The sequence below is a fragment of the Haliotis rufescens genome, unplaced genomic scaffold, assembly GCF_023055435.1.
Source record: "Haliotis rufescens isolate VD_foot unplaced genomic scaffold, xgHalRufe1.0.p SCAF_3, whole genome shotgun sequence".
NCBI lineage: Eukaryota > Metazoa > Mollusca > Gastropoda > Lepetellida > Haliotidae > Haliotis > Haliotis rufescens.
The window spans coordinates 32,447,946-32,592,124 of NW_025964001.1; the positions used below are offsets into that span (position 1 = coordinate 32,447,946).

General features: G+C 37.6%; 2 protein-coding genes across 4 annotated transcripts; one reads left to right on the top strand and one right to left on the bottom strand.

Moving 5' to 3' along the window:
- Positions 1-13,404: 13,404 nt before the first annotated feature.
- On the top strand, positions 13,405-18,792 carry LOC124120396 (fibropellin-1-like). The gene is made up of 2 exons (XM_048403401.1): positions 13,405-13,477; positions 17,636-18,792. Exons 1-2 carry the CDS (start codon positions 13,405-13,407, stop codon positions 18,790-18,792), a joined length of 1,230 nt encoding a protein of 409 aa, XP_048259358.1.
- A 1,752-nt stretch (positions 18,793-20,544) lies between these two features.
- LOC124120214 (visual pigment-like receptor peropsin) lies at positions 20,545-119,409 on the bottom strand. Of its 3 annotated transcripts, none has more exons than XM_046482982.2 (3): positions 118,345-119,409; positions 81,599-81,655; positions 20,545-24,577 (listed from the first exon to the last, which is right to left on the bottom strand). In XM_046482982.2, the coding sequence occupies exon 3, from the start codon at positions 23,946-23,948 to the stop codon at positions 22,884-22,886; it is 1,065 nt and encodes a 354-aa protein (XP_046338938.1). In that variant the 5' UTR covers positions 23,949-24,577; positions 81,599-81,655; positions 118,345-119,409; the 3' UTR covers positions 20,545-22,883. The 3 variants fall into 3 exon arrangements, with proteins under 3 accessions (XP_046338938.1, XP_046338945.1, XP_046338953.1); XM_046482989.2 differs by lacking the exon at positions 118,345-119,409 and adding an exon at positions 112,517-112,675; XM_046482997.2 differs by lacking the exon at positions 81,599-81,655.
- Positions 119,410-144,179: the final 24,770 nt, after the last annotated feature.

The window sequence follows — 144,179 nt, forward strand, 5'->3', positions numbered from 1 at the left end:
AAAATCGAACCCGTAAATTTACTGCAGACCATAAGGACCCATACAAATTTGTAACTTTGGGAGATCTTCCTGCGATGGCCCCACAGGCAGGCCTTCATTTTCAGGCACAATCTGTTGCCCATGTGTGTCATCTATATATATAACTGTGACACATGAAATAGCTCTGTAGAACATCACTGACTATAGCAACACAAGGCTGGAACTTCTGTATCTTTGTACCTTGGACACTATGTACATACTGTATCACATGGAAACGATTACCCACGTCACACAACTGACTCGCACAGTGCCAAAGTGGACTTTAAACCAGTCCATACCCAAATATTACAGTACCATAAGCTGACTTAAATGGAAAGAGATCCGACAGATATTTTCTAATATACCATTTCTGTCATAAGCCACTTTTTCAAGAGTCAATAAAAACTTCGAACTTCAGACTGTAAAATCACCGGCACATTTGAACAGGCTAATACCACACAGACAAAAATCTGTACCAAAACAGTATGTTTATGAAATCTTCAATCATTTCCATCTCAGTGTCCAAACAGACCAGCAAACTGCCGCCATGAGATAAATATCCTTTAAATAATATTTTCTAAATCTGTTTGCTGGAAAGTCTGAGGCAGACAAATTTTGCACAAATGACTATTTCGAGATCACTTCAGACCAATCTTTCAGACCATCGGTCATGGTAGTCCATTTGAAAGCACAGATCTGCCGTGATACAGTGGTAATGACCATCACATAATACTGGGGGAACAATTTCAGAAGAAAAGGCTTGCTAAAAGGTTTAGAGGAACAGGAATGATTGCTTTTTTATCCGAAGATGGTGCGTTGTTGATGCTTAATGCTATAGGCCCTGAGGGGCCTGCAAAAATTGTGCGCTGTACTCTGCAGTGTGGGTTTGTGAGACTCCAAGACCTACCTTTCTGAATATAAAGTTCTTCGGAAATTGAAAAAATTACCTAGATTAGTTTTTGTATTGACATAATGAAACAAATTTCCCCAGAGATTCAATGAAGGAAAGACCTTAAAACATGGATGACTATCGAAATGAACTGAGGAACATGCATCAATTGGATGGAATCAATGCTTACATAGTATTTGATTCAAAACACAATGTTGCTGTCTCCATCTGTCAAATGTAATGCACCAAAGCAAACACCATTCCAAAGGCCCCTCAAATTGTATTTTGCTGTTAAAAGGTTTTCAAAGAGATTTTGTTGACAAAGCCCATGTTATTTAAAAGGTTGTTAATAAATAAACTATGAACTGTTCAAAAGTTCAGGATCATTCTCAGACCTGAAGATGTTTGTTTGTTTGTTTGCTTGTTTGTTTATTGTTTAATGCAGCACTCAGCAATATTCCAGCTATTATGATGGTGGTCTGAAAATAACATTCTGACATGTGCTATAAGAACTTCACACTGTAATGTAATAAGGCCATGCGTTACCTTTGTTCTTCCAGTCTGTGAGAAATGATTCGAAATAATCCTTCAACAAGCAACAAAAGTCATCTGCACGGGATATAACAGCTTTCTACTTTTCAACAGCCCTTTGAAATTAATACTAGCCACAGCATAGCAGGCAAGCATTAATTTAAACCTGATGCCTGTCATGGGTCAAACCTGTCTGTACAGTTGTATAACAAGCAACCGAAGACAACCTGCAAACTACATCAGGTAATTCTAGCACACTGAGTTTGATAGATCAAGAGATATTTCTGAGTATTTTGAGATACCCTCAGAGCAGGCTGTTCAGCTGCATCATAAGAGGTTCACAGACACAAACATAAAGGCAGACTACCAAACTGGTCCCCGAGCTGACAATGTATCTCCTAATGGATGCCAGTCTTGCCTTACTGCTAATCATCCGCTCAACTTGGAATCAACCCATGTCAACACCATGTTGGTGTCCAACTGTTACTACCATTCACATATGTAAATGTATACAGCATGTAAATACCTAAATGTCAGCACCATGAAGCTGTGTAAATGTATACATAGCATAGATATATAAATGTCAGCCTGTATGGAAGATCTGATTGCACCATATCTCAGTGTAAGGAAACAAAAAGGCAACATCGTGAAAGAGAGTTGAGGCACTATTATTAACAGAGCAGTTCATTTCAAGCAAATGTTTCAAATCCTGAAAGCACTTCAGTGCTTAAGTAGGAGTGCTGATGTTTTCACTGGCATAGAACACTATTTTGAATTAAAGGGTTTTCCTTTGGAGATAAGAAGAGGATTCCGTAAGTCAAGAACAACTACATTCTGTGTCCAAAGTTACCACTGACCTGAAGAAAAAGTCCAGTGACTGTTATAATTGTTCTTTTGTAATTTCTGTTGAATTTGCAAATTTCAGCAAGTCAAACAGGATTATTATCATTATAATATTTTCTTTTTTATTTGAGTAATCCTTTACATTACAAGTCTCATAAAATACATTGACGATGTTCACTACAAGGTGACACAGTCTTAAATTTCACAAATCCATTTCTTTCAGGGCCATGACACAATGAATGGCCAAACCATTGGCACTAATATGTGACTCAAAGGATCCTAAAACATTCCCTATCACCTGCAGGTAATCAGCTTAGATAGGAAAAACGTTGTATATATATCTGTCTCGACAGTGATTACGTAACTGTCATGAGATTAGGCATCCAAATCACCTTGTATGTTTCACAATGGATATGCTTATCCTTTCAAATTGGTGGCAAATCCTTCAACTGTCCGCTGACTTTGAGAAATAAGCTGCTCAAATCCAGCCAACGGAAATTATGCTTCCCTTAGTTTGGTTTGAGTCTTTAGCAATTAAGACACAGATGGATTTCATTTGTCTCCTGTGCACAACACTGTAACGTCCATGGTATTGATGTATGTTGACAGTATTAACGATGTAATCCTCTCCAATTTCCAAAACATGCTGGGGTTCGGCTGTAATTGGCTAGGTGACAATGTGGGAATATGTTTCTAAGAAATCAAAGACAGATTGACCTCATCAACTCCCATTTCATTTCACAATTTCCAGCCATTATGTCTGTTGTTGAGGCTACCGATACTATCACGAGGGAACCATCTTATTAATATATTGACATTGATGCATTCAATTAATAAAAAACACCTTGCTTTTTATGCCATGGTGTTCTTTGGAAGTTTTACTTTTTATGTTTCGGTTAGATCATGTTCACGACCAGCCACTGTATCCAAGAAACAGCATCGTCTGAAGCAGTGGAATGGTTTTCAATCACAACATGGCAGGTCTTTGAGGAGTTCTTTTATACACAGGAAGACGGATCCTTTTTGAAGTGAAATGTTCCATCCTACGTTCACTCAAGAATGAGAAAATGATAGAGAAGATTAAACGAGGTTTTCTTGGATGCAAGCAAGAGTTTGTCGCATGTTGTGAGTGCAAGCGTCCTTAACATCCATAATAGATAATTGGTGTTTGTCATGAAATGAACTCTGCAACATAAAGGAAATATAATAACTATCACACAACATGGTTGTTATCAAAATGTCTCATTCAGTTTTTGTTCTTTTTTTTGTGTTGATTTGAAATGATGCCTGTTTCATAATGTCATCGAGTTTATAGTCCTTTTGAATTGGTTGCTGAACTTTTTCAGAAAATGGATAAAAGGAATCATTTATTATGGGGGTTCAATAGAAACTTGGGGGAGGTGGGGGAAGGAGAAGAGTGAGTGAGGAGGCGTGGTCATGAAATGGACAATTATTTTGTGGTTGGAAATATTGAAGAGAGAATATCCTGATAAGAAACAATTTTGGAAGCTTTATTCCTTGTGATACTAATGGACAATCTCTGGGGGAAGGGTCACAAAAACAACAGCATTATGTTCAGGGACGATCATCTATATTTTATACTCATCTGGAGCAACATTCTCATGTAAGTTAATGTTTATTCTAAATGGATTAACTTTGATGTCAGAAGAAAGAAAATTGGAAAATGACTGAAGTCAACAGCTGTAAACTAGTTATCAGACTACACATGAAGATCTTGGTTAGAATAGGTCTTCAGCAACCCATGCTTGCTGTAAAAGGCAACTATGCGTGTTGTAAGAGGCGACTAACACGATCGCTGACTTGGTTGATGCATGTCATCATATCCCAATTGCGTATATCGATGCTCATGATGTTAATCACTTGATTGTCTGGTCCTGACCTGATTATTTACAGACCGCTGTCATATAGCTTGAATATAGCTGAGTGAGGTGTTAAACAACAAACAAACATAACTCTGTAAAATAGTAATATGGCTGGCTGGCTTTGTAACAGCTTTGAAACAATATTTTACAACTCTAAATTATTGTAACTTAGCTGTAGGGTATTGGAACAAAGCTCTGTAACATTGTAACATTGCTGGCTATGAAACCTTCATGCCAATGACATGGCTACCTTTTTTCAGATCCAGTGACCCTTTGACTAATACAGGATCACATCTGAGAGTCCAGAAAGATGAAACTGTGATCTCCTGCCACACTTTCTAGATTACAGAAAGGATGATTTTTGAAATTGCATTTTTCTTGGGACTATCAAATGCATTTATTATGTGACTTTTACATAAGATACACATTCCAATACATTCCCTGACATTTGAATTGCCGTATCAAAACTTCATCTCCAGTAAGCCTAAAGTATAAGCTTGATGGAGTAGTGGCAGTGACATCCATGCTTAATATGTTCACCCATTTCTTCATATGACACAAGTCCAGACTAGTTCGTGACACATGCAAGCTATGCATCTCTATAGTCATGACATTTAAATACTTAAATATCTTAAATCGACCAATCTTAATGTATGTCAATGACATTTGCTTTTATTTCTCTACAGTGTAGGAGTTTGATGAGTAGGCAGCTTGACAGGAACTATCAAGCCCACTGGAATATGAATTTAGAGTGGTACTGAAGCTCACCTTTCTTGAAAGATCATATGACCAGGGCTTGTGATTGATGTCGAGGTGTAACCTCATGTCACCCAATGAGTGAGTTGGGTTTTACATAGCTTTGAGCTGTATTACAGTTATATCACTGCATGATACTTGCTGTAGAAGAAAAGCCCAAACTGATTCAAGTAGTTGATCCCCCAGAGCATGGCAGCACCTTTGACCACAGCTGTTGGGATATGATGCACACTGCATGGTCCATAAAGTTTCACCAACAGTTAAATATTTGGAACAGCTAAATATTGGGAGAATGGGTGGCCTGTCTACCCAGGGTGCCACAGTTTACTATGCGGATCGAGTTGCATCCCCCTGGCATGCAAAAAACTATGATCGTGGTTTCTAATCCCAAATTTGCCCTCCTCAGTACAAGGTTTGGCAGCATCATAAATACTGTCCAATGTTAGATAAGTTGTTGGTAAAACACTTTTCCTCATATGACAATCATGAGGTACTGAATACCTATTCTGACCTGGAATCTCCTGGGGCTGGAATATATTTTGTTAGAGACAGCATATTTATTCTGTCATTTCTAAAAGACAAACAATTCTATAAGGAGGAGCTATTTATATTTGTCTTGACCTACAATTTATCGGAACACGCAGTGAACAATTAGTGTGTGTGTAAAAGAGTGAGGCCAAATTTGTTAAATTTACAATATTATGCAGTAAACTACAGTTATAACAAACTCAAAGGGACCATTAATTTTAGTTTGTATTAACCATAGTTTATTATAAGCATATATACAGCATATATACAACAAATGGCAGGGACCAAAAAATAAGTTTGTTATTTCAGTAAGTTTGTTATAAGCATGTTTGATATAAACATAGTTTACTGTATAAGCAGCATGCCATGACCATGCAGTTCAGGTGAGCTACAATTTGAACATAATTACCTTTTTCAAATATTGTAAAATATATGTGACTGATTTGTTAATTTGGCAGACCCATTTCTTAACAAAACCATTTCCTTAATCAAAAGAAATCTCTGCTAAGTGAAATAACTGTAACCTAGTCCTGATACAGTAAATGGCCAGTCTCAAATGACACAGCAGTCTCATGCCAGAGGACACCACAGAAAGGTCTTCACTCCCACCAAGGTCTTCAGTTACGGAAGCATATGCATTGAATATAATGACTACCCCGCCCAACCAACCCCCACATCTACCCACCCTCACCACCCATTACAGGACAGCTGTCCTCGATGAAATCCAAAGTTCACTGTACATTAAAGCCTATTCTGACATTGACTGAGGTGATTGCTGAGGCTCCTTCCGGCCGAACTTCTTGAAACCTGATGCTGATTCTTCGGAAGGAATCATGTGACATCGGCCAACTCATACCTGTACGTCACTGCTAGTGTTTCAGAAGAAAGGAAGTGGGTTCAAGTTACAATCAGGAGCAATATGATACATTATGTTCAATGTCTTGGTTTACAGCATTGCCCTTTCTTCTGTTCGATGGAAAGCTGATCTCCAAACATAGTGCATTTTGCAACACGATACTAATTACTTGTTATTCGAAATGAGAAAATACTTTCATCAGGTGCTGTGGAAACATTGTTACCATATAAGACATTTGAAGCATACAGCAGGTAAAATCAATTTGGGTGGGTGCTTATTGTAACAATCTTTTTGACTTTTATTTGGCCAGATTTTATGAAAATGATAAAGAGTACAGACAGGAAAGAAATCTAATAATCTTCATAAAAAATGTATGAATTTTGTTTTCTAAACTTGGGCTGGGCATGAAGTCTTTTTGTAGAAGATTCTGAAGGGCTCTTCATATTGACAGGTGTAGATAATAGCAACAATAATTTAAATATAACAAACTTTTTGTCTAGAGTATCAAGGAAGACGGCTGTCGCAGTTGTCTCATGTTTCACCCTCATGGTAAATATCTGAGACATGCATCACTTTGGACTTCCCTCAAACATAAGCTGACATACAGTGATATAACTGTGATACTGTTCAAAGTGGGGTTATGTCCAGCTAACTCACTCATTCCGAAGTAATCACATCATGTCCAGCTTCCTCTCCATTTCTTCAAAATCAGTATCTTGTGTTATGGCTTTTGAAGAAATGATACAGGATTCCATCATTTATGAGCATTTGAAACTGGATTCTATTTGAAGTCATGTGTGGGCAGGTAGTTACAATTACATATTTGGAAAGTTTGATCTTATGTTTCCGCATGAACACAGCTTTTCAATTCTTATCTGATGTGTGTGGCAAGAGTTATGAAAATCAAGCTATGTCCTGGATTTGGAATTTGTGATTCCACAGAAACAGAGTAACATAACTGATTCGAAAATGTAAGTGCTTATTAGGATATAGTTTGTTTTGTTTGTTTGTTGTTTAACACCACACTCAGCAATATTCCAGCTATATGACGGCAGTGTGTAAATAATCTGGACCAGACAATCTAGTGATGACATCATGAACATCGATCCACATCGATCCACGCAACTAGAATACGATGACATGCATCAACCAAGTCAGTGAGCCTGACCACCCGATCCTGTTAGCCGCATCCTATGACAAGCATAGTCGCCCTTTTATGCAAGCATGGGTTGCTGAAGACCTTTTCTCACCTAGTATCTTGTGGGAGTTTTGCAAAGTGAACTGAAGGAATACAGCCAATTTCTCTGGTGAACTTCCATGTAGGCAGTTATTGCAGCACAGATCGAGTGCACAGAACAGCTACCAGGGGATTGTGTCTTTAAGTGAATACTCAAGTGACATTTCTTGAATTTATCATTTTACAGAACAATTGAAGACAAGGAGCCAACAATATGAATATAAAACTAAAATAATTGCAGATTATAGGCAAGATGGGAAATACAAGTACTGTACTCAAAGTCACTTAGTAAGTTAATGAACGATGTATACACACACAGCAAGTATGTGGGCAAGATCCACTTTCCTCATGTCGTAAAAACATCTTCTCTGTAAATTTTTATGCTCATGAAATATTTCTTCACTCAGCTTATAGTGCTTTCTAATCTATCTTAATCTTTATTTGTATTCATAAAAGCCCAAACTATTTTTTATGTCTAGAGATGCAAAGCTTTTAATTTCAAAGGGTATAGTAAATATCTAAAAAATGTTCCCTCAGGTGCTTTGGTTCTGCAAGAATAACATCACTAGATTCACTAAGAAATGAACATTTAAGTATAAAACAGGGCAAATAGTAGGAAAAAAACAAGGCAAAAATTGATCAGGGCTCACTAATATCCCCGACTTCGAAGTAATATTTTCTCACTTAGCTAAATCAAACTTTGCATTGCATCTCTCCTATTGATATAGAAACTGTACCCCCATTTGGAGAAGAATCCATGAATAGAAGTAGTTTTCAAGTAAAAGGTCTCACAAATGTTGAAATAAAAAAAGTTCAAAACATTAAAAAAATTCTATTTTTTTTAGAAAATACACATATCAAAATCAAACTTTGCACTGCACCTCTTCTTTTGGTATGGAAACTGTTCCCTAAATTTGAAAAGAATCTAAGCAGAAGTTTCAAGTTTTAGGTTGAAAATAGCTGTATTTTTCTGAAAATCCAAATTTTGAAATCAAACTTCATCTGCACCTCTCCTATTGGTATAGAAAGTGTTCACCAAGTTTGAATAGAATCTATGCAGTAGTTTTCAAGTTATAGGTTGCACGAAAAATGTCCTCGGAAGGACGGAAGGAAGGATTGAATTTCTTCATAACTACCCCCGCCCTGTTAGGTTGAGGGTATAATAAAGAACTCTAAAAAAGCCATCAAATAACAGTCATGTAAGGTGCATGTATCACCACTTAAGCAACACCCCAAGTAGAGTGCATATGACTGTCCCAATAAATGCCATGATGAAATCTTAACCACAATGCAGTGCAACAAATAAGCTGTTAGGTTTCTGAGAAGATGATGCTGTGGAATTTTCCTCACTTTTTAATATTCAAAGTGACATTATAGTTCTACATAGTTTCACATAGTTTCAGCTCTCCTAAGGCTTCTGAGAAGATTCTGAAAGGTTCATGAATATTCTCAAAGATGTTGAGAGAATTTTGCAAATTAAAAAGAAAACAATTTTTGTTTTCAAATTAAAAACATTAACAAATTTGAATCAGTTGTGTATCTATACTTCATGACAATATTTCAATCAATGGTAGACTCTGTGGTTTAGTCACCTCCTATTAATATTTTTCATAATTTGAAAACTGACTTAAATGCAACAAACCTATAGCTATGTGCCAATTTTAGGCCCACCACTTTTAGAAGAGGTAAAAAGTTAACAAACCGACAGTCAACTTGGTGAGCTAAACTTTCCTCCACTACAATGCAATGTTTGATTTGAAACTGTGTTTATAAGAAAGAAGAAAATAACGGAGCACTCAGAATAAAGACAGGTTTATTTGGTCAAACAGTCATTATCTTTGAGTATCAAAACATTCTTGATAACCCTGCTGGCTTATTTGTTTTAAACATTTTCTCTAAAAAAATGAGCAGATATTAGTCAATCTGACCAAATTTGGGCCCGCCAGATGACCTAGGGTCTATTTTGATTTACGGGTTGACTTGTATTTAGCAGTTTTCTGGGTTAAGTTAATACACTTTTTGATGACGTACTTCCCAATTGTCTGTTCAAGCCATTTTTGAAGGCTGTGATCTAATACCGCCAGTGGTCATGGCATCTGTCAAGGTTGCAAGTAGGGGATGAATTCAATTACATGACATGTGAATCATGCGTCTTGTTTGAACAACCCAGTTTGCTTATAGTAACAAGGAAAACCTTTTCCTGGCGTTAAGCCTGGGGGAGATCTTGGTAACAGAATCGGTCCCTCTGTTGTGCTTGTTCTTTGAAAAAAATTATATATTGCATTTAAAGAAATTCTAGGTTTCAATTGGGTTTTGGAAACACAAGATATTACCAAGAACAAAACTTTAATAGCATGAAATTGCCAGCTTAAAATATCTGTTTGTCTGGGATTGCCTCTTGCACAGTGGTAGGATAACTGGATAATTCTTCATGGCAGAATGGAAATCTAATATCTCACATAGCATGGGAATCTAATGTCTCACCTACCGTGGGAATCTAATATTTCTCCTAACAAGCTAAACCTTAGTTGCAGTGGGCTTGACAACCTGCCATGGTGCTGTTCCCTGCACAAGGAATGTCTGTGTCATAGCGCAAGTACTGTAGCTCACCTGCAAATATATGCTGTTTATTCGGGGAGATTGATTCTAGATTATATGGCTGCTTATGAAGAGTGTAAAAGAGTGAATATGTTATTTGTTCTATTTTCTTGTTTAACGCCACACTCGGCAATATTCCAGCTTTATGAGGGCAGTCTGTAAATAATCAAGTCTGGACCAGACAATCCAGTGATTGACACGAGCATCGAACTACGCAGTTTCGGATATGATTACAATATATATCAATAATTAATATATATATCAACCAAGCTAGTGAGCCTGACCACCATATCCCGTTAGTTTCTACTTACGACAAGCCTAGTCGCCTTTTACAGCAAGCATGGGTAGTCACCTTTTACAGCAAGCATGGGTTGCTGAACACCTATTCTCTACCCGGATCTTCACGGGTGTTATTTGTTCTAAGCTCATGGGTTTCACCAAAGTGGTGTATGTCAAAAACCTGCATGACATCTGAGCTTTCCTCATTTAGCTAACATGCTGTGAGATAAATGACACATTGTTTCAATCAACACAAAACACAACTGACTTACTAGCCCACAATATACAACCAGAGCTGTCAACACCAAACTTTGCATGGAGTGAGAGATAAATTAGTCAGTGTTCATGAGCCTTGGCCAGGGGATCACAAGGATGGCAATGATTTTGGATGGATAGATGGACAGCTCTTGGATGGACAAATGGATAGTTCTAGTTATGTCCTAACATAATGTATCAATGATAAATGAATAAGAAAGCAATCACCAGAAGCCCAGTTACTGTTAACTACACTGAGCACAACCAGATTTTAGAAAAAATATATTTGAAAATAACAGGCATGAGAACATTGATTTTTTTTTGCTAAGGTACATGTTCTTGTACAACAATGAAAAATGATGCAATTTTGAATGTATCAGTAGTTGAAACCTTGATAGTCCACACATTATTTATCATTATTTATTAACATGGGGGGACGGTTGTGTAGCCTAGCGGTTAAAGCGTTTGCTCGTCATGCTGAAGACCCAGGTTTGATTCCTGACATGGGTACAATGTGTGAAGCCCATCCATTTCTGGTGTCCCCCGTCGTGATATTGCTGGAATATTGCTAAAAGCGGCGTAAAACCATACTCACTCGCTCACTATTAACAGGGGCATGCACCTTGCTAAGTTGAACTCCATTATCTCAAAATATTGTTTTAGAATTACTGTTTGGTTACTATGGTCTAATAAGGACGCTTTGCTTGTCACACTCCATGTGCTTAAAGAATTAACAGAAGAGGGCATTTCGGGGCTGACCATTTGATATTCTGAAATATATTTGAAAAATAAATAAATTGTTCCTGAAAATTTGTAGCTGTAGCTGAAAAAAGATTTAATCTCAAAACAAACTCCTCCCTCCCCCCTTTGGAAGTCTAAGACAACAACAAACTTTAGTTAATAGCTGATATTATGAACCAAGAAAACATTTTGTGATAAAAGGTATAGACAAGGTGATTTAGAACTTTAACTGTATTTCCGGTTATGGTGAGCATTATTTAAACACTGTAATCAATAATATTGTGTAAGTCTTTTCTGGCAAACTAAGCCTAAATAGCTACATAAAATATATACCCCTGCTCCAGGGTCCCGTTCCTCAAAGCGATCTTAGTGCTAAGGTGATTGTAAGTCACATTAGTTAACATAGGCTTACGATCATTGTAGTGCTAAGATCGCTTTGAGGAATGGGGCCCTGTGCTCTACCTACTCAACAGTTAACAATTTCATTCAGTTGTTTTTAGTTCAATCCACAACAATTATTTATCCCTTCTTCTTATTCTGGTTGCTTCTTTTGCAACATTTCCGAAACATAAAAATGCATCCTCTGTTTTCCACTACGGCATATGATCAGCTTATTCTGTGCATGGTACAAGTTCTAAAGTCACCGTTTCATATCGACAAATCAGCGGTGTCATCGTTGTGAATCTACAATGATTCGTGACTGGGTTTCTGTACATGTGTCATTGTAATATTGCATGGAATCTTTGCATGAAATAGAGATTCAAATATGAATATCCCTGAGGCATTCATGTTTTAAATTACTATGTGTTGCTTTGAAAAGGAAACTCCTTCTTGCCATGAATAGCGGTCTGCCAGGATTAAATTGAGTCAAACACGGAGACAGGAAAATTGAACTGACGATGCAAATCGATCCTCTGTTCCATTGACGTGTGTGCAGAATGAAGATGACACTGTTATAATAATTAGGATGCCACAACCTAAAAACAGAATCAAGTTACCTATGAGCTTCTGAAAATAACTGTATGTTCATCATGGCCAACAGGGATGTCAACTCAGGAAAGTTGGCCAAGAAATATATAAATATCCTTCAAAATCTTGTCATACAAAATGGCAATACATTGAGAAGAATGATACATATTTTAATTTTATGCTATACTGGTAAAAACAGAGCATGTGTGAGACAGAATTCAGTGCTAGCTGCATCGTACCACTATGCCAATTATCCAGTGACGTTAAATGACAACAGTGAAGATGTTGGGTTAAATGTGACTTCAAACAGTATTTGGGGGCACAGGTGGCTCAGCCATCTAAGGCGCCACGATTTGCTTTGCAGAGTTGCGTCCCTTGGGCACACCAGAAACCTATGATTGTGGGTTCAAATCCTGTTTCGCCCCAATTATGTTTCTAGGTTTATCAGAAGCATACCCGTGCTCGTGGGTTTCACCCATGGTAAACGTCTGAGACCGGCATCACTTCAGGCTTTCCTCCCACATTAAGCTGACACACCGCGATATAACTGGAATAATGTTAAAAGTGGCATTCAACCCAACTCACTCACTCAAGCAGTATTTATATCAGCTTCATGTGTCAGGGCTCGTCACGCCGAAGACCCGAGTTCGATTACTGACATAGGTACAATGTGTGGAGCCCATTACTGGTGTCCCCGGCTGTGATATTGCTGGAATATTGCTAAAAGCGGCGTAAAACCATACTCACTCACTCATGTGGCAGGACAGCCAAATGAAATGAAGGTCCCAGACATTTCCCACTCTGATGAAACTTGCAAGCACAGGTATGGTTGATACACCAAGAAACCAAATCTGGGGGAGTCTGAGATTCATACAATGAACACTGGATTCTGGCACATCTAAGGAATGCAACTCTGCACAGCAAATTTTAGGTGACTTGGCCATCCGTGTTCCCATTATGTGTGAAGCAAATGTTTTAGCTGTTGTCAGACTTCAAGGACCATCCAATGGAATCATATGTGATGGCCTGGCATCTGGACACAACTCTGCCACGACTTGACAGCTTCGTGTGTGTCCAAGAGTACATGAGTCTGTGTGAGCTACGTTTCAATCAAAGGAGCAATTCATGCTTCATTGGCAAAAATGGTAGCTTCCAAATGTGCCTACAGTTCCAATGTGCCTATAGTTTAAAACAACATGACATGGTCTGATGGTCAGGATGTAACATGGTCTGATGGTCAGGATGTAGTTTAATTGATTGACCAGGAGATTGCAAGATTAGGATTTGTTTTTCCTCTGATGTTTCCCACTTAGATGATAATCCTCAACAGTAAAAACAAGATATACAGGCTCCAGCATTTTCTCATGATTATGCTCATGTTCAGTAAAAACAGATATAATAGTATTGATGTATCTACTCAGGTAATTACAGGATACTTATCAGGGATGTTCCATTATTCTGAGATATAGTCTTCCACTTCATGTAATTAATGACACTTTCATTATTCTAAGAGGGTAAAAAATCATATTCCACTGTGCCTACACCACTTTCTTTAAGCACAATGAGATGAAGGCACATTGGGACCTAACCCTAAAAATACATCCTATTCTTATTGTGTGAACATATATGGAGGTGTTGCTGCACATGTCACTCTCTACAGGTTATGGAAATATATTTGACAAGTTTAGGAGAGTTGTGCCACATGCCTTTCTTTACAAGTTAGGCATCATACTCCAAGGCAACTGTGTTGTTGACTGTATAAGATTTCACAAACACTTAAATTATAATCAGTAACTAATGAGACACACAGAGTATGTCCCAAGCGTATCAATGTGGAACTGTCTTAGCATTTGAAATTTGGGACAGTCTGTGATAGGTTAACTGTCTGTGATGACATGTAAACGATCGATTGGTGGTAACAAGTTAGCAGTCTGTGATGACATGTAAACAGCTTGTGGTAACAAGTTAACAGTCTGTGATGACATGTAAACAGTTGGTGGTAACAAGTTAGCAGTCTGTGATGACATGTAAACAGTTGGTGGTAACAAGTTAGCAGTCTGTGATGACATGTAAACAGCTCGTGGTAACAAGTTAGCAGTCTGTGATGACATGTAAACAGTTGGTGATAACAAGTTAACAGTCTGTGATGACATGTAAACAGTTTGTGGTAACATGTTAACAGTCTGTGATGACACGTAAACAGTTGGTGGTAGCAAGTTAACAGTCTGTGATGACATGTAAACAGTTGGTGGTAACAAGTTGGCAGTCTGTGAGGACATGTAAACAGTTGGTGGTAACAAGTTAACAGTCTGTGATGACATGTAAACAGTTGGTGGTAACAAGTAAGCAGTCTGTGATGACGTGTAAACAGTTGGTGGTAACAAGTTAACAGTCTGTGATGACATGTAAACAGTTGGTGGTAACAAGTTAACAGTCTGTGATGACATGTCAACAGTTGGTGGTAACAAGTAAGCAGTCTGTGATGACGTGTAAACAGTTGGTGGTAACATGTTAACAGTCTGTGATGACACTTAAACAGTTGGTGGTAACAAGTTGACAGACTGCGATAACATGTAAACAGTTGGTGGTAACATGTTAACAGACTGATGACATGTAAACAGTTGGTGGTAAGATGTTAACAGTCTGTGATGACACGTAAACAGTTGGTGGTAACATGTTAATAGTCTGTGATGACATGTAAACAGTTGGTGGTAACAAGTTAGCAGTCTGTGATGACATGTAAACAGTTGGTGGTAACAAGTGAGCAGTCTGTGATGACATGTAAACAGTTGCCGGTAACAAGTTAGCAGTCTGTGATGACATGTAAACAGTTGGTGGTAACAAGTTAGCAGTCTGTGATGACATGTAAACAGCTCGTGGTAACAAGTTAAGTCTGTGATGACATGTAAACAGTTGGTGGTAACAAGTTAGCAGTCTGTGATGACATGTAAACAGCTCGTGGTAACAAGTTAGCAGTCTGTGATGACATGTAAACAGTTGGTGGTAACAAGTGAGCAGTCTGTGATGACATGTAAACAGTTGGTGGTAACATGTTAACAGTCTGTGATGACATGTAAACAGTTGGTGGTAACAAGTTAACAGACTGCGATGACATGTAAACAGTTGGTGGTAACATGTTAACAGACTGCAATGACATGTAAACAGTTGGTGGTAACAAGTTAGGAGACTGCGATGATATGGTAACAGCTGAGGGTAACATGTTAACAATATGTGATGATATGTTAATAGCTGGTGGTATCGTGTTCAGTGGGTGTACCACCCTGGTAATAGTTTCAAAATAATGCTGGCCAGGTGGGCTTATAAGCTAGTCTTAAAAAAAGTTACCAGCTAGTCTTAAAAAAAGTTACCAGCCACTCAAATTTCACTAGCTTAAATATGCTAGAGAATATGTTTCCAGAAATTTGATTCAATATCAATAATGTAAACCCAAATTGCTAACCATGAGTCACATAATATGAAGGGGGTTTCTCTGATCTCACAAACCTTGATTTGTTACAGATATTTATTTATATTTTTTTCAAATTAATGGTCACACTGATCTTCAGAAATTGGGGAATTGTTTTCTATTTTGATCAACTGAGAGGTTTGCATTCAAACATCACTCTTAATATTACAGTAGCCAGCCGGCCTTGGGACATGTCACAATCTTTAGCCTGACCATAATGTTGCTAACAATGGGCTGGCAGGCAGGCAGCTATTCCACACATTGACAATATTAGCAGTCTGTGATATCATGTTATCTGTTGGTGGTACTATGTTAATAGTCAGTGATCCATTGTTAACGGTTTGTGATCCATTGTTAACAGTTTGTGATCCATTGTTAACAGTTTGTGATTCATTGTTAACAGTTTGTGATTCATTCTTTACACTCATTGATCCACTGTTAAGTCTGTGATCCATTGTTAACAGTTTGTGTTTCATTATTAACAATTTGTTATCCATTGTTAACAGATTGTGATCCCAAAAACAATCTATCAGATTTTGTATATCTTAAAAAAAAACATGTCACAATTGATTTTTCTAAACAGTGGAACTTGGCCTGTCACATCGTCTGTGACCATATGGCATGTTGAAACCAATCAAATAAAGCCCATCTCTTCATCGAGTCTCCAGAAGTCTATAATCATTCACTAATTATCGGTCAGTACCTCTGCTTTGTGCTCATTCCCTCAAGATTCCCCCACTTACAGGAATTTCCCTCTAATTAGTGAGGACAATCCAATATCAACTGGTGGATTTAGGTGCTAACATTGCAAAACAAAATTCATTTTTCAGTTGCCTCTTAGTGTCCTGTAATAAGAAATCAGTGGACCGGGTCTATTTCTGGAGAAATATTTACAGAGCCCATCATCAAAATGATACAATTCTTTGAGGTTTTATTTTTATTTCATGAACTCTGAAACAGCATGCTGTTGGAAGAGGTTAAACAGTAAACTGATGTCACTTTAGTCAAACAAATAATTGAAAGTTGTTTTAGTGATTAAAAAAATCAGTATTTCCTGAGAACCCATACATAATTTTAATTCTCATTTTGTAAGCAGCCACCAATGATTAGGTAGATTTCAACAAATGGATATTGAAGTTAGAACAATTTTTTTTCTAAAACATGTTATAATCAAAAAGCTACATCACACTACTTCCAACGCCTCAGTACTTTTACCACTTTGTGAAACCATGACCAACCATGGATTAAACTTCTTCTTCTTGTTACATAATTGTGTGCTTTCCTTCCACATGAAGGAACTTCAAACAGGCTACATGTTGGATGGAATTGAAACAGTGTCCAAACACCATACATTCAATCCAAACGATGACATCAAAAGTTTACAAAAAATTCCATTTTTTCTGAAACAGATAAAAAATATTCATAACAGTCCATTTACACAAGTCAATATGGATCTGTAACTTATTGAAAGCATTGAACTAGTTCAGTTTTAATTTTAGTTTCATCTGAATGTTGCCACTGTAGAATTGTCCACTGACAAAACGCTGCCATCTAAGAATACTGTCAAGGTCATCAAAGGTTTCTGTTCAACAGTGTTTGAAGACAGATGTGAAATGACAAGTAAATTACCAAAGGGCGAGTACAATGTGGATACTGTTTCACAGGAGCGATTTCTCCTCAATGACAAAACGAGCTGGGTGTGCATGTTATTCCATATAATTTTCCATGATTTACCCCCCTTGAAAGACCCCTACTTTTTGGTAAGAAAAACTTGTCTTATACACAGCAATATATGGTAACTGTATCAAGGGATTCACCACTAACTGTATAAACGGATTCATCACTAACTGTATCAAGGGATTCACCACTAACTGCATCAAGGGATTCATCACCAACTGTATCAAGGGATTCATCACTGACTGTATCAAGGGATTCATCACCAACTGCATCAAGGGATTCATCACCAACTGTATCAAGGGATTCACCACTAACTGTATCAAGAGGTTCATCACTAACTGTATCAAGGGATTCACCACTAACTGTATAAACGGATTCATCACTAACTGTATCAAGGGATTCACCACTAACTGCATCAAGGGATTCATCACTGACTGTATCAAGGGATTCACCACCAACTGCATCAAGGGATTCATCACCAACTGTATCAAGGGATTCACCACTAACTGTATCAAGAGGTTCATCACTAACTGTATCAAGGGATTTATCACTGACTGTATCAAGGGATTCATCACCAACTGTATCAAGGGATTCGCCACTAACTGTATCAAGGGATTCACCACTAACTGTATCAAGAGGTTCATCACTAACTGTATCAAGGGATTTATCACTTACTGTATCAAGGGATTCATCACCAACTGTATCAAGGGATTCACCACTAACTGCATCAAGGGATTCATCACCAACTGTATCAAGGGATTTATCACTTACTGTATAAAGGGATTCATCACCAACTGTATCAAGGGATTCACCACTAACTGTATAAAGGGATTCACCACTAACTGTATCAAGAGGTTCATCACTAACTGTATCAAGGGATTTTTCACTTACTGTATCAAGGGATTCATCACCAACTGTATCAAGGGATTCACCACTAACTGTATCAAGGGATTCATCACCAACTGTATCAAGGGATTCACCAGTAACTGTTTCAAGGGATTCATCACTAACTGCATCAAGGGATTCACCACTAACTGTATCAAAGGATTCATCACCGACTGTATCAAGGGATTCACCACTAACCATATCAAGGGATTCATCACTAACTGTATCAAGGGATTCATCACTGACTGTATCAAGGGATTCATCACTAACTGTATCAAGGGATTCATCACTAACTTATCAAGGGATTCATCACCAACTGCATCAAGGGATTCATCACCAACTGTATCAAGGGATTCACCACTAACCGTATCAAGGGATTAACCACTAACTGTATCAAGGGATTCATCACCAACTGTATCAAGGGATTCACCACTAACGGTATCAAGGGATTCACCACTAACAGTATCAAGGGATTCATCACTAACTGTATCAAGGGATTCATCACTGACTGTATCAAGGGATTCATCACCAACTGCATCAAGGGATTCATCACCAACTGTATCAAGGGATTCACCACTAACCGTATCAAGGGATTCATCACTAACTGCATCAAGGGATTCTATACTAACTGCAAGTTACTAATGTATCAAGGGATTCACCACTAACTGTATCAAGGGATTCACCACTAACTGTATCAAGGGATTCATCACTGACTTTAACAAGGATTCATCATTGACTATAACAAGGCATTCATCACCGACTGTATCAAGGGATTCATCACTGACTGTATCAAGGGATTCATCACTGACTGTAACATGGGATTCATCACTGACTGTATCAAGGGATTCATCACTGACTGTACCAAGGGATTCATCAGTGACTGTATCAAGGGATTCATCACCAACTGTATCAAGGGATTCATCACTGACTTTAACAAGGGATTCATCACTGACTGTATCAAGGGATTCATCACTGACTGTACCAAGGGATTCATCACTGACTGTATCAAGGGATTTACCACTGACTGTATCAAGGGACAGTACGGCGTCAGCAGTAGTTTCATAAGGGCGGGAAGGTGTTTCTGACCTCGCTGGGATATGATCATGTCAGTTTGGTTTTACACCACTTTGAACAGTTCAGCAATATCACAGCATGTCAGCTTGGCGTGAAAGGAAAGCCTGAAGTGATAAAGGAGAATGGGTATTGTGCTGAAAAAACCCGAGAAACATATACAGACTAATCTTGGATTCAAACCCACTGTTATAGGTTTCTGGCAACTTTGAGAGATGCAAAGCTGAACAGTGAATTGTGGTGCCTGACGTCTTGGCCACCTGACCCCAAGTCAGGCATATGAACCAGTCATGTTAAATGTCAGCACTTGACAGCGACATGATGGGACCAATGTAGCTTGAAGCTCTTACTTGGAAGCATTAATTGATTAATATGTTGGTCAAAATATAATATTACTCCTCTGGGTAGAACAATCGTGTGCAATAACTTTCCGTTATTTGGATGTGTGCATTTCAGCAATTCCCAAAACTGATTGGTCAGCTAAAGACATAATTTGTATGACATCATAATATTTTATTGAGAAAAATGTGATATGACATTATCCATTGTTCATATGTCAAAACTTAATTACCTTACATCATCTAAACAACATGGTTCCTTTAGTGAAGCTTCTGTTCAGTTGTTATTCACAAGTTTGTTCTTCATTTTTTTCTAAAAATGTCAATGAGTACAGTAATATATAGAATAACCTACGTGAAACTTGTAATAAAGGACAGTCTGTCCCTCGTGAGTGAATATGCTGCAAGATAACACCATACATTCACTCAGGACATACGATCCATAATTCCTTGTTGACTATTCTCTTGGTACTACATTGTACAGGAGCGTCAAAGGGGGTGGAGAATATAGTAACTTCAAGCCAATAGACCAAAAGTAGTGGAATGCTTATATTAAAACAAGAAAGAAAAAATTACTTTGGACTTGAAAAACAAATACTACTGTCAGTGTAAAAATTCACTACATTCTTTATATGAAGATTATCTTGAACTTAAATTATGCTGGGTCTGTGGATTTTGATTAGGAATTAAAATGCGCATTACTAAAAAACAACAACGCATAAAGTAAACACAGGCACTTTATTCTGTACTCCTGTATTCAACACATCAGGCAACAATATCGCAACACAGGAGAAACAACTTCCTTACGAGATAAGCTCACATAGATACACGCATAGATCACTTACTGATCTGACATTAGCTGTATCTTAAAACCCATTTCGTCCATTGACTTTGATCTTGGAGATACTGACACTTAAGTTGAAATGGACCACAGTAAATGGATGAAACGTACACCACGATCTACTTAGATCTACACTGTTATATTTCTTTGATGACAAGTTGATGATGAAACTGACAGATCAATGGCCTGGATGCTTACCAGAATGACTGCTATACTTATTTCTAATCTAAATAAATATCTTATAAAATGGCAATTTTGTTTCTGAAGATGTGTGGACAAACAAAAGTATGTGATTTATGATAGACACATGTTCATCTGATGAATAGTGATACATCCGGGAAAGAGCCCAAACATTTCATCTATCATCTGGTGACACCAATTTGACCCTTCAGTCAGTTTGTTATAAAAGCGTATAACTGAACAAAAACGAAGAGATATATCTGAGGTTTTCAAACACTCAACTAACAAACTTGGCAGCACCTTGTCACTGATATTGCAGTGCTTGTTCAGGTGTAAATATCAACAGTTGGTTATGTGTTAGCAACATTTTCTGTTTCAGAAACTCCTGAAAGGTCAAAGACGGTTGTAATAATTTTTCAGTAGCATCCAGCATGTCCATTTTTAATACGGAAGGAGCCCAAAGTAATAAAATTTCTCAACTTTAGGAAACGTGCTCAATGATGCTGATCCTTGCCGAACCAAATTTCTTTTCAAAAGCATGTAAAATATTTACATGAAAAGTTTAACTCTTATAAAAGGATGGATTTAACTTTTAAATGATTTCAGTAAACTGAACAGATTAAAAAAATTAATAATATCAGCAAAATAATTATTCACTTATCAAATACTGAACAGAACTGGTGAACAGACCTTATCCTTTGTTAAAGACTTTCTTTAATAAGCAGAGTTCCAAAGATGCAGTTGGTCAGTGTGAATGGTTTCCTTCCAATGTATTTTCAGCAATAGTGATCATATTCACAAAACCACTGTAGTACCAAATTTGGTATTCATTCACTAACACCAATGATAACAGATATTGAATACAAGTGACATACTTCTAAATCTAACATGAGGTAGCTTCACAAGGAGTGTGTAGTTCATCTTTTTATTCTGAAGTTCATGCATTTAGAGTTCTGGTAGATAATTGTACTTTTTGTAATTTCAACATAACAACGGACAAGTACAGCTCTCAAGAGCATGTTGAACTATGAATGCATGAAAAGGGGTCTCTTGGATGGAGAACAAAAAGATAAACTACGTTTCTCAAATCTGTGAAACTCATAACAGAAACATTGCTCAGATCACATGGTGCTGAAATATACACAGAAATGGCAACAATATCCTCTTTAATCATATATACAAACAATATTCTGTCAATGCTATACATCACCAATATTTCTCATAAACATATATATATGAAAGATGGAAATTCATTTTTAGCAGACAAGAATTCATTATTTTGTGAAAAAACATAAAAATTGTGAACGGAATTATATTCAAAATAAGTAATACTATTTAACATAGCATAAAGGAAAAAAGAAAAGAATTCTTCAAGTCTACTGTTATAAATTAATTATATATTTAATGCCAAAACCAAATTATAATATTGATTCACATTATGATATTTAATATTTGTAAGTTGAATCACTGATGGTCAAACATTTTACATTATTAATCATATGTGACTTCAATCATATGTGTTTCAAATAAGACTTATAGAAAACATATCCAAGAACATAAATTAATTTCTCAAACAATTTTGCACTAATATTACCACATATATTGGGACATTCATATGAAATGAAACATACATCGTTTGAAATATACACTTTCACTACACACATATTTATGTACATATGTTTGTTTTTTACCAACTGGTGTTAAAAACATATACAGTCGTGCTTTTTTTCACAGCCTAAACATTTATACAAGTTATACTTTCTGTCCTGAACATATCATTTGCATTCTTGCTTCACGACCAGGATCTTAGCACAAAAGCAGGCAAGAGCACTATGCAAAAAATAATCATGTGAAGAAAAATAACATGTCTTGTACATGGTTCCCGTGGCACCGAACTTTAAACAATATCCAGTGTTTTTTACCAGTATATACAATATGTACATCATATACCAACATAAATAGCCTACAGTTCAGTATCTAAACCTTTCCATTTTTACAATTGTTCATACAGTTCGCAATTGTTTAAACAATGTTCACCGTGTTCACTTCAGGGGAACTTGGGAGTTTAATGGAACAGCTTCAGTGTTCACATCACTCACAGCGTTCGTTTCACCGTTGGACTTTATGGAAGCTTTTCGTAATTTCGATCGTTCTTCTGTCATACACCTTTCCTCCAAACCAAGAGCTCGGAAACAAGCTCTTCGGATTTTTCGGTCCATAACACCGTATATGATTGGGTTACAGGAATTGGCAACTGCGTACAGTACTGTAATCGCAACATAGAAGTCAGCACTAAATTTAAGTCCTTTATCAATGCTACGGACTATACCATAAGGCAAATAACCGATAATAATCAGAAGAAATACAAGCCCGAACATTTTTGTGATTTGTATCTCACGGCGCAGCCATTCCCGTTTTCGACTTGCTCGGAATGCGCTTGACGACTGATGCACTTTGACAAATATGGCAATATAGCACACAATAAGAACAAGCGATGGCAACATCATTAAAACAACGGATACCAACATTGTATAGAGGCCAAAACCTTTTTTCACAACGCAGCGAAGCAGTTTTGGTTGGTACTGGGACATGTAGCCAAGGTGCGGTTGAATGAGAAACAAAAGTGGGACAACTCTTGCAGCAACCAAGACGAATATTGTGTATGCCTTCTTGGAGATTTTCTTGTAGAAGGTGTTGAAAACGACGACGATGAGTCGATGAATAGCTATGAGCCCTGTGTGCCACAGAGACGAACCCATGAGGAGGACTGTGAAATGAGTCACCATCTCACAAACAATGGACCCCGTCGCCCAGGTCATCATGAAGTAAGATACCAACACCAACAGGTTATTGATGCCCAGGTTAAGTATGTCATTGATACATAGACTCACGATGAAAATGTTTGTGATGTTTTTCAGTTCCCGCTCTGTAAGAATCACAATCATTGTAAGAACGTTGGCAAAGACGCCCCACATCAACGACATCAGCATCACAATGGCACCGACCTGCAAGGCTGTGGCGGAGGGGCCAGCCAAACCGGAATCATTGGTGTCATTACGATGAAGGGACAAGTTCAAGGAAGAGTTTTCAAAAAGAGCAAGAGACATGTTGAAACTGTTTTATCACAACTTGCCGAAAAAAATTGCAAATATTCAAATTAAAGAAATTGAAATTAAAATTTCAACAACTTGTTAATGACATCATTTCTTCCTGTTCCACTGCCAAGGATTCCAAGCATGATAATCGCAACAAAAAATACAAACAAGAAATAAAAAATGGATAAATGTCTCTGCTTGACAGAGTTCCAAATCCTTAAGTATTGAAAAAGTATGTTAATCAAGTCACGATTTCCCTTCTCCTACTTTTGAGGATCCACAGAAATGATCACACTGTATCCCAGCTGCAAGGAACGTCTCAACAAGGTTAAGCAGTTTACCACACACTCTGTCAACTAATTCTCAATATGGTGAAAGAAATTCTTTTGTTGCAGGTTGATCACATCCTCTTTGGCCACCACCGAATCACATATGGTCGAGCGTGCACGAAAGGCAGTTCCACAGCTCACACAGGTGTTAATAGCAAGGTAATTTCTGTACTTTGTACGAGCCTGACTTGCCAATAGCGATTTCCTCGGCAGTTATTTCACGTTCATTACGCCTGTTGTCGATATCGCTTCGCAGCATACCTGTGAGAGAGGGCGGCTGTCATCGTTGAGTTGGTCGTCGTGATACACACTCTGCAAACAGCAACAGAAGAAGGTTATTGACTGCATAGCCAACGATCACTCATCAATATACTTATGGCATTAACCTGTCATTAAAATCATGATATAAGCTATCCTGTCATTTTGGGAATGGTTGGATTTATTGGAAAATCAATTTTATGAGTGTATAATTCTTGTGAGATGGTAAAGTCAAATAGTAATTTCAGGAAAGTACATACTTGTGCACTGAGCATCCAGGAAAAACATTGATACAGTCAGTTTGAGAATTCTAGAGTACAATGAACCTTTGACAATTTCTAACAACAAAGAATTTTTTCCTGCATGCCAGACATTATTAATGACATATATACAACACATATTTTGAAATATTCACCACAAAGTGAAAATCTAACTGTTTCATTCTGTTGGTATGGGTAATGGGATCTAAGTGGAAAGAATGCCAGGAGATAGAATGATCATTAAAAGTTTAATGTCCATTTTGTGTTAAATCTTCTTCTCTGTTTATTCCCATAGGAGAATTCAAATAAATACATATGTACACAGAGTCACAGTAAAGGTTGCAAAAAAAGATCTCAAATGACATAGTAAGAAACCAACAGAGTGTGCCTGATGATGCCCAGGAGGCAGAAAGCTTGTCTGTGCATATCGTTTTAGTTAGAATGACCTTTAAAATTCATACTTTATGCAGTTTGAACGCTTAAACTAATATTTTAATCAATAATTTGACAAAATAGGAAAATAAAAATACTATAAGTACTTCATCTTAACATCTTTACAGATACCTTACAAATGGAACAATGCAGACTTTTTAGAGAAGTATTTCAAAGCCTGATTGATCATTATCTACCAAGTTATTCTATTTCTTATCAGAGCAAATCAATAACAATATTGATGACATTGTCTATAATTAATGTTGTATAGTTTGTCCCAGACAATTTACCCATCAAGGCACGAATACAATAGCTAGGTTCCAATCCAACCATGCTGAGGATAGGTCTCCAAATAATAAACACTAAAACATGTATGAAGTCTACTGCTGGTCACAGCTCCAAGTTCGCATAAATTGATTACTTGAACTTGATTATAGTCTGTTTGCCAACAATAGTAGGTTGGCCTAACATGGGCAAGTTTCATGTGCGAATGTTTACAGTGCAGACCCCCTTGATGTTTGTTTGTTGTTTAACGCCTCACTCAGCAATATTCCAGCTATATGACAGTGGTCTGTAAATAATCAAGTCTCGACCAGACAATCCAGTGATTGACAACATGAGCATTGATCCACGTGATTGGGATATGAAAACATGCATCAAGCAAGTCAGCAAGCCTGACCACCTGATCCCATCAGCCGCCTCTTACGGCAAGCATGCATATGGGTTGCTGAAGACCTGTTCTACCTCGGATCTTCATGGGTCGCAGACCCCATTGTAACAACAGGCTTACAAAACAATCCCACAATTGTTGTGAAACAACTTTTTCTACCATTTATGACCATATCTGATATTATGGTGACGAGTTGGTAGAGACAAATAAATAACTGTCATGCCATTTAAGACGAATAGTTGCTTAGGGATTTATATCTATTTTGCATTTCATCAGTATGATTTGGCAGCAAACAGACTATACCTGATGTTGAGTACCAATGATGTGTACAGTTCAAGGTGTTATTACATAATACATCAGTCAAAATGTTGATCAAAGTATGAAACTAGAAACTGATGTATCGGATATCTATATTCTGTTTGCTTCAAGATGGATGCAAATGCCTGAAATATATGTCTGAAGAAGGAAAAGACTATTATAACTATTTTAACTCCTCCTCCTATAACCCCAAATCTCTCCTATAACTACATACTCTATGTATTTGACTATATTGGGTATACACATATGTAGAGTTATAACTTGGAGTGAGTTGGTTATAATCCCAAATTATGTCAGTTCAACACAATGTAGGATATTTGTCATGATGTCATCAGTGCTTATTCACTTTGGTGAATTAAAAATCCACAAGCTCAGGTAAGTTTGTTACAAAACAAGGATGATAATTCAGACAAATTGGTATCTGATACCAAGATCAGCAGATCCTGACATAGCCAAGGGAGGTAATTTTACAAGAAGAAGAAGAAGAAAAAAGATTGAGACCTTTGACCACTGGGCCCTAACCCCAAGTTCTTATTTATGATAAGCATAGGTAACTGATCCTGGAACCTTCAAGAAGCTTCATGTGAGTATGGTTTTATGCCATGTTTAGCAATATTCCAGCAATATTGCATGGTGAGAGGCACCCAAACTGCGCTTCACACATTGTACCCATGAGGAGAATCCAACCCGGACCTTCGGTGTGATGAGCGAATGCTTTATCCACTAGGCTACACCACCACACTACCTCCAAGAAGAACACTGACAAATACTTATATTGAATACATTGCCCAACATAACAACATAACATAATAATAATAGTCGGATCAGCAAGTTCATCACTGACTGAAGCCTTGTGATGTGTTCAGTCATGTAAGTAAATATATAGTATCAAACAAACCATGTCAAACAGTAGTATAAAACCTATTCATTGCTTACGCATCATGAGCGAAAGCATTTGGCTTAACGCCGCTTTGAAAAGTAAAGAAGTTAATGATATCACAGAGCCAGCTTCATGTGGAAGAGGATGCAAAGATGCAGGGAGCAGAAACATGATCTGGGCAAATCTGGTTGTTTGCAGAAGTGTAATGGGGGGTGAGTGAGTAAGTTGGGTTAAACGCCGCTTTTAACAGTATTCCAGTTATATCACGTTGTGTCAGCTTAATGTGGGAGGAAAGCCCGAAGGTCTCAGACGTTTACCACATTGGTGAAACACACGAACAGTATGGTGCTGACAAACCTAGAAACATAATCAGGGCGAAACCGGGATTCGAACCCACAATCATAGGTTTCTGGCGTGCCCAAGGGATGCAACTCTGCACAGCGAATCGCGGTCGCCTTAGACGACTGGGCCACCTGTGCCCCCAAGAAGTGTAATGAAAAGTACTTAGTGTCTAATATGGGATACCCATGGTTTGTTGTTTAACGCCACATTCAGCAATATTCCAGCTTTATGACGGCAGTCTGTAAATAATCAAGTCTGGACCAGACACTCCAGTGATTGATATCATGAGCATCGATCTAAGCAAATTGAGATACGATGACATGCATCAAACCAAGTCAGCAAGCCTGACCAACTGATTCTGATAGTCGCCTCTTAAGACAAGCATTGTAATCTTTCATGGCAAGCATGGGTCGTTGAAGACCTATTCTAACCCGGATCTTCACATGTAGTTTGCAGAAGTGTTATGAAATGTAATTAGTGTTTCATTCAGATGATCCAGTCTAATTTGGGATAAGCATGGTACAGAAATAGTAGAAATATATAACGGTAGATAGTCATATTCATGTGTGCCAGTGCCAGTAGCAGTGCCAGACCACAGAGCGGGTAACAATGGTCAGGGGGACATTTCTTTTATTTCTTCGTTTACAGATTTCAAACTCATTTCAAAAGTGAGGTAGGCAAATTAAAAAAATTAAAAAATTAATAAACTAAAAAACTCTCGGACTTTTTATACTTGACTTTTGTCCTAAGAAGTTAGGTAGGTATAAAAAGATATTCTGGAGTAACAAAAGTAATACTCAATTTTTCAAGATCATTTTATTATATCCACAAATGGCAATATAACAATATTCATGTCATGGTGACATGCATGAAAGACGCCACCATTTTGGCAGCATGGGTGATGATTAAACTGGTCACCACTGTGCTTTGCGTTGACACGCTTTGATGGTATAAGAGAAGGATCCCAGCGAGAAATATCGGAGTGACTTACCTTTTGCTTAATACTCAACGAGGAAACGAAATGTTTTTACATTTTAACTTTTTATGCATTTCTTAAAGTAAAGATCTGCGGTAATAAATAAAGTCGTATTTGTTGAAAAAAACAAACCCTTTTGTATTTGAAAGAGCAGTGCATCCAAAAGACCAAGAAATAAAACAAATGTCGCCCAACCAGTCCTTACAAAATTTTGGCTAAAAATCCATTTTGATATTAATTAAAGAAAACTAAAGTCGCCTACAATTTCCTTCCTTACAATGACATAGGAAACAGAGATTCAAAGGCCAGATAATGTTAATGAATAATGCTGTAAAAATCTCTTCCTTATTAGCCAAACCATGCATTTAAATGTGAATATTACAAGAAATACATTAATATTTTATTTACACACACATATAAGGTAATCTGAGACAGACATTTGTGAACAGATCTCAGAAATATTTGATTTGAACTTAATGTAAAATAGTGCTAGTTGAAGCAAGTTTAATTCAAAATTGTGCTAAATACATTGATTTTAGATTAACAAATGTCAGCAAACACACCCACACTTTTGGCGAGTCCCTGAGACCATGCATTTCCAGTATATAGAGCCTTGTTTTACCTGAATAATATTCTGTAAAGGTTAAAGGACGTCTGAGTTAACACTTTCAGTTCCCACCCAAACTGGCCTGTTATTGATTATTTGTAAAGAAGGGCAACATAATAACCATCAAATTTATGTTTCAAAATATCATGGTTGTGTTTAAAAGAATTACAGTAACAACATTAATTATCATGCCTTCTTCAGTGTTACATTGACAAATTGAATTATTTTATTATACCTCTGTTACACATCAAATAAGAGAGCAATATTTTCTCTTTAAAATGAATACCCACACTGTATATAAATATATTTAAATGACATTAAACTTTTGAAATTTAATGTCGACCACAAATGAACACATAGGGTTAATGGCACAACCTATAATGAGATAGCACCGAGAGAAGTGTCAAGTTTACTCTCTGCCTTAAGTGACCCTACTTCTTCAAACTCTTGTAATACCCTTATGCTGGCAGACAAAATAAAGTACTTCATTGCCATGGAAACCCCAACCCGACCATGACAATCTTAAATGCCAACTAGACGAAAAGTATGGACTTCTTTATAAAGATGTGCTCGATTGCTTGTGTATTGCTATAATACAAAACATACACATTAGAACGGCGATCAGGCAAACACGTCACTGCTGTATATTGTCATTAACCTTTCAAAAAGAATCGCTGCGGATTACGTCACAAACACAACACGTATACATGTATTTGAAAGGGATGCACTATCTGAATAGAAAATAAAGCTTAATATATGTGTCAATATTTTGTAAGCGTAATGTACCAGAGGAAATACAACACATGTAATTGTTATGTAAGTACAGCAGAATTGGTCTTAACACCAAAGTCACTAAACCAAGCTTATGTCAATTTATCTGGTTGTATTTCTTTCACACAATCAACCCTAGGTCTGCCTGCCCCAGACTGGGTATTAACTGACTGCTGTGATATTGCTGGAATTGTGCTCGCTACGGAGTAAACAACATTCACTCACTCATCCTGGTGTAACATTGTCCACTAAGTCAAGGTATCTCTCATCCGATTTGGTACATAAACAACTTTTGATAAACATATATGACATGCTATTTATACATACACTTGACATATTACGAGAATTAGTTTATCATTGAAGATAAAACTTTCCCTATCAATTGTGCAGTGGAGTAGTCTTTTAGTAACATGCAGAAACTGATGAAAATTTGGAATGCAAAAGTGAGAAGAAATGAGATATCTTTAACAATTTAATTATACTGAAGAAAACATAATTTGACATTTGAAGCACGTTCCAAATTTGTTTTTGAGAAATATCTTCTTGTGTTTGTTGAAATAGCAGCATGTGCATGACAAATATATCACAAGTTCAGAGAATTTCACAACTATCGATTTACTACCTTGATAATCAAAATATGAATATGAGAATTGGGATATTCCTACCTCAATACACTCAACAAGGAAGATTATTCCATCATAAGCCAAAGGATCACATTCCAATTTCCGGATCATGCTGTGGCTGCATACACCAAATCCCATGATCATATTCTATGTAGAAACATTGAAACCTCTTATCAAATATGTCTCAATACATGTCTCCATGCGAGAGCTACCACAATGATCAAACACTCTCACAGATGAAACCCAAATTGCTGTTAGCACCGTTGCCGTTATAATCTGATGGGTCTGTATCTTTCACAGCTAACAAGACACACAGGCGTCACATTTCAATATGTTTGTCGATAAATAAACCCGGTGACAAGGTCTATCCCAAATCTGATGTTATTGAATACAAGATAGGAGTCCCAGGAAGTCAGCTTAATGGACCTTGTGAGAGACCCTCGGTCAGTTTCATTCTCTTTGAAATGGACAACTGTCAGAGGCATGTTGATTGCTAAAACACACGGCAGCTATTGATTCACACTAAATGATTAGCGTTAATTTCCTGATTGACACGCTCGTTCGTTTGGCTACTATTAACAACCCAGATTTCCTGAAAAGCCAAGGACAGTCGGATGATATTTTCAGCCGTGAAATATTGATAAGAAATGACACTATTTTTATTCTTGTCCTTCTTGCAAATTTGATGGACTCATTTTTGAATCCATGTGTGGCATAATCAAGAAGTTTAATTCTCATTCTAAACAGATACCATATTGAACGTATTTAGCACCATGGCTCATTAAATGCAAGGTGAAGACTGTCTATTTCACTCTGATTTAACAAGGTAAAGTTTCTTTATACTTATTTTTATAAAATATTAAAAACTACAAATGGGAAGGAGACTCAACAAAGATCATGTGAAAGCCTTGTTCTTTGGGTGGGTGGGTTTGAGTGAGTGAGTGAGTGAGTGAGTGAGTGAGTGAGTGAGTGAGTGAGTGAGTGAGTGAGTGGAGTTTATCACCGCTTTGAACAGTATTCCAGTTATATCACTGTGTGTTAGTTTGATATGGGTTGAATGCCTGAAGTGATGCAGATCTTAGATGTTTACCATTTTGATGACAAACCTAGAAACATGATCGGGCAAACCGGGATTCGAATCCACGATCACAGGTTTCCAACGTGCCCAAGGGACACATCTCTGCAGAGTGAATTGGGGTGCCTTGGATGACAGGGCCACCCTCACTCCTAAGGGACAAGCATCCCTCTGTTACATTGTGTATTCTGTGGAATACACTTTCAAAACTCTCAGCCTCATCAAACAACAGCTCTATTTGAATACTGACCTTCTAAACAAACAGTGTTCATCACATGTGTATGAGCGACCAAATAATCCCGTCACGTGATCCATTCATCATTGGTTTGGTGCAATGAGTGTTCCCAGGCCAGTTTTTGATCCTGATCACAATGGACCTGGATGTGACAAACTGTTTTCCAATATTGAACAGATGTCGCTAGTGTTTACACATTACTTAGAAACCAAATTATCATAGGTATTAATTTCCATGTAAGGGCATGGCTGTATACATCTCATAGTGCCTCTGTTATAGTCAGTGTGTTATATAGATAATTCCTTCACGGTGTAGTGGCCAAACTCATTATCTGTTTTAGACTGCTCCAGTCAATGCTTTAACTGCTTTAATAGGTACTCTCCTGTATACTATTGATGTGTGTAACAATATGGTACACTATAATGAGTTTTCACATCAATGGGCTATTTTTAATAGCCCTTGGTTTTGAGAATGAGCTGATATTTTCTTTTGACAAAATTTGATTTGGACGTCCAACTTAGCCTTGAGAAACCATACAATAAGCAAGTTGTGCCATCTGATCCTCATCTGTGTTGTTCCTCTGTCAACCCTAAGGACGCATTCTCCCTTTGAGTGAGTGAGGTTTTACGCTGCTTTTAGCAATATTCCAGCAACATCACGGTAGGGGACACCACAAATGGGCTTCACACATTGTACCCATGTTGGGAATCGAACCCGGGTCTTCGGCATGACGAGCGAACGCTTTAACCACTAGGCCACCCAACCGCCCCTTCTCCCTTTCAATCCCCAAAGACCGACTTGAAGCAATTACCATAAGTATTTCGTATATTTCTTCTCCCATTTTAGAATGTACATAACTCTAAAAAATACTTCAATGAGAATACTGAGAGAGTTTTGTTTTAGCTGCAAATACAATATTCCAAGCATATATTATGGAGTGAGTGAGTTTTATGCAACATTTAGCTATAGTTCAACAATATCATGGCAAGCAACACCAGTAATAGCTTAACAAATTTATTCCCATATGTGAAATCGAAACTGGGTCTTTGGTAGTCATTACAAAATTAGAATCAGACAATATATACATATGAGTGGAATCAATATCTTGACAATAGTCAGCTGACTATCCTAATAATGACTTGATTGTGTTCTACATTCTGAATTCAGTAATAATGAAAATAACAGTGTCATATATGCTTCCATGCCTTAATGCCCATGGTGGATGAACCCTGCAGAAGCTGTTAGAAGAAGCTCTTTATCACCCTATGAATAGACTGTTCATTAACTGTGGTACACAATTATTTATTAATATTTATGAATATCAGAATGAGTGAGAGAAAGTTGTTTGCTGGCATTATTCCATCACTGGGTCAGGCAAACCATGGCGACATAAATCATGTGCTACTACCCAAGTTATTCTGCTCGATCAGTAAAATATACTCTAATTTGTTTTGATAAAAATACAAAGTACCAGGTATCAGTGGTCATTTTACTTCAATACATACACTAAATAAAATGAAAACAAGTATTTGTCACAGAGTGACGAAATATCCCCCGCCTGTACACCATAGTACCAAATATGAAGACAATCCAGCGATTAGTTCTTGAGATATTGTGGCAACACCGTTTTCCAACTCCAAAAACAGATTTGCCTGCTGTGACCTTGAAAATGGGGTCAAGGTCACCAAATCTGACAGGTGTATGCGGTGTCTGTATATACACTATAGTTCTAAATATGAAGACAATCCAGCGATTAGTTCTTGAGATATCGCGGCAACACCGTTTTCTAACTCCAAAAGCAGATTTGCCTGCTGTGACCTTGACAATGGGGTCAAGGTCACCAAAACCGACTGGTGTCTGCGGTGTCTGTATATACACCATAGTTCCAAATATGAAGACAATCCAGTGTTTAGTTCTTGAGATATCGCGGCAACACCGTTTTCCAACTCCAAAAACAGATTTGCCTGCTGTGACCTTGAAAATGGGATCAAGGTCACCAAAACCGACTGGTGTCTGCGGAGTCTGTATATACACCATAGTTCCAAATATGAAGACAATCCAGTGTTTAGTTCTTGAGATATCGCGGCAACACCGTTTTCCAACTCTAAAAGCAGATTTGTCTGCTGTGACCTTGGAAATGGGATCAAGGTCACCAAAACCGACTGGTGTCTGCGGAGTCTGTATATACACCATAGTTCCAAATATGAAGACAATTCAGTGTTTAGTTCTTGAGATATCGCGGCAACACCGTTTTCCAACTCTAAAAGCAGATGTCTGCTGTGACCTTGAAAATGGGATCAAGGTCACCAAAACCGACTGGTGTCTGCGGAGTCTGTATATACACCATAGTTCCAAATATGAAGACAATCCAGTGTTTAGTTCTTGAGATATCGCGGCAACACCGTTTTCCAACTCCAAAAGCAGATATGCCTGCTGTGACCTTGAAAATGGGATCAAGGTCACCAAAACTGACTGGTGTCTGCGGAGTCTGTATATACACCATAGTTCCAAATATGAAGACAATCCAGTGTTTAGTTCTTGAGATATCGCGGCAACAAACAGGTGGGACGTACGGACGGACGTACGGACATACGGACGTACGTACAGACGGTCGTGAATACTATATCCCCCGCTTCGCGCTTTCGCGCGGCGGGGGATAAAAGATAATATAACCTACAATCCCAACACACCTACGAGCTAAGACTTTCGTTTGAATGTTGCCAAACTCTCCACAGCTCAGTCTAGGAAGTCTCATTACTTTCATAGCTAAAGGAGTTCAAACGCTAAACGTTCACTTTCATGTTTTTATTCTTCACAGCAGACACCAATGTTAGCATCAATACCTTCAACTCCACCATTGACAGACAGTGAGTGGGTATGTTTTTTACATCGCTTTTAGCACTATTTCAGCAATACCACAGCAGGGGACACCACAAATGGGCTTCACACATTGTACCCATGTTGGGAATCAAACCCAGGTCTTCGGCGTGCCAAGCGAACGCTTTAACCACTTAGCTAGACAGAATTTATCATGCTCAAACTAAGTATGGAAGACATAGCTATAACGGCTACTGTCTTTCAAATGTATAATTCCCTCTGGCTTCATCAGTATTCCTTTTTATTTGTGTGTGTGTGTATTTCATGAGGGCTACACTGAGGAAGACTCGGACTCTCCAATTCCCAAGTCAATGGATCAGTTGTAACCACACTAATCACAATCTCGACACATATAAACATACAAGACACAGTTAATTACCACAAGGGTATCAGTTTGAAATTACTTGAGAAAAGTTTTAAAAAAATGAAAGCAGATTGTTAACTATAATGACCCACACGTTACACTGTCAAGTGAGCAATTCAAGATTCACATAACTTTTACCAACATCAGCAACACCACAGTGTACGCCAAGAATGAGCTTCATCAGACCTGGAATCTCAAACCAACCTCAAACCCAATACTTCTTTATGATGAATTGATTATATATTTAAGTTAAATAACTTTCTAACAAATTGTAATCATGTTTCTGATAAAATTATTTTGAAAAACTTACACAATTATTCATGGCTGAGACTGATACATTTTTATACACTTAAGGCTGTCAATTCAATGGCAAGAAAATAAGCGAAATATTTTTGTTCTCTGTGGCCAGAGAGTGTTTTCTGATGACACAATGGTCATTATAACAATGACAGACGAATGAGCAACATTAATTTCCTAGGGGACACATTAGTATAAAGCCTGCTTCAGAAGATGAAAGTGACAGGAGCATCATTGGATAAACACATTGAAAGATGGGCCATCTTCAAAGTAAAATTAACTAAAAGAGAGCGTGATGATGACACAAGCAAGTGACGGGTTGCAGGAGAACAAAATTGATTCCAGCCATGACCATCAATGACATTGATGAAACTACCAATTAGCATAGAGCTGTCACCATTTGTGTTTAATTAATAGACCACAGTGCCATAAATCTTCATTGAAGTGAGAGTGTCAAAGTTGTCACCGTCATTACAAAACGAATATCAATTAATTTACTTGATAATCATGTTAGTGAGTGACAAGGGTTTAATGCTGCTATAAATAGCATTCCAGATACATCACAGAATGTCAGCTTCAATATGGATGGAAAGCGCCAAGCAATGCATGGTGTGGACTTTTACCACTTCTGGGGAAATGGTGCTGACAACACAAGGACCATGACAACAGCGGGTCTGGGATTCGATCAGATGAACAACACCTTCAACCACTCAGCTACTATTCATTCAGGCTCAATGCAATTGAACACAGCCTTAGGTGGAAAAGAATTATTGTGACATTTTCTTTCGGGCATGTAATGAAACGAAAAACATTTCTGTTGATTTTGTCTTTCAGACTTCTTCAAAAGAACCTATTTTTCTTTGCATGTAATGAGAAAAACATTTCTGTCGACTTGCATTTTATATTTCAAAAGTAAATATCAATTGTCATGTCATTGAATGCTTCATAAAATATTTTAAATTCCAGTGCATTTGAGTGACATGATGTGAAATTGCTTTCACACTTATCACCACCTATTTAAATTTCTATCAATCAGTTTGGTTCCATGAAAGTGTGATCAAAAACAAATTCCACAACTAAGAAATTGTTTCAAAACTTTCTGAGATCTATTACTACAAATAGCAGCAATCACTCAGAAACAGAAATACAGTCGCACCTAGTTGTGTTATCTGGGGTTTGAGTGAGTGAGTGAGATGGGTTTTAACGTCGCTTTTAACAGTATTCCAGTGATATCGTGGCGTGTCAGCTTAATGTGGGAGGAAAGCCCAAAGTGATGCAGGTCTCAGACGTTTACCACTTCGGAGAAACCCATGAGGATGGGTATGGTGCTGACAAACCTAGAAACATAATCGAAGCCAACCAGGATTCAAACCCAGAATTATAGGTTTATGGCGTGCCCAAGGGACGTAACTCTGCACGGCGAATCGCGGCGCCTTAGACAGCACCGTACTGAAGTGGTTAACGTCTGAGACCTGCATCACTTCAGGCTTTCCTCCCAGATTTAGCTGATACGCCGTGATATAACTGGAATAATGTTAAAAGTGGCGTTAAACCCAACTCAATCACTAATCTTGAAGGTCCATCTGTGTAACAGAAGCAACAAAATTCACAAACTGATCTTATTCGCTGCTTATATAGAGTGAAGCACACTTTTTATTTGGAATAAGGAACTAAGATACAGAAGCATCACGGTAACATAACTATTACTTACACCCAAACTTACAAACTACAATTTAAGCCAAAAAAGATAAATACATCAAGTTTTCTTTTCCAAGAATGCTGGGAAAATGAAACCAAAGTTACAGCTTAAGGGCATATAATTATAATTCCCACCAAATTCATAAAATGACCTAATTTTAAGATGAATATTTAGGACTTTTTTTTTAAATACACTAATTTTTCGGAAATTTGCGACAGGAAGACATGTTTTTTCTATTCATCTTCTATTTTTGATTGGGATCCGGTTTCCAGTAATAATAATATTATCTGTGTTTCACAATTTGCCAAGAGACATACACCCATGTGTGATACACTGATTTTTTCAGGTCAACGTAGCGGCATAAAATTGACTTGTATGACTCATACAATTACAGCACCGAAGTCAAAATGAATTCAGAGTAAAATGACCAAATTATAAAAACAAAAAAAACGTATGGGCAGACTTCATTTCCTGATTACTCCATCTAAGACATGCTTGCTTTTCTTAATCTAGATAAAAAAACCTGATTGGACTAAATGTCTTTTGATATGATGCAAGCTGGGATTGTAATTGACCAGATGAAATTTATTTTAGTAATTGTATTATTGACCTCAAATACACAGGCCATTTCCTCTTCCCTTCCTTTGAGGCGTTTCCAGAATAATGAACTGTTTTGTTGCAAGGTGGTTGTGAAATGAGGTTTAACATCGTGTTCATGGTTTTTGCACTCACATAGCAATGTGCAAGCACTTGTGAGTATGGATGTATGGCTGCTTGTACTAGTTCGGACTAATGTCTGTTTTATAGGAAAATGAGTAAATATTGCTTTACCCCGCTTCAGCAACATCCGATTTTATAGTTCTAGCCCACTGAGATACCATGCTACAGTTAAACATGAATACCCCATACGCAGACACAGTATACTGACTCTGAGCTGACCAGACCTTGTTTTCGCTGAGCGCCAGGCAGGGTAACAACAAGTACCAACTTTTACAGTCTTTTGGAATTACACAGCCGAGGATCAAACGTCCAACCTTCCACTCTCAGGGCAGATGCTTTGTCCACTAGACAACTTCAGCAGTCTTTAGTGCAAGTTGTAGAAATATTACAGAGAGGTGAGTGCAAAGCAAGTTGAGATGAGAGACACCAACATCAGCCATGATACACAGCAACCAATACTGGAGGCCTGCCACAAACAAACCTGCTGTTTCACAGTGTCATTATCGATCCTTAGGGAACAATAAATTTAATTATTTGATTTTCATCCCAGCCTGCCTTACGAGTGAGTGAGTGAGTATGGTTTTACGCAGCTTTTAGCAATATTCCAGCAATATCACGGCGGGGGACACCGGAAATGGGCTTCACACATTGTACCCATGTCGGGAATATAACCCGGGTCTTCGGCGTGACCAGCGAACACTTTAACCACTGGGCTACCCGACCGCCCCTCATCACTTGATGAAAGACTGAGTCCTAAATATATCATGGCTTAACCAATCATTTCTGTTGACAGTTAATGTACACATATGCCTTGTTGAGTTTTTAAAAACAATATTCGTTTAAAAACTGCCTAATATTTTAAAATATTTGGGATGAAAATCAAATAATTAGTTTGGGCCAAGTCTTAGATTCAAACCCATGACCAGTATTTGTTTGCAGATAAATGATGCAGAACTTACAGTGTACTGAAAGAGTCTTAGATCAAGCCTCCTTTACTGGACAATAATGAGGTCAAAGGTTTTTTCTCAATCCTTCATGGAAGGCTACAAGTACAGCAGGGCACTCACCCTTGCCTGAATGGATGAAGTGATGTCTGTTTTGGCTATGAGTGAGTGAGTTGGGGTTAATGCCGCTTTTAACAGTATTCCAGTCATATCACGGTGAGGATGGGTATGGTGCGGACAAACCTAGAAACATAATCAGGTCGAACCGGGATTCGAACCCACAATCATAGGTTTCTGGCGTGCCCAAGGGACGCAACTTTGCACAGCGAATTGTGGCGCCTTAGATGACTGGGCCACCTGTGCCCCCGTTTTGGCTATGACCAGTCAAGGGGTAATTGAAACTCTTGTCAAATTGGCCAAAATGCTGGCCTGTCCATAGCAGCTTTTAGAGACACCATAGCTGGGAACATTCATACAGTGTCTCTTTAGAGGAGATGTCAAAATGTTAAATCACTCATATATCAAGTGTTCATACCAAAAGATATGTAAAATGTTTTTTTACAATGTATAAAATACCTTGTTATATTTCAGATTAGCTGTGGGAAGCAACAAAAAGCATGTTTTTGAATACAATTCCATTTGCATTTCTCAAAGGAATAAAAGAAATATTGACATTTGTCTCAGCAAATCAGAAAACATCTGAAGCTTGCTAAATCCAATAAAAGGAAACATTTTCAATAAAAATAATATTTGATTTTTCATCTTTTCCTTCTTTCAGTCAGTCTGATTGCAATATTTCTTATTAAGCTATCAATAGCCTCACAGTAATATTTCATTATAATAATTTACCATTCTGATACAATATTTACTCAGATATTATTAAAGAATAATATCTGGTCAATAACATTCATTCACCTGATTTGTGGGATTGGTAAATCCAGAGGTCTAAGGTATGTTTTGCTCTGAAACAATATTGCTATATGAGTCCATTAATCATATCTTGCCATGATGGTTAATGGAACGCTTTGTGTCTCTGAAGTCCTGGTAAGTGTACTTACTTGAACTCTTGAACAATAACAATTTCCCACCAAGATAAAAAGATGTTTAACTTCAAATTCAAGAAATTCTGAAACTTAGTTGTTAGGTAGATTGATGGATGGATGGCTTAGGGATGGTTGTCAAGACGGCTGGGTGCTGAATGTGAGATTAAAACAATTAGTGATGAATGTGGGTTCAGTATTATAGGACCCGTGAAGATCCGGGGTAGAATAGGTCTTGAATATTGTCTGAATATTGCTGGGTGCGGCGTAAGACAACAAACCAACCAACCAATCAGTATTATAGCACTTATATGGTGACGTGCGCTGATAAATCATGCCACAGTTTTAACATGGATACCCCACTCGGAGACACTGCCTCCAAGGGAACCAGTCCTTGTTTTATCCCTGTAATGCTGAATGTCAGACAAGGTAACTATTTCCATCTTTTACTGTTTTTATGTATGACACGGCTGGGGATTGAACCACCAACCTTCTGCTCTCTGGGCAGATGTTCTATCCACTGGACCATCCTGGGTGCTGAATGAACACATGATGACCAAGATGGATGAACATTGGGATTCACGGATGAAGGGAGGACGACTTTAGAGATGGAGATGGACAGATAGATTTGTAGATGTAGAGATGGACAACCTCATGTAAAATTGACAGATAAATGGATCAAAGATGGAAAAATTTATATATGGATGGATGATGGATCGATGACAAATGGACAAACAGATGGTCCCAATTTAAAGAACTGAGTGAGTGAGTATGGTTTTACACAGCTTTTAGCAATATTCCAGCTATATCACGGTGGGGGGACACCAGAAATGGACTTCACACATTGTACCCATGTTGGGAATTGAACCCAGGTCTTCAGTGTGACGAATGAACGCTTTAACCACTAGGCCACCCAACCGCCCCTTTAAATAAAGAAGAATAGGTGGAAGATCCATATATAGTGATACATGTTTGCTGGAAGACTGACAGAAAATACTGACTGAATGTTGGAACATTTGGCATGAGGATGGACAGACAGATGAAGGAAACAATGGTCTGGTAGATGAATATATACCAGTTACAGTGATGCAACCAACCCTCCATCAAGGAATGTCACCAGAAACCGAGACGATTTGAGACAAACAAACCAGTTTAGTGGCACTGTAAGGTATTATCTGCATGTTTCAATTATTAACTTTGTAACATCCAAAACAGCAGTATTAACCCTGACAAAGACATGCTTTTGACATTAATATGTTTCAACATTTCCCTCAAGAGTTGAAAATGTTTTGACAGTGGTTCCATAGTTTATGAATTATTCATAGAGTCTCTGCCTGACTACACATTCCAAGTGACAGCTCTGTCATCCAGTTTAGACAAATCACTCCTTACAGATAGAATTCCAATGAAGACAGTCCATCTCCTAATGTCACTTAGTACAAGATGTTCATCCTTCTCTGCTGAGAATAGAGTCACATTTTCTAGATATGATAAACTTGACGATTTAATCACGATGCCCAGGAGTAATTCTGGCAATTCAATCAAATTGCAGATGCACCTGATTTTTCTTTAACAAATCTAAAACTCAAATCCCAGTAACGTTTTTCATTGAAAACACCTTATTAAACAAAAATACAAAATCTGACATGTTATCAAATTATGAGAAAACATTCAAGAAATACAGAGAATTTCAGCAGGAGCTACAGAAAGGCTTCACATTGCTGAGGGCGTGAATTTCTTGAAAATCAATGACTGAATGGGAAAATAAAAATTATGGCGAAACCATGAATCCTTACAAACTTCTGTAGGACTTATACCAAATAGCCTCAATTTCACTCACAGAATTAATTTTGGAATTAGAAAAGTGCAATTAACATATTTACAAAAAAGTTGAAAATGGTAAACATGTGTACATGAGTGTCAAAATAGATTTCCCGAACATGTGAATAGGATAATGTTGAACAGGAAGACTTAAATGACCACAGACTGTGGAACATGAAGACTTGAGAGGCCACAGACTGTGGAACATGAAGACTTGAATGACCACAGACTGTGAAACAGGAAGACTAAAGAGGCCACAGACTTTGAAACAGGAAGACTTGCGAGGCCACAGACTGTGGAACAGGAAAACTTGAATGACCACAGACGGTGGAACATGAAGACTTAACAGGCCACAGGCAGTGGAACAGGAAGACTTGAGAGGCCACAGGTAGTGGAACAGGAGGACTTGAGAGGCCACAGACTGTGGCATATGAAGACTTGAGAGGCCACAGACGGTGGAACATGAAGACTTGAGAGGCCATAGACTGTGGAACACAAAAACTTGAGAGGCCACAGGCTGTGGAACACAAAGACTTGGGAGGCCAAAGGCTGTGGAGCAGGAAGACTTTTTGTGAAAAAGCTAGCTATACATGCACATTTTCAGTTGATGCTGTTACAAAGAACAAGGATGAAGTTAATTATTGATTAAAAATTGCTGCAGTCAGCTGCTGATTTCCCCATCAAATGTGACCATGAGATCATTTTAGTTGCCTTTATACTTTAGAATAGCAACCAACTGCTATTCAGCTCCTAATTGTTGACTTTAAATGATACGAAACTCACAATGCATTACTTCATTAAAAAAAATAATCTGAAAGAAGATTCTGAAATCCCTCCTTTTCAATTCTCCATAAAAAATAATTCGTATACTTTAACACTTTTATCAAATGGTCATAAAGTGTAATCGCACTGACTGAAATTTATTATGTTTTACACATGTTTTTCTGATGAAAATCAATTTCAATTCTGAAGCTGACATTAATTTGGAATGAAACTGACACCTAAAAACATGTTCATTGCATGCCCATTTCAACATCCATTTAAAGTTTCAACAAAACTCTTCAATTAGACATGGGTGGTATTATCAAATGGATTTCACATCTAAATGCTGAAATATCCATGGTTTACTGTCTCCTATACCAGATGCAACCGTTTTCACCATCGACAGCTTCCAGCCTCTTCAAGGCAAGAAATCTAAGATAAGGCCATTTCAATTTCATGTTCTTGTACCCCTAACCAGCACAATTTGCAGCAGTAATCCCCGAATTTGGGCAAAGCAGTCAAGCAAGTACTGCAAAGAGGGACTTTTTCCCCCAACAAGATGAGAATCCAGAACCAAGGCTGGAAATGAATTTCATGGAATGCCCTTCTCATTCTTGTAGCATGTTGGAGGAGGTGTTAAATGCATTTTACTTGTAAAAATAGTTGCAGTCATGTCTGGAGAAAGTGTGATCAAAAGCCCTACCATCAAAGTAACAAATCAAGTTGACAGTGATTCGTTCCACTGGTATTTTATCTATTCTCTTTGCAAAAGGTGGCATGCATAAAATGCATGTGAGTAAGCAATCTGGGTTTAACAACGCTTTGGTGGGTTTTCAGTATCAATTTATTGTGGGTGGAATTCCCTGTGATTGTGGCTGTAGATGATTGCCACCTGATGAAACAAGCATAGGCATGGTGTTCCAAGCATCATAATTGTTGCACCCACAACCAGTTGATCCTGGTAAAGTTGAGTCTGAAATCATGACGAGTTAATCCTGGCACGGCTGAGTCTGAACTCACAACCAGTTGATCCTGGCACAGCTAAGTCTGAACTAATGACCAGCTGATCCTGGCACAGCTGAGTTCACAACCAGTTCATCCTGGCATGGCTTAGTCTGAACTCATAACAAGTTGACCCTGGCATTCATCAGTCTGAACTAATGGCCAGCTGATCCTGGCACAGCTAAGTCTAAACACAAACCAGTTCAACCTGGCATGGCTGAGTCTGAACTCACACTCAGTTGATCCTGGCACGGCTTAGTCTGAAATAATGACCAGCTGATCCTGGCATTCATCAGTCTGAATTCATAACCAGTTGATCCTAGCATGGCTGAGTCTGAACTCAAAACAAGTTCAACCTGGCATGGCTGAGTCAGAACATTCGACCAGTGGATTCTGTCATGAATTGTGGTGCCAAATTTTGCATTCAAGGCTTCGTAAGGCTTTGACAAAACCATACATCAGTTCTATCAACGTTTGACTTGACTCTAAAACCTGAAGACATGTCCTCTTTTGTACTGGAATCTGGGGTAGAATAGGTCTTCAGCAACCCATGCTTGCCGTAAAAGGTGACTATGCTTGTCGTAAGAAGCGACTAACAGAATCGGGTGGTCAGACTCACTGACTTGGTTGATGCATGTCATCAATCCCAATTGCGTGGATCGATGCTCATGATGTCAATCACTGGATTGTCTGGTCCGGACTCAATTATTTACAGACCACCGTCAATTAGCTGGAATATTGCTGGAATATAAACAACAAACAAACAAAACAAACAAACACTAATTAATAGTGATTCATTATAAAACTCATGCTTATGATACAATCAGAATATTACACGGACTCTGGTTTCAGCAGAATTCTAATGACTCTGCAAATGTTTTTTATTTATCCTGACTGCTACATTTTAACAAAAACAATCTTCACATTAATTGTTGTGTTGTAACAAACATCAGGAGTTTTAAGAAATTAATTAAGTGTGTTCCATTTGAAAAGGCCTGAAATATTGATCCAATAAGCACGCTGTGTAAAATGTCGTAATTTCATGATCACAAACAGGGGGATTGAGATATGGTTTTGTTACATGTTCTAAACATGTGGCTCTGTCATATGTTCTAAATGTATGGGTCAGTTGTATGTTCTAAACATGAGGCACTGTGTATGTCCTTAAAGTGAGGTTCTGTGGAGAGTATTAGATCGAAATGGCTGTGACAAAACCACGACAAACCAACATTGCAGATTCCCTCTTACCACTATCACTCTTTCACCTAATATATCCACACTGAGAAACCATTGTGTTCACTAACTTCCCCATGTCACCTGTGCCTTGAATATGACAGTTATGAACAGGTGTAAACCAATAAGTGAAAGAGTTCAAAATCAGTGCCTCCATCGATGGATAAAAACATTCTACCATCATCAAATAGAACAGTTCATAATTGCTCCATCAATGTGCAGAACATTTTCAGATGATTCCATGAAAACATCTAAACTATTGGTTCAGCTTATTACAAATAGTCCAAAATGAGGTAAAAATACTTTTTCTATTTTCTGTCAATTTTGCAATTTTGGTGACTCAACTCTTCCATCAGATCTCCATGTCTTTTTCACATTCAATGTGGTAAGATAGCACAGAGGAAATGCCCTTTTCTAGGTGCAAGAGATTAAAGATTTATGCCCCGTCACCGCAATAAAGGATGTATTATACAAGGAACCTGCTTCCAAACAGCCTTCAGCTATGTTTCAATACCAGAACAGTTCCATCAAATTTCAAAGAAAGAGGTAATAAATTCATGCTGATTGGCTTTAGACCATGCATTCAGCACTTCTTGTTACAAATTCTTGCAAATGAATATCACCATTCAAGAATTCATCACCGTTTCCCAGGCAATTGATGCCTCAAATTTAGAAGAAACTAAACTAAAGTTTCTGTGTCCAATTACAAAATCAATGCCCTGAACAAAATCATATGCTTTTTCAGCAACATCACACAGTCACTCTCCTGTGTCAAAGGACGGAGAATCAATTGACAACGTGATTCTTGATTCAGACAGTGTATTTTCATACACTGAAATCAGATTCATTTGAGTCCAAACTTTCTTTGAAAGGGACTTTAAATGATTGATAGTTGACATTCCAACATGACAATTTGCTGCATGCTTGTTTTCAATTCAAAGTGAACAAATCCTTCATTAATTGTTAATGATAACAGTTAATCAAATAACTGTCAGTTTAAAAACCTTGATTTCTTTATGAGTGTCCAGTTAAAAATGGAACAAATGCATTAATGCAACAAAATAAAATTAAAACTAGAATAAATGTCACTAAAATCTTCATGTCTTTTAATACTTGCTCAGGATGCTTCACAACAACCATCTTTGTCCCTCCACCTGTCACTGGAAAGGCTCATACAAAGCATCATTCTGAAGTAGCACCAAAGTCACATCACTTTCTAGCAGCTTTATGACCAATACCTTCCATCTTTCAGTCAAAAACCATGGAAAACCCCTTATCACCCTGACAAAAAATAGCTATCAACAGTTGACTTGTGAGAGTTTCTTGGGCTTCTATGCTGCCCACACTGTGTGGCTAGTGACTTCACTCACCCAGCAGCAAATGCAGTTCTACTAGGACACTTTGATCACATACTCCTAGGGGAGTTGAGAATGAAAATAATTATAAACCTGGATAAAAAAAATTAAAAAGCCATAAGCATGCTTTGAATTCTAGTATCCAAATGTATATATTCTCCCTTCTTCGTCTTCTTCTCCATCTTCTTGAATGAATTATGTTATGAAAGACACTGACTGATTATTAATTGTTTATTTTTTCCCTGATAAAATGCATCAGACATCCTAGTCACGGAAGCATATTCATAGATCTATAATAATCACATTCATTGTAAATCCATATGCCACTTATACACAATCATGTCAAACTGACATCCTTGTAATTGACAAAGGTTTGGTTTAATAAATATACAACGCACTAAGACTCTTATCCTTGTAATTGACAAAGGTTTGGTTTAATAAATATACAACGCACTAAGACTCTTATCTTTGATTGATCTATAGCAGGCCATCCTGCTACATCTGAACATGAATATCTGTAGGAATTGGATCTCCAATCTGCTGGATGTCTAATGTGAGGAGGTACAATAATGTCATGACCGAAATGACAAACAAACAAGGGAACAATAAAAGATTTAGGGAACCCATGACAGCATATCACTTTACTGCATCTAAAACTAAGTGATCTCTTATTAATTTCCACCAGTATACACTATGTTCTGAAATATGACTGTTGTTCCTGTTCCTGTTCCTGTTCCTGTTCCCCTACCCCATCGGGTCAGTTTTTTGTGTTCAGATTAGATGACAATGTGGTTTCAAGCATTACATCAGCAAGGCCGACGTCAAATATGACACATATCTGGGAATTTACACTAAATGTCAATGGAAGGAGTGAGTGAGTATGGTTTTACGCCGCTTTTAGCAAAATTCCAGCAATATCATGGCAGGGGACACCAGAAATGGGCTTCACACATTGTACCCATATCGGGAATCGAACCCGGGTCTTCGGCGTGACGAGCGAACACTTTAACCACTAGGCTACCCGACCGCCGCTAAATCACATTGGATAGTCTTACATATATATGTAAAAACATTGCAAAGATTATAACTTGCTCACTAGAAGTCCTTCTGATCCCATGATATTCATATTCAAATGTTATGCAAATTCATGTACACCCATCCAATATGGATAACATTACAGTCATTTAAAATTCAGCCCATCAGATTCAACAGGCCAAAATAATATGCAACATTTAATACCAGTGAAATCCATCACGTATGTTTGGAGACGAAGGAACCATGATAAAGATAATAAAAATTATGTTAACTACCTTTGATAATGACATGCTGTGATATTTCCAAATTACAGTTAAAAGCAGTTTTTAAACAGTGTGAAACCTTCTCCTTCTCCTTCATTATTAAGCAAGATGATACTCTGAATGATTTTCTCTACAAATCCAAGGTAATGTGTCATAAAAGATTTCATGTACTTCCCACACAAAAACCTTAACAGTTAACAAAGCAACATCAGTATCTTACTTGCTCTTTCTGAATTATGAATGACCATTGTAAATAAACCTTCAAATACAACTCATTCAGTTAGGTTTTTCAATTCAGTAATTACTGTATGTAATGTGCAACTCTGTGTTTATTCTAAAAGATCAAAAGGCATTTTCCAAAAGGTCAAAAGTATTTCATGTTGTAATTATATTTCAATCACAACACCATATCACACCAGTTGCAATTCATGTCTCACCTATCTCATTTACCATATCAAGTTGTCACAGGAGATTGGACACCATCCTCTTGCAATACATATCTTTGGGCAAAGGCCATCAGAACACTCAAGTTTTCTATCTAATTGTCTATAATCAATACTAAACCACTATACTTTATTCATTTTACTTTTGTGTTGAACTGGCATCATGTGAGAATAATCTTACCATGAAACTTTAACATGAAGCTCAACAATACTTTCGTAAGAAAGAACAGATATCTTTATTGAAAGTGGACTGAAAATGGATTTGTTTTCATTCAGAAGAGAATTTATGGATATCAACTTCTTTATTATGAGGAACACAATGTTTTGATGATGAAAGAGTAAGCATATACTCCAAAACATTGTGTACCTCATAATAAAGAAGTTGACATCTATAAATTCTCTTTCTTATGTGTATCACTTCCAAACGCCTTTCAAAGACTTGTTTTCATTCATCTACTTGTCGTGAACTAACATTGGTCAAGACAAAGAGTGTAATAATGCTGCTCTTAGTCATAATGTGATAGGGTGATCAAACAATGAATATCACAATTGGTACCCATGTGGAAATCAAAGATGGGCTTTCATCAAGAACACTGAAGGTTTTAACTGCTAATCAGCCCCCCACCTCCTAATAAAGTGTACTACTAACAGTGCCATCACCTCCAAGGGGCGGTCGGGTAGCCTAGCGGTTAAAGCGTTTGCTCGTCACGCTTAAGACCTGGGTACAATGTGGAAAGCCCATTTCTGGTGTCCCCCGCCGTAATATTGCTGGAATATTGCTAAAAGCGACATAAAACCATACTCACTCACTCAACACCTCCAACCCTGGTTCAATGTCAATCTAAACTTATCAGTAAGGCAGTATGTAGGGTTTTACACACCAATGACAAGTGACAAAACCATTTCCATAAGCATAAGAAATCTCTGCTAAAAATAAAGTCAATTGTACGATTCTGACTGTATCATAAGCATGACTTTGTGTTTATCAAATATTGATACCAGGTGTTTGTGAAAATGTGAGCGTATCCTGACCCACTGGTGTACCAATCAGAAACTGAAACAAAGGCAAGTCAATTTTTCCCCAACAAAACAATAAAGTAAAAAAAGTAAATTGCATCAGCCATCATTTGTCCCCAATACATCAGACCCTCTCCGTGGTCTAGTGGTAGAGCATCCACCCAGAGAGCGGAAGGTCTGGGGTTTGATCCCCAGGCTGCGTCATACCAAAAGACATTAAAAGATTCTACTCGTTACACTGCGCTCGGCATTAAGGGGCTAAAACAAGGATTGCTCGGCTCGGAGTCAGTATACTGTGTCTGAGTGGGGCACTCATGTTGAACTGTGGCATGGTATCTGAAAGGGGCTATCACTATAAAATTGGCATTAGTCTGGACTATTATATAAGTGCAATAATCTTGGACGCGATGTTAAGCCCCATTTTACCTCACCCCAATACATCAAATTTGGAAATGTCAGCCACATAATTATGGAATGGATTTTGTCACTTTTATTTATAAAACCATTTGGAAGCTTTACTGAAGCCCTGACTGTTGTAACCCTGATCAAACAACTTTTGAACAAGAGTCATAATATCACAGCGGCACATGCTTCACAAACTGTTCAATTGAACAGAATTAAATCCTGTCGTCATCTAATGCTTCAACCACGAGGCTACCACATCCACTTGAATTATCATTTAAAGCAACACATTTCAATAGGAGTGTTCCATTAAAAACATATACACCTTGATCCTTCTGCCAAGTCAAACCCAAACCCCAAGACTGTACCTTAAGCTACCATTAGACGGGGATTACTTCTGCAGAGAAATTGTGACAACATCCTGCGTGGGTGATTACAGCGTCAATGTTTTCAATCCAGAAGTGATATAGCCATACAAACATTCAGCCACATGCTTCACTGAGGTCAGAGCATGTCAAGTATTACAGAGTAATCAGGCTTCTATAATTCAGGGGGAGATGTAGACTTTGTAAGGTTTGTAACTGTTTACAATAGGGATGTTATGCTGTGATGCAAGCTAAGATGCTGCATGAAAATCAATAACTCATTTTGTGCCAAATTTGAAGGCAATTTTTTATGTGAGAGAAAATATTTTTATTTCATTTTATACTTTTGTGCAATTTCAGCTATTTGTGTGCAAAAACACCCCACCTATCATCCCATAAAGAACGGTCTCAAATCTAAAAAAAGACGCAAGCTTGCTAATTCTAATACTAAGCCCAACTTGTCCTTTCTCATCTCTTCTAGTCTATAGCTCTTACTAACATAGGCTGTCTATGGAATGCTTATGCAACTGAAAGAAATTTCACTATACTCGTGATTTTAAAAAGTGGCTAAAGTGGCAGTCTGTCAAAGTAAATTTATTCCAATAATTTTTTCAACACATCTATGTGTTGTTTGTTTGAAGATGACGAAAGTTTTGACACCGAACAAACCCCCCCAAAATACAATGTAGCAGTTTACTGCAATTGCCATAGAGTGTTATAAGAAATACTCCAGACACTCACATACCTAAACTGTATTTTCAAAGTGACAATAAAATCAATACGCCTAATAATTAAGTTTTACCCAACACTCAATAATATTCCAAATCATAGTGGTCTGTTAATAATAATAATAATCATAGCATTCAGGCAGGTGGGACATTGGGACCACCCAATCCTCACCTGTCAGCTCTCACAACAAGCATGAAGTACTTAAACACAAACTATTTTAGGCCTGGAATTACTCATGAATGCATAAAATCTTTTGGAGTGAGTTAATTTGGTTTCAAGCAAGTTGGAATAGCTTTCAGCGGTGGTAACTTAATGTATGAAGAAAGCCTGAAGACAAGTAGGACTTCCACTTTGGTAAAACCCATGAGCATGGGTATGGTGCTGACACACCATGCAACAAAAATGGAACATGTAACAATTTGGAACTCAAACCTACAGTCATTGGTGTCTGGTATGCCTGAGGGAACCAACTCTTTTCACCGCATTGCAGAGCTTTGCTGTTGGTTGGGCAGGACATGCTTACCCTTTGAATGAACATCTTTAAGTGATCCATTCATATAATTTTCACAGCTATTTTGCCTTTTGTGCCAAAGGGAATCTGTTTGGGCCGTTATTCAAGGCTGTTTTCTGGCGTTGACATTATATTTAGACAACTGAACCCATGACCCAAGATCAAATATGATTAGAGTAGGGTTTTATGCAAATCTTAGCATAGTCCAGAGGGTGAATGTTAGTATAGTTCAGCTGGTGAATGTTGGTATATTGCAGTGACTGAATTTGAGCATAGTCCAGCGGTAGAATCTGAGCACAGTCCAGCGGTAGAATCTGAGCACAGACAAGCAGTAGAATCTGAGCACAGACAAGCAGTAGAATCTGAGCTCAGACAAGCAGTAGAATCTGAGCTCAGACAAGCAGTAGAATCTGAGCACAGACAAGCAGTAGAATCTGAGCTCAGACAAGCAGTAGAATCTGAGCACAGACAAGCAGTAGAATTTGAGCATAGTCCAGCGGTAGAATCTGAGCACAGTCCAGCGATAGAATCTGAGCACAGACAAGCAGTAAAATCTGAGCTCAGACAAGCAGTAGAATCTGAGCACAGACAAGCAGATCTAAGCAAATCTTAGCATAGTCCAGAGGGTGAATGTTAGTATAGTCCAGAGGGTGAATGTTAGTATAGTTCAGCTGGTGAATGTTGGTATATTGCAGTGACTGAATTTGAGCATAGTCCAGCGGTAGAATCTGAGCACAGTCCAGCGGTAGAATCTGAGCACAGACAAGCACTAGAATCTGAGCTCAGACAAGCAGTAGAATCTGAGCACAGACAAGCAATAGAATCTGAGCTCAGACAAGCAGTAGAATCTGAGCACAGACAAGCAGTAGAATCTGAGCTCAGACAAGCAGTAGAATCTGAGCACAGACAAGCAGTAGAATTTGAGCATAGTCCAGCGGTAGAATCTGAGCACAGTCCAGCGATAGAATCTGAGCACAGACAAGCAGTAAAATCTGAGCTCAGACAAGCAGTAGAATCTGAGCACAGACAAGCAGATCTAAGCAAATCTTAGCATAGTCCAGAGGGTGAATGTTAGTATAGTCCAGAGGGTGAATGTTAGTATAGTTCAGCTGGTGAATGTTGGTATATTGCAGTGACTGAATTTGAGCATAGTCCAGCGGTAGAATCTGAGCACAGTCCAGCGGTAGAATCTGAGCACAGACAAGCACTAGAATCTGAGCTCAGACAAGCAGTAGAATCTGAGCACAGACAAGCAATAGAATCTGAGCTCAGACAAGCAGTAGAATCTGAGCACAGACAAGCAGTAGAATCTGAGCTCAGACAAGCAGTAGAATCTGAGCACAGACAAGCAGTAGAATCTGAGCACAGACAAGCAGTAGAATCTGAGCACAGACAAGCAGTAGAATCTGAGCACAGACAAGTAGTAGAATCTGAGCTCAGACAAGCAGTAGAATCTGAGCACAGACAAGCGGTAGAATCTGAGCACAGTCCAGCGGTAGAATCTGAGCACAGACAAGCAGTAGAATCTGAGCATAGTCCAGCAAATGAATCTTAGCATAGTGCGGCGGATTGACACCAGAAATGTACCTCACACATTGTACCAATGGTCTTTGGTATGATGCAAAAATCTTAACCCTGAACTCCAGCCAACTGCCTCTAATTTGGTATGAAAGTGCCATACAAGCACATATATAAATTGTCAATGCAAAAGAATAGCCAGCAACATTTAAGGCCACAGTAAAGCCTTCAAAAACATGTTGAGGAGATTTAACATTTACAAATTGGATGCATCAGTGCAGAATTTTTCCTATTTTGACGTTTACTATGTGTTGCCCTGTATTTATTCAGGTAAACAATTGTCTTGCCTTTGAATGTGTTTGGGATGGGTGCCACCAGAGGGTCACCTTTTTGCAAGCACCTGGTATCATCACTACTTGCCAGTGATTCAGAAACACATTCTCAAGATATAGTCAAAACTACAAGGGACTCTTAAGAGACTTCTTGTGATTATGGAAAGGCTTTTGTCACTTTTATTAAGATTCTTGTTTTTCTATTGGAAAAAAGGTTGCAACATAATAATAAGTTTGGTCAGTAATATAATATTCAGATTCTCAACATTTCAGCTGCTTAAAATGATCTTGTCCCAGGCTAATTATACACTGTCATTCTGATATTTTCTGGTTTCTCTCTCAAACTAGTAGCCATTAAATAACTTATAACAATTAGTGCAAAATATATTGATGTAAAGTGTCAAAAATGTTTCCAGTTTCAATAGCCATTAATTTTTAGTATTAACCCCATAAATTATTATTGTTGCTAGGGTTACCACAGTATCACATGACCAAAAACAGCCTTACTCTTTTTAGATGGCATCTGTTTAATCACAATAAAAAATGCTACACAAACTCAAAGAAGAATCATATCAAGATTTCTTTAAAATTGATTGTAAAATTGGCATCGTGTTGCCATGGCGTTGGAGTTTTTAGAGACTTAATTACTATTTCCATATTTAGACAACATCCAAAACTGATTTGAACAGCAACACAAAATGGGCTACTCTAAATCATAAAACAGTTACCATGACGATGACAAATGGTGACACTGTAAATGGCACTAAAAAATAGCTGTGCACCAATAGCACTTACACATGTGCTACACTGACAAATCGAAACAAACTTAGAAACTACACAATTGGCAGACATTTCTGCACTAGACAGACTATATAAATGATAGATATGTCGACAAGGAATCAGGTCATTGCTCTACAAGCGACTTTTAGGGCTCTGATTTAATAATAATGACATGTGGGGTCAGTTCATTAATTCAAAATATTATCGACAAACGAAAGTGGGCCAAGCATGCACATCCGATTCAGAGATCGAAGAACCTTGAATTACTCGCAGTCTGATCAGAACCCTGGTTGCGAGGCTAATATACTTGCCTGCCGTCAAGTATTGAAGATCTATCAGCTGTAAGGTAATCCCAAATGGTCAATTACACTGCAAGATGGCAAAAAGGGGGTCAGAGAATGAAATGGAATAGATTAATTTTGTATCTATTTGACCCGAGATAAACTGTAGCATGAATGACGACCAAAGAACTCTATTTTACAATGGTGTTTAGAATATAGTGTATACTTCCTCTTTCCAACACCCTTTCTTCACATGATACAGAAAACAAGACTTTATCAACAAAATATACAATATTGATAAACTCAGTGATATTTGTTTGACATTGTGATTCTTGAAATACTGTATGCTACATAAGTCAAACATAAGTTAATAACTGTTGCTTTTCAAGGTTCTGTCAAATATCTTTGCTTTTTCTCCACATATGACAAATGTTGCACATTATAGGGGAAGATTGAAGGCCAAATGTTTGTTTACCTTTTGGGACAGTTTTATGTATGTTGAACCTCTATTTGGAGGATAGATTATATGATTTGTGTTGAAATCAGTGGAAACAAAAAAGGCCAATCATTTTCATCATATTCCCTCCCCCACATCTCCACATGAGCAATTGAATCTGTAATCCAGGTAATTAAAACAGGTTGCCCCAACCATTGATTTGGCACATTTTCAGTTCCAACACATCAGGATCTATGGCGCCTGATATTTTGAAGAGAAAGTACTGTCTGTGAAACTGACAGGACAAGACCAGCGGGAAAAGACTAAATCCATTTTCGTGTCCGCACCTCCAAAATAGCCATTAAAGAATTCACACTACTTTCATCATCCCCGGCTGTTCTCCAGCATGCGGAAAGATCGCAGACCATCAGACTGAATCTGTGAAATGTTCTTACTTATCATCCTTACCATTACGTTGTACAAACATCACCACGTCTCCTGGTCCCTTGATATATAAACCCAATGAAACTATATTGGATGTAATATTTATCAAAGGTCAGTGAAAAAAACACCATACTGTTAAGTTGCCAATTGTGAAGTCCCCAATGCACTGCATGACTTATTGGCAAATGATAGGATATGTTGCTATGTTCAAAACTATCATTTGCCTTGAAAGAGTTGACATATGGACTAGATCGTCCCTGCAATATGAATCTAGGTGGAAGCCTTGCTGGGATCAATATCAGAGAAATGGCGATTGTCAGAAAATATACTGTATTAGTGTAATAATCGTAAAGAATTCATTCTTTCTTTCATCATATGTGTGAGAAGACTCTCAATGTCATCAGTATGAAAGGATGCAGGTGGATTGTAATCCAGACTCGATGAGAACTGATCCTTGTGATAATGTACAGACAGCAACAAAAGAAGCTCAGATGTAAGGATTGATCACAAACTGAAGTTCAGTATTACCATAATTATTATATAAACGTATTAAAACTAAAAACAAGTTAAATTTGTTGTCAGAGATTGATTTGTGGGACTGATTTCCTTCTGAGACAGAATATTTTTCAGTCGGTTCATTAAAGCAAAATGTTTTCTGACAGGAAGAGCCTAATATTTTTTGGGACCCACATCTCATTTATGACCATAACATCTCGCAAGTCCAGTGAACAATTATTTTTGTGTATAACCAGAGGACAAGTTTTTTCTACAATTCCCAGGAACACGTCATTTCTTTTCCAAACATATCTCGCCTAGAAAGAGACCGGTAGTCCCAGGGACGTCACAAACCAAAAGCGATTGAATCAGCAAGTAAATGGTGCTGTTTGTCGCAGACAGCATTACTGCACTTCTATCCCCACTTCCTGTAAACGTTGAAGTCTGGATAAAACACACCGGTTGATAGTGTCAACAAACAGCCATTCTGTCTGAGTAATAACATACAAACAACCAGATCAGTCCCATAAAGTCCCACATGGTATTAAAATTAGGGCTGCAAAGATTGATCGAACTGTCAGTGCACCACAAATTTTCACAGCCAGATGGCAATACCTGATGACATGTTAAAATATTAACAGTTAACCTCAAAGGATGTCTGTAGACATAAACAACAAACATTGTTGATCATTAACTTGTATTACTTTTTGTATCCCAAATGCTGTTTGAACAGCCTTGTGTACATACAAAACATGTTCATACAGTTGCATCAGACAATTAAATATACAGTGGTATCTCCCTGAATTCCCGAACAACTTCATTTGAATAATGTCAATTATCATTCAAAACAGGCTTGGGTGGAATCAAACCTCAAAGTAATAAACTTATATCTACTTGTGTTGTCAAAAGACATTCAAGTGAGATGCTCTAGATACCATAAGAAATTCTACTTCTGGGGAAGGCAACTCTAATAAAAATTAGCAAATTCCAGATCTTTTGAAACCTGTGAGGCCTGTCAACTAAAACCCTGACATTGCCTGAACTGTACAGAACATATGGGACCTTAACGGATCCTACTTCAGAAACATTGAGACAAATCCCCACAGCTTCATTTCAGTTGTTCAATGAGACCCAATTTTCCTGACCATTAACCATGGACACAGAATCCTTGGCTGGGACAAGAGGCTACTAACCAAAGGCCCTTGAGACAATGTTGGCCTCTCCAAGTATATCAATCAGCAGAACCCAGTGTTAGCAGTGTGGCACTAGCTCCTCACAGTAATCTATCAAAGGAGCATAAACATGGTCTCTCGGGTACACAACAGACTGGGGTTTTTCGGTTCCATGAAATTTTCACTCCTGTCTTGACTACACTGGAATGACAGTTTTCAACGCATCTGTGAATGGGACTTGGGCTCAAATTAAAAACTGCCGAAATACATCCATCATTTGGAAAATTGTCTTAAAAAATGGAAATGTTAACTGAATTTGTCCCAACAGTTTGGCAATGTCACCAATGGGATCTGTCAGAGGGGGCTGTATTCATTCTATTTCAACACACAATTCTCACCTTAACAGACTAATTTACTTTGTTGTACAATGAGAAATTGCAAATGTATTCAGAATCTTGCCAACCTTAAAGTGAATGATAATCTTCTACTCATGTAAAACAAATGTCAGACAACTTTGTAGAATTAATCAAGGATACTGTCATGCTCAAAAACATAGTGAATGATCATTGGAAAGAATATTACAGTAGCTGGGTACGTAGACATAGCGATTGATCCCCTCTATCTATAGCACCACTACAGTCTACATGTAAAATTCATATTGGAGGCCAGAAAATTTTGTTTTAGTCAGTCAGTGTCATCAATACCATACAATGATTTTTAAAAATCAAGCCTTGGGCAGGTAAACACAACGTTAATAGCACAAACAAAATTCATACAATTATGATGAAATACAATCTGCTTTCAATCCCCAAGGAGTTCTTGAGAAAGAACCTGCTCTGTTAATTTTGTCATTGAAATGTCTTCTCATCAAAGTTAGTTGGTTGGTTGGTTGGTTTGTTGTTTAACGCCGCACTCAGCAATATTCCAGCTATATGACGGTGGTCTGTAAATAATCGAGTCTTGACCAAACAATCCAGTGATTGACATCATGAGCATCAATCCACGCAATTGGGATTGATGACAGGCATCAACCAAGTCAGCGAGCCTGACCACCCGTCGCCTTTTACGACAAGCAGAGTCACCTTTTACGGCAAGCATAGTCACCTTTTACGCAAGCATTCTCATCAAAGTGAGTGAATTGGGTTTTACGCCGCTATGAACAGTATTTCAGCGATATCACAGTTGTCAGCTTCAGGTGGGAGGAATCCCATGAGCATGAGTAGGATGCTGAGAAACTGACAAATATAATCAGGATGAATATTGGTTTCTGGCATGTCTGATGGACACAATTCTTCACAGTGAATGGCTGTGCACTTAGATTTGTTTTGTCTGTTTGTTGTTTTATGCCACACTCAGCGATATTCCAGCTATATGACAGTGGTCATTGACATCATGAGCATTGATTTATGCAGTTGGGAGGATATGATGACATGCATCAACAAAGTCAGCAAGCCTGACCACCCGATCCCATTAGTCGCCTCTTATGACAAGCATAGTCGCTTCTTATGGCAAGAACTTGCTGAAGAACTGTTCTCCACCTGGATCACTGTGCCTTAGATGACTGGGTGACACATACTCTCGTCCCGCCTACCCCCACCCCAACGTATCCCCAACCCTTATCTCTGGACAAGTTTGGGGGAAAATAGCCCTGTTCATTTTTAACTGGAAAAACAATGACCTGCTCTAAATTGTCCTCCTTGTAACATTCAGCAATTTGGGGCATCCAAGCTGCAGTTCAATTGGCAACATAAGTCTCAACAGAAACACGACCTACTATAGAAGATGTACTTGTGAATGAATATTTCATTGCTTTTCTAACATGCTATTTTTCAGCATTAAATAATTCATAACACTCAATATTTGAAAACCAGCAGAACAAGAACAAATCCAGACGAAAGTGATGCCTGTTATGTCCTGTTCTTATGGAGCCACAGACTTCACAGCTGGAGCTGATTACTATCAAAGCTCATTGCATTGTCGAAGAAATACTGCCACATAAAATATTATGTGTCATGTCTTTTTATGAAATATTCTTATTTGTCTTGGTGGAGTTTCAAAATAGTATAATTACTCTTCCTTTGGTAATTTCAATGTGTGCTTTGAAAGTACAGCTAAAGTAGTGTCCTGGATATTCAGTTTGAATAAATCAGCTAGCAGTCTTAACTTGTTTGGTGATTTGACATAGCATGGTGTAGCAGATTACACCAGAACGATTGATCATGACTGTGAGATACATTTGGTGTTACTTGATACATTGGAATATACAAGGTATTATTATTAACATTATAACAATACAATACATGAACTACTGTTTTTACAACTCTATTTACTGTCTTGTAAGTGAGTGAGTGAGTGAGTGAGTGAGTGAGTGAGTGAGTGAGTGAGTGAGTGAGTGAGTGAGTGAGTGAGTGAGTGAGTGAGTGGGTGGGTGGGTGGGTGGGTGAGTGAGTAAGTGAGTTGGGTTTAATGCCACCTTGAACAGTTTTTCAGTCACCACCTGTCAGGTTAGTCCAGGAGAAAAGTGGTGAGCGATGCCTGTCACTTGGGTGAAATCCAAAGTGAGTGAGTGAAGTGGGTTAACACTGCTTGTGCAATCATATTTACCTGGTTACAGACTTATCTACCTGGTTACAGTCAAATCTACCTAGTTACAATCATGTCTACCTAGTTAACAGTCCCATCTACCTAGTTACAGTCATATCTACCTGGTTACAGTCCCATCTACCTAGTTACAGTATTATCTACCTAGTTGCAGTATTATCTACCAAGCTACATAGTCCTATCTACCAAGTTACATTCATATCTACCTGGTTACAGTCCCATCTACCAAGTTACATTCATATCTACCTGTTACAGTCCCATCTACCTAGTTACATTCATATCTACCTGGTTACAGTCCCATCTACCAAGTTACATTCATATCTACCTGTTACAGTCCCATCTACCTAGTTACAGTCATATCTACCTGGTTACAGTCCCATCTACCAAGTTACATTCATATCTACCTTGTTACAGTCCCATCTACCTAGTTACAATCACATCTACCTGGTTATAGTCCCATCTACCTAGTTACAATCACATCTACCTGGTTATAGTCCCATCTACCAAGTTACAGTCACATCTACCTGGTTACAGTCATATCCACCTAGTTACAGTCCCATCTACTTAGTTAGTCATATCTACCTAGTTACAGTCATTTCCACCCAGTTACAGTCACAATTACCTGGTTACAGTCATATCTACCTTGTCATATCTAGAGAAGTTACATATCCCCAATGTCATGTCGGGTTCCTGTATGTGCAATATAGATGGACAAAGTTCTTTTATGACTTCTTAAACATCTGTGATGGACATTTCCTCATTACTAGGAAAGAGACCAACATGAGATCAACTGGCATTAGTGCAAGTTACAGGAACACATTGACACATAAAGACACCCACTATCGAGGGAACCATTTTCCAAGTACTGGTGTCATCTTCAAGTGGCTATTCCAGTGCCTGCCATCAGTCACCCAGGGCATAAAACAAGGACTAGTGCAGCAGATACACACAAGGTGATGTCAGAGATCCACAAGACTCGAATGGATAAATGACCAGCATACTTCAGAAATAAACAAGGCCAACAAGTCGTGTATTCTTTACATGAGATATCAACATTACATACAATCACTTTTAGAATATTAATAAAATTAATGCACAAGCTTTAAAAATGTTTAGCAGTATTTAACTCCCTGAATACAAATCCATTTTATGAACAGGGGAGTAAGGTATTTCCTGGATATTTTCACAATTTTCACATTGATTATCTGTGCCTTTTTTCACATTACTGATATCATATCTCACCCACTTTTGGCTACAACCCTTCAGCCATTGCGTTTATCTGCATTTCCCAGCTACTATGGAAAACAACTCACAAGACAATTTACGATGTCATCAACTTTCAAATCTCCAGGAATGAAATAAACCATGCTTTGTTCTTCATTGTTCTGTGCGATTTACTGCATAGCTGTGTTAGATATGCAGACATATAGATGACCCTGCAGATATTTGTGAACTGACTGACTGAACGGTCCAAGTAGTCTCTGCAGCAGCATCGAATACATGGTAGCAAGGTTGGATGAGTGCACCCACACCTGCATCCATGGGCAACTGTTAAAATACTGGGACCCTCCCAAGTATGCATGACACATTCCTTTCACCAATAGACCGCCTCCGTGGTCTAGTGGTAGAGTGTCCGCCAGGAGAGCAGAAGGTCCGGGGTTCGATCCCTGGCCGTATTATATCAAAAGACGTTAAAAGATGGTACTTGTTACCCTGTCTAGCGCTCGGCATTAAGGGACTAAAACAAGGACACGTCGGCTCAGAGTCAGTATACTGTTTCTGAGTAGTGAAGACTAAAATGAAAGAATGTCTTTTTTCATGAGTTTCAAATAATTATCTTTTATGAAAAATTTGCTAAGCACAAATCAACAAAGCTGAACAAAGTAAATCTCTTCAGGGTGTACTGTCCTACTCTCAAGGATTTTGTGGGGATTCTAGGTGAGAATAGGTCCCTTGTGATCCGTATTTGTTCCCGAGGGGGACTCAAGAAGTCTGCAATATCAAATGCTGTAAGAGCTGACTAAAATGATGATTAGGTGGTTAATGTGGCCCAGACCCAATATTATTACTCGCCCGTGAAGAGATCACATGTTTAATAAACTTACAGCTGTATTATACATTGTTTAATACCAAGGGTGTGCTTATGTTCTGCAGGAACATGTTTTACCAAGAAATATTGAAAACTCCCAACATCCCTGGGCTAATTCAGTGACATGGCGTGTTGAGAGGAAAGATCACTGAGTGGAGCTTAGCACACACGATGACTCCAGCAACCCTGTTGCTAGGCTGACGTCACATGGCATTGTTTCACCAGTGGATCTTGCAACAAAATTCGACAAATTACATCACAGGGTATTGTGACATGATTGTAAACTTTGTGGTGTAGAGCCTAGTCTCGTGAGGCAATCCTAGCACACGACAGTCCTAATTCTATGAGTGCCGATAACCTAAGTGCTACGACAGCTTTGTGGAACAGACTCCTGAATTCTAAAGGAAGGCCAGTGTATGGTATTAAATTAATACGTGTCAACTTTTTACATGTTTGAAGTATGATTCTGTTAAATAGGATTCTGAGGATTCATAATGAATTGCATTATGCTGTGGTTTGCATAGATGTCAGTCTATTCACAAACGACAGTGAAATCTTTTAAAAAGTCATAAGCTGCAAGTAATAAATAAAATACAAAACTCACTCCCGTGTAATACCAGTTTTATTAAACTTGTGGATAGTTCTGGTATCTGACTTGCATTCGCTAATCAGATACCATAACTCCTTACTCGTTACACAAAATTGGTATTACATGGGAGCGAGTTTAGAATTCTATATATCTACAGCCAGAATATTACTGGCTGTGGCATAGAAGATTCAGTCATTCATTCAGAGGTGACTTATTTGAAATGATGGTCAAGTATTGAAATCTTGGCAATATGACATCATTTATCCTGAAATATCAAAGTATTTCAGGTACAGCATACTAAGGATTGCGTCCATTAAAATAGATGCTCGTACAACAACGCTTAATGTGTTGATTAAGTAGTATCCTATTTGTTAGAGATTATGGAGTTATTTCCAGAGGGCTGGTAACAAAAATAACTGGCATCAACCGATCAATAAGACCTCTTAGCTACCTTGTATCAAGTGTCCTCGAAATATCACTGTTTTATTTATGTTATAGAATATTCACAGCAGTATGACACTAGCATCAATGACGCAGAGTTACGTGTGCATTAGCTGGAGGTAACTCAATCATACGAGCTGAATGGTCTCTCGCCTCTCCCCTCCCCTCCCCTTTTTTCCCAACTACAGGTCAACAGGAACACGTGATCTAACGTTCAGCTTGTGAAATCCTTTTTCATTATGTGCAATAAAATCTAGCAATCTGATAGGACCGTCTTGTTACACAACACACAACACACACACACTGTTCGTGAAAAGGGTAAGCCCATCCTGCTCTACCAGTAGCACCCTCCACTCACACAATTTGCATGTTTAGTTCCCTGACGCCGTACAGCAGTACTCCTGTCAAGGGGTCCCTGTCGTTACCCTAATACTAAAAGATTTAAGGGATCCCGATATTCAAACACCTTAGGGGAAGACCTCAAGGATCCCAGGACCCCACTTGACTCAACTGTTGAGTAAGAGCAATAAGACCATACCTGGCAACTGACAAACACTTACTGAATGTACATCATTCATCCAGTCAAGACAGTGATATACTCCAGACACAGACTGGTGTAACTTGAACACTACTTCATGGCAGTCCATTCACAAGTCTTCTTATATGCTTGGTCCATGTTATATAACATGCAGACATTGTGCCATACAGCTGAATCAGGTGTGCATTGACCTGATGTCAGAAATACCCTCATAACCAATAGCCAGCAAATAATGACGAAATAATAATCAATAGATTAAACAATACATAACTTGATCAGCAAATGCCAACATGTTATGCAAACTTTCATTCCGTATTGACGGTTGTATTGGATAATTGATATGGCTGTAGGCATCTGATCAGGCTCTTGAAGAATTGGTTATCTTTGAATGCATGTTTGGAACCATATGTTGACTTATATTAGGAGTCAGTAAGTGTGTTCGTTTTTATGCCTCTTTTAGAAATATTCCCAGTGAGTGAGTGAGTGAGTGAGTGAGTGAGTGAGTGAGTGAGTGAGTGAGACGCCATACTGAACAATATGCTCAAGGAATAAATTCAACAAATAAATCTCAGAAACTGGGTTGTAAAACACCATATGGTATTATCAAACAGTGACTATCATTATACTTCACAAAATAGTATGCTCTTATTACCAATTAGTTTATGTTACAGGACTCTAATTTCATTCAAAGATAGACGATTTCATTTCCAGACCATACAATAAAAACACAAAATCTACCTTGGAACCAACAAGTAAAGCAAAGTAATTTTCCAAAAGGATCCTTGGTGTGACAATTTAGATGACATTTTCAGATTGTGAAAGTTTGCCATTAACGGCCCTCACAAAGCTGTCTGAGATCCAAAATAATATGGACAGGTGCATTTGGTGGTGTATGTGCTTAAGAACTAACCTATCATCGTACCCTTCCATTAATGTTATCGTGACTCCAGTTTAATCGCAGGAAAGAGCAGCTGTACCCAGATCCATCTGATTTCGCTTTATTGACTCTTGCCCATCCTCTTACAACCTGGGCTAACAAACAGCAAAGGTTAATTTCAAAGGCCATTTTGGTGTCGCCAATTGTGAGGGCATCGTTGTTGAGATCAATCACCAAATAAAGACTTTATAGCACTGTCCGCGCCGTCCAAAACATCCACACGATCTCAGAAGGGCAGAGTCCTAATTAGTTCACTTGCAGGATAAATTTCAATCGAGGATCACATTTGAAGGTTATAGTCTATTTCAATTTGCCAGAACAACCAGTCACGAGAGACAAGGAAGGCAATAAAGAGAAAAAAAGGCCTGCTGTCGTAAATTTCAATCGGTGTAAATGACACAAGACAGGAAATGGTGGTCATTCTGGACCATGGCACAGCGGACATATCCGGGATGGCCATCATGAACATGAGATTGGTGTGACTGCTAATGCCACTTGTTCAGTGGAAACACATCATGGATAAAACCTTCCAATTCAAGATCTCTTTGCTGAACATGTCACATTTAAGAGCAGATTCATTTATGTAATAAAATATCAAGCTTGGTTAGATTTGAAAGGATTAAACCATAAAGTTTTATGAACACATAATAGCATTTAGAAAGAGGTCAAATGTAACAAATTTTATATTTGAGATAACACTTTCTTTGTAAAGTACAGATTCTCATACCTTTTTTGGGTTGAGTCCCTTCCCGTCCGAGTACAAGAATCTGTACTTTACAAAGAGGTGTTATCCCAAATATAACATTTGTTACATAATTTTTTAAATTATATTTGGTCAGGACAGAAAAATGTAAGGTACAAATGAAACTATCGAAATCACTTTCTGGGCACAATTAAGACCACATTTAGATATGGCTTGAAAGCAGTGATTCAACCGCAAACAGTTTAAAATTTCTGTAATTAATCACTTGAAATATTTATATAACAGCCTGGTCAATTACAATAGTCTCAGTTAAACAAGAGCCATCAGGAGGTGACATATCCTCCTTGGTTCCATCCAACTTAGGTGAAATAATATCCCAAAGTTTTGAAATTAGTGGCAGAAACACTCAACTGTGAGTTGCTTTTAAGTCCCACTTGTTTCCATGAAAATGGCACCACCACTCAGTGGATATGTGTGCAGAGTTTCATGATGAAATTGGAAATGGCTTTAAGTTCGACTTCAGAAATAAACTTCACCAACAGCTGAAATTGAATCCAATTGATTCAGAAAAAGTTTGGAAAAAACCTTGTAAGTATCCAGTAATAGCATGCAAAATAAACTCTTCATGTTCAAACTGATACATGTGCACAGATAACTAGAAATATATTCAAATTTTAACTTTGATACAAACACTTTCTTTGTGTCATTCTTCTGATAATGATTATTCTATTGATGGACAAACAGACATTCCGATCACTCATAGCCAATATTATATGCCAAGGAAAGAGTGGGTCATTTCTGATACACCTTACATCCAGGGCATTACTTTGCAAATATTATATGTATGTCGATCATAATTGGAAATATGTAATGTGAAAATGAATATAAAGTATGACATCCACTTAATCCCCTGTTGGGCAAAGGGTATGAAAACTGTCAAACGCATCTTCCATTTCGCCCCAACTGGCCAACACTGAGGACATTTACATGCCGGGAAATGAAAGCCATAGTGTCCTGGTTCGATTTCCTTTCAAACAATGTTGCGTCAAACATGGGTCTTCTGCACACAAGGGCCATTGAGGTGTCTCAAGATGCCCTCAGGCAGGACAATAATCCCCATGGATAATTCAAGACAAGGCTTCTTATTTACTCTACTTTTCACATAGGTTTTAGGATTGCATTTAGGTCTGTGGCCCTTGGACAGTTCCTTGTCTTAACTGAGTGAGTGAGAGAGTTGGGTTTAACCAAGCTTTGAGCAGTATTCCAGTCATATCACAGCATGGCAGCTATAAACGTCGGGGAGGAAAGCCCGAAGTGATTCAGGTCTCAGATGTTTACCACTGAAACCCTTGAGCACGGGTATGGAGCTGACAAACCTAGAAACATAATCAGGGGCAACCGGGATAATCCGGGATTAACCAGGATTTAAACCACAATCATTAGGTTTCTGGCGTGCTCATGGGACGCAACTCTGCACAGCCAATTGTGGCGCCTTTGGCAATAACTGAAAGTAATATATAAATATATATCATAGGTACATCATGAGGAATTGTTTTGAATACATATTTAATAACTTTTACACTCAAAAAGGTCATAGATTATCTCAAATGCATAAATAAGACTTGTTAAAGCAATCTTTATACCAGACTGAAGGAATATTTTGAACACACTTTTGAGACATGAGGAATAAAGTTTTTATATTTGAGCAAAATATTCATACACTTTAAAAAAAATCAATGAAGTAATCTGTGTCAAAATGCCTTACTCTCCTCTTAACTTAATAACAAAATGAATTAAACTGAAAGAGAATGTGTAATCTAAGCCAATAGTTCAACAAGGGCACTTCAAGATGGTTGCCATAGTTGCCATATTGAAATTAGGATCAAAATTGCCTGGTTAAATAATTTGGCGAGATTATGCAGTATAAGCAGCATTGATTATCTAAGATGGCAAAGATAAGATTGCGCAATGTATAAGGATATCACACTGATGAAGGAGGTGATTGGCCTACCAAGGTCATCCATCTTCAGTCCATACACCCCCATGAAGATCTGGGTTAGAAAAGTCACCATCACTCTTTTGAGTGTGGTAAGAGGTGACATCAATACATCAGGTAGTCAGACTCAGTGACTGGTTGATTGCAAAATGTCCTTCCCCGATGTGGGAGGTTGCTCATTATTTCAATTACTGGTTTGTCCTGTCCAGATTTGATTATTTACAGGATGTGGTGATATAGCATGAATATTAATGACTGTAGCATAAAAAAATAACAACAATCTATACACAACTGCTGTTGCCAAATACTCATTTTTGTCACTTTAACCAGGCACTGGCACAGTGTAGAAAAGAAGCAGTCAGTAATAAATTTTTCCTCATAGTGGTCATATTGACATCAAGAATCAAGCTAAACACATTTTTCTAAAAGTGTTGTGTGGCAGTATATATTGTAAGTTTATTCCTGATGATTGTTAGTGGCAGCTTAACTGAAGCACTCGTAAAATGCATGAACTCATTTGACTAGATTATTTGTGGAATGTGACAACCAGAAATTAGAGTTAGCTCCCTTCCCAACTTCCTGGACAAACTACTGCATTCGAGCAGCTTCGCAAGGTAAAAGTTTCAAGGAGGCTGGCTGTACCTATGTGACAGTGAACAAGGGTGAATCGAGGCTTATACAACCTGATTTGCGACTTATCTACATGCCCAGTGCACACAGAATACCAATCTGAAAACACCAACTATTCTGCACGTTTTCCTGGATTCAACATCGGAGCATGTGTCTCACCTGAGATATTCCACTTTGACAAATACTGGACATTCATGAATGCGTTGGATTTAACACCGCTTTTAACAGTATCACAGTTATATCACAGCGTGTCAGCTTAATGAGGAAAGCCCGAAGTGATGCAGGTCTCAGACGTTTAGCACTTCAGTGAAACCCACGAGCAGGGGTATGGTGCTGACAAACCTAGAAACACAATCGGGGCCAACCAGGATTCGAACCCACAATCATAAGTTTCTGGTGTTCCCAAGGGACGCTACTCTGCACAGCGAATCACAGCGCCTTAGACGACTGGGCCACCCGTGTCCCCATGAATGCATTAACTTAATATGGCCTATTAAATATTGTAAAACTAATCCTGTTTGTGTAAAAATAATTTGACGATTGTTCATCGATCTTATGTGGTTATTTATTGATTTCACAATTTAGTTCTGTACATCCTGATTTCTGGGTTAACCTTTGCATTTCAACATGGGAATCAACACGTAGCAGCTGTGACAGGTACACACCATATATAAATTTCTGGATACTCTAATGCAAAGACTTGAGAACAGAAAAAAAGCGGAACACCTTGAGTATGCATTTTGCTGCAAGGACTACAGATACAATTATTCCATGCCAAACAACATCTGACAACACAAAGACCAGTCTTGTGTATTGTTTCCCCCGAGACCCAGACTAGCTTGTACTCACACGTTTCTTTCACAAGACAGAAATGTATTTGTGGAGAATTTCTGTTTTGCATTTTTATGCAAGTCTTTTGATGTAAAGACACTGAAGAAATTCTGAATGTCCTGCAGCAGCCGATTTCACTGCATCTTTGTAATACATACATGCATGACGTGTGAACAGAGTGGAACACGTTTGCCAGAATTATTAGGTCTAAATCCGAAACTATGGGATGATTTCTTCATTTATATATTTTCCAAATACATGGAGCAAAGATGTTTCTTTGCAAATGAATGCCCAGACAGTGTAATGTATGGTGGCCTGTAAAAAAACAAATATGGACCAGACAAACCAGTAGTTGATAGCATGAGCAACAATTCAAGCCATCTTGGTAAAGAAAACAATCACATCACCTTTGAAGAAACCAATTTTCCATCTTAGACAGCACCCTTCATCAGGCAGAGAGTACTGGAGGTCTATTCTGCACAATAATCCCCACATGATGTGAGTGTCCGTACTATCAGCTATCATTATTTACAAACCTGTTCTCAATGTAACCTTTCTTCATTACAATACAATCAAGAACTGACCATGTAATATCTGGTCATTCTTTCCATATGATCATAAAGTTGATCCCATGAGATGCAAATAAATATGACTTAATTTCTCCGTTGGTACAATATAAGAGCCATTTATAGCCATACAATCCTCCAGCTGTTGTCACTGAATGCAATCAGGACTGATCTCTGCAAATATGTTTCAACAATTATCATGCTGCATCCATTAACACCACGTGGGATTCTGTGACAGACTAGGTCCCCCAGCTACCTGTGCTGATGGTAAGGGGTGACCAATTGGATTGTGTGTTCTGATCAATGACTTGGTTGAGAGCGTGTCATGGAACCCAGATCCGTAGATTGTTGTTCACAACATCTATCACTACACTGTCTGGTCCAGACTCATTTATTTACAGGTCACTGTCATATGGCTGGAATACTGCTGAATGTGGTGTAAAGCCACAAACAAACAAAGCACCCATTGACACTGGTAGGGCCAAAAGGTCTCACTACAGCAGAGATCCAGGAAACATTTCTAGGAAACATTTCCAGGCACGTCCATGTCACCCTGTCAGTAGCTCATAAACATGTCAAACGCACAGGAAATCAAACCAAAATGCAGATCAACCTCGTCACATGTCATCAGTGACATTTCATGTATCAAGAAATCAAAGCTCTTTTATTCCCAGTGTGTCCTCATTTGGATTCATTGTTGGAACACTGCCTGCAATAAAATGTTGTTTTCACAAGTCATCTGAGGTTATTCAAACCTGGTGTTGCCAATCCAATGAGTTCTCTCACTCACCGTGCAGTCAATTGTTCAGATTATGTCAATCAGGACAATTCCGATTCCATTGATTAGCATATTGATCTTCGGTGACCTTTGACCTATTGATTGGTCAAGGGTTCCATGTAACATCAAGAATATTTTTTCAATTCAAGATTACCTCCATACAGCACAATTCAAACTGCTGACAATATGTTTTCTTGCTTGGTTGCCACAAAATCATGAATGAAATATTCTCCAGATTCATGCTGCATAGATTCAATTGATCTTTGCTAAGTCCTACAGCTTGATAGCCTGATAACTGGTAAAAATACAACTGTACGGCAGTATGAAAGGTCTTATGTACACAACTATCACCATACAATTTTCATTAATTTTGATCAAAAACATCATCTCAATATTTGATTGACATGACAAAAGAATGAAAGACTGTTGGATATATTTTTACAGAATAGGTAACAGACATAAAATCAAGTCAGTGAGTGAATGTATTTATTTGCACCGCTTTCAGCAATATTCCAGCCACCTCACAACTGGTGGATCCAAGAACAGGCTTGTGACATTGTCATGTCATGTCAGTTTCTGTCAGTTTTGTTTGTTTGATTCATGTTTAACACCACACTCAGCAATATTCCAGCTATATGACGGCAGTCTGTAAATAATCAAGTCTGGACCAGACAATCCAGTGATTGATATCATGAACATCGATCTACGCAAGTGTGATACGATGACATGCCCCAACCAAGTCAGCGAGTCTGACAACCCGATCCTGTTAGTGGCCTTTTACGACAAGCATAGTCGCCTTTTACGGCAAGCATGGGTTGCTGAAGACCTGTTCTCAACAGGGATCTTCACGGGTCATTTTGGTCAGTAACAGTATTTGTACGTATGTATCCAAACGTGAAAGAGTAATCTATTCCAGCCGTATTCCAGCCTGACCACCTGATTACAATTTTATTCCACTCCTATGTCAAGCACAGGGTGGTGGGTGGGACCTATTCTGACCAAGAATCCACACATGGCTAAAACCTGCTGACGAATATGTCAGAATACTAATTTCAGGTATAGACAGAAAGCAGAATTGACAAAAGTTCAAAATTGTTTCACAGCTGTCTGTAACCCTTTGTCCTGATGTTACGACAGGATACATAAAGTGTCCATGTCTGGGAAACTAAATACCCAGAATGGTGGAAATACAAGTCAGGGAACTATGTTGCAGAAGACAAGATATTCATTGATTTCCCATCATCTATAAAAGGACATAACACATAGTGTTATACCCTTCAAAACAATGTGGAAAGTTTTATCTCTGCATTATTATTTATATGCCTGTGATGTAATTCAATGACTGTGTGACTAGGCTTCTCTGGTGTTGACAAAGCTATTGAGTTTGGTCTTATTCATTTCAGCAGTGAGTGCTTGTAAACATACACCATGTAATGTTTCATGTCACAGAGATAAAATGAAACGCTAGATTACCAGCAGATATTCATTATCAAGTTTACATAACATCAAACTCTCAGAGAAAATTAACAACAGTTGCAATAATGTCTGCCATTGAAAATTAAGCCTGACATACGCCAATCAGCAACTGATCGAACAATGTTTATAAAGGACAGACAATTTTCACAAAATATTGTTTCATCCGAGCTACATATTTTTACAGAGATAAATAATTATCTTACATGGAACATCCCAAAGAGTATTTTTCAAAGGAAATGTTTGGCACAAATCCATCCCTGGAACCAAGTTCAGAGTCACAACACAATAGAAAGTTACCAGTTGTCCTCCAGATTGATAAAAGGTAAATGTATTCCTTGATTAAGCCACTGTTAAAAATGTGTGAGACATCAACACCTCTTCAAATACCTTCCCTCCCCCAGTGCAAGATAATTAACGCTGGAAATGAAAACTAATTAGTTCAGGTTCATTGGTCTAGACAGCTACATTGCCCATAACCTACAACGTGTCATTTCCAGGCAGAAAACATACGAAAATATCTTGAAATTACTGGTGGTGATGATATTTACATGCATGTTTATGACAACGCAGTGTAGTTAGGGATGTCTTGCCAGAACTTGTTCCATGATAAAAATGAAGGATTTAAGGTTATTTGCAGCTTAATGTACAGGAGCGTAATAAATTGGATGCTTTTTATGAACATCTTATAGACTTAACAGGGACAAGTCCAACTTTTTGGAAAAGTGGAAGGAAAATGCACATGCAAATTGAAAAAGTGGGCCAGACAAGAAATATGGTTATGTGTTTCATACTGTTGTACATGGAGGATAGTATGACCATATTATTTTGCCAAGGAGTTACATGTAGTCTAAAAGGAGGCACTGGTGCCCAAGTGGTCTGAAGACTCACAATACATTATGTAGAGTTAGGTCTCTTAGATGTGCCCCCCCCCCCCCCCCCCCCCCCCACTAGCCCCCTCCTATACCCCAATGATCTAATCATGGATTAAAATCTCCGAATCCTTGGTCTGTAAGCAATGTAATATGAACAGCCAAGTGTTGTCACTCACTCACTCAATGAAAAGCTTTACCAAAAAATATAAATAAATCATTCCTTATTCAAGGTTCTAACAACAAATATCTAAAAATAATTAAAGGTGCTTTATAAAACATTTTCAAAAATATTCAGTCTGACTAACATTCTAAACTTTCATTTGCAGCTCCACAATCATTTGGAACAGAAACCTGTTTAAGTAAAAATAAATTTTCAAAGTCTCAAATTTCAAAATCAATTACACTGCCATGATTGAGTTTTTGAGTTGTTATTTGCATCTCTTAGCGCAAGTGTTTAGATACAACTCTCATGAGAGAACTATTACCTGATTGATAAAACAACAGTTTGTTACTGTCAGGCAAATAAAAGACCTCTCTAGACCATTCTACGCCTGTCCATAAACGCCAGTGCCATCAAACCAATCTGACCACTTTGAATAGGCAAAATTGTGAATCTAAAATTGAATCGACTGAGTCTACAAGAATGGCGAAATAGAGTTATCAAGTTTCAGCTGATAGATGAGACAACTGATACACTGATAAAAACTCCACCAATGCAATATTACCAAAATGGACCCTTGGGCTGAATATAATGGAACGTTTCAAGATAACATTACATTTCACTCAGGTATTGCATTGTTAATGTATGTGCCTGAAGTAGAAAGGGTCTGATATCAGGTAGATAATGGCCATTTTACATAATCAATGATATCATACCATATTTTGAAAAAACAAATTCACATGCACAAACCTGATCTCATGAACGCCACAGGTAACTTGTGTCATTGGCTATTAACTCCCTTGTTTTCAATCTAATTGGGCATTTTCATTTTTTATTGAGTAGCCCATTTTTTCACACACTTAAATTTGATCAATTGGGTACTTTTGATTCAATGTTTTGTTTTGCAGCCAAACACACAGTATCAACAACAATATTATATTACAAACAGAATCACGTGTCATTATTAAAACAGTAAGTTACACATGAGATTGTTGACCTATACAGGGGTTTGGGCATGTAAATCATAATGAATTGCATGAATGTGTTTTTGTGTGTGCATTTTACGCAAATATGCTGGTTATCCGGATCGCTATGCTTGCTCAAAATATTGCATAAATATTTAAGAATATTGAATTCAATGCCAAAGGGATATTCATTTAAGAATATCAGTCACACGTGAAATATATAAATCTAAGAAGTCCACAGAAACTGTAAAAAACAATGAATTAATAATATAATGATCTCTACACATTTCTCAGTAAATACATAGATTCTGTGTCACTTTATCATTACAGAATTGAGCCGATAGAGTAGAAAAAGCAACAATAAATAAAGTTTGATTATTTTTATTTACCTGACTGATTTATCATTCAAATTAGAAAAATGATAAGATGCAGCTTCACAATTCTATCAGAAGTTAGTTAATAACTTTATGAATGATAGATAGTGACATGTGTTGCATACATTCTGTGGTCATGACAGTCAGCTAATTTTTTAACAAAGCCTCCTGACTGAGTAAATCGAGGTACAGGTTACTGTAGACATATTAAACATCCATCACTTTAATCACAGGAAGCATTTACTTTTTCACAAATAATCTGACCAGCCAATACAAAAGAAGAAAAAAAATAATAATTTAGTTACACTTAGTAAATATGTTTTCCCAACCAATTACAACAGGTTTAGCAAAATACATGTATTCGAAAAAAAACAAAAAAACAGATGGCCGATGTTCAGACTCAGTCAATTAAGCTCACTCAGAAAGCTGATTAACTAGAACCTTTACCTATATTGCCTGACCTTGTTCCAGATCTGTAGACTAAACAAGATCATGCAGCAAGAGATTTACTAGTCATACCTCTAACATAAGCCTGACTGACCAAGGCTTTCTAGACTAAACAACGTCTGGGTTCGTCTAGACAATTGTCTTAGCATCAATCAAATACTAAGTCAGTTGGGAAACAAAGTTACTTGGATGCAGAAGGCCAGATATGACAACAGCACATGCATCAGTGATGGTTAAAGTGGGAGCAAGCGCTGTTAGACCATGAAAATGATGTTGAACGAAGTCTTGATTTGGTGGGTATAGCCTATCTCAGATCAGTGAATTTCATGTTTATTTAAGACTTTACTTACACAATAGTCTGGAGTGTTATCTCAATTGGCTGGGTTTACAGTTCCCTTTGATATTTATCACATTATTAACTACAGTCAATGAGCTGCTTATCAGACATTTTGTAATTGAAGGGGTGAGGGAAGGAGATGATAGCTTCACTTACAAGCAGTCTTGTCTCTGAAATTAGGTTGGAACCGATTATACTTCTCTGAGAATCATACAGCAGCGTTGGGCAAATAAAATGCCCGCAGTTATAGGGCACTATAAGCTCTGCATGTTCATTTTGGCCAGCCAGATTACTTAAAGGGCAACTGTCCTTCTGGACAAGTCTTCCTTTGATTGAATATTAAAGGAAGCCTCCCACGAGAAGTCTGATGACCCTTGCTTCCAATTTGACCAGACTGTCTTCTTACTGATAACTGCAATTAAGCAAGAAAAGTTCACTTCTCACATGTCCTGTAAGTGTGTGAGTTGGATTTAATGCTACTTTGAACAGAGTTTAATATGGGAGGAAAGGGCATGGTCATCCAGGTCTTTTATGTTTACCAATGTGGTAAAAAAAGTAAAGGGTGGTCTGTATCCTTTTTTGTGCAATATACATATATATACTTAGGGATGGGGGTGGGGCATAGGGTGTGTGGATTTTCAGGAACATGCTTTTGTTAAAAAAAACCCCGCAAGGTGCTTATCTTTGCATCCCCAGAATTTCAGCTATTCACTGTTTTTCAGTGGGAATCTGAGGGATGTTCAATCAATGTACTGGATGTGCTCTAACGTGCTCATCTCTACAACAAAATCACCATACATACTGACATAAAAGCATTTAAACACTTAAAGTAACAAAAATACAAATGTTAATTTTAGATTGTCAATACACCTATTTCCATCATATGAAGAATCTGTAAGACCACACACCATCCGGTAACATCTGCAAACTTCTCAATACAAATCTAATCACATTTGAAAAACATCTACCTACCTTGTTTCAAACACATGAAAAACTATTCAGCAACAAAGAATTTCTTTCCTGCACAACGATTTTCAAAGATAACGATTTTTCTCTTCCTGCTAGCTACCATAAGTGTTTGCTAACCAATTTAAGCATTTACTCAATTGATTACCTTCATATTTGACAGACTGATAGACTCATTCAATGTTTCAAGCTGTGAAACTATAGGCGCTTTCTTCACAGTTGAAGCCATTTTGCGTGATGGATGCAGTGTGAGCGTATTAGCTCACTGTTATAAAGGCCATTAATCCGACAACATCTCACATAGAAACATTGGAACTTCACTTTTATCACACATTTAACACAATACATGGTTTAGGTTTTAAGACTGATGAAGAAAGATCAACCGTGAACAATCTCGTTTGTAACTTGACTATAGATTTAAACCAGCCATCAACACATTAATTCCTCAGAAATATTTAATGAGAAAAGTTCAACTAGAAAAGTTTTCAAATTTGAACTATGATACTCCTAAATGAAACAGTATGAGAATACAGACTCTTGGAAAATTGCAAACTTCCCTTAAAATCATGTACTGAATTGTTGAGTCAGCTAAATGAGATATCGTACCGCAGTTTAACATGGATATTCCACTCCCAGGCACAGTATAATCATGCATCAGTTTTGCAACAAAACATTTACAATGTAGCTTATACAGTTAGGTATACTTTAACATTTCAACCTGCAGATCCTCAACCTTCACAGCCATGTTATAGAACACCTGCTGTTATACTTTTCATTCCTGTTTGGGGAATCATCATAATTGAAGGGGAAATAGACATATTACCAACTGGAATGTAACCCTAGTTCTATCTATACATGTGATATTGTGTCATACCAATATATCAAGCTGCAGTGTTGACATCACCATCAATCAAATCTTTCAAACAGAACATCTCACCAACCAATGATGATTCTCTATTGGACAAGCTTCTACTGACCCTTCCAAGTTATCAACAAGAAAGAATATTGATCAAAACAACCACTGCAAAAGTAGCATCAGATATTCAAAAGAATGTAGTTAAAAACAATGTTTTGACAGATCAATGGACAAACAGTCTTTAGGATCTTATAGATTTCAGATGATCAAAAAAGTCAAAACTTCTAATTTGAATGTATTATCAACATGCCTCTGCACATCAAAGCAGAAAACAGCAGCCAATAAATGACACAGCAACTAAACGATATTTCCTTTCAGACCAGAAAGCTATAAACGCGGTTCAACTATTACTAAAAGACATGTTACTGACTTCATGTCTCTGTGAGACGGAAATGTCACTCAGTGATGAGAGTTTCTCGCCTTCATGTGTCCCTTGGCAATCAGTGCACATGCAGGTGATTCTTTGATGGGATAGTAACAGGGATTCACATAGACTCATTAAAAATGACAGTTGGGACCAAAATTTAATAAGCACTTGAAACAAAGAAGTGGTATTTCTTTGAACTTTGTATATCTATAGAGTATATGACGGATAGAGAATGTCAGTCAGGGTGCTTGCAATATCTCTTTAAAGGGCCAGTTCTTCAACCGTTCTGAAGCATTGTTTGCAAACAATAGCCTATAACCCCTGAGCTTACTTTCTCTGCTTTCCTTATACTGGGAGAGACATTTCTGCAACAGTGACCACATGGTGTGTAGGCTTATCACTTTGAAATAAGAACAGACAGGCCTAATGCAAGCTTTTTGGTGTGTTTTACATATTGTTTTGCAGAATTATGTAGATAGGCTGTCAGAGTGAGGTGCATGACAATATAGCTTTACACATTTTTGGTTTCGATGACAGCATATGGAGGATAAATATGCAAATGGAAATTGTTTTTCAGGTTTTAAGATATTTTCTCAATGAAATAAATAAAAACATTTGCAATATCATGAATGAACTGTGTAAGATGTGACGATATGACAGAGGACAGAGGTGGTTTGTGTGTGTGTTAGTGGATGGGTGAATGGATGGATGGGTGAGTGGATGGATGGGTGAGTGAGTGAGGTCTCATGCTGTTTTTTTTGCAATTTTCCAGCCATATATATTGGGTTCACCTGTATTAGATTAGAATATTTTTCCTTTCAGAAGTACCTATAATACAAATATATCTTATCAATACTTAGCAAGAAGACAACAACATACATTTGGAAAACTTCCATTACTGATGAGATGAATCAAATCTTATTTAATTTCAACCCCTTCAAACAAACAGGGTGATAGATAAGCAGACAATTACTATTCCTTGTACCACAAAAATATTTGAAAATGACCATCAGTAAATTTATTCGTTACCTTAAAAAAATACATAAATCCCTGCCAAATTGATGGAGCTATAAAAAACCTATTTGGTATAATCAATACATCAATTAGAAAGAATCAAAAATAGCAGAAGAAAAAAAGCAATTCAGAGAAAAAAATTGTTAATTTTGCTTCCTTCAGCAATGAACAAATCATTAATGGCATGCTTGATAGACGTGTGTGCAATCAAGCATACTCAATACATTTCAACGGAACTTGGAAATATGAATCTCATTGGTTTTGATGGCTTTACAGAGTAATAAGCATCTACCGGAGAGCAACACGGAAATATCTATGGTGCTTACGTTAAGCCATTATTTCACCAACGTCAAAGCACTATGCACAACTAATACCTTTGAAAGGGAATTTTGCGAGTTCCTCTTGGCGATAGCAAGAGGTCACCAGTGTTTAATCGCCCACACTAATGGGAGGAAAATGACAAACAGAGTGAGAACTATGGGTAAATAGGTCAGGAGGATAGCAGGCCCACAATGCACCAGGAAGACACTCCACGATCAGTCAAACTATGACACACACACTGGGGCACTGACTTTCTTAATGTCAAACATTGAGGCAGAGAAAATAAAGGCCTACTAGAGCATGGATGTTTAGTAATAATCTAGTGCTCATTAATGCTGTCCTGTGCTTTTCTAGGTATGTCCCAACTCTTAATTATCTTTACTTCAGAAGCAAGTGTTGAGTAACTGGTGCTAGCAAGACACACAATGCAATTTCCATTCTGTTTAATGGGTAGTTATCTGTAGATTATGCGACATTCATGATGGCAATGTACGAAAAGAAACCTTGAGACACATAAATATGTATGACTGTCAGACCATTGCCAAACAAATGTTTGGCCCAATCTGGCTCGGTTTTCCACCAGGCCTAAATTGGCATCATCACACGACATCTATCGTGAATCTTCGTTCACGAACCACTCCAGATTGTGTGAATGCATTCAGATTTTGATATTACAGAGTCATAAGAGAAACTCCCATAGTCATAGGAGATCTTAGAATGAGTGAATGATTGAGAAGGGGTTCAACAGATCATGTACAGGATCAAGGTGGGAAATGGTCATGTGCAAGGATCACAGATCACAAATCAGGTGAGAAATTCTTCTGCTTCAATCCTGCCCCACACTGAAACACACTGTTGTCCTTAAACATGGGGTGTCAACTTTGGCAAATGTCTGTTTTAAACTGGGCTCTTGTCACCCAGCAGCAAATGGGCACCCAGTAGGATGAGAGGGTGTTGTGAATGCTAACAGGCACATGGGTTGCATACTCCCAGGGGAGCTGAGAATGTAATTTGTGTGCACACACTGGATCCACTGACCAGGGTGTACAGTACCATATGAGTATGCCCAAAGGCAAGTATATGATGCAAAATAAGTGCATTTATTATTTTTCATTATTTGTTCATCTCTGTACAGAAAGTTTCAGCACCTTGTGTGGACCATAATTGTTACATTAAATTCTGACCCCTCAAATTAGAAATAGCAATCAGCACCAGCAAAAAGACACTGATACATGATCACTGATCAAGTTGCACCAGAAAGATACCTTTTTTCACAAAGTTTGCATCAAATAATTTGATAAGAACAGGCCAAAATATACATTTCTGCCCAGCCTTGAATCTGGGATGTAATGCCTGAGAGTAATGGCACACCTCTATCTCTCCCAGACATAACCAAATGGCCTGTGAATAGTTCATCACACTGCATTCAACAAAGATAATTGTTAATTTTCTTGTCACATAAGTAATATACAATTTTCTGTGAATTGAACATAGTTTTCCCTCCCATAAAGACAGCTGTCTGAGGCCTAAGGACAATTTCGTTATCTGTATTTATGCTGTTCCAAGATGTTGACATGCACTGTAAAGACTTGTTGAAAAGATGCCTTGGGAAAGGAACTATCCAAACTTAACAAGACACAGTTTGGCCAGATAGAATTAGTAGGGGTTTTTTTAACAGCTAAATTACCATAAGTTTACGAGAGTTAAACGAAAACAAGTAAAAAGTGTAATGCTCATTTCAAATTCTTTCTTGATAATAATGGTATCTACCCTTTAACTCTAATTCAAGATCTGTTTACAGGGGAAAAGTATACTCATGAAGTTGTCAGATTTATTTCCTAAGCATCTTAATGCTTGTATCAATCTTTTAAAAAAATGGAATTTCTATTTTGTCCTGAAGTAATCCAAGACAATGAGGAACAAATAAAGAGAATAGAGACACAAAAACATCAATCAATTAAGCAATCATTGAGGATGTGTGTTTTCATGTATAATATTGTTCGTAACTTTTTTCTTAACCTACAGTTCCTTGATTTTGCATCTCTAAAAGGTCAATACAACTATAACAATACCATCTCATGTCTGGTGCAATAAACTCTCTGGGTCCTGTGTTGACAAGACAGAATTTCTTTGGAAAGTCTCAATATCAGAACTGGCAACATCTGACTGAACAGCCCCGTTGTCTTGAGACCGTTGGCGTCAACGGAACTAATCTATTTACTATTTTTGCTACTTAGCAAGTCTGATGATGTGGGTCTGTCTCAAAAAGAAATTGAAGCTGTTATTTGCTTACAAATACCTACAAGAAAGCAAGTAAATCAAACTATAGTGTTAGCTTACATGACAAAAATATTTGTCAATTTTCCTTCATTAAGGAGAATTTTGAAGGAGCAGCATCAATAATTACAAATCATGAGTTGTGATTATTCCCCAAATACTGTATCCTAGTCACATAAATGGCTTTAATGGCAAAAACTGACAGAAATGCACTCACGGCAAAAACATTCTACTCCATCGTAAATAACTAACAAGTCCATGTCAACTCAAGCCTTGATCATTGTCATGTACTTTGTAACAGAACTGTTTTCAAGAGGATCAGGCGATATTGTCTATAGAACATGAAAAATAATCTCATTAGGACCCTCGGAACTAACTCGGCAAACAAATCAGTGCAATTCTCTTTGCAAATATGACAATTCTTTCTCCAGATCACTTCATCACATCGTGTTGGGGCGCTATTGGCACCAGGTCCTATTCCTAATGATGACGATGTTAACAATAGCAGCAAGGGAGACAACCCACCACCTACACCCAATCTAATCAGGCTGTGTGATACTGACAAGTGATTGAGGGTTCCTGACCTAGAGTCAGTGCATTCTTGAACAAATCTACTATTCATTTTCATAAGACTTTTACACCATGGGAGAAATACCAGGTCCCATCCTAACCTTTGCAATGGTCAACAATAAGCTCTTCCTGAGAGAGCTATTATCAAGGGATTTCTGCTGATTTCAGCAACATTTAAAGAGAGAGGCATCTTGAAGTTGGGCAGAAGAATATATCTACTTTGAACTGACATATTTCACGACACTGACCTTCTACTCAATGCTAAATCCTCACAATATGGATATTTTTTCTTCCTTGACTAATGTTGTGTTTGACAGAATCAATTCATAAATAAATTAAACTAAACACTTTTAAATGATTTTACTGACAAACCTCAAACCCTTATTACCCACAATTGAAGCTCAGTTAAGGTCAAACAGTAATTAACCAGTGTAATCTTTTCTTTAAAACATCAATTGTGACCCACCAGGAGAAAAGGGACCTTAAAGGTGCTAGGATACAATTAAGCTGTGACATAATAAAGAAAGATGTTTGATGTCAAATTACTTCCATAAAAAGCACCATGTGTGTAGGCTGTACAAAAATATATTTCTCTCTCATTAGTTTGTAATGAAATTAAAACATTATTTCAAAACATTTTAGCACACGTCTACTTTTGATTAATCAGACATCATATCGAAAACCTGCAATCATTACATCATCAGTTATAAGTCATCTTCCTGAAGCAAGGGAGTTAACTGACTATAAAAGTCCAGTTTCCACCCTTGCCGAACTAGGCTGGTATTATGGAGTTATATTTTGGCTGGACTAACAAGTCTATGCAGAGTCCAATCAAAATTGCGAAACAAAATCAACATCCGGTTCGTAAACTGCCAAGCAGATTTCAGTTGATTGCAGGATTTGCAAAGCATGTGTACTGCCAACTTGGTGTCAAAAGATATTTTCCAAATCTTTTCATGTTTTTAATCGAGGTGCTCAAGTGATTTGATGCACTTTGCGAAGTAAGACCCGTTTATCAAAATTTAGATCTTGATTATCGATAAGATCATCTTGACTGGGTGCCGCCATTTTGTTTAAAGCAAATGCAAGTGATATGCGAGGTGGAATCTTATTGGTCAAAAGGAGGGACATAGATCATGGGACATAACACTTAATAACCACTGGTGACGCTATGATCAAGCTCAGAAATTCCAGCCTAGTTCGGCGAGGTTGAAAGCTGGACTTTTATAGTCAGTTAACTCCCTTGTCTCAGGAAATTGGTTATAAGTCTGAAAATGGGACTTTGTAGAAAATGAATCCAAATGTTTCGTGTCATGTATCTCTGTAATAAATATGAATTCAAGCTTGTGAATTGTATTCTGGTGTTCCTAAGATCTTGTGGTTTTAAAATTTAATGAAAAGTCAAATTTTTGTTTTTCACCCAAAAGGTACCGAATCTCATGGTCACAATTTATCAAATATGAAATCTTATCACTCGACAAACCAATACTATTTCTTTCATAAAATGTTAAAAATTATCTGTTAATTTCATGAAGACACTTTCCAAAATAATTCTCAGACCCAATGACTTACAACAACAATGACATTCTAATCAATGGGATTAAAATAATTTCAAAATCAATCTCATCCAGGTTTATTTGCAGAACACCACCAATAAAAGTAGAAAACGCCCACACGACAATACGTTCTGCAGCACTCAGACGGTCTTTAGGTTCTTCGTTGGTCCTTGGAAAATCTTTTAATCAAAGGATAAGTCAATATCTTACGATGGAAGCTTTGAGAACTTACCATTTCTTGTACGAGCACTGATGCTATCATTGTTTGTATTTGCACTGGTGTCTGACACTGTCATTGGAAAAACAAAAGAAGAAAGTGTATGTAAAAATTCAATTGTATTTCAACCTAACATCTGATTCATCAATAAGTTAAGACTGAGAAAATCCATACAGAACCCACAGTTGGAATGCAAAAAAATGAGGAGGCGTGAATCGAAACGCAAAATATCTGTTGAAAATTAATCACACAGTGTATCATTTTCAGTCATATTTAAGAAACAATTAGCTTGAAATATCACCGAAGAGAAAAAGATATCCCAACAAAAAAAGTAATCTTTCTTCATTTTGAACAATTTGAGAAGACAGACCGAGGGTTGACATGGTGTAATATAACTTCTAAAATATGCAACAGAACGGTAAAAAGTGAATGCTTACCAAACATGGCACCAATGGACAATACATGAGCTAATCATTTTAACTTGACATGACATGAAAATATCTGAAAATATTCTAACTGACATCAATGTCTCATGTTGATGCTGGCAGAATGTCATCGGTCACTGCTGTCAATGTCCTTGGACACCTGAGCAATGTCTTGCATTAGTGACAGCCAACTTAACATGACCCATACGGCTCTAAATCATGCTTGATTCAAATCAACATGACCATGCTTTGTTTCACTAGCTTCAGGCATGGGGATTAACAGGGTCGTCCAACATTGGTTGGGACTTACTTTGCAGTACAACTCAAACACACACAATTTACATTACTGCCATGAATCCATACTCTTTATTCATTTTCAGCCAGCTTGAAATAACTTCGCTCAAAACTCATTGTGCATCAAGTGGCTTCAGACCACATCCCTTCATTGACCATGTACTGACCATGTGAAATGACCTCTCTAAGCCTGTCTGGGCAAGCTCAAGTGGTCGAGCTCTTGAAATAACTGGACTCCACCTAAGTGTTTAAATGAAAGACTGCTTTTAATCAAAATAATCTCTTTCATTATCTATTTGTCTGTTAGTTTAACAGCAAACAGACAAGGCTTTCATCATGATCTGTAACTCAAAGTCGGAAAGCCGATAAGTATGTTCCTGGATACCATAAGCAACAAAGCACGGACAAAGCGTCAGACTGTCAGAATAATGCTTTGACATTGTGTAACTGGACACACACAAATTTGTTTTCTAAGACAACCATTGATAGTCAGTCACATAGCTTTATGCATTCAGTGAATTTTGTTACACTGGTTTGGACTGTATGTCAACTTACTGAGGGAGGAAATCTCACAGTGGTGCAGGTCGAAGACACTTACCACTTCCAGCATGGTTATGGTGCTGACAGATCAAGGATCATAATCTGGTGGAATGGGGGGTTTGAACCTCAGGCTATTGGATCCTGGCACAGTTAAGGGATGCAAATCCGCATAGATTTGCAGCACCTTAGATCACAAGCATACCATGGATCCAAATCCAAGATTTGGCCTACTTATGATCGGTCCTATGTCTGTCAGCACCATACCAACTTGTGGGTTACCAAAATGAATGAATATCTATGTGATATATATGACCTTTGTCATTTTGAGCTCCCATATAGCTGACATGCAATGATATATCTGAAATATACTGTTCAAAGCTGCATACACTTCCAACTCACTCAATTTAATATTTTATCTGAACTGTGACAAATAAAACAAAATGGGACATAGTAGTTACATATCCTCATTAAGCCATCCATGCACTATGGAATCATTCAGTGCTTTGTGAAAAGATGGGATTCATTTTCACCTAATATTGCCACTAAAGTACAACCATTTCACAAAATTCCCTCTTGGGCTGGAAATAGTTTAAGACTTGCCACTTTAGAATAGACAGCAAGACAGGGTCAAGATCAGAGCTTCATTGTACTCTGTCTCTCAATGGATCTATCAATGGCTAACCTCCTTTTCAACCTCCTTACACTCTCAGCTGAATGCTCCTTGGTGACAAAGTTTTTCCAAATTGGCCATATAGTAATTGCTCAAATGACAAGGTTTCTAGCCTGGAATTTGAGCAACATAGAGCAAAAAATCTTACATGAGACAAGTATTTATTGTCAAGTCCAAGCAAGAGACACTGGAGTCAGCTGAAGTTCCTGTCTGACCTCCATTTCATTTTGTGGATTGAACTGCGACAGTGACTGATTACCCTGTAAGTTAACTAAACAGCTTGCTGAAAAATTGAGCCAACTTCAATAGGTGGCCATCTTTGTGTTATGAACTTTCCAACCTTCCCATGAGGTCTGACTTTTACATCTTGGGATTGTTAAAGAGATTTCAGTCTTCGTTTGAAAAACATGGTAACTTAAGCTTTTATCACTTGCCACTTTACTAACTTCTCAACATTAGAAATGTCTTAAAATCTTTACCTGTATGTACAAATAATCTAAATTATTGCCTGCAGTAATGTCTGACCTTTCTATATTACAGCTTTTTTTATTTTCCTATTTTTTCATCTGTGACACACAAGAATGCTTCAGTGTCAAAAACACCACTTTCTTCACCTTCTGTGACATCAAAACTCGATTCCATAAAAGTTTCATTCAATTTCAGAAATTCTTTGATCCTGGAGACAATAGAGAGACACTGCAATAAATCGTATTTCGATGCCATCTGCTTCAAAGTTTTAGTCCCCATTGAAATATTTCGATGGAAGGATACAATCAGAAACCTCTAGACAGGCAACTCCCACTATTACAAAAGAAATTTTGTTGAACTTTCGTACCTAGCAGACAATAATATTTCTCCTTTCTAAACAATGACCCTATTGACCTGAGGGACTGGTCGATGCCCTGCTGCCCTTTGATGCTTGAAGTTCTATGCCTGTCTGGCTTGGTTTGAGAACCTTGTGAGCTCTAAATTCTCCTGGTACTTGAAATTGTCATCTGCCGATGTTACGTAATTACCCTTAGTCTGCTCCAATCACACAGGAAGCTCTAGTCAGTTACCAAGTTGGTGTTGAATGACAAAAAAAAATCCCTCATAATTACTGAAGAAGGATTTCGGTTAACTAATGGAGAAATAAACTTGGAATTAATGACTTCCTTTGGGGTTTTTTACTTTAAGAATTGCAAACTATTTTTGCAAGTCTTTTAAGTGAATCAATGAAAAGCAAAAAGTACTTGATTTTATTAGAAAGTTCATGCTGTGACATTCTGAAAAAAAAACACGAACAAAAGTGGCTTGAGTTTTTTCAGCAAAAAGTAACTTTAAAATTTGGTGCATCTCAGTTTATATTCTTTTAAATTTTAATACATATTTGTTAAACAAAATAAAATTATTAATTTTTTTAATGTGATATCTTGGACCACTTTGAGAAACAAAATTCGCAGATGCTTGATGTGTTGTCCGACAGTGTTTATTTGTTGGTAAAGCTACATCAAAAGATTCTTGTTAACACCACAAGGTTTGTTCAAATTCCCATTCCAATTATAACCATCATCATCAGCTAAGTAAGTATCCTGATGGGGAACTGGCATTCACACTGTCAATACAATCCCGGTCTCATTAACCCAACAGTTCCTGGACTCACAGACAGTCAAAAACTTAATCAGAAGAATTCTCATTCACAGCCGTGATAGTAAGCTAGACCTTGTTGTACCAAGTTTAAAAACCAGAGGCCATTTTCAGCCTTACGATCACTTGAGCATGGTAATCCCCTGCTATTAAAATACCCCATGTTGGAGGTTATTCACCAAGTGGTAAACACATGCTGTATGGTCCTCAAGACATACCCACTTAGGGCTGGTCTGTCACGGACACATTATCCCTTCCTTGGAAAATGACATAAATTCCTCAAAGCACCCCAGACCCTATTGTTGTATAAATGTCGCAACTGTGTTGGAGTCTATAGGACGACACTAAATCGTCTCTTGTGGATCCGTTAAGCTCTCTGGAGTATAAATAATAGAATGTTATACAGAAAATGTCATATGTGCCTTCAGTATTGTCATAAGAACTTTCAATCTGTTTTCTCTACTCATATATGTTGCATTGATTATTTCATATTCGTGTACTTTGTTGTTGAGGATAATAGTTTTGATGAGGCCCATGTCCAGGGAGTCATCATCAGGTAGGATTTGGGTGATGACACAGAAAAATGTATCAAGTGATATATGAGAATGGGTTAAGTAACACAGCATAGGTGAAACAAGATTTCCATAAAGATTGAAACATGCGCACATCTGCAAGAAGGTTTTACTTTTGGAAATCCATCAAGATTATTTTTTTCAAAGAGACATTAGATCATGAAGTTTGCATACTATTCACCGCGATATATTAAACTGTGCATCTGTTTGAATAAGAACATCTGACCTTGCATGAGGTTGGCCTGATATTCATGCTTATGTAATTTGAAGATATGATTGCAAGGCTATTTTTCTTGCTTGCGGATGTGCTTAAATTACTTAATCACTTAAATAAAATATAATTTTTGCTTGTCAGATCAGTAATGCACGATACACGCAATGATAGTTCCATCATAAGCATGCAACTCTTGATTCTTAATATGGACTTGCAGAGATTAACTATCCTGAGTTAACAAGCGTGTAAAGGAATTAAAATAATTACTATTTTGGCAGACTTGTTCCAAATTACAAGAATGTAATAATACTGATGATACCATGACCTTGTCTATTCAATATTTAATCTTGAATTCTTGATTAAAATCTAAGCTAAAAATGCCATGTGTTTAACATGTCAAAACATCCAATGTTTTTGAAATTATACATCCCAAACAAGGCAAATATGTGTTGCAAATGAAAACAAATCACAAGTAATATTTGCTTTTTGCATAGTCAGGACATAATAAAAGAAAATCAATTCAAAACAAAAACTCTACATACCCATTAACACAGAACAAATGAACAGTATTAAACAGCGAATTATCAATCTGTTTCTTGCTAGGAGCAGCCCATTTGGTTTTGGAACATGCAGAGATGCAGAAGTAACAAGCCTTATTGAATAACAGTGTAGCAATTGGGTGAAGGGTATGATCAAATTGAAAAAAACATGGCGTTTATCAGCAATGATATTAACAACTTGGCTTCAGACTTTATGTCTTTGGTTGAAATCCCTGCTGAATCCCACAGAGGCCCTGCTGAACTTGCCGTTTAAACCTCCAAATTGGCACGAAAGCCATCTTCTACAGGTCGCCGGTCTCGGATGAAACACTACACGGAATTTCATTGTGGGTCTATACCATCGATAAGTCATGATATATCTTTCTTCCTTACCATTATCGCTTTCTGAAAAGCATTTAAGCCATTTGTAATTGATTGGAGATTTCTAATGGCATTCAGTGGATCCACAAGGATTACCCATTGACTTTGAAATTTATTCATTGTGCCTGAAAGACCATCTAAGCATGTGTCCCTTCCCAGACAGATTTTCCTGTCCGTCTTGAAATGGAAACATTAATTTAACATTAACAAATCACTAATGGTGAGACAGCAGCAACTAGTATTCAAATGTTGTCCAAAATAGACCGTGTTACTTTCTTCCATATAACCTATCAAAGAGAGGTTTCAGGAAATGTGAGATGTTGCATAAACATTAATACTCTTTGCAATTTTTTTCTTACCAAAACACCTTCAAGCTTGAAATTTAACTTCAACCTTTTTGATTCAAAGTGTTAACTAAGATGGCTCCAAAACACAAAATACAAGTTGAAAGAGATATGCCAATAGCTTCAAACAAGATGCTCTCAAATCTAGATTTCGGTTTCCATTACTTTTGTTAAAAACTCTTCTCCAAGTTTTTACAAACCAAAAGGCTCCAACGAAGTGAGCCTTGTTTCCCTTAAAGGAAATTCATACAAAGACATTCTCAGATCCCAAGTCTCATTCAATATATAACATTAATTGAAAATAAAACAGGTAACAGGTATGATCAATGATATTGCAATACAAAAATATAACTGGTGGTTTGAGGTCAGGGATATCTGAAAGATGGACAGATATTGACAAACTTGAAGACTTGAAGACCAGTTTATGCTTGACAATGCTGTCAAAGTTGGCCGGAACATGCTTGATATCACCACCAGTTGATAAGGTATACATAGCATAACCAGTAATCATCTGTCACTGATACTACACAGCATTAACACCTCTACACACATGCTGAAGTGGCTGTCCAACAATACTGTGTCTGGCAGACCCTCATTGACATATTTTTAACCTTCATTACAATGTATAGGCTTTGGAAAGATGGACATGTCACAGACAAGAAGCCATGTTGGTCACAGGAAGTGCTGGAGATCGATGTCTGGTCAACGTTCAGCTGTCAGCCAGATGAGATTAGAACAATACTGCTATCAAATTGCATGTATGATGGATGAGTGAGCAGTTCTTACACTGCTGTTGCAATTTCTCCAGCAATATCCCATTTTCAAGGCATGTCTGAGACAAACAGCCATGATGGTCGCAGGAAGTATGTGGGATTGGCGTCTGGTCCAAGTTCATCTCAGTCAGGTGAGATTGGAATGATATTGCTGTCACACTGCATTTTTGACGAGTGAATGAGTAGAGTCTTATACTGTGGGAGCAATATGACAGCAAGGAAGGACAATGGGGAGTGGGCGGTCACAATGGGTGCTGAGAATAGTTACAGCTTTGATGGGTGAAAGAAGAATTCTTGCCTGAGACCATGTTGGTCTTTGGACCAGATGAAATGGCTCATTTCCATAGTATCAGCCACTGCTTCGTCTTATCCACATCAGCACCATGACATTAACAATTGTTCACAATACATTAATCGTTTAAGTTGACCGGAAACAATACATTAATAGTTAAAGTGTTTCTTTTCTTTAACATGCCCTTAGAAATGTGTGTCTACTGTTCTGTAAACAATGTAATAAAACTAAACATGTTGTATTCTGTAGGTTTATCCACAAAGTTGCTTATAATTTCCAGTTGAATAGCTTATATAACCAAGGAAATGCAAACACAGATCAGCACAGCACACTTAGCTCATGACAAACAAATTGTTTTCTGTGAAAGCTAGTACTTTCTAATGACAAAAAAAATATTTATGCATAGAATACTGATCCCTGTTCTACCACTGATTTATATGGAAAAGAGCAGTTTTTCATCTTGATTGGGTTAGTATCCCCTTTTCTGTCACATTTACAGTGTAACGTTCTGCAGTCCTGCTGAATGAAAGACAATGCCTTGATGCTCTGTAAGTAGGCCTAGGCTGTTTATGATGCATTGTACTTCATCCTTTCCCCATCACTTCAGACCACCCAGCACAACTCTGAATCTAATGTGGTCATTATTTTCCAAGGGAAAAATGGCAATAGTTATCATCTCAAGCAACAAAATGGCCATCCTTTGTGGGGGACATGACAGTTTCCCTGCCATGGTTCTGAAGAAGAAGAAACAGCTGAACTTTTGAACTTAATCCTAAATTGAATGCACTGTGGGACAAAAAGAAGGCATACACATCATGTCATTTTGACATTCCACATTTTATTCAGAATTGTTTTGACAGATTTGACCTAACTCCAATTAACCAATAAACATTTGGTTATAATTGCAATATAGTTGTGAGTGTTATAAAATTCTTAAAACTCAGGAAAGAGACTATATCTAATAATAACCTGTCAATGTCTAAGGAGGGATAGGATATATGACTGTGGGAGAAATCCCAGTTATGGTCATGTGGGAGGAAAGTGATGTAGCTCCAGGGCCCTGTTCCACAAAGCAATCGTAGGGCTACAACTGTTGCAAGTCTATGTTACAGTATGGGAGTTACGATCATCTTAGCACTACGATCGCTTTGTGGAACAGGGCCCTGGATGCTTACTTCTTGGGGAAACCTATAAGCCAGGATACAGTGCAGACAGACCAATGATCATAATCATAGAAAATTTGAACAGACGATCAGTGGATCCTTGCACAACTAAGGGCCACAACCATGTACATTTAAATATTGCACTTCAGACCTCTGGGATTTCTGTTCCTCTAAACATCTGGGGGAAAGATACAGTTGTGGTGGTGAGTGAGTGAGTGAGTGAGTGAGTGAGTGAGTGAGTGAGTGAGTGCGTTTGGTCACCTTAAGCAATATTCCAGCAGCGTCACATTGTACCCATAGGGAGTACTTCAACCCAGGTCTTCTACATGAGCGGTCAATATAGATAGCCTCAGAACAATTCTAATTTTTTTTGGTTGGTTGGTTTGTTGTTTAACGCCGCACTCAGCAATATTCCAGCTGTATGACGGTGGTCTGTAAATAGTCGAGTCTGGTCCAGACAATCCAGTGATTAATATCATGAGCATCGATCCACACATTTGGGAGCGCGAACAATTCTAAGACTGTCCAAGTCAACGAAATATTTACTCTAAAATTACATGGATGACAACATTTTCAAAATGAGGCAATCATTATAGCTTACATTTGCAGGTGTATTCTTGTGTCTTCAGTGATAAAGAGCAGTTCTGAAGACCAGTAATAAGTCAGCAATGCAAACAGGTTTTGGTGCTTTTGAAATGAACAAACCCTGGGATGACATATTTCATTTTTTTACATTTAAATCACATGAAGTATCAATTGACAGAAAGTATGAAAATTAACTGTCAAATAACCTGTCACTTTCACTACCAAAGGCATCTTAAAGTCTGTCAAAGGACATTAATATGATTTTTGCATTGTAAATTTTAGTGCAAATTCCATAAACCGTTCCATTAGGGTCACTTTATTTCATTGTGTAGAAGGATGAATGGGAAATCTTCAGAGCATGTCAAATACAAACTGCTGCCACTCTTTTTTTGCACATCAAGTATTTCTCAGATAATTCTTTCACAAAGAAACATTCAAAAGAAATTACAATGAATAAAAGTCATTTTAATTTTGATTTTTTTGTACACATCACAGAATTATATCAGCTTCTTCTTTCATTAATCAAATTTGACAACAACAAATCAATCATTTGTTCTTTCAGAATAATAACTTTTTCCTTGTATCTTTGTCAATTTATTTTTTAACATTTTATACAGGAGTGATTTTCTGATAAATAGCCCAAAAATTTAACTGTGGTTTAAAAAAGTAAACAGAAGGCAAAAAATAAATCAGAAAACAATGTTTCACTGATCTCCCATAACTGATACAAGATGCAAATAAGCCAAAAATATCAATATATCATTCAGTCCTATAAATATATTGTGATGTGTCTAAACACTGAAAAGCCAACAATCTGAGTTCTACTCACTATTATTGAGACTGTATCCTTTATACCACAGACCTTCCTGCACTGGCCACAAGTAGCCAATTTCAAATTTTGAAACAGCAGTTTCAAGGGGAGATAACTCACATCATGGGGGGCAACGGCAACATGTATTTGAGGACTTCCGTACTAGTGTGTTGTGAAGACCCACTTCTGGCAATACCATCTGTACATGTATCAAACTGCTTGTCTTAAACCAGCATCATTGACTAGCCTGCTCCAGTACTTGGCATTCACAGAGATAGGGTTTCATCACTTCAAACTGACCACACCACATGGGGCTTGTAGGCAGTTACCAAGTGGTCATCTATCTTTGTGGCTTAAAATAGCAATGCCATCCCATCTTCCCACTATCATTTGCAAGTGGGTGAAGTGCATCTATAGGAGGACACTGCTTTGAAAATATTTGAGTTATATCAGGGATTGTCAGCTGTGAGGAGAGCCTCAAGTGATGACAATTGTAGACATTTATCACTTTGGTGAAACCTATAAGTATGAGTATATAATGGAAACAAACCATGGGTCCTAATCAGTGCAAGTCTGGGATTCAAACCCATCATCAATGAATGATCCTCAAGTAAGACACACCACCTATAACATCCCATATACATAGTGATAAGTTTCAATAAATATAAAATGTCAAAGCCTGAGAATAACCAGTCTTGATTATCTGCTGAAACAGGTTCCATTGGGCATAAAAGGCACAAAAGCGGTGAAAATTAGTTAAAGCAGTAATGCATTTCAAACATTTTGCCTTTGAAAAAATCCTGGTATCATGACATTAATTTTCCATACATGAAATAAATCCCAAATACAAAACATTATAACTGTGCTATTATTTTATGCAAGAATTAATTTTTTCATAAGGGAAACAAAAAAATACATTTACAAAGCACCCTATGTGAACAAACACTACCAAACAATATGAGGCATTACAAGGGCACTCACAGTTGGGTTATCTAAATGACACAACTCTGAAAAGAACAAAAAGGGTCTATTTGTACACATCCAAAGAATAATGAATATAAATGACAAAACCCTTTTCATAACCATAAGATATCTCTACCAAAAAGGTCCATTGCACGATTCTGACTACACTATGGCCAAGCACAAAGACAGTCAGGATCACATAGATAAGGGAAGCATATGTTCAGATCATGTTAAGGAATAGGATACGTCTGGGCTGACAAGTGAATTCTGTGTGCACGCTTCACGGCATGATGTAACAATTGATGTATGGCAGGAGATAAACATTAATCTAAACTGACACACAAAACTGTCAAATAAAAAATCTCTTAAAATCATGAGATATCCCAAAATTGATGCTTCCTAATATGGTAAAAACAAAATCATTTCTGTAAATCAACAGAATGAAATACCAGTTGAAATTTAGGTCAAAATATGCACTGTTCTCTCAGTATAAATAAATATTTATATTGATCAGCTTGCAAAAATCTTGGGCAACATCACCTTGTTAATGTCTTTTGAAAACATGCACAATCAATGATTATTAACTGCTGTTGAGAGAGCTTTTCATATTTCTATACTTAAGAGACATATCTTCACAGCGAGTTTGAGGGCTCTTATATAACTCGACAAAAAGCTTGTCAGTGTTGATGCATGCCAATTTGTCATGAAAAATGCAAGTGCTGTCATGAATTAACGTGAGGGGGAAAGCTTTCTGATCGATTGCACCACTGGACATGAGTGCACATTAGTATTATACCTCATTCCATTCTATACTACATGGACTTCACTGGTGATGCTTGGCACACTGCAGTATTCCCTGATGAAAATGTTTTATTTTGCACTGATTTAAACCTTGCATGTTTGTTATCAATGATTTATTACATTCTAAGCTTTATTTACACCTGCTCTGTTTATAATAAAGTCAGTGTCAATGTTAATTCCAGGAACATCAATCATTCCATTGATAACCGGGCATGACACAAATCGCACTATCAGACAGCCATGGGTTCCGAAGCTCACCTTCCTGTTTAGCAAACTTTATCTAAAAGCAATTTTTCATTTCTTAAAGGATGACCTATATTCCAATAATAAAACATTCATGAATGTTGATTCACTGTCTCTACTTTTATTTATCTTTCTTTTTCAATACACTTAACAAAAGAGCTGCAGCAAAACTAAGAAATTGTGTCCTCAATTTCTCCATACTACTACATTGTGCTAATTTGAACCCCAAATGACCTTTCAATGTCAGTGATAGAACAATGGAACATGAAGCAAGGCAAAATCCACAACATAAGGTCAGAAATACCATCATGAAAATGATATTTGCGATAAAGACTCAACAAGTCAGGGTCAAATTGAGAATTAGATTTTTCAAACATATGGCTGACAACTGCATCTGCATGTGACTCCTCCGATTAAAAACTGCAAAATCCAAATATTATGAGATTTAATATTTTGGGTAAATAAAATTATTAAAGAACATTTTGAGAAATTATTCATTTCTTTTTAAATATGGTTAGTGAGTATTTGGACAGACATTTGAAAAATCAGTGTATGAGAAAAATTCTGCATTGCATTTAACTAATAAGTGTTCACTACCAAACACCAGTGACAAGAACAAATAGCCCATCCCGTTTGTGTGTAAAACAATTTCTTATACAGGACACATGAATTGTCTTGCTGTTCATCTCAGAATTCTTTTTGATGGTGATAATAAAACAAAGATGATTTGATATAGCACAGGCATGAAAACAATGGCAATGATAAAACTGAAGCTACGATATTTGATTATTGTATGTTCCTTCAGTGAATATTTCAGAGCCATTAATTATCACAATGTATGATAAATCTATACAAGTCCGGAGGAGATTTGAACTGGAAAACAGAACTATGTGACAAAATAATAATTTCACTGTCAAGTAAAAACTGCCCAAACAGCGAAAATCGGAAAGATTATTGGCACTTTAACCCTTGATGACTGACCCTGGGTCATTCCACAAACAAATTAGTCATCAGATTCTGAAATGACAAAATGTCAAATCCCATCCCCTGTAGGGAAATACAGATCACTCGGAAGGATGTTATATATAGAATGGTGGATTCAGGCTTTGCAGAATTTTTTCAGATTATCTAACCAAAAAGGTTCTAAACTGCTTATTCTAGCATTATCAAGCTTTATTATGTGAGCTGAGATTTACCTTGACATACAACACAATTGATACTTTGTTGCCGATAATTTCTTATTGATTACTTGGTAAATGCTTTGTTGTTTCAGTCTGATATTAAAATAATTAGTTGCTGCTTTGATAATCTATTGATGGAAACTTATGTCTAATCATTTAATTGATATAAGTGCTTTAGGATATTGTTACACAACCAAGTGTCATTGTTTCCTCCCGGATGTTCAATCATTAAATGACACATGGAATGATTCAGTCACATCTTGCATGCAGATTGGATATGAATTCATTCACTGTCTGTCATAATTAGTGTGCACTTCTGTGTACATGAAACATTTGTCCTGCTTAAAGAGCTGATGATGACACTAAGCGAGGCACACCACACAAACATGTCTGGGTTGAAAGAAGAGGGTTTCATGCCCAAGAATTATTTCAGCTTTGTCATTGTGGCTGCACGAGGCAACCAATGGTTGATAGTTGGAGGGGTGACATGTGACCTGCACAGTCACAGCTGAGAGTTGTTCTTCAATGATGGTCCATTGTTCCTGCAAGTATGCTTAATACTCAGCAGCAATAGTGAGCACAAAAGACATTTGATTATGAGCCTTTTGTCGCCAACTGTAACTGTCAAATTTGCAGAAGTTGCAGAAAATGACCAGCTTGACAGTAATGGGACTTGTTATTTTCACTGACAATTTGCCTTATAGAAGCACACAGATAGAATGAAAAAAGAGGCTGATTTTCAAAACAAAACCTGGAACTATGTTAAGACTGTGCAAAGGGTAATTTTTAACTAAATATAGCGACAAAACCCTTTCCATATTCAAAAGAAATCTCTGCATAAAGCTTAATAGCCGAATGGCCTTGTTTTTTTCTACAGAAATAAGCTTCAGTCAAATATGTATCCATGTTCAAATATAAGAGCAATGATTTCTTAAAAACTTTAAAATAAACATTTTTATACATTTTAGTCCAATATTATGCAGGTCATAGACCTTTTATCATTTAAGTAATACCCAAGGCGTATATGGTCCTAACAGACCTAAGATCATAAACAGAGTGAATCGGATATTTGAAACCACAATCAGAAGGTCCTGTCACTGGAGAACACAGGGTCACCGAAGTACCCTGAACATAGACAGTTTAACTGTTAGTTCCCTAATATTCTCCAACATGGGCGATGGTTTCATCCAGTCGGCAACCTTCCTTTGGGTCGAGCAACAATATTCCAGTGGCTCCTTTTGAAGTACAATCCCAAATGCTCTTTCTATTCAGATTTCAAAGAGCATCATACAACTCAGCTTTATGGTAGATATTTGGACCACATTTCCAAATTTGACACATCTGTGACAAAAATGATGCCTGATGAAATTCTCTTTGTGATGGGTGGCACCAGTGGGGCAGGATATGCTCACCTTTTACACCTGGTATCATCACTATTTAATAGTGATTCATGAACACATTCTAATAACGTAATGGAATCATACAATGGAGTTTGCTTATGATTAAAGAAAGGGCTATGTTGCTTATGTTTACCACCACAAGTTTCAGCACTATATTGTGTGACTCTTTTATTTTTGCTGTATCAGTAAATCTGGGAATTACCCCTACCTCCATTCAAATTAGTTAGAAAAGAACCAATTGTTTGGGCGATGTCCCTTGACCAATTCTAGGTCGTATGCATACTGATTATGCATAATCCAAACAGGATGTGATGTAAACCAAATATTTCACACATGTGACACCACAAAACAGTGATATACCATGATAATATAGAGTTGCCTGCCCTTGAGTCGCTAATGACAGGTACATTGTTTACTCAACAAACATGCATCACAGTGGTGTCCTTTCATATCATATGCAAGTGAAGGCTCAAAACACCCAGAAATGTTTCTGAATGGTTGCCGATTCTGTCAGTAACACTAGAAGGTCAAATTTGACATATTTACAAAACATGATACTACTTCCTGAATGTTAAATAATGCCACCTGCATCTACCATTCTTCAGAGACTTTCAGGAATGATGATTAATTCCACAGAATACAAAAGAAACAGTGGCATGTTTCAATTCCTCTGCAGTAATCTTGGCAACTGAGCAAACAGGACCAATAAACAGAACATATTTTTCAGTTCTTTTCCCAGTAACCATGACAACTAACTGAAAGAATTCTTTGAGAACTCTCCAGGGTTAACAGAAAACATAGACTTACAAAACAAGGAACTGAAAAGAGCACTCTCCACTGACAAATTGAAGAGGTAAGGTGAAATGGGGCTTAACGTCACGTCCAAGACTATTGCACTTATATAGCGGCGTGCATGCACATGTGTGTGTGTGGCTGCTTGTACTAGTCGGACTAATGTGGGTTTTTTCAGGCCAATTTATAATGCTAGCCCACTGAGAAACCATACAGCAGTTTAACATGAACACCCCATTCAGACACAGTATACTTACTACGAACCGACCAGTCCTTGTTTTAGCATCTTAATGCTGTGTGCCAGGCAAGGTAGCAACAAGTACCACATTTTAATGTCTTTTGGTATGAGGCGGCCGGGGATCGAACCCCAGACCTTCCGCTCTCCAGGCAGATGCTCTACCATAAGACCACAGAAGCGGCATACAGATTGAAGAACAGTGTCAGAGTACTGTCCCATATCTTTCAGATTTTTCAAAGAATTGATAGGTCACACTGGAAATGATATTTCAATAAAACATCCATCCATCAAATGATAAACCAATATACAATGAAGCCATATCAATGTACATGTGAAAGAGTGGATTGTGGTAAACATCACGTTTAGCAGTATTACAGTTTTAGCACATTTTCTCATCTTTGAGACCCGAAATCAAATTTCTGATTTCGTCTTCAAAATCATTCTTATTTAGATATTAATTTAACAGATAGAGGAATGTATGGATGGATACATACCGTAATCACAATAATAAGTGCCCAGCTTCAATAAGCAAACTAATCTGCCACATACTTACCCAGAAGGTCTACATGACAGTTCAAATTTCTTGTATTTCATAAACTTTTAAAGAAAACACAGCAGTGTAGAAGGGTCTATGCTTGTTGGGTAACTATTATCAAAAATGTTTGGGTTTCATCCATGTAGAACTAAGTTTGTTTTCTACGATCGACGTCTGACAACAACATGTTGGGTATGGGTGTACTAAACTCCCCAGTTTGTCAGTTTTCTTATACACGGTTTGCTTATTGCGTCTGTAGCAGGGCGTGGAGTCATCCCACAGATGACATCCTTACCTTGTCAGCTTGCTGACGGGGTTAACCTCTTTGGTCATGTGGACAAGGCGTCCGACCTCTGATCAGAAGGTCCGTGGTTCGAATCCCATCACGGGACTCGGAAATTTTATGGCCGCTACATTGGCGCCCAACGTGGGGCTGAGCACGTTCATATTAAATTTGAGCAAAATAAGCCTCAGTACCCTACTATGCGGCCCGGGGCGTGCCTTCTGTTGACGGGGGAGTATGTAGCAGGGCGTGGAGTCATCCCACAGATGACATCCTTACCTTGTCAGCTTGCTGACGGGGTTAACCTCTTTGGTCATGTGGACAAGGCGTCCGACCTCTGATCAGAAGGTCCGTGGTTCGAATCCCATCACGGGACTCGGAAATTTTATGGCCGCTACACGTCCAATTCAGTTGATATATTTATTTTCAGTATAAGGCTTCTGGCCCAACACTCAGTCATTTGACAGAGTATGATCCCATCAGTGACTGTATTTTGGGGCTTCTTACTGAAAGCAAATCTTCTGTCTTGCTGCACATACCACCATTATTCATTGCTGTGTCCAACAGACTTTGCTTCTTTTTTCCCATGCTTTTTCAATCTCCCATTAGTTTGAGTAGCAAGCTAACAATAAACAAATCAAGATAAAGTTCTGTGTAAAACTGCAATATATCCCCAGTTAGTTGGAGAGAAATATCCAAAAATATCTCCCTAACAAAAGAACCCTATTGTCATTATATATCGCAGAACATGCTTCATGATCATATAGGTTAGCTTTACCCTGATTCATCCCTACATTTAAATAGACTTCAGTGTAGATTCAGCCGGATCATATACAGCTGAGGTATCCATAACTAGGCTGAATGATAGTTCTGAAGAACAGATTCTTCATAGAAATCTCATTGGGCACGATAAACTGAAGCTGGACACAGCACCATATCAACACAACAGCCTTCAGCAACACAACACAAGAATCCCTCTAAAAGGTGAACAAAATAAAAAGCAGTGAAATATCAATTGTTTGGTAATCCTACCCGTACAGATTCCCTTGTCTCTTTAGACACTCCATTATCAGAAGGGATAGTTACTTAGGAAAAGAAAATCATTCTGAAGATTGCAAATCGTTGATCACTTGATGGAAACAATAACTATAAAACTGGTGTCTGAATTCCAGAAATATTTTCCATAATTTTCCATAATTTGCCAGTTAAGTTACTGAATTTTCATAAACAAATCAGTTTCTTTTTGCAATAGTCTAAGAGTGTAATGGGTGTGTGGACTTAACAGCCATTATCAGTAATGTCTCACAAGCACAACATTGTTATGGATATGGAAATACAGTAAGTGCCCTCATAACACTTATTTCTTTACATACATTCTACATCTTCTCACAGTACCACTCAGAGGCAGAGGCAGTCATTTTGATTGGTTCCGTTTTTCAGCCTTCCACTTTCATGAAACCCACAAGTATATGGAAGGTGCTGACAGACCATGGGTCATCATCGGGGAAATCTGGGAATCAAACCTACAATCAGCAGATCCTGACACAGACAAGTGATGTCAACCCATGACATGTTCACTATACATGACATTAAAGGGTGAGATATGGCACAGGTCTGACATATGAAGCGGATCATGTATGACATAGGTCTAAAGTATATGAAATAATGGAGATTATATCGGCCTAATGATATAGAAATGGTATGAGATGTGACATTAACATGAGGTGATTACAAAGATATGACATGGGCCAAAGATATCACATAATTCTAAGATAATGTATAAGAGAAATGAAATATGAGATAATGATGGTTGAATTTATATGACAGATAAATGCACCTCCAATTCATGCCAGATTGCAATACAAACCTCCCAGCCACTATGTCTACACAATCTCCAAACTGGTTCTCAATTGAGTTGAAAATAATGCTTTTTTTGCAAAGAAAGCACAACTCCCATTGCTTAACCTCTGGTCTACATAACCTTCAACTGATGCAAATGATGGCGATAATGGAACTGTTGAAAACCAGATAACTAGGCAACGCCACATAAAAATAAGTCCAAAATCTACATGCAAAAAACACACTTTAGATTCTCAATCTTTCAGAGACACAAATTCTTATTGAAAGCCTATTTTCTTTTTAAAAAAACCTGACATTATATCAGGACTAGTTATTTAAAAACGCCTTCCAAGAAAAACTAACAGTGCATAATAGCTAGGTTTACTAGGTACTTGATGGGATCAGCTGTCTGCTTTAACTTAAATTGAAACTGAACAGCATTTTCTTCAAGAACGTTCTTACCTAGACGCTATGACACGGCAGTGTTATGCAGACATTGTCCTGAAAGAGTGCAAAAATGGACACTGATTCATTTATGCTGTTCAAAGTTGCACATGTATTGTATTCTTACATGCTCAAACAAATACACATTATCCTGTGGTCTAAAAATAGTCAAATGTTTAAGCATCTCTCTTAACCATGCAATCAGGTCAAATCACTGTTAAAAGGAAGACTATTCTTCTTTGTTAAATTTGATCTGAACCAAAAATCGTTCATTCAATTTTAATAAAGAGGAATATAGAAGAGAATGTTAAATTTTGAGTAAAAAGCCAAGTATGTAAATGAATGAGAATGAAAAGGACCGTTATTTACAAATCACAGAAAGACACTGAGCGCCAGAAGTAATTGAAGGGATCCAGGAGGTTCCTTGGAAAACCATCTGTTTTAGCAGTAAAAATCACTATCATGTGAAGAGCCATGCTATGTATGACTGTCATCAATATTGCTATAGATCTCCAGCTTTGAGAAGGAACCGTAATGACTGCTGATCAACTTTGAAATTGACAGGAAGGTATCTGACGGAGAGGAACAGATCCTGGATGATGATAGTGTTGGTAGCATCGTGCAATAGACATAATTAAGTATGCAGATCTAAGCTCGGGGATACTGATCACATTCTTGCGAAATTGACAAGCAATTTACATCCAATAATGCATTGCCATGTTTGGAGATATGAGAACTGCCATGACCTTGGGTTGGAAATAGTTTGGTCAGAAGACATTTAGCCGGGTGACTGGGTCAAATTTCAGCCAAGACGGCATCTTCATGTAAATGAGGACAATTTGTAACAATAATAAGACTGTAAAAATAGTTGAGGAATTTAATCAACAGTTTCCGGGACATTTCCATAAACTAATGGTACATCAACACCGACATGTGCCTTCCATGGAACAGTCAGACTACTGATGTTAATACATCTACAGAAACAGAAAAAAAGTTGTATTTACATCATAGAGGTTACAGTATGCTAATAATATTTTTCTTAATTGGAAATCAATATTTTGAAATAACTCATCCATCATCATAAAACATAGAATGTCAACTGTTGCATCAGAGATTCAAATACTTGAAAAAATTATTTTAAAAGTTTCACTTCCGACACTTTGAAATTGAATAAATGAATAAACATCTGAGTGAGTGAGTAAATGTTGATTGATGAGTCAGCAATATTCAAGCTCTGGCATCTTGTATCATTGATTCTGGGCTAGTCAATGTAAAGGTCGACTGCATGAGCAACTGCTGTCTGGACAAGATGTACAATCAGTATCAGATTATTGGACAAGTATGGATGCTGAAGACCTATTTGAATGCTAACCAACAGTGTGACAATCCTATGTGGACTGCTCAAGTCTCAATCTGTCAGATGTCAAGTCAGAAGTTTGGGGTTTAATTTTTTGGCAAATCAATCATCTCTTTTGAAGCTAATGTACAGCAGCATGGTGTGTCCCTAATGGTCCTGGAAATTGTGCCGGAATGACACTAGCACTCTCACAAAGATTATACTGTGTGTTCCAACACTGATTCCTGTTGTCAATGTACTTAAAATCTTTCAATGCCACAGTTGCTCAAGTAAATTTATTTTGACTGGAATCCCTTACCCATGTTGACTGGTCCATGTCATCAGTATTACACCAAACCATTCCTTGTAGCTTCCTATTTAATATTCCAGATTTGCTTGACCAGTGTCCTTCCGTCCCATTCATGCTCCATTAATTTGGTTTCCCATGAACAAATATTGATCAGAACATGCTCCTACCCTGGACGTGATTTATAACCTTACACCATATACAGAATATCCCCTCTCAGAACAGACATAATGGCCATGCATGCTGCAGGCAATATTCCCTGCCCACCATTACCCTAGAAAAACAAGCCACACCAGAAATCTGCCCTATCAAACTGTCCAAGTACATGAGGACTTAATTTTCAGTCTGAACACTATAGAGTAAATTACACAAAGGTTTTCAAAAAAAATGTATAGTTCACGACAGGTTCTAAACAAGTCTGTTACTCACCGTAACGAACAGTTTCCGGCAGCCAATGAGAAGGCCTTTCATCCTTCATATTATAATTCTATTGTCATTCGGAAATAGAAAGTTGGTAGCTTGGGGGCACATGCCCATAATGTCTTCACTCGGATCTATATGGAAACCTCACTGAGCTAATTTGGTGGAAAAATTATATTTGTGCTCTCCCTGTCACCTTCACAATAATAGGGTGAAATGTGCATGCCCACTTTTCATGAACTTGCTTGTTAAATTTTGTGTGTGTACAGAGATATAGCGGCATAACTTTCATGTTGACCCTTATTTTACTTACCAGTGGTTTATGCAAATTTTGACAAAGGTGTTTGAAGAAATGATACAAAGGCCAATTGGTTTACAGAGGACTTGCAAATACTGCTTCTGAAAACCTTTTCTCTGTAATATCAACATATTAATCCATATACCATGTCGGTGTCTTAATGGCATGAACATGATGAAAAAAAGATGGGAAACCAGTGATCAGTATCAAGATATATCAGCTGTTCTGACACATAAATAGAGTGAGTGAGTGAGTGAGTGAGTGAGTTTGGTTTAACGCCGCTTTTAACAGTATTCCAGTTATATCATGGTGTGGCATCTTGATGTGGGAGGAAAGTCTGAAGTATCATGCAGGTCTTAGACGTTTACCACTTTGGTGAAACCAACGAGCACAGGTATGGTTGTGACAAACCTAGAAACAAAATAAGGGCCAACAGGGATTTGAACCCACAATCATAGGTTTCTCGCATGACCAAGGCATGACGTGATATGACCCTAGGGCACATACAATTTTTTATAAACCTGATATGTGTGCCCTCGTAGGTAATAAATAGTCACATCAGCTGTCATGGCATTAACAGACACATCACAAAGTGTAAGCTGGTCTTCCTCGCGATCCTTCCATCAGCAGACAATATAGCCAACCAATACAAAAGCTAGTCACCTCTTACGCCATGCATACCTTGTATGAAGATATTCCTACTATAAACTCCTGAAGAAGGAACAACTCAATGGAAACCTGATGATGAAAAAATTATTCAAAAAAAGATTCATCAACCAGTTATGATCCTGTGACAGCATGCTGCAGCAGTCTGTGGTGACCAAGGTCTTCAATTTCATCCCCTTCAAATCACTGACGTAAAACAGAAAAAAAATCCTCAATCACTCTTATAAGAGTTTATGATGACACTGAGGTTTTAATATCTAGCTTTGTCCATTTCAAGACCTTCACACTTGTGATCTGTCAAATGAAATCAACACCATCAGGTGCATTCATTGCAAGGGTATTTGTGAAATATTCTCTTGGTGTCAAGGGTCACGGATTTTACTCGGTTATACCTAAACCTAAAGAAGCTTTTAAGGTTTTTAGAATTGCCCCAATACATTCCTAGATCATCTGTCTAACCCAACTGTCAAATGAAATCGACATCATTAGCCATGTTCATTGCAAGTGTTCTGGGGAATGAACAGGCATCTATTCATGCTAGAAGACGGGCTTGATGAGGCTTATAATGAGGCATATTGATCAAGATATATGACGAGTACCGATTTCAAACCCAGAACAATACTATCCTTCACCATAATCATCGGATGCCAGCACTCTGACCTAGCTTTCATTGAAACAGACATGTGCAAATGTTTGCCATGGAAGAAATCTTTTTATATTACAGAAAGTCCCAGGGGTACATTGGTCTGAAATTTACTTTTCGTATAATGCTGTGATTTGCAACAATCTTGTGACAGAGTTATCTTCCCTGATTCCACCACACAATCATATATCAAATTAACCCCTGGATTAAGCATAAATACCTTATTTTCCTGAAAAAAGGAGATCTTTGTACTTGTCATCATCTAATACCTATCTATTAATAGCAAATATTAACAAGAACTCAAAAATGTTTCATCCTTAATCAAAGCAGAATTCCACAATATGATTGTGGTTTCCAAAATATCTGAAGATTTTGTTCTAGAACATAATATTTTCTAAAAGGATTTACGAAGAGATTTTCAAAAGGTTTGGAGAATCTGATTGAAATTCTTTGACACTTCTTGATCCAATATTCAAGAAGAATCTAAACACATTCTATTGGAAATGCCTGTATTTCTGTCTCCTCAAGAATTCCATATTTTGAAACTACAGTACCAAAAAGTTAATTAAATCTACCATGCTGTGGCAGAGTCCTTGTGCTAAACATGCTGATTTGCAAAGGATTTATAGAATGTCATCGTGGCTAGGCAATTAAATCTAAAAATGCTGGCCTTCAGTACTTGAGCCTATCTCCATTGATTACGAGAGCCCAATTTCAACAGTAGCACGTACTATGGTAACCAATTGTGCAGATTACAAAATCTTTTTTTTTCCAATTCATAAAATGAAATAGACAAACCTCTTCACATCAATTGTGATAATCAATTCCATATGTTACAACAATGAAAACTTTCTATAGAAATAATTAAAAAAGTTATAAAAAAATGTTTCATGTGAAAGAGTTTGAAGGAAATATACTGAGATAAAAATATATGTTAATACCTATCCTGTACTGATAATTTCAGACAAGTTGATTTGCAATTTCACATGGATGTACAATCTTGTTTTAATAATTATAATAATCTTCAGCAGCAGCAGCAGCAGTAGCAGCACAATACGTCAGAAGGTTTTTCTTTCACATCAGTCTTATCCTACTCGTTACCCATTTGCTGCAGGGTGAACAGTTTGTTTTGTTTGTTTGTTTGTTGTTTAAAGCCACACTCAGCTATATTCCAGCTATATGACATCTGCCTGTACAGAATCGAGTTTGGACCAGACAACCCAATGAGTAATGTCATAACCATCGATCCACGCAATTGGGATACGATGAAATGCATCAACCAAGTCAGCAAGCTCAACCACCCGATACCATTAGTCACCTCTTACGACAAGCATAGTCGCCTCTTTCGGCAAGCATGGACTGCTGAAGACCCATTTCTAACCCAGATCTTCTCAGGGTGCTGGGTGAAGAGAGGCAAATGTAATACTGTATCACCTTTGTTTTAGTGTGGGCAAAGGCTAAAGTACTACAAACTCTCAGGAGACAAGCTTGCCGAAAAGTGTCACCCATCCACCTACTTTCCACCACCAACACTGCTCAACTTCACCTGACCTGTGTGCTGCTGTGCCAACAAGGACAACTTGACACAACAGTGAAACTGTGTTTACTCACCAATATATCAAGTTATCCATAGTTTCCAGCTAGGAAGGGCGCCAATATTACACCAAAGCGCCAACAATGACTGTTCTTGGACCATTAAGGTACAGTGTTTTATATAATATGTCAAGTTAATGAAGTTCAAGCAAACATTTTTTACAGTAGGTCGGATAATGAAAGAGTTGATGGATGAGAGTGGGTTAAGAATGCCATTGTTACCAGTATTGCAGTTATACTGCAGCATGGCAGATATTGAAGGGGGAATGATCAGTGTGATATACAAAGTAGATGTGTACCACTTCAGTAAAGCTACAAGATTCAGACTCATGAACTGCAGTCCCATAGTGCCAAGTTTTGTTGTATGTTGTTAATGCCACATATTCCAGCTGTACAGTGATTGACATCATGAGCATCGATCTATGCAAATGCATCAGCCAAGGCTGTGCTCAATGTTGAGGGGACATACGAAATTAACCCTTAAGGCTTCTAGCCTGAGTCAGTATATGTAATGTATCCCAAATGTTGGAAGAATTAAAGTCTTTGGGGATAGTGCTCACAATCACACAGTGGGTACTATCACTATTCTGGAAAGTAAATGTTTCATCTTTCAAATTGTGTCTTAATCTACCATTTGATAATCCCAGAATATTTTAATAAAAGCAACAAAACCCTTTTCATGATGATACGAATTCTCCTTTGTACGATTCTGACAATATCATTAGTATGTGTTTATGAAAAAGTGAGTGTATCCTGTCGCACTGGTTGCACCCATCACAAACACATGCAAGGGCAAGTCAAATTTTCACCTAAAAGATTTTTGCTGTTCTTTCTCATTTTGTTTGAAGCAAAGAACAAGTACATTTGCCTGAAACATTCCAGGTTACTAGACCCAACATAATGGACAGCAGGCATGTATTTTACGACAAAAGAATGATCACATTTCAATATAATGATGACCTTGTTTTGTCAACAACAAACGGTTCGTTTTCAATTTGTTCAGATGAAAGGCACAGCAATAGTTCATAATGTTATTTTAATCATAACATCATTCAAGCCCAAACCCACTTTGCAAAAAATATTTCAATGTAGATTCATACATTGTAACATTGATATTAATTACTTTACTTCATTTAATTTCATTAAAACTAGGCAATAAGATGACAATCCTTTCATAATTTCCATTATATCAATGAACAATGTCACAACACAGTGATCTAGATACACGTGAACCCTGATTCATTATGGAGCCAAACTTGAGAAACAGATGACACAAATTTGTAACTTTGCTGCAGCCGTTTAATGTAAAGGGTTTTAATATGATCAGAAATTTTAATACTTAGAGGCACAAATAATATGCCTACCATATATCGCTGTGTATAAGACGAGTTTTTCGCACCTAAAATGAGGGGGTTGAGAAGGGGGGTCTTATACACAGAGTCGAAGATCTCACATTTTTTCCAGTTGTTTCACTTTCAGCTTCCACTGGTGATGTCAACCGGCGTCCGATAGCCAGCCCAGCATTTGACGAAAAAACTTCGCATTTCGTCCTAAATAACTGTTCCAATAACTATTTCCATACATAAACATGATTTGTATCTGTTTTCCTTGAATAAAGTTTAATAATTTCTGCAAATAAAGTTGAAATGACCCACACCTCGATGCAGATTGTCAAACCAGCTGACACAGTAAAACAATCAACATCCGTGAGTAGAGACCCGGAAGTACTGGTAAGCATTTGCATATTGCACATGTGACCTAACATGTGATAACCGGTGAAGCTGAAATCAATTCCCGCTGTTTTTACAGTTGTATTAACAACTGTTGGAGACGGTGTGTATAAGTGATTCAGGAATAAACACGCTGAATGTGAAGCAAACATAAGCCTATTTAGTTACAACATAGTTAATTGGCGATTAAATTACTCACCATTGTCTCTTATATGTTATTACTTCATAAATTAATTTTATTGTACGGGCACCAATTTGGTGTCGTACCGTGTAAACGCAAAATGGCAACATGTGCTGGAGTAACACACGCGACCAAACATCGTAGAAAAAACAACGCAAGATAAACATATTTTTATTGCATATATAAGGTTTGTGTGCACACTTGTGATGTGCTTCATTCCAGGTCATCTTATACACGGAGTATAGGGTTTGGAGTTGATTTTGAAGGCATGTAAAGGGGGGTTCGTCTTATACGTGGGGTCGCCTTATACACAGCAATATACGGTAACTACACTAAAAATTTAAATGTGGTCTTAAAAATTAATCTTGCTACACTGTTGTTAACAAACATCCACAGCATTATTTAAATTTTGCAAAATACTACCGGCCAATAACTGTATAAAGCACAGTTGTTATAGCACCATTCTCTGAAACCAAAGGTGATTGCAATAAGTAGGGTAAGTTAGTGATTCATTTGGGCCTTCTGAGGGTTCGTTTTGAGGATGAATATGGGATATTCAAATCTAAAAGTAGCAGATCCAAAATGAACTAAGGGCTATAACTGACAGTGCAGTCTGTTGGACATTGCAATACTGCTTTGTGTCAACTTGAATATATCCAACAGACACTATCATACCTCCATGTCATAATGATGAGATCGGATTCGTCCACATGATCTTGATAAAATACTATATAAGTTTTAAAGTGTAAGAATAAACTCCTTCTACCCTGTCACAAAGAAACAAGCTGCACATTGATTTCTGAGTAGGAGAACAAATCCCTTATACCCTGCTTCGAAGCAAAAGGCCACACTTTTTCTGAGTCAATGAAAGTCACATGACACAGCACAAGTTAACCTCAGCTCAATTGAACAGCTGTTTTCTATCAATTTTCAATTTGCTTCAATTCCTTTACACTTGCAGATTGAAATATGTCGGTAAGATAAATTTGTTGTAGCTGTATCACAAGGGGTACATGTGGTTTTATGCATCCCTTGTAGCGAGCAGGAGATGCATGGTATCAAACGCAGGATGCATAAAACCACATGTACCCTTTGTTGGTTGGTTGGTTTGTTGTTTAAGGCCACACTCTGCAATTCTGCAGCTATATGACGGCTGTCTGTAAATAATCGAGTATGGACCAGACAATCCAGTGATTGATATCATGAGCATCGATTCACGCAATTGGGATACAATGACATGCATCAACCAAGTCAGCGAGCCTGACCACCCGATCCTCTTAGTCACCTCTTACGACAAGCATAGTCGCCTTTTACGTAAGCATGGGTTGTTGAAGACCTATTCTACCCTGTACCCTTTGTGATACTGCTACAACTTATAATAATTCTTGTGATATGATCAAGATTTAAGAAACGTATTGCAAACGTTTCCATTTCATATCACTCTGAGATAAGTATAAGTTATGCATGGACAAATTATGAATATTGTGATATATGGTCTTCACAAATAAAGGACTTAATAACATTTATTTCATATAGTGCATAAAAGTTTCCGGAACTTGACATTTTAGTGGCAATGTTTTTACACATGCACCCAGGAGAACATTGAAGAACAATATGACAAATTAGATGTTTCTGATGGAACATTTGGTCACCTAATACACATCTGTCTTGCAATTCCAGTACAAGCGTGAAAGCACTATTACTTCCTATTCATGAATTCATTAACAGTATTTCATGAATACTTACATACAAGAATGAATTCTTGTATCCAAAAGTGCCAAATAAAGTCACACTTCCAGCTGTGTACAGACAGAACATAAAATTCATAAGCTGCCAACTGTACGGAAAAAGCGATGATAAAAAGTGATGATATTTATTGATTTCCTCTCAGTTGTTAAACGACATACATGATGACATATTTTCCTTTCTTACATACCACGTAACAAAACCGAGTTAAAAACAAATCAGAATTTATTTTTTGTGTTTCTTGTGTTCTGTTAAGGGGCCGTCACAACATGACGTTCTGGTCAACGTTCTCTGAACATTTCAATCGTTCAATTTTTGAGCGTTCTAGAATGAGGATGACACATCTGGCGTGTGATTAACGTGTGCCTAACGCATGACTAGCGTGTGTCTAACGCACGAGAAGCGTGTAACAGCGACCAAGTAAGATACCCCTGAAAACCATTAGCGTGTGCTAACGTGCCACTGGCGCGCGACGAATGATTTGTCAACGTTAGACGAGCGTGTTGAGCGTGTGACTAACGTGTGAATAACGACAGAATAGCGTCTGCGTGCGCTGCGTGTGCTAGGAGACCATTCAGCGGTCGTTGACAGGTCGCCAGTGAGTCGTTCAATGCAAAGCAAACGATTAGTAACAACCAAGTAACGCTAGAGTAACGACTGACTAACGATAGCCGAACGCGTGCAACGCTCGGCGAACGTTAGTAAAACGTTCCACAAACGTTCTTAAACGTTCTTCAGCGTTTAAAATTAAAGTTCTCAGTGAGAACTTTTGTGCATGTTCAAAACTTTTTTTCCGGACCAGCGTTCTCCGCCGATTCCCGGCGATCACCGACGTTCACTAGCGTTCACACAACACTCTTCTGGCGCTATCCCAGCGACCATGGGCGACTACCAACGTTTCCTCAAACGTCATAGAACGCTGACCAGAACGTCATGGTGTGACGGCCCCATTAACAAAACATGGCATCTAATTCTTTGTCTGCTTGCATGTTGATATGCTTGATTAAGTTAAAGATTCATTGTCTTTTAACTTTAACTCAATAATCATTTGATATCCAAGTGAATGACCAAATTATATGAAGTAAGTCATTATTTTACATAACAAAATAGTTTTGAGTATATCAACAAGGATACTTAATTGTGGATTCTAGTCTTTATTTAACCTTACACAATATCACCTGTCTTTAACAACAATGGGGGGGTATTTTCAACACTGACTGGAGTGAGTTCAACTCCCCCATTGTTGTTAAAGACAGGTGATATTGTGTAAGGTTAAATAAAGACTAGAATCCACAGTTAAGTATCCTTGTTGATGCTGCAACTCTGCACAGCGAATCGCAGCACCCTAGACGACTGGGCCACCGTGCCCCCCAAACTGCTTTGAAATGCAACATCAGTCTGAATGATATACAAACATTTAGTCCCCAAAATAAATTTATCTTATTTAAAAATATATATCTACAAAATAGAATCCAAATGGAGTCCAGAACAATCCTTGATTTTGGCTATCTACACTTGCAATATCATTCCAGACTTGAATTGAGATTTCTTTTTAATTTTATTCTCTTGGGTCTTGGAGACAGTCTACCTAAATGAGAGCAGGGCCGTTACACCACTTAGGCTTTACTGTAGCAATATTACAGAGGAGGTACCAAGAATGGGCTTGACATTATCCACTGAAACCACTTCAGATCCTGGTCCTCTCATCAGGAGCAAATGCTTGTTTGTGATGGGTGCTACCAGTGGGGCTGAAATACACTCTCCCCTCACAAACACCTGGTATCATCACTATTTCATAATGATTAAAAAAAAAACATGCTTATGATATAGTTGGGATTGTACAGTGGACTCGATTTCGGTACTTCACGGATTTCTATACTTCGGAACTTCAGAATTCTGCATTGATCTTGATTTCAGCAACCAGGTATCAATTTAAGGGACTTGATACAACTTGCACGAGATGCATGTTGACATGAAAACCTAGTTGCACAAGACAAAACCAGGTTAAATCCTGGTCCCATAAACTTATCAAAGTTGAAACAAAGATGCATAGACTGCTGACTGTCATTTGGCATGAACCACACTGAACACAGGGATTAGTGATTTAGTATAGTAAATACAGCATAGAGGTGTTGAGTGTGTTCAAAGATCACATAAGTTAATGTAGGTAAGAATATGTGAATATTTTTTTACATGCACTTGGTGTTAAGATCTATACAAAGCATACATTCCAATATTCCAGGGCTCCATTTGAATAGACACCTATGTTAAGATCTATACAAAGCATTCTTTTCAATATTCCAGGGCCCAAACTGCATATACACCAATGTTATGATCTATGCAAAGAATACTTTCCAATATTCCAAAGCTCCAATTGAATATGTTAAGATCTATATTAAGCATACTTTCCAATATTCCAGGGATCCATTTGAACAGACACCTATGTTAAGATCTATGCAGAGCATACTTTCCAATATGGAAAACATGCTATTATTTTTGTTCTTGCCTTCAAGTCAAAGATGAAGTACAAGAAGAATTTTCATTTAATTACCACACCGGTGTTTAATATTGAAAGAGAGAAGAATCATAAGCAGCTTAAAATGATGGATTAGCTGCCACAATCTCTGACAGCTCTTACACAAAGCTGAAACAATTGGAATACATCAGGCAACATGACTTCCAATGTCTTAATTTGAAAACAATAGTTTAAGAAATGGACCAAGAACAAAAATATAATCAGGCATGGTACTTCCTCTTGGGAATCTAATCTTCGCACCTCAAAGATACATTAACATGACACAGTAAAGCTGTGTTCAATATTCCCTTATTGCAGTTATCATATAATGATATATGGTATTATCATCTAATCTTCGCACCTCAAAGATACATTAACATGACACAGTAAAGCTGTGTTCAATATTCCCTTATTGCAGTTATCATATAATGATATATGGTATTATCATCTAATTTTTGCACCTCAAAGATGCATTAACATGACATAGTAAAGCTGTGTTCAATATTCCCTTATTGCAGTTATCATATAATGATATATGGTATTATCATCTAATCTTTGCACCTCAAAGATACACTAACATGACAAAGTAAAGCTGTGTTCAATATTCCCTCATTGCAGTTAACATATAATGATATATGGTATTATCATCTAATCTTCGCACCTCAAAGATACATTAACATGACACAGTAAAGCTGTGTTCAATATTCCCTTATTGCAGTTATCATATAATGATATATGGTATTATCATCTAATCTTCGCACCTCAAAGATGCATTAACATGACACAGTAAAGCTGTGTTCAATATTCCCTTATTGCAGTTATCATATAATGATATATGGTATTATCATCTAATCTTCGCATCTCAAAGATACACTAACATGACACAGTAAAGCTGAGTTCAATATTCCCTTATTGCAGTTATCATATAATGATATATGGTATTATCATCTAATCTTCGCACCTCAAAGATACATTAACATGACACAGTAAAGCTGTGTTCAATATTCCCTTATTGCAGTTATCATATAATGATATATGGTATTATCATCTAATCTTCGCACCTCAAAGATACGTTAACATGACACAGTAAAGCTGTGTTCAATATTCCCTTATTGCAGTTATCATATAATGATATATGGTATTATCATCTAATCTTCGCACCTCAAAGATACGTTAACATGACACAGTAAAGCTGTGTTCAATATTCCCTTATTGCAGTTATCATATAATGATATATGGTATTATCATCTAATCTTTGCACCTCAAAGATACATTAACATGACACAGTAAAGCTGTGTTCAATATTCCCTTATTGCAGTTATCATATAATGATATATGGTATTATCATGTCAATATGAAATTTGTTTCTAATGCCCCACCTGACATGCAATACATGAAACAATATTTAACTGAGAACCAAACACCTGCATACCCCAAAATAACTAATATATCGCTCATGAATTATAACAGCTGATATAGGATAACATGGATAGTACATCCAAACTGAAGATAAATACAAAAATAGGGTAAAAGGACATAATCCAACATACCTTTAAGGCTAAATACCATCAAGCAAGAAAGAGACCTGACCAAGTGTTGAGGCAAGCATGTGTGTGATACCAGCAATGCTAAATGAGTGGCGGTGTACATTGCACAGCGAAATAGACAAGCTCGCTATTGACGTCTCGGTTAACTCAAGCAGCCTCTACTCCACTGGAACCTTTAACTGTAACAGGTTGTGGCTACAGAAATCAAGAATTCCCCCCAACATGTGACTTCTATTCTAATTGTCAAGCTTTATTGATAATACATGAATGAATGCAAACATAGAGTTTATACTTTACTATGAGTGTAGTTCGAAGCGTTACTGTAATACTTCATATATTTTTTTAAAATCATAAAAGCAAAAAGCTATGTCCTACATCCATGGTTGATATCAACAGTATTTATGTCAAATTAAGATATTTTCTTTCTTCACAACCACCTCTTTTGCAAAAAAAACCCCCAACATTCTCTTTTCCATGCAGTGTTAAAATATGAAGAGAGTTATTTCTATTAATATCTGTTATACATTATATTGCTCCTTACCATGAAACGTGTCTTATCAATACTTTATATTAATGTGTATATTATATTCTGATGATAGTTGTTTTTAGAATTTGCATAATTTTGCTACATAATGCAAAACCTATGACATTTACTGCTGCTGTTTTAATTTGCTGCACAGAAATAAAAGGCAAGATTACATTAAAGAAAATACCCATTTAACAGAAACCATTTCAGAAAATTGTTCTCATGAGGTAGCATCGTGGAGTAGAGGAGGTGACTATAGACGAGCTTCTGCTTGAACATGTAGAAAAAGAGAAATTTGACTTTACAATATATGCCTTTTAGAAGCTGGACAGCATCATTAGTGACATCAATTGTTGCTGGCCTGTCTGGGAAACCCAAGGACATTTAATTCCATTACCAAAAGAGACACAAATAACCGGTCATACCATTAACATTGGAATCCTCCCTCCACAATCAGCATTTCTGCAAATTGAGAAGAGGGCTTGCATGAGACGGTACAATCAGGGGATGAACAGAACCCTGCAACACTGTTAAGTTCTTTTAACATGTGAGGGTTGATGTAACATGAAATACGAATTGGGAGAGGTTCTAACTCATTAACTCATTCAGTTTGTGAAATATTACACGTGTTAAATAAAGTGGAGTAAAACCTGCACAGACTTTATTATTCCTGCACTGAAGTGGAGCAAAACCTGCAGACTTTATCCTTCCTGCACTAAAGAGGAGCAAAACCTGCAGACTTTATCCTTCCTGAACTAAAGAGGAGCAAAACCTGCAGACTTTATCCTTCCTGCACTAAAGAGGAGCAAAACCTGCAGACTTTATCCTTCCTGCACTAAAGAGGAGCAAAACCTGCACAGACTTTATTCTTCCTGCACTGTTTGAACAATGATGTGCATGTGGTAGCTCAAAGTGTTATCCTAGAGACCCCAAGCCACACGGTTTGCATTTAAATGAAGCTTATGGTGTCTTCAAAATGAATTCACATTGCCCAGTGAAAATTTATACCACTGAAACAGTAATAAAATGTTACCTGCAGAAAACGGGCAAATGAAGTGTTATCTTCTGAAAGCAGTGAGTTTAAATAATACGTACTGAATATAAATATGAGTGACCAAAGCCTTCCCATGATCATAAGCAATCTCTGCTATAAGCAGAGTCCATTGTACAATTCAGACTGTATCATAAGCATGTATTGATGAATCACCATCAGCAGATACATAAAATGTTACCTTCTTAAAGTTCAGATTACAATGCCTTTTAAACATGGTCATTATTTTCCTCAGCTTTGTCTACACTGGTTGCACAGTGACTCTTAAGCATCACTCAGTGGCTGTAAGCTAATGACAGGCATAATCAAAGATTTCCCCCAACAACACTTGCATGATATGTTGTCTGATGGAGGTCTCCTGTGGCCAACACTATGAGACAGGATGGCTCAAAAGGATAACACCAATTTCATTTCCCTTCTAACAGTTTCTGAAACATTGTTACATTAGGAAGTTCATGACAGTTTTTAGTTATTTTCTATTCTGAAGCTATGGAATTATCAAGTACAGAATTAAGTTCTGAAGTCATGGGAGATGAAGTTACAACCACTGATTTAGAAAAACATCCATTTTAATTTGTTTAGTTTTCAAATAACTTTTCAACTAATTCTTAAAGATGCTAGTTTGAAAATCTAGGTCTGAAAACAACATAGCTACACACCATGCAAATTGCTTCTTTCTAAGAGCAGGCAACATTGAGAGTGAGTGAGTGAGTGAGTGAGTGAGTGAGTGAGTGAGTGAGTGAGTGAGTGAGTGAGTGAGTGAGTGAGTGAGTGAGTGAGTGAGTGAGTGAGTGAGTTTGTGAGTGAGTGAGTGAGTGAGTGAGTGAGTGAGTGAGTGAGTGAGTGAGTGAGTGAGTGAGTGAGTGAGTGAGTGAGCGAGCGAGCGAGCGAGCACTATTCCGGCAATATCATGGTGGGGACAATCGAACCCAAGTCTTTGTTGTGATGAGCAAACCCTTTAACCACCAGGCTACCATCCACCCTCCCAAATTGTTTATGAAATCACACCAGTGCAACTGGACCTGTGATAGTCTATAATAGATTTTGGCATCAACAGCAAACTGTATTTAAGGCCACAGCAATCAACCTTTACCCAACCCTCAGCTAAGTTCAGTTCTTTTATGAGGAGCATGAGATAGTGTGGACCAATTCAACACTTCACGAGTGCGAAGTAAAATAACTGTGAGAGGATTAGGGAATGAATTCACTGCTGCAAAGATGCTGTAGACAGAGTAATCAGGTTCAACATATGGGCAAATGTGTGTGACATCCCCTGTTGTCTGGGGCTGTGACGCATCTTTAGAATGGAATAAATATTGTATAAAACCTATCTTATTCACTGCAAGAAGTCAGGCAGAAATACTTTATAATTCATTACACAACTGAGATAACCTCATCACTGCACTGCCGGATGGTAGAAGCTATGTGACACATTTTGCTTCAATAATACAATGGGTATTGAATGAAATGCCTGCTGTTCCTGACAACAGAAAATTAATCTTATGTGGTTCACTTTGCTGCCTACATTTGCTCAAAGTATAGACAAACATTATACAGCCACTATATCATCACACAGTGATAGCTACAGTTTTGTGTTAAGGACTTACCTTCAGTGCCATGGCGACACAAGGGCCAAAGTACAAAGCAGTGAATGGCTTGACAATAATATCCCCATTACAAGCTTCTCAAGAGAGTGGTGCACAAGTCACTACTGCCTTCCTTCAACCAGTACACTTGTCTCATCTCCTGCTAACTCCACACACTGGATAAGGGCAGCTCATTTACAAATGGACAAATCACAAAGCTTTGCCTCTGAGGGATTTGGGGACAACCAGTGTTTAAACTCTTGTAAAGAGGCTGTGTTTGATTGCATTCTTACAATATTATGGCCAACAACTGACCAACAGAAATGTCCAACAATTAACAAAGCTAAATGCCAGAATATTGTTTTTGGAAAGAAAAAATAATGACAATTCTAGATCCTACTTACTCTTGTATGAACAAGTCAAGAACTGACCTTAGAGATTCCTGTGCAGAGCAAAGAATAACATATACTGATTATGTGGGATTTAGGTATCTTAGCATCATGAGAGAAAGTGATTTTTCCTGGCAATACAGACATAGAAGGTGTTTTCTGATGGTACTTGACACACACCACATAATGTTAAGCGCATCTTAAAATCACTAATAATGTTATTAAATATACAGATTTTAACCAATGATGCCATACATGACTCACAGTTCCTTACAATGCTTTAAACTCCTAGCAATGTCCTAACTTGCCTGACAATGCTCAAGGCAAGCCTCTCATAATGTTCAATTCCCTGACAATAATACATGCACAGATTTAAACTTCACAATTCAATACATGCCCCCAAATCACCAACAATCTGATCCACCATTCGAAACTCTAATACAATGACAGGCATGCCGCCCAAAAATCACCAACAAACTGATCCACTTGTCTAAAACTCCCTTACAATGACATGCACGCAGACCAAATTCGCAAACAATATGATCCACCATCCTTAAACTCCCTTACAATGGCACACATGCCGAGAACATTTAGCAGAAACTTTGAAGAAGGCTCTGCTGATTAAGCTTTCTCACACTCAGACAAGCCTTAACTGTAAGGTTTCTTCCCAAGCTATGGACATTGCTAGAGCTTCCTTTCAGCTCTATGGACAAATCTAAGCAAGGACATATTTACACAAGAAAAAAGACCAGGGCATCCTTACAATGGTTCAGACATGGAGCAGAATGCATGCTCCTAATGAAGTCACATTCACGTCAAATTCGGCCTGACAATTTCAAGTAGCCACGAACATGTTCCGATGTGTTGGAGTTCACTGTTACAAAGCTGACGAAGTTAACATGCTGGATACTCTCACCGAGGAGAAGGTAGTGTTAACTGCTCAGCACTAAAAGCTATATCAATCATGGGAATTCTTGTCAATGGCTGAACACCTTCACAGCATTTCAAAGTGTCACCATCTGGTAAATAGCATGTGGACGGGATGATTTCTTGCTCTGGACAAGTGCGAAGTTGAGAAGAGATCGAGATGCACATGAGTGTGTACAAATGTGACACGCTTCAGAAGGACATTAGTGTTTTAGGCAATCACGATGATGTCGTAAATCTGTGAATATATTTACCAAATGTATTGATGTTGCAGATCAGAATAACATGCTTGTGCATTTGCCAACACTGGACCACATTTGCACTTTGCACAGAGTGCCCAGTTCCTTGTTGGCTTGTCAAGTGTAATTTAAATCCACAGCACTTTTTTCAAACATCAAACAATAATTGACAAATGGTAAATGCCTTCATTCTTTGAATGAATAATACTTTGCAGGCTTTTCCTCTTCAACATTTGATGCTTGTTCATTAGAAGTACCTGTTTTTACACTACAAGATTGATAATCAACGTCAAAGAATAAAACTGAATGATATAACTTCAGTGAATACAAGCAAACACTTTTCAATGGAGTATTCTACATCGAACCGGGGGCATCAAAAGGTCATGACATACCTCAGTGCTTGGAAACTTTTGACATAATGAAAGAACATGTCTAGTTTTTCAGACTGATGTCATTAAAACATTTCACACACAGACAAGAGAAGCTCAGTTATCATGAAGCAGCCAGTGTATACAGCATCCCTGAAGCAGATAATCAGCTCTCATCAGACCCATCTTTGATAGTTCTCTTATACTTCCAGGCAGTGTTTCTCGTTTTCAAATATTCAATTTTACTTCAAATAAATAGAACTGTATAGAGGGAGATAATTTCAAATTGACACAAAAGAAATCATCGGTTCTGTATGGACAGAATTTTCATTCTTCTGTGTAATTTTGATTACTGGTGAATAATTCAGATACAATGAAATAGAACATCCTAACCAACATGCTCATAATAACTACATACACAACCACTGCAGCATCATCTCTACTGTTATCTCCATCAAGACCATCAACACAATATGAACAATCCATCATCAATGCAATTGACTAATTGTGTTTCACCAATTTCAAGGCACTCATTTATTCTTAATCAACTCGTGCACAGGACCTGGAAATATCCGATTTCATTAGTGACATAACTTCTTTCAAAACCCAAACACCATGACTACCATACAATCCTTCGTCTGTTAACTAACCCATTGCAAAACATGACAGAGCCTAAATCCTTCCCACTGAATAACATTCCAAAGGGGAATCATTGACATTTAGAGAGAAATGAAAATAGGCTTACCTGGAATTTTTCAAAATGTAAAGCTGAAAGGCAAGAGCACGTCCAGGCTCTGTAATGACATAGATGTGTGAGCTTGTTAGGTATATTAGCAGCCGTCCCATTAACACAAACCTATGCAATGTTTGTTTATAAATACCTCAGTTGACAAGGGAGGCGGATTGTCCAGAATCGTGAAGGCAGACACGATGAGTTCTGATCAATAATTGCTCACTGTCTCTCGACAACACAATTGTCAAAGTCTTTGCAATAATATCGTCCTGAAAATATGACTGTCACCAATTTGAGGCTTTCAGAAACACAAACTTGACAAAAATGAAGTTTTTCCTCATTAAACTGATATTGTATGGAGGGCCAACTGTCAAAGGAAGCTGACAGGAGTTTCGAAATCTTCGGAACTGAAGAGTTACCTGTCAACCGCAAAGCATGATTGGATGACTTAAGCTCCTCACTGTATAAGATAGTCTTCAGATCTGCCAGAAAATAGCAGACAAACACTTCTCCATTTGTTCCAGTTGACAAATCTTTCCAATGTTGTCCCCTTGTAATGATGGCCACAAAAAAGCTACAAAGGCACAATTACCACAAACACATCTCCGACTTTCTCAACAGTCAAAATCAGACGACGACAATGGTACCTTCAGGATTTTTCTGAAGGCAAAAAAAGTTGAATGGAAAGTTTAAGTGAATGAATGTCTGACAATTCCAAAGGCACAGATTTCTCTAAGCGATCTCCATTAACAAATTTCTTCCAATAGCAGTGCCAGTTATAGCCTTGATCTTCTGTTGCACAGGTGTTTAAATTGTCCGTCTGCTCCTAAGGCAGATCTGCAGAGAGGGGCTTCACAGAGAGCGTATGTATAGCTTGACAGGGCTGGAATGATTGATATACATGGTTAGGGCCTAATGTCATTATCAGCATATCAGGAATAGGTATAGTCATCAGAATCAGGGCAGACAATACGGCCATGCTTATGACTGGTCAGCCAATGGCAACGCCGGTGACAGAAGTACACACTCACAAGGCTGACGAAAACTTTGCCAATGGAAAAATTTGATTAGGGATTAGAGGGATCGGTCTTCTCGACAATGTTTGCAGTTCAGACCCTCACCCGATTGGTTAAAGTGCCTGTCCGGTATTATTAATCAATACCTCTTCAGTGGAGGGTTCCACAAGGGTTGTGAATCAATTAGTTGATAAAACACCAATCGTAATGCTTCATGTGTTTGATTGACAGCAAAAGGGGCAAAAACTAAACACGTACATTTCATACATGATACCAGCATTGAAACACGAGGTGAAGCTGCAGATGTACACTGCTACAAGGCATTTGTAAGGCATGGAGGATGAGAGGAATCATGAAACTGTTAGATAGCCCAACAGCGGCTGCTGGAGAAGAATCCAATTGCAAGTTTTACAGTCATGCTCTGTAGGAATGATGCTTAGCTGACAAGAGGAAGCTGGTATTGATTTAGATGTAATGGAAATACACGGCAATCTACATCCCATTTTACACGTCAATATCAATGCCTGCTGTCACAGTTTTTTTCACAGGCTAGTCTCTTCTACTGACAAGTTGGGTTCAATATGGTTGAAAAATCTATGACCGTTTTAATATCTTAAGTGGATCTTCAGATTCATCTCTTGAATAACAAGAGCGGTGTACAAAGTTTATAAGTATTTTGTCATGTATAAGATTTACCAAACTGGACGAAAAAGATTAATATTGAGCTGATCAATTATTAAAAATTGTTTATTTGAAGATAGGCAATTAGTTTCTTAAAAAAAAAATCAGTAAGTTTGGGAAACATTCTGAGGGTACAAACACGCAAATTCTATCTCTAAACACACTGAACTAAGATCTTAACTTTTCATTTCATTATTTTAAAAAAAGACAAACATTTTTTTGCATTTTCATGTGTTTATAAATTACTGTCACTTTCATTTTGCATGTTTCTGTCTTTTCTCGTAAGAGATACAAATGTGAATACTGCTGCTTAGCCATCAACGTTTTTGGTTTAATTCTGTTAAAGGTTACGCTTTCAGACATGCAGGATATTGGTTGATTCAATTTGATATCTTGCAGGAATAACTAATCCTGTTACACATTTGGTCCATTTTGTTAACAGTTATTTTTCTCATAAATATCTGAGAAAAACTTATAGCAGCATTGTTTCAATTCAATAAACTGGATTTCAATAGTGTTGAAAATGAGCGTGTCAATAGAGTTTGCATTTCAATTCATTTTTTTTAAATATCAGTGAATTAATATTGTAATACCAGGATCAGTATCAAGTTCAATTGCATGAATCAAACTGTCTCAAAAATCTTTCATTCAAATTCTCCAAGGAATGACTTAGTGGTGCATCTTTCTACCCAATAATACTATTTACATATTTGTAATGATGTTAACGCCTTTTGCAGATGAAAAAACAACAATGTACTGTTGCTCACCTTATCATATATTCAAAAGACATAAAATGCTGCAAAAACAGATGCTTACGTCTCTATAGTCAATTCATTTGTTTATTTTATGTATAAAGAGAATACAGTAACAATGGTGAAAATAAAAATGTGAAAAAAAATGTTATCTCAAGGAAGTAATGATGACCGTTGTGTAAAATAATGCAAACACAAGCAACACCTTCACCCCCATTTCTAAAAGGCTCAAGAGAATATTACATCCAATCACATATTTACTGGTAATCAAGAATATATTGAATCAACTCACAAACTGTGTTTGAGACAAGTTGGCGGTACACAAAAGTTGGGCAAACATATTTGGTTTCTTACAGGATGAGAGGGAGTACGCATGTTGTGCATGTCCAGGTTATGACAATGAAATTTACTACGCTCATCTGGACACACGTTTTGCTCATAAGACTATTAAGAGGTTGGTGCTATTGAAATTGTCACTTGAACTCATTGTAAGCCTACCCAGGTCACATCCATTGTACTACATGTCGCAGACCACACGATACCCCTTCCTTCACAATAGTGTGCACCAGTGGATGGACCTCATACATGGTCGGTCATACAGGGTTAATTGTCAGGTCACAACTCAACTTATCCAGGCTTACCAGTAGCATCTGATACCATCATCATTTGTTTGGAGAAATACAGGTGAGCTACAACCTCAAACCAGTCTACTGATATATCATTTCTGGTTTGTCAAACACATGCCCAATGCAGTAGATCTTTTGTATTGGTTCTTACTAATACAAATAAAACCTGTTCCATAATTATAAGAAATCTCTTCAATGTATTATATCACTATATCCGACTTAATCATAAGCATGTGTTTATGATTCACAATCAAATAGTTCATGAAATAGTCCAGGTGTTCTTTGCAGAAAGAGCATGCTCCATTGTACCTCAAAAGTTGTGAAATGTAGACACCAAGGGCTGGAGCTGCTTGCCAGACACAATGGGAATGTTGACTATTGGAAAGTTGAAATCATCCCTCTTGTCATACAGTCTTGTCGATAGTTTTTGTCACTCTGAATCTTTATGCATAAATCTACAAATGAAGCAGATGAGGTGGTCTCACTGGTCCCTTTTATTTCTCATTCAAGTGGGTAAATCAGCAGAAGAGAATTGGTTATCTGACCATTATTGGAAGATATAAGGTCATTGATATATCCTGAAGCTGAAGTTAAACTTCTTGGCCCAATTCCCTTGTTTTGATGTTGCCAATCAACCTTCTCAGTAAAATACACCACCGAAACAGTTTTGTTACATTATATAATCTACTCGTACAACAAGCATGAGGGAAATATTATGTCATAATTGCAGTTTCAGAATAGGTTTTAACGAAACTGGGGCACGGGTGGCCCAGTCGTCTGAGGCACCACGATTCGCTGTGCAGAGTTGCATCCCTTGGGCACGCCAGAAACCTATGATTGTGGGTTTGAATCCTAGTTCACCCCGATTATGTTTCTAGGTTTTCAGCACCATACCCGTGCTCGTGGGTTTCACCGAAGCGATAAACGTCTGAGACCTGCATCACTTCAGGCATCACTCCTCCCACATTAAGCTGACATGCAGTGATATAATGGAATACTGTTAAAAGCGGCATTAAACACAACTCACTCACTCACTTAGCCAACCAGTTCTTGCCATAAAAGGAGACTACACTTGTCATAAGAGGCGACTATCAGGATCGGGTGGTCACGCTCGCTGACTTGGTTGGTGTGGATTGATGCTCAGGATGTCAATCACTGGATCGTCTGGTCCAAACCCAATTAGTTACAGATCACCATCATGTAGCTGGAATATCACTGAGTGAGGTGTTAAACAATGAACGAACAAACAAACAAATACTAAGCATTCACTTGATGAAGATCGAAGCAAGAAGTAGCGCTATAACGTTGTGACAAAGAATAAAAGAAGTTGCTATCAATAAAAAGTGTCAAGTATGATCAAGCTCAAAAGTCAAAATACAAAAATGGAAACATTGAGCACAACTTACTTCTACAAAAATAAATTTATTATTCACTTTTATGGGAATTGAAGACAATAATAGACAAATGTCAAACATCAATACTGTTTGAATCTGAAACAATATGTTGTCTTGCAGCATAGCCTAGTTGCCATTCAAAAGTGTGATATTTTTTTCCCAAAGAGTTTTATACATTTTTAATAAAGATATCTAAAAGAATATTGTTTTGTTGTTCCAAACTGTTTCTCAAAAACAGAACTATCAGTTTTGACACAACACAATTTAAGACTCTTTTGATATGACAAATATAACCATGTTAAATGTCAGCACATTTGATTCTGCACATGCAAGAGAAAAACACTTATAAAAAAAGAACAGCTGGAGGTATGATGCTTCAATAAATACTGGTATATGTCAAGTTTCATCTTCATATTTCTGGGAGTTTCCGAGGAGAAGATGGTTGAACAAAAAAAATTATTATTTTATCTTCCCACAAGTTGGACAGGATATGTTCACCTTTTCCGGAACACCTGGTTTCATCACTATTTGATAGTGATTCAAAAACACAAGCTTGGGATATAGTCAGAATCGTACAATGGACTCTGCTTTGAGATTTCTTATGGTTATAGAAAAGGTTTCACTTCTATTTAACTATTTTTTAGTTCGCATGGGGAGGTTGAAATAAAAATAAATTTGTTCCATAGTTTTACTTTCTCAAATGGCATTCAGAGTTATTTTACTGTGGAAAATAAATGCTCATTCTGATTAAGCGAAGGATTTGTAATATTTCATAGTAACATTTACATGCATTTACCCATGTCTCCATGTCAGAATAATGAGATCTAATTGGTCCATGTGATCTTGATAAAATATGATGTATCCTGTCTTTGAGGTAAATAAATTTCTCAGGGGAAGAATAAATCCCTTATACCCTGCCACTAACAAGACAGGCTGCACATGGATTTCTAAGAGGCGGAATAAATCCTTATACCCTGCTTTGAAGAGCCGCACACTTTTTCCGAGTAAATGAAGGTCACGTGACATAGCACAAGCTGACCTCAGCTCAATACAACCGCTGTTTCCCATAAATTTTGAAAGTTTTATTTCTTTTACAATGTCATATTAAAACGTCAGTAAGAAAAATTCATTGTAGCAGGCTCCCTCAAGTTACACGAGGTTTAATGCATCCCTTGTTTATGTTTTATACGGCTCCTGGTATAAAACCTAACGCGGGATGCAAAAAAAAAACATGTACCCCTCATGATCCTGCAACAACTGATAACAGTCGAACATCGCTGTATTGAACTTGGGTGTGTGAAATTCCTGGTTCTCTCGAATTTTCGTTCCAGTCCCTGCAAGTTCCTTCTATATTTCTGAACAATGGAAATGGAAGTCACGTGACTCAGCGGAAACTAACCTCAGCTCAATCGAAGAGCTGTTTTCTGTCAATTTTACATTTGTTTGTTGTTTATAACACAAGACACATAAAACCCTATGTACAACTCATGATGCTGCTGCAACTCATAGTGCTCTCTTTCTAAGGGTTTCCTGTGGTCAAAGACGACACACATATACAATAGATTTGATCAAGTATCAAAAAGTTATTTGATTCTTTTTGATAGATTTTTGTAGCAGCTTCTTGTTTTGAGATAATAATTTTACCATAGGACTGGGCATTTTGACTCCACAGCATCCAATCTGTAAATCCAAAAAGTAAAACAAAGTGTAGACTAACAGATGATGGTGAATGGGAAAAGATGAACTATGGTACTGAATGTTAAACCGGAAAAACAAGGTACTTAAATACACATAATATTTTGAACATTTCGTAATAAAGACATAAAATAAAATAATTCACACACTTTTACAAGTGACATGGTATTTTTGGTATGATACAAGTAAAGATTAACTCGACATGCCCAAATGATTCAAACAAGAAAAATATACATAAAATACTTAGGGCTTGAAATTTGCCCCATCACCACATCCAACTTAATGACACTACCCAGTGTAGTGAAGTCCTGCATTCCATTAAGAACATAACCTAACAGCCTGGTTCATCATGATTGAATGTATGTGTTGCAGTTAACAAGTGCATTCATACATATTGCTGCAGCTGTCCGGAGTAAATGGGCCAAATTGACTCTTTCAATATGACAACTATGTATAAATTCAGACCTAAATTCTACAACACAATACATCATCGAGGCATTAACAATAGCTTGTTGTGTAAAGTCTCAGCTTCAGATAGCTTTGCATGTTGTTGCTTCAGAGAAATGACAAGTGAGCAGGTGAGCTATTATAAAATATGATAAGCATGATGACATCTGCCATTACAAACCATTTAATTGAGCATAAACAAAAATTACAAAATGTAAAATGTGTGTACAAAAAGCCTTTTCTGCCATTAAGATCCTACATGATACAACAAACTGAATACTGAAATAAAATTTGGAATCGTATATAAAAGAAATTATATATTTTAGTTCAGTGTAAGTTGATTATGATGATAAAGAATAAATACATTATTCGCTGATCTGAAATACAAAAAACACACATGCATATTAAATTCCTGACTTGCAATAGTCTCTGTCTGGTTTACATGGTGTCAAGGTAGACGACTGTTCATGGGGTCTGTATTTGCAATAGTCTCTATCTGGTGGACAGGGTATCTAGGCATACTACTGGTCATGGGGTCTGTACTTGCAAAGTCTTGTCTGGTTTACAGGACATCAAGATATACTAATGGTCATGGAGTCTGTACTTGCAATGTCTCTTTCTGGTTTACAGGACATCAAGGTATACTACTGGTCATGGGGTCTGTACTTGCAATGTCTTGTCTGGTTTACAGGACATCCAGGTATACTACTGGTCATGGAGTCTGTACTTGCAATGTCTGTTACTGGTTTACAGGACATCAAGGTATACTACTGGTCATGGGGTCTGTACTTGCAATGTCTCTTTCTGGTTTACAGGACATCAAGGTATACTACTGGTCATGGGCTCTGTACTTGCAATGTCTTGTCTGGTTTACAGGACATCAATGTATACTACTGGTCATGGGGTCTGTACTTGCAATGTCTCTTTCTGGTTTACAGGACATCCAGGTATACTACTGGTCATGGGGTCTGTACTTGCAATGTCTGTTACTGGTTTACAGGACATCAAGGTATACTACTGGTCATGGGGTCTGTACTTGCAATGTCTTGTCTGGTTTACAGGACATCAAGGTATACTACTGGTCATGGGGTCTGTACTTGCAATGTCTTGTCTGGTTTACAGGACATCCAGGTATACTACTGGTCATGGGGTCTGTACTTGCAATGTCTCTGTCTGGTTTACAGGACATCCAGGTATACTACTGGTCATGGGGTCTGTACTTGCAATGTCTCTTTCTGGTTTACAGGACATCCAGGTATACTACTTGTCATGGGGTCTGTACTTGCAATGTCTTGTCTGGTTTACAGGACATCAAGGTATACTACTGGTCATGGGGTCTGTACTTGCAATGTCTCTTTCTGGTTTACAGGACATCAAGGTATACTACTGGTCATGGGGTCTGTACTTGCAATGTCTCTTTCTGGTTTACAGGACATTGAGGTATACTACTGGTTATGGGGTCTGTACTTGCAATGTCTCTTTCTGGTTTACAGGACATTGAGGTATACTAATGGTCATGGGGTCTGTACTTGCAATGTCTCTTTCTGGTTTACAGGACATCGAGGTATACTACTGGTCATGGGGTCTGTACTTGCAATGTCTCTGTCTGGTATTCATCTTTGAATTAGTGGAGACATGAAGTCTTAAACTGACTGAAATAAACACTCCAATTTGCCAAGTGAGGGAACAAATAATATAATGTAATCACTTATGTTTGTGTATGTTTGTGATTGTTCATGCTGTCAACCACAGGTTTGCCTTGACTAGACCTGATGATGTTCTGTCCACCCCTGAGATTACTGGAAGTTTGCTGATGTATTACACACACAATCACTATTCCTTGGAGTCATTTAAACTCATTTGCATATGAACATGATTCTGGACAATCTATCAAATCAACTGTCTTCAAATCTGATGCAATTCTTTCATATTCTGGATATATTTTAAGTTCTTTAGAAGACATAAAGTATGTCATGTCTCAAGCACATTGTTAAAGAAAATACTCACTCCATTCATCACATTGTGTCGAGTTCACAAACCACTAAATACATTCATTAAAAAAACAAAGCAAGACAAAAATATCCACACAAACACAATTACAGATGAACTCGAGCAGTAGACACCATCCCCACATAACACTTCTCCCACTCCATAAATCATTGACACATTTCCCAGGCAATTATTCCACCACTTGAAAAACCGTAATAGAGGTACCAATGGCCATAAGGAAATGTTAACTGTGGACCACTACTGATTCGAATGCTCTCTTGGGTTCATCAATTTATAATATCATATCTTCCAGGGCCTCTGAAATGGCCAATCCCTGACCGAAACAGCATGGAGATTCCAAACCAAGCATCACTGATAATTTGATTGTTCTTTGGCAATATTGCAAGCAGAATCATACAATTCAAAATGTCAAAACCAGAAAATAACTAATTATTTGATTCCATTCAGTGTAAAATGTGAGTGAGTGTGTATGGTTTTACGCTGCTTTTAACAATATTCCAGCAATATCACAGCGGGGGACACCGGAAATGGGCTCCACACATTGTACCCACGTCGGGAATCGAACCCAGGTCTTCAGTGTGAATAGCGAACGCTTTAACCACTTGGCTACCCGACCGCCCCTCAGTGTAAAAGGCAAACAGATAATATAGTTAATATGAATGGATCACTGAAAATCTGTGATGACACGAGGTGTTCATGATAAAAGGTAAGCATGTCTTCCTCTACTGGTAGCATCAGCCATTCACACAATTTGCATAAGAAATAAACCTTTCGTACCAAGCAATACTCATGTCATACGACAGCAGTCTGTAAACAATCTAATCTGGACCAGTGTATTTACTGATCTTGTTGAATCTAAGAACATTATGTTAACTTGGGATCACTTCTGCTGCACACAAATGCAGAGATTCTGGTGCATGCAGCCAAAGAGAAACACTTGAGAAATATGTTCTCTTGGCAACACAGTGGGGACAGTTTTAATGTATCGGCCCAAACATTTAGTTTAAAAGTTTTGTGTTTACTTATTAATGGCACAATTTGAGAGGTAGCAATATGAGTTACATCATAAAAACATGAAAACATCAAGGATGACATCTTGGTTTGTTGGTCAATTTGATGCAGTTGTATATAATATTAAACTTTTTTTTCTGTTTGATCCTTTGTGAAAGCTGGATGCCTATTTGTCACAACATGTGGCTTTATGAAACAGGATTTTCAGCAGGCACTGAAAACTGACATAAGCTAATATTTTATACTACTTTAGACAAGCCAGGCTTTCTTAGATTCAGAGTGACAAAACACTCTCCACATGACTGTTTGACAAGAGGGATGACACTAACTTCCCAATAGTCAACTTTCCCTTTATATCGAGCAATATTCCTGCAGCTCCATCCCTTGGTGTCTACATTTCACAACTTTTGAGGTAAAATATTTCTACCAAGATTTCAAAGAGCATCATACAACATTTGCTCAGAAATTGTTTAATCAAAGTCATAACATTCAAGGCCTCAGTAAATCTTAAAAAAAGTTTTATCTACCACATGTGGTGGACAGTTACAAATTTGATGCATCAGTGACAAAAACAATGCTGTCCGATGCAATTCCATATCTATCTTGTACCAAATGTTCCCATGTTTTTTCTGGTGACTTGCCTTTGCATGTTTGTGATGGGTGCGAACACCTGGTATCTGCTATATTTGATAGTGATTCAGAAACACATGCTCATGATTTAGTCGGAATTTTACAATCGACTCTGCTTTTGGCAGATATTTATTCCGAATATTGAAAGGGTTTGTTGTTATTATTTACTAATATTTCAGTTATATCATGGTGTGTCAGCTTGATGTGGAAAGAAAAGAAAATCTGAAGTGCTGGGTGTGTCTTTGACATTTACCACTTTGGTGAAACCAACAAGGATGGGTATAGTGCTGACAAACTTGGAAAATAACCTCAGTGAATCTGCGATTCAAATTCATGACTAAAACTTTCTGGCATGCCTAATGGAAGAAATCTGCATAGTGAACGGCTGCACCAAAGAGGCTTTGTTTTGCTTTGTTTGTTGTTTAACACAGCACTCAGCAATATTCCAGCTATATGACAGCGGTCTGTAAATAATCAAGTAGGGATCAGACAATCCAGTGATTGACATCTTGAGCATCGATCCACACAATTGGGATACGATGACATGCATCAACCAAGTCAGCGGGCCTGACAACCCGATCCTGTTAGTCACCTCTTACGACAAGCACAGTCGCTTTTTACGGCAAGTATGAGTTGCTGAAGACCTGTTTTAAACAAGATCTTCTTGGAGGCACCTGTGCATCCTATTTCCTCAACCATTTCTACACAAGAATTGAACCAAGGTCCTACAAAACAGGAATTGAACCAAGGTACTCCACCACAAGAATTGAACCAAGGTCTTCCACTACAATAATTGAACCATAGTTCTACACTTCAAAATCAAGCTAAGGTACATTGCCAGGCGAGAATCACCAAGATCCTCGACCACCAGAGACAGGAAAGGTTCTACACAAGAACTGAACCCTGGTTCAAGTCAAGGTAATTACCAGCAGAGAATCAAGATTCTCTTCTATAAGAGACATGAGGGTCCTCAAAACTGATGCTTTTCATGTCCCATATTCAAGATTCTGCTTTTCTTCCTATTGGAGATTAACTTCTAAAACGTTGATAATGAATGGTGTGGATTCAATGGTTCACTCATCTTCCTTCATTTAACAAAAATTACACTTCTATTGCAAATCCTTCTATATCCATTATTCTTGTCAGTTTTTTCAGCATTTCTCTTATGGGACCACAGTGTTCTACAAGCTTGAGATGTCTTAATGATGTTCCCGACACGATAGCTAGAGCAATGATCAGTTTCTTTGGACTGGTAGTGTTAACATTCTGAAGCTGTAAAACACTCCAGAGAGTTTTATTGGTTTTATTAGTTTTATTTATGACTAAAAATGTATCAATGGTGCAGACATCGCAAGCATTAATCATTTTGATCACGTTGGACTTACAGAAATTGTTGGAGTATATTTTTTCTCTGTTCAGCTGATCATAGATTCTGGATTTTTTTATCTGAAACATCATATAAACTCATTACTTTTACACATTTATTGGTACCTTGTCTCTTTATTTACCTCCATATTCAAGAAACCTATTAAGAAACATGTTAACTTTGCTTGCATAGACGTTACATTAATAACCAACTTTATCATCAGGCAAATATGCTTATTATACAACTTCTCGCAGTATTGATGAAGGAGCGTCTAGACCATTCTAGAATTTAGATGTTCAGGAATTTGTTCCAAAGCAGAATCAGGCACTTAATACAAATGGAACTGAATAGGTACAGTCTCCATTTTGGATTTGATTCCAACATGAAAAAAATATCTGTTACTTGTGTTTACAACAGAGTATAGCCATGGTTTCCAGGAAGGAGTCGTGTTCCATGTGAGACATTGTGGATGCTTCATTGGGAAAGTGATGGGCATCTGGTGTATCTCATACCACATTATTAAGAAAATATAGGATCTTTTTCATAACAATTTTGCACACTGTTTTTGGTAATTCCAATAATTAAATTCTGCTGAAGTGTCAGATTTGACTAAACACTTTGATCAATGAATTTATTTGGGGAACAAAATCTGTATTTATTTTTCATTTTGGCTATTGTCTTATTGCAAATTTATCCATACTGCATGTTATAATTGAAACAAATTAACTTTATTAAAGACATGTGTTCTTAATTACACTGTTGCGAAGTGACTGAATAAAACATTTTTTTTGCTTGTCAGCAGTTTTCTACCTGTATCGTAACAGCCTGTAAATAATCAGGGTGACAAACGCCAAAAATTATCACCACTGGATCATCATTAGACTGCTCTTTCTACAAGTATAGGATATCATTGTCCTGTCCACACCAGACTGATTGAAGAATTTAAACAATATTTTAAGAGAGAGTGAGTACAGTTTTATGCCCCTTTTAGCAATATTCCAGCAATACCACGACGGGGGACACCAGAAATGGGCTTCACACATGGTACCCATGTCAGGAATCAAACCAGGGTCTTCGGCATGACAAGAGAACACTTTAACCACTAGGCTACCTGACTGCCCAATATTTTAAGATCCTTCATCTTGTAATATGCAGTTTCTTTTCAGAAGAAACAAAAGTGTGTGAAATTAATTTTAACCTCTATGGACTTTTGTTATGACTTCTGGAGAAGAATGCGCCACAACACAAAGTAAAAGCTGCAGGACTGTGGATGGATGTAAACATATAAAGGTCAGGACTAAAGGTCAAAAACAAAAAAGTCAACAAAGGAAATCGGTTAGGCTAGTCTTACACCTGTAAATCACACGACTCAATGTGATCAATCACTTCTTTAACCTTTGCGACTGAACGGTATACTTTCATCGATTTGAGATACAGAAAGTCATGATAGTCATACAGAAAGACTGACCCCATGGTTTCTTGAACACATGCATTCCCAGCAACACTGCCACAACCACGCAATAGTTATTGACTCATCATCGACATGGATGATTTTAATGAATTCTTTCAGATAACAATAACGTTTGTATAAATTATACCACTTATTAATATCACTTTTCTTATTCAGAATATCATGGCTAATCCAATAAGGGGCAGAAATTTACTGCAGGATCCGCTGTTCAAGGGTTCAGACCAAAGAACAATATCTCGTTCATTACCAATAACATTAATATCTCAGCGACTACAAGGAAGCTTTTTTTGCATACAGGCTTGTTCTCAGTAGTGTTTTTCTGTTCATTGTTTGTGATGTATTGAGATTGATGCAGGTCTTTTGTCTCTTCTTTTCATAACTCATTCCGGTATACACATACATCTTCTTTTTTTCTACACACCAAGGCTTGTTCAAATTCAATTTATGAAAGTTTTTTTCAAGGAAAGGCATTGGTAGTAATGCATCCAAGACCAGTGTTGTATGCATCGTCTGATGCAGTGTATGTAGTCTTTAGTGAGTATAAAGATACCAAAATGAAAAGTAGTTTCATATTTTCATTGGTTTGTCGAATATATGATGACAAGAAGACAAAACATTCATGAATGGGTTTAAGGAGGGATAGGCTTGATATTTGTCTAGGTGGTAGTCTTGTTTTATATTTCTTCTTGTAGATAATAGAAACATTTTTTTTAGTAAAAAATACATTTAGTTACAGTTGTGATTCTTGTCCTGCTCCATTGTGATAATTCAATTTTCAGTCAACAGACAAATTGAGGTGTTCTGTTTGTTTATACTTAAAAATCTCCAAACATGACAGGGGAATAACTACAGATAAAAAAAGACGGTAATAAAAAGATATTTAAAAAAGTATCAAATTTGGAAATCCTGCACCTTTGATCCTAAAAACTCAATGAAATAGCTTCACAACTTGACAGTATCTAACACTGGATTCAAACTCAGGAATGTTTAAACCCCACAGACACTAACCCTTTTAACCAGGATTTATGCGAAAACACAAACTAATCATTTACACCAATGACCTTGGAAAATCTACACAGGCGTGCACCTCTGACCAGTTTAAGCAAGTCAAGTAGTCTCTCATCTAAATCCCATAAGCTGCATTGAAGTGAAGTTAATGCAGAAATGTGCTGTCTATAATTGGCCACCAGTTCCCCCAAATATACATATTTATGTACTACATCATCAAAACATGCTCACCTAATTGATCCCAGTGACTGCAGCCCCAGTGACAGCCCTAAGCCTACTGTTATACCATATGATGATTGGGATGACTTGATTCCTGTGTACACAGTATCTCTTCCTTTAATATTTACTAATGGCTGCAAGCATTCATCACTTAGGTAGTAAATCTATCTGAATCCACGTACAGCTTTCTCCTTGTCTGGAGCAATGCTGCAAAACAGTATCTTCTGAAAAACAGGTTGGAATGAGTGAGTGATTTATTATTATAAAACATGATCTGAAAAAACATATGGGAATGAGTGAGTTATTATTAAGTAGAGCTGGGACGAGTTCAAATTTACTACCCGGGTACTCTCCACCCTATTACCCGACCCTACCCAGGTACCCGTTGCAGATATTTAGGGATAGGTACAAATTGTCCGATTTGGAAGCGTTTGACCATAGCCCTGGCAAAATGTATATAGACACATGTGTAAAACGATCTGGTCATGCATACACTTACTGCATGGAGTTTTATCTTTATTCAAATATATAAAAGTCAGAAGGAATGGGTGCATTGTCAGAAAGAAATGGGAACATTAGTGACTTGTATTTTGTAACCATAGAGTTTTAGATAAGTTTTGTCATTAAACAATATATCACGTGACTAACCATGGGTCAGGGTAGTCCTGTGGGTACCCGAGTCCTACTCAGTCCCCGAGTACCCGAGTTACCCGACCCAGCCCTATTATTAAGAAAACTTGATCTTCTGAATAACAGGTTAGAGTAAGTGAGTCATTACTATTAAAACATCTTCAGAAAAGCAGGTCAATGGGCTTCAATATTCAGAAGTTCCTGGACTTACATGATTTTAAATGCAGTCTAACCGAACAGAGCAATTTTGTTGAAACCAAGAGCTTTGAGTGATTTAGTTTATGCCATGTTTAACAATATTTCAGGTTATCATGATCTGAATGTCAGCTTAGTGTGGGAGGGAAGCCCGAAGTGATGCAGGCATTCATGAGCATGGGTAATGTGCTGATTATAATTAATCCTGGGATGCGAACACTGCTGTGAAAGATGCTGTGACTTGGACCACTGCCAGGGCACCATGGCCTTTCAAAGTAATGTCACTATCATCTTAGTCAATTCTATCAAAGCCATCTCAATTTGTTTCATACAAAAGGGTATTATTTACCATCCTTGAGCTCCTACAAATAGTTAATTGTGAGTGAGTGAGTGAGTGAGTGCATGCCGAGTGAGTGAGTGAGTGAGTGAGTGAGTGAGTGAGTGAGTGGGTGGGTGGGTGGGTGGGGAAAAACAGTGATTTTGGATCAATCGAAAAACCAACCACAGTTTATGGTACAAAATATTAAATGCGTATGTCTTGCAATGGTTAAATAGGAATTCATCACTAGTGTGCTTTCAGTATCTGTTGTTGGTACAATGTATCAGTGGGTTGGGAAATATTTTTGAATGTGAATCATTTGAAATATTTCAATTGTGGTTTGAGATAAAACACAAATTATACAGTATTTTAGTGACCAGAGACACAAGTCTGAGGTTCAAGATATTGTTTGAATGTGAATCTTGAAGTTCGAGACATGTACAAAAATAATGATACATATACAAGGAGATGTTTGGGACCAAACGTTTGGTTCTAGATAGGCACATTGAGGGAGTCTACTGTGTGGGCATTTGTTGAAATGATACCAAAAAATGTGGCCCTTCAAATGTGGTATATGTTTGAAAAAATACATGAATATATCTTCATCTTATTACTTTTATCAATACAATTGATCGTACAGCTTGGCATTATTGAATTCATAACTTCATCAATGTTTTGATCAATGAGCAACCTGTTCAGAGCATCTACCCCATGGAGCAGCCATGTTGTTGGGCTTCGTCTACTGTATTTCCTCTATTAGAACCTGGGCCCTTTACAACTTCAGTTTACTTTTACCAGCCCACAGAGGAAGGTCTTTGTAGAGGATAGGACCCTATTCCTTTCATGCCTGTGACAAGAAGGGATGGCTCAGGCTAAATCAGGATATACAAATGTAATGGTGAGAAATCATTAGCTGTAGCTGACTGGTCATTATAAGGCCGGCCTTTCTAAACCTGACCCTCAGATCCAGCTTAACTGAGGACAACTATAAATACAAGCAGCTGTCAACAAATCCAGATTCCTAATAACGGCTGGTTAAAAAAAATGGCTGGTTTTTAATAAAGACTGGCTATTAATAATGACTGGTTCTTAATATAGGCTGGATCTTAATAAAAGCTGGTTTTTAATAGAGGCTGGCCCTTAATAGAGGACAGCTTGTAATACAGGATAGCTCATATTTCATTCAATTGTATGTTGTTCAATGCTGCACTCAGCAACATTCAAGCCATATGACGGCAGTCTGTAAATAATCAAGTAGGGACCAGACAAGCCAGTGATTGACATTATGAGCATCGATCCATGCAACAGGGTCACGATAACATGCAATCAGCCAAGTCTGACCACCTGATCCATGTAGTCGCATCCCAATTGCATAGATCGATGTTCATGATGTCAATCACTGGTTTGTCTGGTCCAGACTCGATCATTTACAGACCACCATCATATTGCTGGAATATTGCTGAGTGCAGCGTTAAACAAGAAACAAACGAATGTAGTTCCAGATTGATGTGGACCTACTCTTACCCAGAATCTCACAGGTTTGAGTTAGGAATACCTCGTAACAGATACCGACTTTTAATGGATGAAATCCAGACTTAATATCACTCAATGGATGTCTGAGAATGTGTGATAATGCATGACAATGTATAACAATATGTGTGGAACACATGACACCATAAACATAACTCATCATACTAGTGTACTCAAATGTGGTCTTCACCAGTCATAATCTCATAATCAACCATGGTTAATTATCCTAATAAACACGTGTGGCCATTATTAAATGTCCCACTGTTGCCGGGACACTGTAATGTTGTTATCAAATCGTGATATATGATATTATGGAGCACAACAATACATTCCTGGGAAGACTAGTAATCTTACAACTTGGAGCCATTAGTATGACAGCTGATATGATTATTGTGCGTATACAATTCCTGTTCATCATCATAACAATAGCCACATCGTATTTACAGTGTGCATGATATATCAGAACAATAAATATATAAACTGATAACCAGTAATTTGTGACCAAAACATGAGCAATGAGTAATTCCTGACTGTCTCCAATGAGCAATGAGTAATTACCAACTGTCTCCAATTAATAAGCAATGAGTAATTCCTGACTGTCTCCAATGAGCAATGAGTAATAACCAACTGTCTCCAATTAATAAGCAATGAGTAATTCATGACTCCAATTTATCTTTCGCACTGGATTCCAAAGCACCACGAAAATCAAAATCAGTACATGGAGCAATATATTGATGGCTCTAGCAAATGTACCGACAAGTCTCCATATACTATAATCTTAAATACAAACGAAGGACTTTCTGTATTTTCACAGAAAGTATTTCAGACAAGTGGAATTAATACCATGTGGATTCTCCAAAACTCCAAGGAAATGCTTTTTGCAATCTGTCAAAACATTTGATTAATCAACTTAGTACATCCTCATTCCGTGATCCATGTGTGAAAAGCTGGACTAAAATATTGGGATAAGACATTTAGGCAAGAAGTAGGCATCCCCTTGGGCACCAACTGTGCCCCTCTTCCTGCTGATCTGATTTTATGCATATGAATCGAAATTTCTGCTCGGATTTGAAAAGTCAAATTTAGGGAATTTGGCCAAGAAGTTAAACTTAAGCTTTGGTATGTTGATAACGTTCAATGACCATCAAATAGTCAATTCCCTTCCATTGATTTATATCCACCTGAACTCGAAAAAAAAAGGTGACCAGGTAGACCTCATCTGTTTCTTATTTGGATCTGTGCATAAAGCTTCAGAGTGATAAAACACTCTCCACAAGGCGGAAAGACAGGAGGGATGATTTCAACTTTAAAATTGTCAATTTTCCCTTTATATCAAGCAATATTCCTGCAGCTCCAGCCCTTGGTGTCTACATTTCACAGCTTTTGAGGTACATTCGAGCATGCTCTTTCTTCCAAGATTTCAAAGAGCATCATACAACTTTTGCTCAGAAATTGTTTGATCAAGGTTACAACGTTCGAGGCCTCAGTAAAGCTTTCAAAATGTTTAATGATAGACACGTGGAGGACATTTTGACGCATCAGTGACAAAAATGATGTCCGATGCAATTCCCTATTTTGACTTGTACCATATGTTCCCATGTTCTTTTCAGGTCAATAATTGATTTGTCTTTGCATATGTTTGTGATGGTGGCACCGGTAGGGCAGGATATGCTCACCCTTTCAGGAACACCCGGCATCATCACTATTTGAAACATATAAACATATGCTCATGATATAGTCAGAATCGTACAGTCGACTCTGTTCTAGACAGAGATTTCTTATGAATATGGAATGGGTTTGTTCTTTTATGGAATATCTGCTAAAAAAGATTGCACACAGAGTAGCCTGCAACCTCGGGGTATCGCGGTACTTGTCATGTACGTTAACGGAACAAAATGCACTCACTTACCTTTATGATTATTCGTGTTCTCTGTATCAGATATCATTCATGTTATCAAACAATGCATATTTTACTGATAAAAGTTCATTATTTACATTAGTAGCTCCGAGTAAAAGCCGGGCCTCGCACTCTGTTTGACAAGGGAGAGAACTCCATCGTATCGCGGTACAGAGAAAAGTTGTGTATGGAGGTCCGAATTGGGACAAATAGAGGACATAATTCTACCAACCACTTGGTATGATTATGCCAGACATCAGTGATTTGTCCAGACAAGTGCAAAGACAGCACAAGTAAAATTCTAAATGTGTTATCAGCAATAGGTATTCAATGCATTTTTACCGAAAAGTAAGAGAAAAATATTTTTATAAGTCAACAACAAAATATCAGAAATGATATTTTAAGATTGTTTAAAAAAAATTGGATGACAATAATTTGTCACAAAATGGAAAAATGTTAAAAGTCAACAATAAATATATAAAAAGCACTCCTAGTATGCCCAAAGTATGTATTTATCTTTTGGTTACTAGTGAAGAACGTATTTCTAAGTTTGGCATTATGGCCCTTATGATCTCCCAATAGATTCTGGGCACAGAGCGGGGAAAAATGTACGGACTACGTAACTTCCGTTACCTCATTAGTCGCCATGAATATGCAGATGATCTAGTTCAGGTCGATAGAGAAAGTTTACTTGGGGAACTGCGGGTTATATCGTTGGCCATTGATAGATGGGGGTAAGGCAATATTACAACATATGCCAGAAATATGTATCAACGGATTAATAACTCCTTACTTACAGCAGACGGAACATTCCGAGGAAATTGAAATTGTTTGCGAAGTGAGCACTTCCTGGTTACTGATTTGCATTAATAGATAGCCGCTAAGAGGCGTGTCCCGCGTGAACTATCGGAAATCACAAATGCCGCGATACGATGAATGCCGCGGTACCACGGGGTCCGAGTATAAAGAGGAAAATAGTGATGTAAAATTATATGACTGCATCAGACTGATGGCACCAAGTGTAAGCATGTCTTGCTCTATGGGTAGAACAGAAAGTCATTGCCAGTGAGCAAGGAGGTGTGAAAACTTCATGGAAAGCTCTAAACCTTGGCAAAGGAGTTTTAACATGAATTTGTGAAGGAGAGATAGTCCATAATATGGTGAGGCGAGTAGGTTATTCTATATTTTATCAAGCCATTCTTTGTAAAAAAGTAAGGGCTTGGTCATTATATAAAAGCGACATCTGTTCAGTCAACAAATATTTCCAAACAATGCCATGAAAAAAAGGACAATGGATAATGTCATCTTCAAATATTATGTGACACAAGCTGATTCAAAACAACATAACCATCGGCATCTGTTAACCAACAAGAATGAGACAAATACACTTTTCAGGGAAGTTTGCTCAAAATAATTTTTGATATCTTTGCTCCTACCAGTAGTATTCAGGATTGAATGCTCAAGGTACGAAATAAAATAACACAGATCGAGAATTGTGAGTTGATGATTCATGTTGATTGAACAGAATACCAGTTTGTTCACTGAATGAGCAAGATTTGGAAGTAAAGACAATAATGATGGAGGATGAAACCAACAAGCCAATAGCCAACACTGACAGAACTAGGATCATAATCAGACTAAGCTCATCACCAGCTGATCCTGACAACTAAGGGAGGCAACTCTTCAAAGCAAGTTGCATCGCCTGAGACCAATGATCCTTTACCGTTTTATTAAAGATACTCAAAATGGATTTTAGTTCAATTATATTGTCACAACGAAGAAGTCACTGGTAGTCACCGAATACAAGGATGTAGCATCATATAAGTTTTTTCTGTACTAATCATTATTCTTTTGGTGGCACATTTTGACAAGTTCTCTACCTTAAATACGCCAATGTACAGAGTTGCATCCCTTACACATGACAGGATCCTATGAATATGGGTTTCAATCCTAGATTATGATAATTAATATGTCAGCCCCACACCCCTCCTTGTGTGTGTTTCATCAAAGCAGATAATGTCCAAGACATGCATCACTTTGAAGCTTTCCTCGAACATTTAGCTGATACACCATGACATAACAGAAAAACTTTCAATGTTGCAGTTCACTCACTCATAATCCCTTAACAATGTTCCATCATCCTAGCTGCTGGTAAATCTTCCACACCTGGTCATAAAAGTCTTCTCCAGCTGACGAGAAGTCTCGACTCTCTTGTGACTCCGAGATGCCACCGGACTCTCTAATCCCTGCAAACATCCTGGTGGCCAGGCATTTTAAATAGGTATACGTACCACAGGCCAAGACAGCCCTTTAATCCTGTCTCATACATGATTAAAAGTCTACACTGTCGTGTGTCACAGACACACAAGATAATTTACAGTCAACATGTGTGAGTCATTTCTTATTTACTGTTACTGTTCCTCAGATAACCCGAACTTCAGGTGATGGAAATTCTAGTCTTTGTTGTGTCATAATTCAAGATGGAGGATACTTTTATTCATAATCATTTCTTTCTTTACCATTAAGATTCTTTAAGAATATTGACAAATGTGCAGGAAAAATGTAAAGGTGAGGGAACAACTAATGTCTGTATTTCAAATAACAGATACACCGATCATGCATTTTTCGGACATAATGCCCCAGAATTTATTGGTCATCCAGCATCTGTCAGACCCTCGGCCTCCATTTTTTCATGGCTCCATAGACGGATCAGTTCTATGTTCTGATAATACCGGCACATTTGGACATTATTAGAGACCGGACCCAATTCTTCCAATTAAGTTTGAGTGCTGATGTCTATTTAGGTCCGAAGACATAGTAGAGTAAATAGTGAGTGAATTTTATGTAATGGTACACTCAGCAAAAGTCAAGCTTTATCTTAATGATCAAACACATTTTTAAAAGTAGGAATTATTTGTTCAAGCTATTTTCAAATTTTCAAATTAATATCACAAATGTTATAACAATCTAACCTACTCAGCCACCAAGGCTTCCACAAAAATGAAAGTCTGACAACTGGTAGTCTTGATCACATACTTTATGTACGCCTCTGACGAGTACATTTTTGTGGAAGCCTCAGTGGCTGGGTGGGTTAGATTGCTTACTTTGTATGCTGGCGATTAGGTGTCTCTCTTTGGCAGTGTAGGTTCAAATCCCGGATGGGACTCAACCCAAAAAAGTATGAGAATCCTTTCTTTACTCAAAAGTGTTCCCCCAAATATAACATTTGTTACATTTCACCACTTTCTAAATGGCATACTTTGTTCATTGCTTTCAGCCATGGGAGCCATGCCAATTTACACTGGTTAGAGGGGTACAAAAAGTACGTGACCTTGACTTACATTTTTGTGGAAGCCTCAGTGGCTGACTTTGTGTGCTGTCGATTAGGTGTCTCAGTCTAGCAGTCTGGGTTCGAATCCCGGATGGGACTCAACCCCAAAAAGTATGAAAGTCTGTACTTTACTAAGAGTGAGTGAGTGAGTCGGGTTTAACACCACTTTTAACAGTATTCCAGTTATATTGTGGCGTGTCAGCTTAAAGTGGGAGGAAAGCCCGAAGTGATACAGGTCTCAAACGATTACCACTTCGGTGAAACCCAAGAGCACGGGTATGGTGCTGCCAAACCTAGAAACGTAATCCGGGCAAACAGGGATTCAAACCCACAATCATAGGTATTTGACTATGCACAGCGAATCACGGCGCCTTAGACAACTGGGCCACCCATGCCCCCTACTTTACTAAGAAAGTGTTATACCAAATATAACATTTTTTATATTTCACCACTTTCTAAATGGCCTACTGTGTTCATAGACAAATTAATAAATGAAAAACATCCTTGTTGGACGGTCATTAATGTTTCCATCAAAATACCAAAGCAACATACCGAAAAACAATTTTGAAACATTATCCACAATCCACAGAATCCACAACAAGTCTATGAAATATATAATGCTTATTTTCCAAATGACCAGGTTTCTTAGCATTAACTTTTTTCTCACTCAGTTGGCAGGAATTTCAAGCTAAATTTCAAACTCCTCTGTAGCCATGGCAGCATATATTAGTCATACTGAAACATGACCCTAACATGAAAACCTTGACAATCTTTATAGTCAGAAATCTGACCTAAGAAACAAGACTTGACTAGAAAAAATAAACATATCTTTTTTGAGTTAAAAAGACACAAAAGAATAACAACTATTCACTTTAATTACATCTTGTAAAAAACATATAAAGGATATATCCTCCCAAGCGTTACAAATTCAAATCAATGACAGAAAAACTTATTTTTGTTGTTGTATAAAACAACAAGATATTTTTCACCAACATCCCACAGTGAAACCAAACATGTGGCTTGCCTGTTGTCGTGTATGCGTAGGCCGATATTTTGTCATTGAATTTTGGTTATCAGGGACTATTGGCCTGAGGGCCAGCCTGATCAGGCCCATATTAGAGTGAAGAACGCGTATAGAGCTAATCCCAACACATTTCTAATGAATGAATCTTTGCCGAAGAATATTCCTGGCTATTCTAAGAGTGTGGGCCGAGCAGACTGGTTTCCAGACAAGTAAGTTCACTATTAGATTTGTTAATGCAATGTACCGGAAAGTGTTATCATTGCCGGAGATAATAAATGGACAGAGAAGACACTGATGACCAAATGGCTGTATTGATGCAGATTTGAAGGACTTTACATAACATATTTTTCTCCTTGTTTACCTGAAGGCATTGACAAGAAACGCAAAAAATCAGCAATCAATATTGAACAGAATAATTAGATTTCAAGGAAATACCATGGAAATCTTCAGCGTCTGTCAATTTGGAAAAGCACAGATTTTTTACATAATCAATTAATCAAATATAACAAAGAATCTTTGGAGAAAAGTTTAAGAAGGTGTTTAGGCATCATTAGGGTGCCTACTAGGTTCATGTCTTTAATGCTTGAGGTCATTTATATTGATCTAGGCATTGTGCAAGTAAACCCACATCATAGGGAGTGAATGAGTGAGATTTTCCGAAACAGTTTGCAAAATTAAAGCCAAATTACAGTGTCCTGCATGTTGTTTTAAATCAGAGGAGCCGACCCCAAAGGTTGTCAGTGCTTGCATGGATTCATGTTGTTTATTGGGTTTTTTTTAAATTCAAGCAACAGAGATGTTGCAAGAAATTAATAAATGAGGGGGAGATCACCCGTTTCAGTTCCAGAAAAGGGGGATTTTTATTCAAATAGTGGAAGAGTGTACAAAAGTAAAAGCAAAGATCACTAATGTGTTTTTTCATACCTTCTCATCAACACTGAAATATTTGTTCATCACGTAACATGTGGTGGTGGCGGAATGGGGTTTAACGTCGCGTCCAAGATTATTGCACTTATATAGCGATGTGCATGCACGTGTGTGTGTTTGTGTGGCTGCTTGTACTAGTCTGGACTGATGCTGATTTATAGTGCTAGCCCACTGAGATACCATGCCGCAGTTTAACATGAATACCCCACTCAGACACAGTATACTGACTCCGAGACGACCAGTCCTTGTTTTAGCCCCTTAATGCCGAGCGCCAGACAGGGTAACAACAAGTACCATTTTTTAACGTCTTTTGGTCACGTAACATGTATCACATGTTGCTTCATTGTCAATACATATCGCTACATCAATTCAGCTTGGGAGGACATTCATTACCACTACCACTCATATTCTCATTTTGATTTATTTACAAGTAATTAAAGTTCCATTGATAAAAATATCATGCACTGTGAAATCTCAATTGCAGGTTTGATTATTTTTCGACTCGATCTTTTGTACACAACTCGTTTAAAAATGCATGATTAATGAAATTGGTGTGAATCCTGCAATCGGGCACTCTGGCAAAACCTCTGCAGCTTAATGATGACTGTCAGTGAATAACTGAGTCTGGACCAGACAAAAAAGTCAAATCTCAGAATGTTCATGTTGACATGCTACTGGGTTGTACAACCTGGTTCTCACATACAGTATCTCATCCCCCAGAAATAAAATATTTGGGGTCCTCTGTACCCCCAGAAAACAAATCAGTGGAACTCTTTGGACCAACCAATACTTGACTTCTCTGAATACAATTACATCAAGGAGTTTCGTTCTGAACAATGCTCTTAGTGCCAATATATATACTCGCATGAGAAATGTTGGTGTGACAGTATTGAAGAGCCTGCTGAGAACTTGACTGTCTCAGCTTCATGAAGGTTGCTGATAAATGAGACAACTTTCAACAGCAAGGCACCTTCTGAAAGAACCAAATGGCTAATGGATTCACTCATTCATAATATAAATTTCACATTTTAGATATTCTGTATTTCTTTATCACACACAGGAGACAGTTCAATTTTAAACTTCATCACTGAATAACAACCTTGAACATAAAAACATTTTAATATTTGTTCTTCTTTTAAAGGCGATGCTTATGAGGCCCGCGAGAGAGTAAATGGGCAGAATGCATTAAATACGCACTTAGTCTTCTTGTGTTGCATGAAGGGACACTTCACAGTTACAATGGTGATATAGGGAAAATTTTAAAGCTAGTTTTTTCGTGGAGGCTATTCTGTTATTATAATGACCTCTGGTTAGGATGTTATCATTCTGCACAGGAGAACATGCAGTTTTTAATTTATTAGGTGATTGTGTTCAAAGCTGAACTATTTGTGCCAACTGTCAAGTGATTTGCATAAAAGCTAAATAAAAACATTATATTCCCTTCCCTGTCAATAGAAATGAAATCACAGTGAAGTTACAATGATGTCTTCAGGTGTTTAAAATTAATCTCAAGGTCGTGACACAGAAAGCCAAAGAAAATATTCGTTGATTGTTTTACCATGATAATAAACCAGCTGACAAAGTAGACAATTTATGGATAACAACTTCTTTAATACTGTAAAGGCACCCATTCGGTACAGATCCTTATACCATTGTCCATTTATTGTC

What these genes read in the sequence shown, in the direction of transcription:
- LOC124120396 (XM_048403401.1), top strand. Translation starts at nt 13,405, where the DNA reads ATGGCCTGGCATCTGGACACAACTCTGCCACGACTTGACAGCTTCGTG. An exon ending in CCAAGAGTACATGAGTCTGT is followed by an intron (nt 13,478 to 17,635) that starts GTGAGCTACGTT and finishes TCTTATACACAG; the next exon opens with CAATATATGGTAACTGTATC.
- LOC124120214 (XM_046482997.2), bottom strand. Translation starts at nt 23,948, where the DNA reads ATGTCTCTTGCTCTTTTTGAAAACTCTTCCTTGAACTTGTCCCTTCAT.